The 103785-nt window shown below is 45.1% G+C and overlaps 2 protein-coding genes and 1 long non-coding RNA gene across 3 annotated transcripts; 1 reads left to right on the top strand and 2 right to left on the bottom strand.

The window, feature by feature from the left end:
• Positions 1-28996: 28996 nt before the first annotated feature.
• On the bottom strand, positions 28997-80598 carry LOC306977598 (galactose-specific lectin nattectin-like; the record flags this gene model as incomplete). Its single annotated transcript, XM_079575992.1, has 4 exons — positions 80522-80598; positions 80286-80420; positions 80101-80212; positions 28997-29124 (listed from the first exon to the last, which is right to left on the bottom strand). The coding sequence occupies exons 2-4, from the start codon at positions 80316-80318 to the stop codon at positions 28997-28999; spliced, it is 273 nt and encodes a 90-aa protein (XP_079432118.1). The 5' UTR covers positions 80319-80420; positions 80522-80598.
• On the bottom strand, positions 59940-60940 carry LOC306977823 (galactose-specific lectin nattectin-like; the record flags this gene model as incomplete). Its single annotated transcript, XM_079576264.1, has 6 exons — positions 59940-60067; positions 60195-60303; positions 60377-60511; positions 60613-60692; positions 60776-60794; positions 60875-60940. 6 exons carry the CDS (start codon positions 60938-60940, stop codon positions 59940-59942), a joined length of 537 nt encoding a protein of 178 aa, XP_079432390.1.
• Positions 80599-98184: 17586 nt separating the features above from the next.
• On the top strand, positions 98185-99956 carry LOC306977748. Its single transcript, XR_013793860.1, has 3 exons — positions 98185-98265; positions 98584-98718; positions 99845-99956. It is a non-coding gene; the product is annotated as an uncharacterized lncRNA (long non-coding RNA).
• The last annotated feature ends 3829 nt before the right edge of the window (positions 99957-103785 follow it).

Genomic DNA, 103785 nt, shown 5'->3' with positions numbered 1-103785 from the left:
TAGACCTTGTACTTCTGGACACTTCGGGTCGGTTACAGCTGGTGAAATCCACAGCACTAGTAGATTCCTGATAGCATTGAGCTTGACTAGTCTTCAGTTGTTGAACCGATACTCTGCGTCTTTTCTTTACAATTGACTTCTTATGACCTTGTTGGCTGTTGGCAACCTAACGTTTCATGGTTCTGCGGGCCAATCCCAATATTTCTTTCAAATTCTAAGAGGGCTGCATCCTTCTGACCAGAATTTTTCAGATGTTTTTGTCCTTCCCATTTTGTGTGACGGAGAATCGCTGAGAGTGTGGACCTACCGTGGCCACAAACATCGCTGTCACCTGGAACACTTCAATCCAACAGCCAGTTTTACACCGTTAAGAGTTTATTTTTATTTTGTGCGCACTGTATTGATACAACTGGACAGTTCTACGTAAATATGGAGGGGGTTTTGAGGAAAAAAAGGTGTTGACAATTGCACAACAATGTCAGACTCTGGCTTTATTAATAAAATGATGCTGAAATGTCCCGCTGCATCGATTTAATAGACAGTTTAAGTACTAGTAGAGTGTAATCCAGTACAGCTTTGCACACGTAAGGGCAACTTTCAAAGCACATTATGAATTAAGCTGAGATCTTTACCCATGTCGGGTTGGCAGTTTTGCATTCGGCCCCTTGATATAAGTATATTTGTTATGGAAAGGTTTGCGTGGCCTTTCCAAGCAGCTCTCAAAGGTTTCCTACATTTCTACAGCCACTCAGACGCTCACATTCTAGATGTATTTTATTTTTGTTCAGAACAGAGTTGACAAGTATTATTTAGGTAGATATATCAGAGAGAGGACAGAGGCGCTGAGTCTCCGTGTCTTGCCTACGAACCAAAAATGACAATTATCCTTGTGGCTAAAGAGATCAGGGAACTGTTGATGAGAGGCTCTTGTCCCTGGACACTGGGGCGATTGCTTAGTTTTTTTTTGTTTTTTTTACATTTCCAGGCTGTTGCGACACTTCACATTTTGGACAGACCTGCTCATTATTGTTGCTGTTCTCTCCGGATTGCATTCGTTTGGGTTAGGGTTACTTAAGTGTTCTCACATCGGGGCAACACAGACTGATGCCCAGTGCTGTGATCTCCATCAACCTGTAGTTAAGCAATTGAGCAAACTGTGTACTAATTATCACGACAGGCCTATTGGAGATTGGAGACTCCCTAAAGTCCAGAACATTTTCTCCACTTCTTTGTCAATCAGTATTTTGCACCCATGTGTCCTGCGGCGACTAAAGAAGGCTGCCGTATCTGGGGTCGATCATGCCACTGTCGACTGTCGAGTTGATTATCGGAGAGATTCAAAGTCAACAGCAAACAAAATCCTACAGGAAATCGTTTGGTTTTGTCTTAAATCCTGGCCCAAAGGCTGGACTTGGCGCTCCAACACTAGTTTAGACTCTGTTCGAGAATGTATTTCCCCCTCACTCCCTTTTGTATTCCGTGTACATGGCACACACTTACCTCCACCTGTCTCCAGAGGGCAGACATTTTGCTTTGGGGAACCCCCTGACGGCGTTGGGACTTGAACATTCAGTAAGAGGCCAACCATTTCCCTCCAGAAGCATGAAGAGATTTACCGAAGCATTGAGAGACTTTTCTTCTGTGGATATTTTGAAGACTTGCTGTACCATTGGTTATGTATCTGTGTGCTTTTAGACCAAGTATGGGTGTCAGTTTGCATCATCGTCAAAACAATCTGTCTGCAGTCCGCTTCATCTCGGGGCACAGTAATTTGCTAACATCCATATTTATCGCTTTGTTTTGTCTTGATCGTATCCAAGAGCGCAAACGTATGACATGAAAGTACTTCTGAAAATATCCCACTCTAAACATGAAATACAATGTAATACAAAAAAAACACACACACAAAAAAGTATTATATTAGAAAAGTGTGACAAAAAATGGTCAGCTGTTTCGATATGGAGGCGAAATGCAAGGTTAAACATGTATAACAACAGAAATCATAAGCTTGATGCAACATAAATTTACAGCTGGAGCACGAGTTTCTCTTTTTTACAAAGTATAGAAAATATTCAACTTTTAATGTTAGCACATTGAGTGCTGCGCTGTTTTGGGGATTTAGCTGTAGAGTGCCAACAAATCCAGACCATTGTTCATGATATTTGTAGCACCACAGCGTATTCTATATTATAGTTATGGACACATGCGATGACTGAAAGGTGAGACTCTAAGCTCTCCGTAGGTGAAAGCAGTTTAATTCTACGTGCCTCGGTTCCTGAGAAACCTAAGCTAAACAGAGGCTAATTTTGATAAAAATCACAAAATCATCACAAAATTTTTTTTTTTCTAGATTCTGAGATAATTAGTGTTTTATGAAACACTCTTCTTGATCAACTCCTCTTTCCAACTCTCTCCTCTCTGGACTGACACTAGCGTTTTGGGAAGAGGCAAATGCCTAAATACAGTATATTCCATTCAAGTCAATTGTCAAGGAAAATTATCGATCGCTTTCGCTCATTATCGCGTGTGCAATTAAACATCGTGGTTCTCGGATTGAAGACTTTAACAGGATGTTTCTCGGCCGTAATTGGACCGATTTTAACCATTTAAAGTCAGAGAAACGTTCAAATCTCAACGGTTTCGATCTGTCCATGGGAAGCCACTCTGCTTTGTCAAATGTGTAAACCTCTAAACCCCCACCTGAACATTTTCTCCCGTTTGGCTTTGCCCAAATCTTAAAGAAGTGACAAAAAGAGACAAAAAAATTTACAAATAAACCCGTTAAAAACATGACAAAAACGCTGCAGCGACAAATGTGACAAAACAGTTAGGATCACTTTTGTAGGTCTTGGCTTTCAAATGAGGTGTTACACTGTTGCTCTCCAGTCAAGAACTGGTACTGGAGAAAATGTGCCTGGTTAAGGCAGGCGGTAAGAGGTTAAATACAAGAAAAGCAGCATTGAAAAGGATTTCAAAGGTTAAAATGCAGCCTCTTGTAAGTATTTGTCAGTTTAATCAAAATGGCTAATACGACAAATCTAAAACAAACATTCAGCGCCCATTAAAGAGCCATAAATACGATAATGCCGAAGAAAAAAACATTTTAATTCCACTTCTGTACAAAAATCTGACATGGGGCCTTTAATATTAGGGCCTGGTACATCATTATGAATCACGGGAACACTTTGTTCTGCCCACAGTGATTACATACAGTATGACCCATTGTCCACTTTTTGGTGCAAACTGACTTCCATACAAGAACCATTGTTTAGCTGTGTGTCCATCACGTCTGTACTGTATGCTTATGGAGCTTTGTTACAGAATGTGTTACGTGTGTTGTTCTCTTTACCAAAAACCAGTGTGTACCGCCCGATCTTTAGCCTGTTAGCGAAGACGCGGCACAAAGCACGGCGGCACTTTACGGATTCAAGACGAGCCAGCTCCCGGGCGAAAGAAAACACATTTCTCTCCAACCGTCATTTTAATTACAGAAACGCGGAAATAGGTCACGAGTTTAGCTGGTAGCCATTTGAAGAATATCACTATAGCGAAAGGATATAATGCAGCGCTATAATTCAGGGACAAATGCGATTCTGTGGCGCAGTTTATGAAGTATTTTCCATGTAAACAGGTCGTGGGTATTTTGTCGGCTAACCGCGCGCTGCAATGGTGTCACATTAATTATTTTCCAATTAACAGGAGCTAATCCCTTTTCTTTTCAACGTAGTGTGGAACATTTTGTCATATTTGCAGGGGTGGGTTCTATAGTTGTGGTGATCTTCTATAATTAAACTTTGGCCTCTTCCTTATTAAAAAACAAAACAAAAAAACAGCAGTTGAAACGCCCGTGATGTCATAAACAGTGGGGGGGTGACTGTGTGTCAGTTTGGTTCAGCTCAGCTCAGTGCAAAACCCATTTAGGTCTTTTAATTAAAAAGTTTACATTTTAATGTTGCAGTTTTGACAGTGGTCCACGAAAATCATTTATTATTATTATTATTAACCTCTTCACCCCCGAGCGCATTTTCTCCAGTTCAGTTTTACCCAAATCTAAAAGCTTCTTGACTGGAGCTCAAGGCCAAGACCTACAAAACAGATCGTGACTTTTTCGTTGCGTTGTCGCCGCGTTTTTGTCACATTTTTGTCTTCTTTTTGCATTTCTTTTGTTTCGTTTTTATAGTTTTTTTGTTTTGTTTTTAGAGTTTTGTTTTCAGATTTCTTTTGTTTTGTTTTGATAGTTTTTGATAGTTTTTTGTTTTGCTTTGATAGTTTCTTGTTTGGTTTTGATAGTTTTTGTTTGGGTTTTATAGCTTTTTGTTTGGTTTTCGTATTTGTTTTGTTTTTAGAGTTTTTTGTTTTGTTTTTAGAGTTTTTTGTAGGAGGGGTTTCATCGCATTGCTTATGTTTGTTGTCTTTTCATCCTTGTTTTCTTTGCTGTTTTGTTGCGTTTCCGTCGCTCTTTTGTTGCTTATTTTGTTTGTTGTATTTCCATCCTTGTTTTTGTCGCTGTTATGACACTTTTTTCAAGAAGCTTTTAGATTTGGGTAAAGCCAAACAGGAGAGAATATGCTCGGTTCCAGCGGGGGTTAAGAGCTTAAAAAATGACAGTGATGAGTTTGTCTTTCAAACTCTGCTTTAGCACCTCAAAGACCTTCCTAAGATCTGCTTGACTGTGTGTCTGTGAGGAGCTCAGAGTAGAGCCGCTGCTCCTCCTCAGCACCTGCTGTGGTCGACATCATCGCTTCTCAAAGGCCGTGAAACCCAGTGTAATTCCACTCTCCTGCTCTTCAAACTTTTCTTTCGCCGATGCCTTATGCGGGCAAGTTCCACCGCTGTGATCACGAACCCGCCTCTGCAGATCTGTCTGATGTGTCAAACGTTTATGCAATTCACCCCTGCCTTCAGCCACACACTGCTGCGTACGGGCCCCACGCCGAGGAGCCCGGACCGTCGTTGGAGGTTCATTTCAGACACGCCATGAGGGATTTGTCACGTGCTTTGAATGTTTCTTTGTCGGTGGCTTCTGTGTGTTTTTGTGTTGTCACCCTGTTTTTTGATATAAAAATAAATAAATGAAACCTGAAGTGCCTGTTTTGCCTTAGTGGTTTTGCATGTCGACACCAGCGAGTTATTTCAAATGCTTTGCATGTTGTACTTCTCTATAGCGTCTTTCGCGGACATGGTCACAAGGCATTCTGTCCATAGTCGTCGCAATCTATCGATTTCAAGTCCCATCCTTGGAGGAAGCGACAATAGACCACCCGATCAGAAGCGGTGCTTCTTCAGTCCACGTTCCTCCTGCTCCTGCGGATTTGTTTTATTTATTCAATTTGCCTATTGGAGCGCTGTGTTGGGAATTGTGTTTTTCGTCTTGTTTCATGGTCAACTAGGTCTTGACTCCCTATAAGTGACCATCTTGACTGCACATGTGTGGGTCAATCAGAGTCAAAAATTTGGGCTACCAAACAAACCCAAGCCGTCGTTGAAATGTGTGAGCGAGTTCAGGTAGCAGGGCGTGAACACTGAAGTGTATTAAGCCATAACTGTGAATGGTAAGGCTTACAGGCATTGGTTTAAAGAGGGCCAGATCTTATGACTGGCACAGTCCGTGCACAACTCTAAACACAGCAAGGCATAGGCGCGATCTTGCATGTGGTACAGGTTTTGCGCTAAAGGCTGCTCCACTAGGGAGAGGGCGTTATTTAAGAAAAAAGCCGTCGTTCCACATAGCGCGACGCAACCGCGCACGTCACAATCTACGTGCACCTATCGACGCTACCCCGCACACCTTTCTGTTTCCACCACACACAGACCCGCATTTGTTGTGGGCCACGCCCCCACAGAGGAGCACGCTGTACAGATTGTCAATAAAAGTTTTAGAGCCGCAATGAGAACAAATGTGGACAAATGCTGCCCTCTTGTGGGAGTTATGGAATCAGAGGTGCCAAGCTGTATTAGAACAGAAAAGAAACCGCTAAATGCAACTATGAAGATAAGCTATATGCAAATGTATGTTATGCTAGCACCAGCTAGGCTGCGTTAACAGCGGCTAAATGCTGATATCGGCAAAATCCCCTTTTAGAACAGCGGTATGATGTTGTGAAATATAAATCTGTTTGACCTGCGTGTCAATAGTGAGGACTGTCCACTCTCTCGTTGCCAGTCAGAGGCCAGAGTCTGTTCACGTCACATTAGACATGGACTAGCGCGCTTTGGTCACAGCCAGAGGTCGGTCCCAAAACTTATACCTGGTCAGACCGGTTTGGCACTGGGCTTTGTTATGGAAAAGCTCAACAAAGCGGGTGAAACAGCCATTCGGCTGATACGCGCCTGCATGTGGAAAGACACCTAAAGAGGCCAACTGAGGCGTGGTTCATTTCAAGCAGCACTCCGAGCGCTGCTCTTCTGTGGCAGCCTTCACATTATTTTCCTCTTTACATCGCGCTGCCATGTATTCTTCCTTTAGAATCACTATAAACCACTGAACTACTTCTACAGCATCTGCTTATCAGGTCATGGTAAATGGTCCAAACTTATATAGCGTTTTCCACCTACATTAGGCACTTGCAGCGCTTCACAGCAAGGAACCACCCACGCATTCACACTCTCATTCATACACCAATTTACTCAGAAACTGGAGGCCAGGTGGGTTAAGTGTCTTGCCCAAGGACACAACAGCAGTGTGCACCAGTAGGAGCCGGGATGGTGTAAATTTCGTATTAACTCTGTTAGCTTATAGAGCAGGGGTGCCCAAACCTTTTGTCTCCGAGGGCCAAAATGAAAAAGTGCCTGTAAACTGCAAATAATAAAAGTTACTTTATTTTATTTTCGGTTTACATTTGCATTTGATTTTATCTATGCAAATACCATGCTACATTAAAACAAATGTTAACTATGGCAAAAGCCAAGTTTTAGTAGAACAAAATCAATCATTGTAGCAATTTAGTGGAAAAAACAATAACAACACCTGTGTCTACAGTACCTACACTGACTTTACCTCATTCATTTGTGAACTCAAAGAAAATACCACATTTGATCATTTTAAAAGTGTCAGTTCAGCATCAATTCTTTCATAAGTACATTTTTAACACATACAATGATACACACATGTATCAATAACACATGTCAATGACCTTTGCAATAAAGTTTAAAGTTAGAAAAAAATGGGAAAGTTGATGCTACAACGCTCTGTGATAAACACCAAGACACAACAGTGTTTCCTTAACTTTGCTAAAGGAGTGAAACAGCGCCCCCAATTTGACTCTGGTGGCCAAAAAGTGTACTTCATCCATATTTACCATTGAGACTGAATGGATAAGAGTTAGTATTAACCATAGATGCGCAAAAGTAGGTCACCCTCTGACGGGCCAACAAAATTGTGGCCCCACTTTGGGCACCCCTGTTATAGAGGGTCTGCACATGCGTTTTCATTTTGAATCGTGCTCACAACATTCTGTAATGAATGTCGTGATTGTCAACGTTCTTCTGTCTTGTTTGTTTGTTTTGTTTGTTTTGGTTGTAGCAGATGTAACTTTAGCTTCCTGGTTTTGTTCTGCTCTCTGGCTCAGTTCCATTCACAAGTCGAATGATCCGATTCAGAGACCGTCTTAACCGGACTAAGACCCGGGTTTTCAGCCGGACCAGGGTTTGCTTTTTTGGCCCAGGGTTAGTCCATTTGCGCGTTCACAACACCTCAAACTAACTGTACAATCTGAACGAACGGGCCCAGATTCTGATCCAAAGGGGGTGGTGAAAGCTCAAATAAACACATGAATGTGGGCCACATACTGTATTTGCAGAGCGAACTTTACTCCCGAAGTGCAGCCGTATAATTATGTTAATCCATGAATTATTAAGGCAGGGAGGGGGATTAATGTTCTCTATTACAGCTTTCTGCAAAGTGCGGGGTGCACGCGTGTACTCGGGCTGGGCACGATATGAGCCGTGATCACCGTGAAGGAATTATGAGCCGGCGGCAATCGGGAAAACACTGGTGAGAAGAAGCAGCGGCAGCTCGTGGGGAAATTAGGATGTGGTTATAGTTTAAAGTGGCAAATAATTACGAGGAAATCAATCAAATGAGACTTTATTTAAGTGGAGAGCAGAGTCTGTCCCATAAATAACAGATTAACAAGACTTTGATGATTTGAATGTGGTTCTGTTGGGACGTCTGCTCGAGAGACGAACTGCATTGTTTCGTCTGCATCTATCAGAATTCAGGGCAGTGACAACTAATGAAGCTAATCCTAAATAATTTAAGTGATTGAAGTGAGAATAAATGCTTTATACCAAGAATATACCTTGGGATTGTTGTTTGAGTCTGTCAATTTGCAGGGTGTCGTTTTTTTTTCAGGTGGAAGTCAGTAAGGGTGTAACGGTTCATCACAGGTTTGGTTCGGGGCAGAGGGCAGGGTCCACAGTTCAGTACAAGTACAACATAAAAATAAAATAGCCTAAATGTTCATCATTAGGCAGTATTTATAGTCTCGGAATAAAATAAAATGGACAATGCGCTCTAATTTTTCAAAGCTGGTTTAAAATAAAATGTGTCCCTGGGCTCACAATACAAATCAAAATGAACAACAAAACCAGCGGTGCAGTGTAGGCCATGTTCTTGCTCTATAAATGAGCCGCATCCCAAGGTTCAAAGCAGGGGGGAAAAGCAGACGGGCTGTGTCTCCGACCCCGTTGACCTGTCACTATGTTTTTGTCATGTCGCCTGATCCTTCTCTGCTCCACGGCCGCCGCTGATGATGAAGTGCTGTAAATGTGCGCTGCAAACTGTAAGCTGTAAACTGCTTTGCAAACGGCGCTGCTGTCAGCCGGGACAAAGTGGGATGGTGCGCAGCTGGAGCAGAGGTGTGATCTGAGCGAGAGGGCGACAAGTGCACCGTCAATCACCAGCTCAGTGTGTGGGAATTTTCTCCAGATATGTCCTAAACATTGCCTATACAGCGTAAGTGTTGGGTTTCACTGATGACAACTGTAACTTTGGATCCGTCCATGCTCACAAAACAGTTTGAAGTGATGTAAAAGCTGTGCATTTTGGGTTTTGATTCCCAAGTAAAGAGCCGTTCAGTTCAGTTCAGTTGCCTGTCTTTTGAATATTTTCCCTCATTTCTCCTTTTAACAGAATGTTTGCAAATCTTAAATGAAATATGCACAGATATATATATATTGCATTTGAGGCAATAAAAATATGGTATTCGGACATTAAAATGGTTTTAAAATGCTTTACCTTTGACTTGCTGCCAGCTGGCATTGTGGGCAGAAAAATGGCCAAAAGTTTATATTTTCAGCAACAAAATTTAAATAATGATTCAAGCCACATTTAAATGTATGGTTTTATTTTGTTGATATATTAATTACAATAACTTCTTGGGGGATTTTGGATCTTATTTAGCTTTTAAAAGCGCTAGTTAAAATGTGTGGTTGACAGTGAAGTGATGGCAACATCTGGCAAAAGGAGGATGAGAAAGTAGAGGGGGCTCAGAGACAGAGCTGGGGAAGGCCTGGAGGGTGAAGGCATCAGTGGTGCCACGCGGGGCAGTGACCCCCTCTCTGGAGGAGTGGCTACAGCAGATCGCAGGAAGTGCATCAGGCATCTCTTTACAGAAAAGTGCAGTTCTAGGAGCAGCAAAGATACTGGGCAGAACCCCCAATTCAACCCTCATTGACCTTTCTGTGCCCCAATGGCTGTATGGGTGGCTAGCATAAGCGCCTTTACCTCCTGCCTTCAAAGCTCTACCAAGAAAAACAAGCTTCATGTTTTGGGATGTGAAAGCACATTTGATCCAGGGCTTTAATAAAGTAGAGACATATGAACTTACGAACTTAAATGTACAATGCACGGCACAGGCTTGATAAAGGCAAGAGGAAACCCCTAAAAGACATTGCAAACTCTATACAAATGGCACAACTGATTAAAAAGCCAACTAGAATTACAAGAACTTCTCACACTTTGATAGATTTAATTTTTTACCAATAAACCAGACAGGGTAATTAAAACATACAACCTAATAACTGGACAGTCTGATCATAATCTTGTTCTAATAGCCAGGAAATTAAAGAAATCAAGATACATAAATGAAGAACAATCAAACAAACAATGTAGATTTCCTCATATTTCTAAAAGAAATCAAGAGCTCCTTAAATATGATTTAGATGAAATTGACTGGGCCTCCAAAATGTATATTGAAAGCTGTGGTCATACATGCAACAATATTATAACTGCTATAAAGGATAAAATTGATAAATAAACACAGCTCAAACATAGAAAATCCAATAAAAAGAGGCTCCCGTGGTTTAATGAATCTCTCTGGGACATAATGAAACAGAGGGATAAAGCCCTCAAGGTTTCTCCTAAAACTAAATTAACCACTGATCGTTACATCTATAAATCCCTGAGAAATAAAGTTACCATTCTGCTTCGAAAAGCAAAAGCACATTTTTTTTCCAAACTTAATTAAAGAGGCAAAGGGTAATTGTAAAAATCTGTGGAGGAGCATGGATAAACTATTGGGAAGGGAAAAAATATATCAGGAGCAGCTCAAAATCAATGGAATATTTCAAAATGAGGGCTCTATTCTGGCTAAACATTACAATGATTATTTCTTGGATTCTTTATTAGACCTGGCGGGGGCTTTTTCTGAAGTGAACTGCTTGCCGAGATGATCATGGGGTTGGCCATGCATCTTACTGTAGGTTGCAGAGTATAAATGAAGACAACATTTCCAAAATAATAGCAAATTTAAAAAATAGTAAAGCAACGGATATATTTGGTCTTGATGCATCTCTTTTAAAGGAACACAAAATGACTCCAATTCCAGTACTAACAATAGCTGTGAATCAATCTATAAATGAAAACAACGTTCCCTTGGCGTTGAAAAAAAGCGGTAGTCAAGCCGATTTTCAAGTCAGGAGACAAGCTCTGTGTGTCAAACTATCGACCTACAGTATTAGTATCCGACCAGCCATCTCCAAGGTGTTTGAGAAGGTGGTGGCAGAGCAGCTAGTGGAGCATATCGACCACACTGATGCGTTACATCCCTGCCAGTTTGGGTTCAGGAAAAGATACTCCACAGAGTCCGCATGTTGCTACTTACTAGAAGACATCAAATCTAGTCTTGATGTAGGTGGTGTGGTGGGGGCGGTCTTTCTGGACTTGAGAAAGGCCTTCGATACAGTTAATCACCAGCAAACGATCTCATTTTTCTCCTAACTCAAACACAGTAGCATGGATTCAATCTTACCTTAATGACAGACAACAATGTGTTGCGGTTGACAATAAAAAAATCACCCTTAAAAGGAATAGGCCACCGTTTTTACATACTGAGATATGTTCTTACCTTAGCTTTGACGAGTTCTTTAGGACCTGTCTGATCTTCACCCGTGCTTTCAGTCACGTAAACACAGCGCAGACGGCGTTAGCATTTAGCCTCTCCCTCCCTCCTCTATAGCTCCAAAACAGGTCAAGATAGAAGCTACCAAGCTCTTCCACGTTTTCCCTATTTAAATATGGTTACGTGAAGTGTTCCACTACAAAGTATAATTACACAAAATTAAACAATGTGGATTTTCTAAGCGGATCAAAGGGGGGACTATATTGTAAGGCGTAATAATACCAGGAGTAGTTCGAAATCCGCGCAGAAATCCTTACTTTACTGTGCGGATGCCAAAGCTAAGGTAAGAACATATCTCAGTACAGAACAGTGGCCTATTCCTTTAAGACCTTGCGGTGTGGGAGTGCCACAAGGTTCCATTCTGGGCCCCCTGCTGTTTACACTATACATGAATGACCTGCCAACTGTCTGTAAGAGTAAAATGATCATGTATGCTGACGACACGGTGCTATATGCACATGGCAAAACTGCGGAAGAAGTCGCTCAAAAACGGACCAATGAGATGAAGAAAGTTTCTTTGCGGCTGAAAAACTCATGCCTCACCTTAAATCTAGATAAGACTGTTTCAATGTTTTTTTTACAAATCGACATAAAATACAAAATTTCCCGGAAATTTTAATTGATGGACAAATCATTACAAATCCAGAGCAGGTACAATATTTAGGTGTCATATTGGAACCAAATTTAGGCTTTAAAAGGCACATAAAAAGTGATCAAATACAATCAAATTTAATATGACACAGTTCATACACATTCGAAATTCCCTTACGATCGAGGCCTCAGCAGCCGACCTAAATGCAATGATTGTTCCACATTTTCTTTACTGTATGACAAGTTGGTCACAGGCTTGTAAATCTGCCCTCAGGCCACTTGAGTCATTAAAAGTTCTCTAAAGATTCATGATAAGAAAGGCAGACCAGTCCATCACTGTCATATCCTCGTAAAACACACATTTCTCAGCTTTGAACATTTGATAATCCACACTGGGTTCGATGTATAAGATCCTCCATGACGCCGCTGCTCCTCCACTAAAAAAGTTCATCTCTCTGGGCTCTGAAACAACAGCTCGAACCACTACAGTGCGAGACCAATGCAGGATCCTGAAACCAAAGACAGCACTTGGAAGTTGCCAACAGAGCTGATAACAAGCACACACTCTTACAGGTTCTCACGCCTGGCAAAGAAATGGCTCTTGTCAAATCAAACTTGCACCCACATGTGACCGGATTTATGTGTGTGTGTTGTGTATGTGAAGATTTGCTTTTACTCTCATGAACTTGGTCAATGTAAATGCCATTATCCATATATGCATGATGTTTTTATGTATTTTACTACAACATCAGCCTGCCCAGGGACTACGGGTGGAAATTAGCACTTGAGCTATAACCTGGTACAATGCATCTCCCCTTGAGGTTAATGTTTATTGTACACTGTCCCTGTTTTTTTCTAAATAAATAAACTAAACTAAAAAAAAAAACGTGCGGGGAAAATGTACAATGCACGACACAGTTGTTGGCGTCAGTTGTTCATATCAGCCTGGCAGGTTCACCCGCTGTGCTCCAGTCAGGCCTTTGTGTTCGTTTCAAAAGCTTCACCTTAGGACAATGTGCATTTCCACTCTTGCATTGTTTAAGACTTCCCTGCAGTTAATGCGCCGATTTGCGCGAGGGCTCATTGTCACGCCCTCAAAGAACGGGCGAACTCTGCGCGTTTTAAAGAAAGGGAACTGCTGTGATTCACTACGTCTACGGAGCAAACCCCTACTCTTTTGAATGCATCAGCTGTGCGACAGATTGTGCTGCAACGTCCAAACAAATTTGCGCTCGCCTATACATCTCGGAGCGTCAGAAACATATGGTAGCGGGAGACACACTCGCGCTGATTAACTCAACATGTGTCGTGTCAGGTGTGGATTGATTCATTTGGATGGAGTGAAGAGAATATTTGCATGACGGAAAATGAACAGAATGTAAATCTTCATTTAGTAAAAGACCGGACTTGAGATTGTCTCCTTTGAACGTTTCAGAACTATGGCGTCTGTGAAACAAGTCAGAACGCATCATCACAGCAGGCATTACACACTAAAAAAGGATCAGGTATAGAGCCTTTAAATAGCCCTAATGTTGCTAAGGGTGTTGCTAACCTGCTTTATCGGTTAGCATCACCTTTTAGGATGCAAGCAAAACGGTAATTGACTGTGCACTAGAGCTAACGGTCACAAGAAGTAACTTCCAGTTCCGTTCTAGCACGTCAGAATAAAAGCACACAGCTCTTTAGTTCATCAGGTACTTGCTACAAAAGAATATAGTGAAATGCACACATTTAAGTGCCACTGTAGCGCTATCAAGACACATGTCCGCTCTGACTTTATTCAGTGACAATAATAAAAAGAGGTGAAGCTATACGATTTCAAGAGCCCCTTCGCCAGCCCTGATGGTGCTCGGGCCTAAAAATACCCCCAAAGTATTGTATTGATTCCACAAAATGGGGTGTCGCCCATCACTACTCTACAAATATGGCCTCGAATTCTAAATAATTGTATAATAATGACAATAAAGTTCTTTATTCATTCACTGTTTCATTCATTGTCAGCTGCCTGATTGGCCAACCGCACTATGACGGCCCTGCTATCAGCGCCTCATTCACTGTATGTATCACTGTAAAATATTTTTAATTATTTTAAGAAGGGGAATCTTTAGATCAGGGGTTCCCAAACCTTTCCACCAGATGGAGCCACAGAGTGTCACTGCTCTAACGCTCGATCAGTTCCACTTGCAGCGGCAGGACCAAGTGGAACTGATTGATGATGATTTCCCCTCCATTTTTGGAAGGAATGTGGTGTGATGTCGTACCCATGTTTTCAATGGCTCAGCAGGTAGAGTGCTTGACTATGAACTGTAAGGTCAGAGGTTCAAAACCAGCTCATACAGGGCATCTGGAAAGTACAAATAAACCTCGAAGTTTTGCACATTTTGTCATATTTACAACCCTAAACATAAAGATTTTATTCACTGTATGATCCATCCCTGATCCTCATCTCGTCAGCTGTATTATATATATGTATTTATATATATATATATATATATATATATATATATATATACAGTATATTCTACAAGCACATGCCAAGGCTCCTTTTTGCTATTATGGATTAAATGCTTGTTTCCCGGAGATTGACAGAGGAGAGCACCTTTCCCCTGCCTCCATCACCTGTGCTGACCCGCTGACAGGTGCCAGGCCCACATTCATAAATAATGCTCCCCTGGAATAAGGCGCCAGTCACAGCGGTGTCAGAAACTCCCTCTACGGAACCCAAGGAATGACAGGGGTCAAAAAAAACTTTCACCACATTTTCTTTATAAGAAAAACAAGTTGAGTGAAATTGAGTCAAGGTTTTTATTTTGTCCAGTAGCACTTTACCACACACAGTGTTAACATAATAATAATCATAATAATATGAATAATAGTAATAGCGAGTTATGTAATTTGAAAATGGCTTACCTTCAATAGAAGTAAAAAATGTAAAATATTTTTAATTATTTTAAGAAGGGGAATCTTTAGATCAGGGGTTCCCAAACCTTTCCACCAGATGGAGCCACAGAGTGTCACTGCTCTAACGCTCGATCAGTTCCACTTGCAGCGGCAGGACCAAGTGGAACTGATTGATGATGATTTCCCCTCCATTTTTGGAAGGAATGTGGTGTGATGTCGTACCCATGTTTTCAATGGCTCAGCAGGTAGAGTGCTTGACTATGAACTGTAAGGTCAGAGGTTCAAAACCAGCTCATACAGGGCATCTGGAAAGTACAAATAAACCTCGAAGTTTTGCACATTTTGTCATATTTACAACCCTAAACATAAAGATTTTATTTTGAATTTTTTACTGAACGTTCACACACAAGTAACAGACAACTCTGAAGTGAAAGCAAAATGATACATGATTCTGTTTTTGTTTTTTTTAAATAGAAAAGTGGGGCGTGCATAAGTATTCATACAGCATGAATGAATACTTTGTGGAACCCCCTTTTACTGCAATAACAGCACAAGTCTTTTGGGGTTTGACTCTACAAGATTTGCACATGTAGAGACTGACATTTTAGCCCATTCCTCTTTACAAAACAACTCAAGCTCTGTCACATTAAAAGGAGAACGTTTGTGAACAGCAGTTTTCAGATTATTCCACAGATTTAGGATTTAGGTCAGGACTTTGACTGGGCCATTCTAACACATTAATATGTTTTATTGAACCATTCCATTGTAGATTTATCTTTGTGCTCCGGGTCATTGTCCTGCTGGAAGGTGAATCTCCGCCCCAGCCTCAGTTCTCTTGTGACTCCAGCAGGTTTTCCTCCAAAATGTCTCTGTATTTGGCTCCATCCATGTTCCCAACTATTCTTACAATCTCCCCAGTCCCCGCTGAGGAAAAGCAGCCCCACAGCATGATGCTCCCCCCCGCATATTTGACACTGGGGATGGTGCACACAGGACGATGAGCAGTGTCAGATTTGCTCCATACATAACGTTTTGCATTTGGGCCAAAAAGTTGAATTTTTGTCTCATCTGACCAAAGCTCCTTCTTCCACATGGAGCTGTGTCCTCCATATGACTTCTACAAACTTCAAACGGGATTTCTTATGGCCTCCTTTCAATAATGGCTTTCTTCTTCCACTCGTCCATGAAGGCCATATTTGTGTAGAGTACGACTTATAGTTGTCCCATGTACAGATTCCCCCAGCTCAGCGGCAGGACTTCACAGCTCCTCCAGAGTTATCTTAGGGCACTTAGTTGTATTTCTTACCAGTGCTCTCCTTGTTCAGTTTGTTAGTTTAGGTGGACGGCCATGTCTTGGTAAGTTGGCAGTGGTGCTTTACTCTTTCCATTTCTGAATGATGGATTGAACAGTGCCCTGGGAGATGTTTAAATCTTGGCAAATCTTTGTAGAACTTAACGCTGCTTTAAACTTCTCCACAGTTTTATCCCTGACCTCTCTGGTGCTCCTTGACCTTCATGATGTTGTTTAGTGACCATAGCTCTGAGGCCCTCACAGAACTGCTGTAATTATACTGAGAGTAGATTATGCACAGGTGGCCTCTATTTAATGGTTAGGTGTGAACATTCTGCAGTCATTAGGGGCGCACTCACACTCACACCTGAACCGCGCCCAAACGCTGGAAGCCCCTTCAGCGCGGATTGTTTGTGTAGTGTGAGTGCAATCAATCCGTGCCCGAGCCTGACTCGGTTCCGGACTTTGGCCCGCTTGGAGGAGGTGGGCCAGAGCTCTAAGCGGTTGCTCGTGTATGCGCACACGCACGGGTACAAGCAGCTGTTGTATGAGTGGTTGCATTTGTCACGGTAAAACATTGAGAAAAGGCTGTATGCGAACCTTCTGATGAACAAACAGAGCAGCAGCTGCCTCGCGCTCGTCTCCCCGGCCCCCTACCACTTCGCTCCCGGGCTGCTCCCTGGCCCCCCGGCCGCGTACAGCTCGTCTTCCCGAATGCTCACCCCCGACCCCCTGGCCGCTTCACGCACGTCTCGCGGGGCTACAGGGAGCGGCCTGTGCTTCTTCCGCCCTGTGTCTGTGTCTCTGCTACTGTACCTGGCTATGGCAGCAGGCTTTAGTCTGACCGATAAAGGGTTAGGCTCAGGAGGTCCTTCTTGCCCAGAGCGATAAGGCTATATAACAAATCCTTGGGTGGGAGGGGCTAAATGGGAATTAATTTTTTTTTTTTATAGTACTTCTATATTTTTAACTGAATGAACTGAATTTCCTCGGAATTAATAAAGTATATCGTATCGTATATCGTAAATGACATAAACCGAGCTTCTTATTAGGGTTGGGCGATGTCCCCTTAATTGGCCGTTGACGATGTTTACAGTGAACCATCGTGATGGACGATGATACCGTCCATTTCTCATTATAAGCATTTTTTTTAAAGACATTTAAATAGCCTATATATATGCTGCATATTACTATGTATGTGTGGCATGTTGGTGTAGGTTACCTTTAAGGTGAATGGTGGGTAGCGCCGACGTAGCTTTGCACCGTGCACGCGCTCTCTTACACACACTATCTTGAGTGGGCTTTGTGGTGGAGGCGTGCTGTGGGCTCCCACACTACCTGGTTTGGGCCGAATCTTTCCCCAAACGCTGCGTTCATCCGCATTATTATCCAGGTCCGGGACTACGGTCCGGCCGGCTTGTGCGTTTGGCACGCGTCGTGGGCTCCAGGCTCTTCTCGGGGTCCTGGGCTGTTGCGGGACGCTGCCGCGAATTCTCCGCGTCTCTCCCCCTCCTCCCGCTGCCTGCGGGTGTGCGCACTTTGGCCGGCAGGCACGAGGTGCACAGTGTGCGCGGCCCAGGTTGGAGCTGCCACCTTCTGTTTAAGGAGGCTGTTGCCTTGTCCCTCTCGTTCTGTCCACCGTCTCACTGTGTGTAAAACAAGCGCTCAGTGTGTGCCTATGCGGGCGTGGACTGCACCGAGTATTTTGCCAGTTTGCTTTGCATGTTAATTTGCTCATTTTCTTTTCATTTGTTTGATTAGTTTTTGCGTGGTTTGGGTTATTATTGCATGGTTTGATATGTTGTTTTGCCTTATTTTCCTGCTGTAATTATTGCTTTATTTTCCCATTTGATTTAATTGCTCATTATTTCAAGGTGCCGCCCTCGCCTGTTTAAAGCTGCACTGTACGACTTGAATCAGTTTAAGCTGCACTGTATGTGTTGATACTGTTTAATGCTGCACTGTGTATGTTGAAACTGTTATTTAAAAAAAAAGGAACACTAATACAAATGTAAATCGGAGCTTATTATTTGCATTTGCTCAGTTTTAACACAATGTTTAAGAAACAGTGGGTGAACGGGACAATATTTAGAAGTTTGCGTCGTAGCTTACGTTTTTGAAGCCGCTCCACGCGCCGCCCGGTCCGTCTGCTCGTAACTTCGTAACTCCTGCACCGCCTCTTTCTCTCTCCTCTCTCTTTCCTCTCTCAGTTCTTCGTGAGAATAATCAGCTAGCTCCGATGTGAGAGCCATCCCGTCATTTTAAAACGGTTTAAGTTTCCGTACGCAGCAAAGCAAAGCAAAACCACGCGCTGTTAAACTCTGAGCTGCAGAGAGAGAGAGAGAGCTCTGTGCGTCAGAAATAGAGCAGCGCTGCGTCTTTACTTTAATAATTACGGCTAACACATCATGGCTTCTGGCAGGTACTGAAACTAGCGTGCATATTAGTTATATTCGTGGTTAAATTTACAGTGCAATCCCGGCAAAGTTTGTAGGTTTACAAGGCCTACAGAAGACCAGTGCGTGTTTCTGACAGGAGGGGGCGTGGCATCACGATGGTGGCTCTCCATCGTCATGTTGCTCATCCATCATGATGGACGATGATATCGTCCATCGGCACAGCCCTACTTCTTATCTTCTGTTTTCGTAGCCTTTTTTGAAGGCTGTATATAACTCCAAAGAAAGGCTCAGAGCGGCCTATATCTGCTTCGCCCCCTGCCTCAGCTGAGCAGGGGACGGGGAAACACACTTATTCATTTCTCTGCTTTATTAAAATCGACTATTATATTCACCATAACCTTTTTGTTAAACTGCAGTAAGATGCAAAGAAAAGTAAGTAAACAGATCTGACAGGGGCTCATAGTAGACATCTTTTGCGCTGCTGCTTTGGCGTCCTCTGCTAATTTTCTCAACCTGCCCTCCATGGCTTCTTTTCCACACTACGACATGACACAAATCAATACGCCATCTCTTGGCTCACTGCGATGTACTGTTCTCTCACTACATTGATTATAAAACATTTGAGGCAAACTAATAATACTTTTCAAAGTTTGTGTCACATTAATGTGTGTATGTGCATGACTGGCATTCTAAAACTTTGTGAAAGTTATTTCTGATCCTTCGCTAATAAGCAACACATCCAGCCAGTGCGTTTGAACAGAGAACATATGGCCAGTCCAATCTTTAAAATAAATCCTTTTGAGAGTTAGCTGGCATCCTCTAATGCAAACGTCTACTGTGTACTGCCCTCAAATGGTCTCTATTGCCAACTGGAACAACATCATCATAATAGGGGCTCTTCCTTTGATGCAGAATCTATATTTTCAGTCGCCAGAAATGTGAGATTTCAGGATTGATAGAATCCCGATATGCACATCTTCAAGGTGGTGTGCATTCAAATGTTTGGGTGAAGGCTGGTAAAGGCATGTGTAGGTACGGCAATCTCCACCCTGCTCCTGATAGTGACAGTCTTAAAGCTTGTCCCTGCCTTAGTGCTTGATACTTTCTGGCTCAGGTTGTCGATGTGGCTGAGGACCTCACAGAGCTGGGACTGATGCCGTCTGACCAGGGAGCGACATCTGTTTCCAAGATAACTGTGTATCTATGGAGTTTACCTGGGTGGTAATAACCAAGATGTTATTAAATTGTCGGTAGCTGCTCTACTCGGGAAAAAGTCGTTTTGTTAGTGTAACGCATTTCAACACTTCTCCAGAGGCAGGCAACCAGGAGGCATCCGGAACAGACGCTAGAGCCACCTCAGCTGGCTCCTTTCAACGTGAGGGAGCAGCGACGAGAGTATTCATCACAAGGAAAAAGTATTCCTTACATTTCAGTACTAACTTGTGAGAAGTATTCATTACACAACAATGATTAAGCTCTTAGAGAAACAGCACGTGCACTTGAGCTGTGACAGTGCGTCATCATTGCCACTTTTCATTGTTTTCCAAGAATTCACAATCAATCAATGAAAACAACAATAAGACTGAGTGGGTACATGCAGTATAAAGTTAAGACGCGTTTGACTAAGGCCATTAACACAAGGTCTTATTATCTGAGAGAGAGAGTGAGCTGGAAAATCCTGTTGAAAATGGAGGGAATAAACTTTAGTACAGTCTGATTATAAACAGGATGTTTCAAATTAAATGTATGTAATTGATGACATTTAAATGATAATTGTCAGTGTTTTTCTATGAAACAGGCTGCTCTCTCTGCAACAGTATTATTACACTTAGGAGTGAATAGGAGGAATATTTTTTCCAAGAAGAGAGGTTTGTTTTCCCAAGAAAAGTAACTATGCTTTTACAAGAAAGTTTGTTTCTGAGAAAAGTAATTGTGTATAATAATGTTAACTTGACTCGAACACACAGACAGAAGTCTAGAGAAGGCTAGCACTGAACAGATGCTGCATAATCACTGTGGTGCATGAGCTCTCTGCCCCAAATATTCAGTCTGATGCAGATACGTTTTTATATTTCTGTTAGACTTAGGGAGCTTTAGCAGTTAGATTCAAAATATTACATCAATGTTCAATGACTCAACTCTCACCGCCAGAAGACGAAGGTAAATAAAGCCCAACTGTAAAATATTGGGAAATATTGGCTTCCGTCTGTGTGATCGTGCTCAGTGACTTATTTTACTCATGATAATGGAAACTTTTCTAATCAAAAAACATTCTCTGTTGAACAGAAACCTCTGCTGAATGAAGTTCCATTTAACGTAGTAATATATGACAGAAGCGGAGCATTATTTTACCCTCTGTGTAGCACTTTGAGCATTTGACAGAAATCATTTTGAAAACAACACTTTTCCACACAGGAGGTGCAGAAAACAAGCACTTCTGGTCCTCTTTGTATTCACTTAATGCCGACAGACGCCATTATGGCTCACGCTTTTGTCAAGGTGAGTAAAACGTGGCCTTTCACTTTCAATTTGCGGAGCGTTCCATTACTTCGGCTTAATCAAACACGCAAAGAGAGCCGCGCCGAGGGAACCAGAACAAATGTTACTCGCACTCGCTGCCACTTCCAATCCTAGCGCTCAGCTGAGGAAAGGCTCGCGAGGGAGAGACCAACACTGTCCAAGCCCCTGGCAGTCTTTGAAAAGCCATTCATATTTAATCTAGCTCCAGCAGCCATGGGAAGTCTCCGTTCGAGCCGCGCTGATGAGTTGGATGTTTACGGCAAAGAGGAACAAAATACACACAGGAGGATCAGCATCACACCCAAGGCTGCCACCATGACCTATCAAGCCAGGCTACGGCTTCACATACCACAGAGAGAGTGTCAGGAGGGGGGGGACATTAAGTTTGTTTGAGCTAAACCCAACCAGCGATGCCAGTACGTCAGATAGGGCAATCAGTACCAATTAGCACAATGCCAACGGCTTTTCACCAGCGTATCATGGACACGGCCCGTACAAAGTCAAGTAATGAAAGTCCAACAAAGTCAGGAACTGCAAGTATGTAAAATAATAACAGAATTACATTTCAGATGTTAAAGGTCCTATATCATGCAAAATCGACTTTTTGTTGCTTTTAGCCATGTTGTTATGCTATTTCCTCATCAAAAACACCCCCAGAGTGATTTGTGGCTTCATTCACGCAGCTCTCAGTAATCCTCCTGAATCCTGCTCTCTGAGCAGCTGCTCCTCCCTCTCCTGGTGAACGACTGAGTGTTCAGTTGTGTCGTAACAGCGGAACGGAAGTGCTCGACGTCTGTAATGTAATGTCTTAATTCTATGTTTACGGCCTGATTTTAATTTGTAAAACAGCGTTTTCATTATTTCTGTCGTAAGAGAGAAACAAAGAGTAAAATAAAAATAAAATAAAAAGAATTAAAAAGGATGTGCCCGAGGTGCTTCCAGGTCAGCTGTGGCCAAAACAAACACATCCCTGAGCGTCTGAACAGATCAGTCATGTTTGCGCTGCAGCTGAAGATGGAGCTCGTTATCTACTCTGGACACACCTGTTTTTTATTCTTAACTAACGATAATGTCACGGAGAAAAAGAAGCGCGTTTGGCTAGAGTTTGTTCAACCTTTTTCAAGAAGAGGCCACTCAGCTGTTTTTTTCTCAGGGATTCAGCGACTTTCACCAAAATATTGTTTTTCTGTGACTGTCACTGATGGATGTTTGGGGAACCTTCACCAGAACCAAAGTGGATTAACTTTTAAAACCAACGCGAGTCCCACAATGTAAACAGCGATGGACCAGAGCGGTGAGTCAATCCAAACGCGGGTTAGCTTGTGTGTTAGCATATTAGCATGTGTGTTAGCCATTTATGAAGCTGTGTTGCAGATGTCAACTCCGTATAACTGCATCGTGAAGTAACTTCACTTATTGCTGTTTATTTATATTACGGTAAAGTATGCGCGGAGAGAGGGGGCGGAGTTAACTGAATCGAAGCGTTTTGTCTTCCGGGTTCGAAAAATACCTCCAGAAAACACTTATATTTATCACAAAAATGAGTGCTCCATAGTGGTAGAGGTACAATCATTCATATAAATGCCTATACTTAACTTTGGAATGGCTAAAATAGCATGATATAGCTACTTTAAGAGAACATAACAAACAAAGATTTGCATTGGGGGCATGAGACTTCATTTAAATGCAACACAAGACTCCCACACACCAACGTTTTACTCTTCTGAAAAAAACGAAATGGATCATCAGCATTTCAGATGTAGAATGACAGTATACCCAACCAACTTTGATTGAGCAATATTACAATTAATGAGTCATTCAATGCATATCCATTGATTTCTGGTTGAAAACACCTCTCTTCTGTCACACACCGGACACACATTGTAATGTAACATTTTGTTTGTCTACAATAAATGTTAATAAGAAAAGTTATGAAAGCAAAAACAGCTTGTCAGCGTTTCAACAGGCCAGGCTGAGTGAGCATGTCTCGTGTGGGATGACACGTGTGAATCGGCCCATGTCGAACTTCTGGTGTGGTGTGTTCATGTGAGGCAATAGATCGGACACTGACATGTTTAAAGGGGGGTGTATTATGCAAAATCGACTTTTTCAAGCTTTACATCATGTTAGTATGTCATTCCCTCATTAAAAACATGCCTGAAGTGTTGCCTTGGCACATTCACGTATTTTTGAGTAATCTGTAAAAACTCTGATGGCGGCCATTTTAGGGATAGGTTTGCCTGAGTCCTCCTAGGAACGCCCCCACCTCCTGGAGACGCCTCCGAGCTTTCGTCACCAGCCGAGTAACCAACCACTGCTCCTCAGCAGAACCCCCTCCCCACTGATGCCACAGACAGCGTGTGGAGGGGGCGTGTCGGAAAGGCTCAGAGGTTCTTAAAGAGACAGAGGCCTATTTCAAGACCTTCGCTACAGCCATTTTGAAAGAGCAATTTTATACAAGGCAGTTATTCTAATTTACTACATTTACAGACCAACAGAAGGCTTGGTCATGATTGTAGTGTGATATAGACTGGTGCTATGTGATTGACAAAAGCATAATACCCCCTCTTTAAATGAAGACCAGACATCTGCTTTGTGTTCTATTAATAAACAGGAGTTATCCATGAAATAAATCCCACATACCGTCTGATTAAAGAGAAAGTGTGCAGCAGATGGTCGGCTGGTTAAGGCTGCTGCACTTACGGCACAGTTCTGTACTTGGCGTCAAGGGTTCAAGTCCCAGTGCTGATCCTGCTGTGCTTTCCCTGCTCTACCCTGTCGCTGCTTTTGTCTGTTTGAGTCTATCCGGGCTGAAATAGAGCCTACTGGTTTTCTGTGTGCTTTTTGAGCTAGACAACCTGACAAGAGTTTCTTTCACGGGGCTAATAACTGACATCAATCTGGGATCGCTCTACACTTGGACACCACTACAAAATGGCGCAAACGTCTCGCTGCGCAGTTTCCGAATGTGACATCACACATTTTTTAAGCGACTAGAGTTTTGAACCATCCGACTTCTCAAGTTTGATCTGATAGATTTGAGAAGGCGTAACAAATTCCCCTCCAAAATATTTCCCCTGCTTTTGATGATTTGCCCAAACGTATCATTGATGCGACTTTACATGACCATAATAACTGTTCGCCGCGCGTCTCTATCAACGCCATTAAGTCTTTTTGATGAAAATTACGTGTGAAATGAATGGACGGGATTGTGTCTATGGGCGACCCTGCCTCCCGATGATAACGGTGTTTTATTTTCCTCTCTCTCTCATTCGTCCTTGGTGAGCGCTGTGTCCCCGGGGAGAGAGAGGATCTGCAATGGGCCTGCACACGGGCGCCCACAGGGAAACATACAGTAAAGAGTGGAAGTCATGAAACTACGCTTTATACTGCGATGTTGCCTTCAACGATTTCATTTTGTGTTTTTGTTTTTCGCGTACGTTGCACAGTGGGGCCCTCTCTGGGGGTAACATTCCCCTGGAAGAGGTTCTGATTTTGTCAAAGGGACTTGCTTGGTTAAGAATAGATATACCTAAATGTGTTGTTTATTCGAAGACACCCGTGGCGAACGGCGATGTTGACGTTGTTGTTGTGCCAGCCGGAAGATTCTGCTCCTCTGGGTTTTTCACATGCGCTGTTGTTCTTGAGCAAGTTGTGAATGAGAAATTGTTTCCTGATTCTTTCATTGGGCTTTGGTGACTGTGGAATAGTTTTACAACCTTTTTCTAACACTTGATACAAACCTTGCCCAGCGTTCATTCGGCCTACCTCTTCTGGAGCCTCGGAGATTCCCTCCCTGACTCTGTCTCTCTTTATTGTGCCTATTATTTAACATAGGACAGGAGAAGTCAAGAAAAAAAAATCAGTTCAAAGAGAAACGGTGCAGCGTTGACTTGTTGGTGCAAATAAACGTTGGACATTTTACACAAATCAGTCTATTGTGCATCCGATTTTAGCGGCCATTTTCCCTCGTTCAGCCTTAAAGAGTCAGTACAAAGGACGTGGCGATTCAAAGCAAAAAGAGGCAAAAGTGGGCGGGGCTGAATGAGGTGAAAAACCTCCTGCCCCTGGCCCGCAAACCCAACTCATGCAGCCTGGTCGTCAGGTCATCTTCTTTACGCCTATTTCATATTTCAATAATGCATGTGGGGTTTGGAGTTGTGGAAATTGGGGACTTGTCTTTGTCTTACTCGTGTTTAATTGTAACTTTGTTTTCTTGTAAGTCAAAGAGAATATGGCCATGCGTCATGAACTGACACTGGGATGTGACACAGACACAGACAGACTATCTCACTAGTGGCACCAAAAATCATGAGATCATGCATTGCATTGTCCACGTCATACTATCATATAAAAAACGATCTGTAGACTTTGATCTGAGAGATGATGAATGTGTAATAATGATAATAATAATACTGCATTGGTTTTATATAGCGCTTTACTGGACACTCAAAGATGCTTAACATTGCATTAGTCATTCGCTCCATTCTTGGTGGTGGTAAGCTACTATTGTAGCCACAGCTGCCCTGGGGTGGACTGACACACACAACCAGTCTGCGCCATCAGCTCCGCTGACCACCACCAACCACTCACTCACACGCTGCATTCACCCAGGCTTCCTGGTGTTTCCAAACGGTCTCCCATCCAAGGACCGACCAGGCCCTTCCTGCTTAGCTTCCAATGTCTGACAGGATTGGCCAGAGCAAAGGCGGTTTGTCCACAATAATAGAAATAACAATGTCTCGCTGACCGCCTGTGAACTTTTGTGTGCTCTTTGCCCAATAAATCTGCCTGTAGACTGATCAACTACCTCTTGGTTTGACTTCCTGCTTCGTCAGAGTGTGCTTACGTGTCGGTCCAGCCATCATGTCGTGTTAGAATCATGTTTCAAACATGTTTGTAATCCAGGACGTTCTTTGCTGCATCTGTGTCTTTTGTTTTCAGAAGTTTACTGAAGTGTATGAATTCCTCTGATCGGAATACCTGGTTAACAAGGCATTTTCATACAACACATGGCTAATTGTTTTGAAAAACTTTTCTTCCTCTTTTCAGACGGGGTTTCCATTTGACTTGTGCCTGTATGACGTAGGAGAGGTGAGTTTATGTTGATCTTCTGTGTCCTTTTACCTGAATGTGTGTGTCCGCCCTGAACAAACCTTTACATTCACATCAAGCTGTTAAAATGCTGCACTGATTCAACGTTTGACCACAGCGTTGGCTAAACCGTGTCCAGGGCCTGACCACAAACGGAATTCTGAAGTTTCCACCATAAAACAAGACGTCAGCTCCCAAAAAGAAGGCATTTAAAGTTTTATGTTAAGTGCATGATGAAATACGAAACAGTGTCAAAGTGAACCCTGGAGGGGAGGCTGGCCTGAATGAGTCACTCCGGAGGTGTTCGGGAGCCCTCGCACATTTAATTGGACTCTTCCGCTTAATTATGCGAAATGAGACTCAGTGCGTGCCTCCTACTGGGAAGTGTGGGCCTCCTACTGTGAGAATGTTCTCTGTGCAGCCTGTAGAGAATCCCTCACATGAGCGGTACAGGAGCACAGACCCAGAGAGTGGAAGTGTAGTAGTGAAGTAACTAACCCTCACGGCTGATGGGAAGGTAAGAGAATTCCACCATGAAACGGAATTAGCGACTGGATCTGTGTGAGAAAATAACGTTCCAAGTTCTGAGCAATATGTGAAGCAGTTTTATCCTCCCAACCCAAACGTGGGCCACAGAACCTTTTTCAGTGGGTCGCGGCCTTTTTCGAGAGCACTTTTCTTTCCATTTCATTCTTCTTTGGGTCGCAGCCACCATACATCGTAAGTATGGTGGGTCCTGACGGCAGACAACCTGTTGTACATGTTTGAGAGCAATGTCGCCATATGTCCAAACACTGGACATTTGTGGAAAGTCACAGAGGTAAAGTTTGCTGACCTCGAGTTAGTTGAGGAGCCCTGCACTTGAATTTCCTCGGTGGGTGATCAGTGGTTGGATGAATAAGTTCAATTTCACTCAGTTTGATTGGATGAAGATCCAGCGTTTTGTATTTGGACAAACTGGTTCTTAAAGTCGGGGTATTATGCAAAATCGACTTTTTCAAGCTTTACATCATGTTATTATGTCATTCCCTCATTAAAAAACATGCCTGAAGTGTTGCCTTGGTACATTTTTGGTACACAAATTTTTGAGTAATCTGTAAAAACAGCCATTTTAGGGATAGCTTTGCCTGAGTCCTCCTAGGAACCTCCTGGAGACGCCTCCGAGCTTTCGTCACCAGCCGAGTAACCAACCACTGCTCCTCAGCAGAACCCCCTCCCCACTGATGCCACAGGCTCCTTCCGAAACCATCAGATTGCTAAGAGCTCTTACACCAAACCGGATGTGCGTCAGCGTCCGCCATGGCAAGTTGCTTCCGAATTGGTTAGTCAGTTAGGAAGTAGTTAGGAAAAGGAGCCTCGATGCTAACTATCATAGCCACTTTAGCATAGGGACCTCTGATTCTAACTAACCAGTGATTAGGAGCTATGTACCATCCCACAAGCCACTGCGCCAAATCCCCCCACCCCCCACGCCCCCACCCTCGAGTGATTCATGCGCAACCACTGTTGATTGACAGGAGCACATTTCATAATAAAAATAATAATAATTAAAAAGGAAGATTCTGCACAAGCCAAACTTTATAAAAGTGATAAATCCATGTTGTCGTCCCCACAGCTCAGTCACATGTCAGTGTTAAAGAGGAAACTCAGTAAACGGATTAAATGCTTTTGTTTTCATTTAGTAGAAACTTAAGCCACATGGATCATTTGCATAATGTAGCTTTAAGAAACAGCTGTTGAAATAAAATAACACTAAAGGGAAATGTTTGGATCATTTGGATTTACTTTTCTCCTTAAATGTCTTTGTTTGGACACTATGTTGTTGTTGAACACTGTACACTAGGGGGCGACATGCACTTTTGTTTGGCCTACACTCCACCAATAACTTTAAAGAAGAAGAAAAACAGCTGTTGGTGATGTCACTTCCCTTTCCCCTGTTTAAGGATGGACGGATTGTGCAAATTCTGCTGAAGGTCTAGTTCACTAACTGCATAGAGGTCTGACAGTTGACCCCATGAAAGGTTAAGGAGTTAGTTGCTTGTGTTAGTGCTTAGAGGCTACAATTTGATGGTTTCGGACGCAGCCACAGACAGCGTGTGGAGGGGGCGTGTCGGAAAGGCTCAGAGGTTCTTAAAGAGACAGAGAATTCAAGACATTCACTAAAGGCATTTTGAGAGAGCAATTTTATACAAGGCAGTTATTCTAATGTACTGCATTTACAGACCAACAGAAGGTTTGGTCATCATTGCAGTGTGATATAGACTGGTGCTATGTGACTGAAAAAAGCATAATACCCCCTCTTTGATAAAAAGTGCTACTCATAAAGGAAAGTCAAAAGGATTAATAAGTATATAGGACTTGTATAGCGCTTTTGTCTCTGTCACATTGGCTAATGAAGCTGTGTTGCCCTTTTGCTCTCGGGAAATCGTTTTTTTTTTCCACTGGGTATCTAAAGGGTGGTTTTAAGTGATAGTGTGGAAGTCTAAATGTTTAACAAATGTTATCAAATGTGCAAAGTTAACCCCCTGGTCTTGCATTTCGATGTAAAGTAAGTAACATCATGTATATTATTTTTTGTAAAGACCCCCTTCCCGGATCTACGCAACTAACCAGAGTCTAGGATCCTCCCGTGTTGACCAATGAGACGAGCTGTTCCTGTGAACCTGTGGTCCTTTTCCATTTTAATGGCAATACCTCATTTGGTTAAAATCATGAACAACACCCAGGTTGATGCAGAGAATCAAAGTTTTAATCGTCAGATAAAAGTCAGAGCTCCACCAAACAGAGTAATGTGTCACTTATTGTTGGGAGGTACATTTGTACAGGAAGCTGCCGAAAGTCAGAGACACTGGAGGTGCGTCTTTGGCACAAATGTAGTCCAGTTTGTTGTGCTCCGGGTAATCATTCCAGAACGTGGGTGGATGAGCTGAAGATGAAAACAGAGACACAAAATTATAAAGGTTCGAGACCTATAAACACTTTCCTTAAACGGCCATTAGTGACTTGTGTGCATATGGCCCATGTGAAAGAGTCAGATATTTGCGAGCATTTACCGACATAGTTGATCATGAGGCAGTGCTCTGTCTTGCCTACGTTGTTGGGCTGATACGTCGACCACTTTGTGTAGTCCCAACGAGATCCGTCGCTCCACATCCATATTCCCTCCTGTGTACACATTCACACATTCACACATAACATTTCAACTCTCAACAACTCGGCTGTGAGCTCATCATGTTACCCGAACTGCGTCATGTCCGCCAAGCCAGGTCATTCTATTGCCTCCAGTGGCATTCTGGATCAGCTCTATGATGAAGTCGCTCTCCTCATCGCTGTGGATGGAGGCCAGGTTCGCAGCTTCATCGTGACAGCTTCTCTGTGTGTGGGGAGAGGGGGTTAAAGGAATAGGCCATCGTTTTTACATACTGAGATATGTTCTTACCTAACCTTAGTCGTGTTAATATATCCCCGTCTGGTCTTTGTCCGTGCGCTCTGTCACGCAAACGGAGCACATACGCAGCCTCTCCCATATGTCACATAGCTCCAAAAAAGCTCACGATAGAAGCTACCAAGCTCTTCCACGTGTTCCCTATTTAAATAAAGTTACGTGAAGTCTTTTCATGCGAAGTATATTTACACAGAAATGTAACGTGTCGATTTTATAAGCAAATAAAAAGGGGGACTATATTGTGAGGCGTAATAATACGAGGAGCACAACATCCGCACAGTAACTCCTAAAGACTTCCCCCCGCTCACTTCCGTCAATAACCTTTAGGAGTTACTGCGCGGACGTTTTGCTCCTCGTATCATTACGCCTCACAATATAGTGCCCCTATTTGCTTATAAAATCAACATGCTACATTTCTGTGTAAATATACTTCGCATGAAAACACTTCACGTAACTTTATTTAAATAGGGAACACGTGGAAGAGCTTGGTAGCTTCTATCGTGAGCTTTTTTGGAGCTATGTGACATGTGGGAGAGGCTGCGTATGTGCTCCGTTTGCGTGACAGAGCGCACGGACAATGACCAGACGGGGATATATTAACTCGACTAAAGTGAGGTAAGAACATGTCTTAGTATATAATAACGGTGGCCTATTCCTTTAAGGATGTGCTCTACTGGAGGCTCGGAGGAGTCATTGTTTTAGTTAGTCCTGTACCTCTGCCACTGTCCATGATTCCTTAGAGTGAACAAACTTGAAACAGCGGCTTCCAAACAGACTCCAACCCACAGGACAGGCTTTGAAAAATGAAATCAAAGCAGTAGAGTAAATACAGAGAGATCTGCTGTCGCTATATTAAAGTGAATGTAGTCAAACTCACCTGGGTCGATTTTCACCCCCTGTCAGTGTGGAACAATGAACAGAGTTATTAAAGCAAATCAAAAAGACAATAGTTTCATGATAAATGAGGTGAACTTACAACTCCATCCGTCAGCAGAGCACCGGACAAACAGAGGAAGGCGATGAGTGGACAGTTAGCAGCCATCTGAAATCACCAAATACAACTAATGAGAAGATCTTTGTGCAAAAACCAAGACGAGATGAGGAGTGTAATGTCAGTCTGTGAGTGACTCTGAGCTACTGTTGAACCTCTGTCACATATTTGTACATACAGCCTATCAGGATGTTTTGCTCATGCACGTGTTTTCGTGGCTGCCAGATTCCTCCCAAGGACTGTTCTCGCCTAAACTGATGGAGCGCAGTTTTCTTGGCGCTGCACTTTGAGATATACATCAGGGTTATTCTGACCTGAAGACCAAAAACTCAAGCTCCTCTTTTGCCACTCTCACTCCACAACCCAAGGCAAGTTTGATCGACCTTCATGCTGAGTAATATAGTTCTCTGAATCAGAGAAACACCACAAAAACACTAAATAATGAATATTGCACTCATCTTCTGTCAATTAACATATTTAAATTGCAGGTGAAGGAAATGACAACGTTTGTTTTGAATGAGATGTGATTTGAGATTCTTCCTCATTTGCAAATATGCATCTCTGATTGGATCAATAAACAATGTGAGAAAAGTCCTTGACACTTCTGTCTTTGGGCAGAAAACAGGAGCAGCTGGTCGGTCAAGCCATTCCTGCGCATGAGCTACATTTGTCTGTTTAATTTAACCTGAGAACAATATTGGATTGACCTGAACAGAAAGGACATTTAGGGCCCGATCTTGTGCATCAAAACGGAGACGATAGCGTGACATTTTGCCTCAGTGGGAGCACTTTGTGATCTTGCCACTCCAGACTTAGCGCATTTAAGTGGGTGGAGACACAGATTTTCCTCCAACCAGATCGACTCCGCGTCCAGGAGAGTGGTTGTGTGGTTGTGTGGGGTGAACATGTGCTTTTGTTTTGCTTCGCGTTCACGCCAAGCGCGGGCCGATCCGCGCCACAGCGGACGCTGTAGCTCTTTTTCTCTGGAGACGTGAACATGGTTTAGCTCACGATGGGGAAATAAAGTTTTTAGTTTGACCTGTGAGAGCCTAAGGCTTAAGAAAGAACGCAAGACAGCGCAATGTAAACGAGGAAGTGAATGTCAGCCGTGTTTCCATCAGTGCAGTCACCTCCTCTTGTGACGCCCCCTCACAGGTGGCGGAGGCGAATGGCACATATAGCGCCGCCACTCGGAAAATAATTCGCCAAGAGCCTGCGCCGCCCCGTGCGCCGCCACAAGATCTGGCCCTTGGTGTTTGATATGTCACTGTCACAAATGGGATTGGGGCCATTCTTTACTCTCTCATGTTCACCTACAATCTAGGTCTAGGTCCGAGATGATCCCGGCTCCCACAGGTGCATGTTGCTGTTGTGCCCTTGGGCAAGACACTTCCCCCACCTTGTCTCCAGTGTCTGTGCACTCTGAATCAGAGTGTGAATGTGAGTGCCTCATGTACAGTGTAAGTTTATGTTTATTAAAAGGATCCCATTAGCAGAGCCAAACTGTCACTATTCTTCCTTGGGTCTGATCCATCCATCCATCCATCCATCCATCCATCCATCCATCCATCCATCCATCCATCCATCCATCTTCTTCCACTTGTCCGTTTACGGGTCGTGGGGCAGCTGTTGGAGCTGCCCAAATCACATTGCACCAGCCCCTTATGGCTCCTCTTGCAGGTGGTGGGTCCACAGAAGGATGGCCTCATGGTTCTGACCGGGACCCTACCAGGGGCACGAAGCCCCCGACAACAGAGCTCCAGGATCATTCAGGTGCTCAAACCCCTCCACCACGTTAAGATGGCGGGTCCAGGAGGGGTCCTTGGGTCTTCATCAAATTCATAACAATGAATAAACAGTGTCTGCTTAAACTAATAACACCCAAACAATTACGTTTTATCATATTTTTATTGGCCATATCTTGTCAACATTTGTAGGACAGGGAGGCCGATATTTAATACAAGGGTTCACTTACTTATTTCATGCATGTTGAGAATGTTTCAGGTTTTTCTGCAAAATATCTTGATAAACTTGTGAATTTATTTTTCTATTAATAATAATAATACATAGGTCTTATATAGCGCTTTTCAGGAAACACAAAGACGCTTTACAAGTGAGACGGACAAACAAAGATGGCAGAGCTATTGTTGGTTGTAGGTGAGCTGAAACAGGTGTGTTTTGAGCAGTTTTTTGTAGGTGGCCAGTGAGTCTGAGTTTCTGATGTGGATGGGGAGTGAGTTCCAGAGGGTGGGGGCGGCGATGGCGAAGGCTCGGTCCCCCAGGGATTGATATTGATATATATCTATATCTATATATCTATATATGTATATATATATATATATATATATATATATGTATATATATATATATATATATATATATATATATATGTATATGAAACTTCCAAATCCTAAATGCCATGATGATTAACCCACCGGCATTAGGAGGTTTTCATTTTCAAGGATACCTAGATTAGACTGAAGTGGTCCTTCGGATAAAGACATCTTGTTCTTGTTTTCCATTTTGCATAATAACACGGGTCACACCAACAGACCAGCGCTCACTCTCGTAGAGAGGGCCTTCCTTCAGCAACAGTAAAGTACCTTACTCTCTTCTTGAGCCAAATGAACCTTGAAATATGTTTGTTCCATTCTCTAAACTGTTTGTCAGGGATTGGTACTGGAAGAGATAAGAAAAGATATAACAGTTTAGCGGGATGTTCATCTTGTCTCTATTCTCTATTCTCCAGGCTCCAGCTATCAAGGTCATTGTTTTGTTTAGGGTTGCAATTATCTTATGACAAATCCTTGGGTAGATACACTCCTAAATATTTGACATGGTCAGTGTGTGTCAGTGAGTGTTTAGGGTGAAAATGGAATGTCATGACCTGAGTTTTATGGATGTTAAGAGCATACTCTGAATAGGATCCATATACTTGTAACATCTTCATCAACACTGGTAAACCCGAGTCAGGGTCTGTGATTGTAATCAACACATCATCTGCATATAAACACTTTATATCCCTCCTTGCCAGTTTGAATACCCTATTTTTCCTGACTGTGCTAATGCTTGTGCTAAAGGCTCTATAAATAAACTGGGACTACTCGGGCACCCTTGTCTACAGCCTCACTGCAGTTGTACAGGATTAGAGAGACTCCCGTTTAGTTTCCTTCGGGCAGTAGGGCAGGAGAAGAGCGCCCAAATGCACTTCATAAAATCTATGCAGAATCCAAATCTTTTCATTAAAATGACTGAAGTAATCTTTCTCTTATTCATCTGTTCAATAATGTGTAGAGCCCTCCTAATTCTTTCTTTCGGTAAAACAGACATGAAGGCTCCCTTTCAGGGCGGAGGTATAGGGCCTCCTTTCAGAATAGACTGTAGTTAAAACTAGTTTCTAGTGTGGGTATCAAACTGTCTTTCAGTTTTTTGTACCGTTTAGGCGGGAACCCGTCGTGGCGGGTGATTTACTTGGTTTAAGATCAGAGATGGCCGTACGTGTTATTGGTAGCACATATGGAAATCACGTATTATATTTTTAGTTTGTCACTCTATTTTCATTTGCTGACAAAAAATGACTATATTGAGATTTATGTTATAATTCAAATGATCTTTGAATACCATCTAAATCAGTTACAGTTTTGTCAATTTATTTTCTGAATGGATTTTTTAGCTTGTTGTTTTAAGCCGAAACAGTTTAGATGCTTTAGGTTCGACCTCGTATCTGTTTCATGAAACACATATTTTTCTCGACTTCAGTATCTCATCTATTTCGTGTTTAACATGTCTTATTTATTGTGTTACAGTTGGACTTTTATTTATCAATTGTGTATTTTCTAAATCTTTCAGTCGTTCTTGTAATTTGAACAGTTTTGCTTCTTTAACATGGCAGACCTTGTAGTTATTTTCCCTCTGAGAACAGCTTTAGCATCCCAGATAATACGGATCACACTTTTTAACAAAAACTAACATGAGGGAGCACATACATTCAACAATGTAATATCTGTAAGGTCTATTTTACCTTTCACTAGATGAATCTTCCTTTTTTGTGGCTTAGTACAGATATAAATTTAAATTTAATTCTATTAGAAATCAAGATACTCCTCCTTTTTTGCCACTTTTATTTTTTATCATGTTCAGAGTTAGACACATGAGTTTCTTGACAGTATGCTAGACCTACATTTATTTTTGATTTTTTTCATTTTTACAACCAGCTTGCTCCTTTTTACACGGCTATTCAACCCGTGAACATTAGTGACCGTACATTGTAGTATTTAAAAGACATAGCTTAACATGAGAAAATGACCTCAAAACAATGACTTCGAAACATGAACTCACTGAACAATGAAACAGCACAACGCTGAACAGGGCTTCCAAATGCAAGGAGTGTGCGCTTTAGGACTGAGTGTGTGCTGTAGGACTGAGTGTGCTCTGTAGGACTGTGTGTGCGCTGTAGGACTGTGTGCGCGCTGTAGAGCTGTGTGTGCGCTGTAGGACTGTGTGTGCTCTGTAGAGCTGAGTGTGCGCTGTAGGACTGTGTGTGCTCTGTAGGACTGTGTGCGCTGTAGGGCTGTGTGTGCTCTGTAGGACTGAGTGTGCTCTGTAGGGCTGAGTGTGCGCTGTAGGACTGTGTGTGCGCTGTAGGACTGAGTGTGCGCTGTAGGGCTGTGTGTGCGCTGTAGGACTGAGTGTGCTCTGTAGGACTGTGTGTGCTCTGTAGGACTGTGTGCTCTGTAGGGCTGAGTGTGCTCTGTAGGACTGTGTGCGCTGTAGAGCTGTGTGTGCTCTGTAGGACTGTGTGCGCTGTAGGGCTGTGTGTGCTCTGTAGGGCTGTGTGTGCTCTGTAGGACTGTGTGTGCTCTGTAGGACTGTGTGCGCTGTAGGACTGTGTGTGCTCTGTAGGACTGTGTGTGCTCTGTAGGACTGTGTGCGCTGTAGGACTGTGTGTGCTCTGTAGGACTGTGTGTGCGCTGTACGGCTGTGTGTGCGCTGTAGGACTGTGTGTGTGCTGTAGGACTGAGTGTGCGCTGTAGAGCTGTGTGTGCGCTGTAGGACTGTGTGTGCGCTGTAGGACTGTGTGTGCGCTGTAGAGCTGAGTGTGCGCTGTAGAGCTGACTGTGCGCTGTAGAGCTGTGTGTGCGCTGTAGAGCTGAGTGTGCGCTGTAGAGCTGTGTGTGCGCTGTAGAGCTGTGTGTGCGCTGTAGGACTGTGTGTGCGCTGTAGGACTGTGTGTGCGCTGTAGGACTGTGTGTGCTCTGTAGGACTGTGTGTGCGCTGTAGGACTGTGTGTGCGCTGTAGGACTGAGTGTGTGCTGTAGGACTGAGTGTGCGCTGTAGGACTGTGCGTGCGCTGTAGGGCTGTGTGTGCGCTGTAGAGCTGTGTGTGCGCTGTAGGACTGTGTGTGCGCTGTAGGGCTGTGTGTGCGCTGTAGGACTGTGTGTGCGCTGTAGGACTGAGTGTGCGCTGTAGGGCTGTGTGTGCGCTGTAGGACTGAGTGTGCGCTGTAGGGCTGTGTGTGCGCTGTAGGACTGTGTGTGTGCTGTAGGACTGTGTGTGCGCTGTAGGGCTGTGTGTGCGCTGTAGGACTGTGTGTGCGCTGTAGGGCTGTGTGTGCTCTGTAGGACTGTGTGTGCTCTGTAGGACTGTGTGTGCGCTGTAGGGCTGTGTCTGCTCTGTAGGACTGTGTGTGCGCTGTAGGACTGTGTGTGCGCTGTAGGACTGAGTGTGCTCTGTAGGACTGAGTGTGTGCTGTAGGACTGAGTGTGCGCTGTAGGGCTGAGTGTGCGCTGTAGAGCTGAGTGTGTGCTGTAGGACTGTGTGTGCGCTGTAGGACTGTGTGTGCGCTGTAGGACTGTGTGTGCTCTGTAGGACTGTGTGTGCGCTGTAGGAATGTGTGCGCTGTAGGACTGTGTGTGTGCTGTAGGGCTGAGTGTGCGCTGTAGGACTGTGTGTGTGCTGTAGGACTGTGTGTGCGCTGTAGGACTGTGTGTGCGCTGTAGGACTGTGTGTGCTCTGTAGGACTGTGTGTGCGCTGTAGGGCTGTGTGTGCGCTGTAGGACTGTGTGTGCTCTGTAGGACTGTGTGTGCTCTGTAGGACTGTGTGTGCGCTGTAGGGCTGTGTGTGCGCTGTAGGGCTGTGTGTGCTCTGTAGGACCGTGTGTGCTCTGTAGGACTGTGTGTGCGCTGTAGGGCTGTGTGTGCGCTGTAGGGCTGTGTGTGCTCTGTAGGACTGTGTGTGCTCTGTAGGACTGTGTGTGCGCTGTAGGGCTGTGTGTGCGCTGTAGGACTGTGTGTGCGCTGTAGGACTGTGTGTGCGCTGTAGGGCTGTGTGTGCGCTGTAGGACTGTGTGTGCGCTGTAGGACTGTGTGTGCTCTGTAGGACTGTGTGTGCGCTGTAGGGCTGTGTGTGCGCTGTAGGACTGTGTGTGCGCTGTAGGACTGTGTGTGCGCTGTAGGACTGTGTGTGCTCTGTAGGACTGAGTGTGTGCTGTAGGACTGAGTGTGCGCTGTAGGGCTGTGTGTGCGCTGTAGGGCTGTATGTGAGCTGTAGGACTGTGTGTGCTCTGTAGGACTGTGTGTGCGCTGTAGGGCTGTGTGTGCGCTGTAGGACTGTGTGTGCTCTGTAGGACTGTGTGTGCGCTGTAGGGCTGTGTGTGCGCTGTAGGACTGTGTGTGCGCTGTAGGACTGTGTGTGAGCTGTAGGACTGTGTGTGCGCTGTATGACTGTGTGCGCTGTAGGACTGTGTGTGCTCTGTAGGACTGAGTGTGTGCTGTAGGACTGAGTGTGCGCTGTAGGGCTGTGTGTGCGCTGTAGGACTGTGTGTGCTCTGTAGGACTGTGTGTGCGCTGTAGAGCTGTGTGTGCGCTGTAGGACTGTGTGTGCGCTGTAGGACTGTGTGTGAGCTGTAGGACTGTGTGTGCGCTGTAGGACTGTGTGTGTTCTGTAGGACTGTGTGTGCTCTGTAGGACTGAGTGTGTGCTGTAGGACTGAGTGTGCGCTGTAGGGCTGTGTGTGCGCTGTAGGACTGTGTGTGCGCTGTAGGGCTGTGTGTGCGCTGTGTGTGCTCTGTAGGACTGTGTGTGCTCTGTAGGACTGTGTGTGCTCTGTAGGACTGAGTGTGTGCTGTAGGACTGAGTGTGCGCTGTAGGGCTGTGTGTGCGCTGTAGGACTGAGTGTGCGCTGTAGGGCTGTGTGTGCGCTGTAGGACTGTGTGTGCGCTGTAGGACTGTGTGTGCTCTGTAGGACTGTGTGTGCGCTGTAGGACTGAGTGTGCGCTGTAGGGCTGTGTGTGCGCTGTAGGACTGTGTGTGCGCTGTAGGGCTGTGTGTGCGCTGTAGGACTGTGTGTGCACTGTAGGACTGTGTGTGCTCTGTAGGACTGAGTGTGCGCTGTAGAGCTGTGTGTGCGCTGTAGGACTGTGTGTGCGCTGTAGGACTGTGTGTGCGCTGTAGGGCTGTGTGTGCGCTGTAGGGCTGTGTGTGCGCTGTAGGACTGTGTGTGCGCTGTAGGACTGTGTGCGCTGTAGGACTGTGTGTGCGCTGTAGAGCTGAGTGTGCGCTGTAGAGCTGTGTGTGCGCTGTATGGCTGTGTGTGCTCTGTAGGACTTTGTGTGCGCTGTAGGACTGTGTGTGCGCTGTAGAGCTGAGTGTGCGCTGTAGAGCTGTGTGTGTGCTGTAGGACTGTGTGCGCTGTAGGGCTGTGTGTGTGCTGTAGGACTGAGTGTGCTCTGTAGGGCTGAGTGTGCTCTGTAGGGCTGAGTGTGCGCTGTAGGACTGTGTGTGCGCTGTAGGGCTGTGTGTGCGCTGTAGGACTGAGTGTGCTCTGTAGGACTGTGTGTGCTCTGTAGGACTGTGTGCGCTGTAGGACTGTGTGTGTTCTGTAGGACTGTGTGTGCTCTGTAGGACTGTGTGCTCTGTAGGGCTGAGTGTGCTCTGTAGGACTGTGTGCGCTGTAGGGCTGTGTGTGCGCTGTAGGACTGAGTGTGCTCTGTAGGGCTGAGTGTGCTCTGTAGGGCTGAGTGTGCGCTGTAGGACTGTGTGTGCGCTGTAGGGCTGTGTGTGCTCTGTAGGACTGTGTGTGCTCTGTAGGACTGTGTGCGCTGTAGGACTGTGTGTGCTCTGTAGGACTGTGTGTGCTCTGTAGGACTGTGTGCTCTGTAGGGCTGAGTGTGCTCTGTAGGACTGTGTGCGCTGTAGAGCTGTGTGTGCTCTGTAGGACTGTGTGCGCTGTAGGGCTGTGTGTGCTCTGTAGGGCTGTGTGTGCTCTGTAGGACTGTGTGTGCTCTGTAGGACTGTGTGCGCTGTAGGACTGTGTGTGCTCTGTAGGACTGTGTGTGCTCTGTAGGACTGTGTGCGCTGTAGGACTGTGTGCGCTGTAGGACTGTGTGTGCTCTGTAGGACTGTGTGTGCGCTGTACGGCTGTGTGTGCGCTGTAGGACTGTGTGTGCGCTGTAGGACTGAGTGTGCGCTGTAGAGCTGTGTGTGCGCTGTAGGGCTGTGTGTGCGCTGTAGGACTGTGTGTGCGCTGTAGGACTGTGTGTGCTCCGTAGGACTGTGTGTGCTCTGTAGGACTGTGTGTGCTCTGTAGGACTGTGTGTGCTCTGTAGGACTGTGTGTTCGCTGTAGGGCTGTGTGTGCTCTGTAGGACTGTGTGTGCGCTGTAGGGCTGTGTGTGCGCTGTAGGACTGAGTGTGTGCTGTAGGACTGAGTGTGCGCTGTAGGGCGGTGTGTGCGCTGTAGGACTGAGTGTGCGCTGTAGGACTGTGTGTGCGCTGTAGGACTGTGTGTGCGCTGTAGGGCTGTGTGTGCGCTGTAGGACTGTGTGTGCTCTGTAGGACTGTGTGTGCGCTGTAGGACTGAGTGTGTGCTGTAGGACTGAGTGTGCGCTGTAGAGCTGAGTGTGCGCTGTAGAGCTGAGTGTGCGCTGTAGAGCTGTGTGTGCGCTGTAGGACTGTGTGTGCGCTGTAGGACTGTGTGTGCGCTGTAGGACTGTGTGTGCGCTGTAGGACTGTGTGTGCTCTGTAGGACTGTGTGTGCGCTGTAGGGCTGTGTGTGCGCTGTAGGACTCTGTGTGCGCTGTAGTGCTGTGTGTGCGCTGTAGGACTGTGTGTGCGCTGTAGGACTGTGTGTGCGCTGTAGGACTGTGTGTGCGCTGTAGGGCTGTGTGTGCGCTGTAGGACTCTGTGTGCGCTGTAGTGCTGTGTGTGCGCTGTAGGACTGTGTGTGCGCTGTAGGGCTGTGTGTGAGCTGTAGGACTGTGTGTGCGCTGTAGGACTGTGTGTGCTCTGTAGGACTGAGTGTGTGCTGTAGGACTGAGTGTGCGCTGTAGGGCTGTGTGTGCGCTGTAGAGCTGTGTGTGCGCTGTAGGACTGTGTGTGCGCTGTAGGGCTGTGTGTGCGCTGTAGGACTGAGTGTGCGCTGTAGGGCTGTGTGTGCGCTGTAGGACTGTGTGTGCGCTGTAGGACTGTGTGTGCGCTGTAGGGCTGTGTGTGCTCTGTAGGACTGAGTGTGCGCTGTAGGGCTGTGTGTGCGCTGTAGGACTGTGTGTGCGCTGTAGGGCTGTGTGTGCTCTGTAGGACTGTGTGTGCTCTGTAGGACTGTGTGTGCGCTGTAGGGCTGTGTCTGCTCTGTAGGACTGTGTGTGCGCTTTAGGACTGTGTGTGCGCTGTAGGACTGTGTGTGAGCTGTAGGACTGTGTGTGCGCTGTAGGACTGAGTGTGCTCTGTAGGACTGAGTGTGTGCTGTAGGACTGAGTGTGCGCTGTAGGGCTGAGTGTGCGCTGTAGAGCTGAGTGTGTGCTGTAGGGCTGTGTGTGCGCTGTAGGACTGTGTGTGCGCTGTAGGACTGTGTGTGCGCTGTAGGACTGTGTGTGCTCTGTAGGACTGTGTGTGCGCTGTAGGACTGTGTGCGCTGTAGGACTGTGTGTGTGCTGTAGGGCTGAGTGTGTGCTGTAGGACTGTGTGTGCGCTGTAGGACTGTGTGTGCGCTGTAAGACTGTGTGTGCTCTGTAGGACTGTGTGTGCGCTGTAGGACTGTGTGCGCTGTAGGACTGTGTGTGTGCTGTAGAGCTGAGTGTGTGCTGTAGGACTGTGTGTGTGCTGTAGGACTGTGTGTGTGCTGTAGGACTGTGTGTGCGCTGTAGAGCTGTGTGTGCGCTGTAGGGCTGTGTGTGCGCTGTAGGACTGTGTGTGCGCTGTAAGACTGTGTGTGCGCTGTAGAGCTGTGTGTGCGCTGTAGGGCTCTGTGTGCGCTGTAGGACTGTGTGTGCACTGTAGGACTGTGTGTGCGCTGTAGGACTGAGTTTGCGCTGTAGGGCTGTGTGTGCGCTGTAGGACTGTGTGTGCGCTGTAGGACTGTGTGTGCGCTGTAGGGCTGTGTGTGCTCTGTAGGACTGTGTGTGCTCTGTAGGACTGTGTGTGCGCTGTAGGGCTGTGTGTGCGCTGTAGGACTGTGTGTGCACTGTAGGACTGTGTGTGCTCTGTAGGACTGAGTGTGCGCTGTAGGGCTGTGTGTGCGCTGTAGGACTGTGTGTGCGCTGTAGGACTGTGTGTGCTCTGTAGGACTGTGTGTGCGCTGTAGGGCTGTGTGTGCGCTGTAGGACTGTGTGTGCGCTGTAGGACTGTGTGTGAGCTGTAGGACTGTGTGTGCGCTGTAGGACTGTGTGTGCTCTGTAGGACTGAGTGTGTGCTGTAGGACTGAGTGTGCGCTGTAGGGCTGTGTGTGCGCTGTAGGGCTGTATGTGAGCTGTAGGACTGTGTGTGCTCTGTAGGACTGTTTGTGCGCTGTAGGGCTGTGTGTGCGCTGTAGGACTGTGTGTGCTCTGTAGGACTGTGTGTGCGCTGTAGGGCTGTGTGTGCGCTGTAGGACTGTGTGTGCGCTGTAGGACTGTGTGTGAGCTGTAGGACTGTGTGTGCGCTGTATGACTGTGTGCGCTGTAGGACTGTGTGTGCTCTGTAGGACTGAGTGTGTGCTGTAGGACTGAGTGTGCGCTGTAGAGCTGATTGTGCGCTGTAGAGCTGTGTGTGCGCTGTAGGGCTGTGTGTGCTCTGTAGGACTTTGTGTGCTCTGTAGGACTGTGTGTGCGCTGTAGGGCTGTGTGTGCGCTGTAGGACTGTGTGTGCTCTGTAGGACTGTGTGAGCGCTGTAGAGCTGTGTGTGCGCTGTAGGACTGTGTCTGCGCTGTAGGACTGTGTGTGAGCTGTAGGACTGTGTGTGCGCTGTAGGACTGTGTGTGCTCTGTAGGACTGTGTGTGCTCTGTAGGACTGAGTGTGCACTGTAGGACTGTGTGTGCTCTGTAGGACTGAGTGTGTGCTGTAGGACTGAGTGTGCGCTGTAGGGCTGTGTGTGCGCTGTAGGACTGTGTGTGCGCTGTAGGGCTGTGTGTGCGCTGTGTGTGCTCTGTAGGACTGTGTGTGCTCTGTAAGACTGTGTGTGCGCTGTAGGACTGTGTGTGCGCTGTAGGGCTGTGTGTGCGCTGTAGGACTGAGTGTGCGATGTAGGGCTGTGTGTGCGCTGTAGGGCTGTATGTGAGCTGTAGGACTGTGTGTGCGCTGTAGGACTGAGTGTGCTCTGTAGGACTGAGTGTGTGCTGTAGGACTGAGTGTGCGCTGTAGGGCTGAGTGTGCGCTGTAGAGCTGAGTGTGTGCTGTAGGGCTGTGTGTGCGCTGTAGGACTGTGTGTGCGCTGTAGGACTGTGTGTGCGCTGTAGGACTGTGTGTGCTCTGTAGGACTGTGTGTGCGCTGTAGGACTGTGTGCGCTGTAGGACTGTGTGTGTGCTGTAGGGCTGAGTGTGTGCTGTAGGACTGTGTGTGCGCTGTAGGACTGTGTGTGCGCTGTAGGACTGTGTGTGCTCTGTAGGACTGTGTGTGCGCTGTAGGACTGTGTGCGCTGTAGGACTGTGTGTGTGCTGTAGAGCTGAGTGTGTGCTGTAGGACTGTGTGTGTGCTGTAGGACTGTGTGTGTGCTGTAGGACTGTGTGTGCGCTGTAGAGCTGTGTGTGCGCTGTAGGGCTGTGTGTGCGCTGTAGGACTGTGTGTGCGCTGTAAGACTGTGTGTGCGCTGTAGAGCTGTGTGTGCGCTGTAGGACTGTGTGTGCACTGTAGGACTGTGTGTGCGCTGTAGGACTGAGTTTGCGCTGTAGGGCTGTGTGTGCGCTGTAGGACTGTGTGTGCGCTGTAGGACTGTGTGTGCGCTGTAGGGCTGTGTGTGCTCTGTAGGACTGTGTGTGCTCTGTAGGACTGTGTGTGCGCTGTAGGGCTGTGTGTGCGCTGTAGGACTGTGTGTGCACTGTAAGACTGTGTGTGCTCTGTAGGACTGAGTGTGCGCTGTAGGGCTGTGTGTGCGCTGTAGGACTGTGTGTGCGCTGTAGGACTGTGTGTGCTCTGTAGGACTGTGTGTGCGCTGTAGGGCTGTGTGTGCGCTGTAGGACTGTGTGTGCGCTGTAGGACTGTGTGTGAGCTGTAGGACTGTGTGTGCGCTGTAGGACTGTGTGTGCTCTGTAGGACTGAGTGTGTGCTGTAGGACTGAGTGTGCGCTGTAGGGCTGTGTGTGCGCTGTAGGGCTGTATGTGAGCTGTAGGACTGTGTGTGCTCTGTAGGACTGTTTGTGCGCTGTAGGGCTGTGTGTGCGCTGTAGGACTGTGTGTGCTCTGTAGGACTGTGTGTGCGCTGTAGGGCTGTGTGTGCGCTGTAGGACTGTGTGTGCGCTGTAGGACTGTGTGTGAGCTGTAGGACTGTGTGTGCGCTGTAGGACTGTGTGTGAGCTGTAGGACTGTGTGTGCGCTGTATGACTGTGTGCGCTGTAGGACTGTGTGTGCTCTGTAGGACTGAGTGTGTGCTGTAGGACTGAGTGTGCGCTGTAGAGCTGAGTGTGCGCTGTAGAGCTGTGTGTGCGCTGTAGGGCTGTGTGCTCTGTAGGACTTTGTGTGCTCTGTAGGACTGTGTGTGCGCTGTAGGGCTGTGTGTGCGCTGTAGGACTGTGTGTGCTCTGTAGGACTGTGTGTGCGCTGTAGAGCTGTGTGTGCGCTGTAGGACTGTGTCTGCGCTGTAGGACTGTGTGTGAGCTGTAGGACTGTGTGTGCGCTGTAGGACTGTGTGTGCTCTGTAGGACTGTGTGTGCTCTGTAGGACTGAGTGTGCACTGTAGGACTGTGTGTGCTCTGTAGGACTGAGTGTGTGCTGTAGGACTGAGTGTGCGCTGTAGGGCTGTGTGTGCGCTGTAGGACTGTGTGTGCGCTGTAGGGCTGTGTGTGCGCTGTGTGTGCTCTGTAGGACTGTGTGTGCTCTGTAGGACTGTGTGTGCGCTGTAGGACTGTGTGTGCGCTGTAGGGCTGTGTGTGCGCTGTAGGACTGAGTGTGCGATGTAGGGCTGTGTGTGCGCTGTAGGGCTGTATGTGCGCTGTAGAGCTGTGTGTGCGCTGTAGGACTGTGTGTGTGCTGTAGGGCTGAGTGTGCGCTGTAGGACTGTGTGTGCGCTGTAGGGCTGTGTGTGCGCTGTAGGACTGTGTGTGCGCTGTAGAGCTGTGTGTGTGCTGTAGGGCTGTGTGTGCGCTGTAGGACTGTGTGTGCGCTGTAGGACTGAGTGTGCTGTAGGACTGTGTGTGCTGTAGGACTGTGTGTGTGCTGTAGAGCTGAGTGTGCGCTGTAGAGCTGTGTGTGTGCTGTAGGGCTGTGTGTGCGCTGTAGGACTGTGTGTGCGCTGTAGAGCTGTGTGTGTGCTGTAGGACTGAGTGTGCGCTGTAGAGCTGTGTGTGTGCTGTAGGGCTGTGTGTGCGCTGTAGGACTGTGTGTGCGCTGTAGGACTGAGTGTGCTGTAGGACTGTGTGTGCTGTAGGACTGTGTGTGTGCTGTAGAGCTGAGTGTGCGCTGTAGGGCTGTGTGTGCGCTGTAGGGCTGTGTGTGCGCTGTAGGGCTGTGTGTGCGCTGTAGGACTGTGTGTGCTCTGTAGGACTGTGTGTGCTCTGTAGGACTGTGTGTGCTCTGTAGGACTGTGTGTTCGCTGTAGGGCTATGTGTGCGCTGTAGGACTGTGTGTGCGCTGTAGGACTGTGTGTGCGCTGTAGAGCTGAGTGTGCGCTGTAGGGCTGTGTGTGCGCTGTAGGGCTGTGTGTGCGCTGTAGGGCTGTGTGTGCGCTGTAGGGCTGTGTGTGCGCTGTAGGACTGTGTGTGCTCTGTAGGACTGTGTGTGCTCTGTAGGACTGTGTGTGCTCTGTAGGACTGTGTGTGCGCTGTAGGGCTGTGTGTGCGCTGTAGGGCTATGTGTGCGCTGTAGGGTTGTGTGTGCGCTGTAGGACTGTGTGTGCGCTGTAGGTCTGTGTGTGCGCTGTAGGACTGTTAGTGCGCTGTAGGGCTGTGTGTGCGCTGTAGGACTGAGTGTGTGCTGTAGGGCTGTGTGTGCGCTGTAGGACTGTGTGTACGCTGTAGGACTATGTGTGCGCTGTAGGACTGTTTGTGCGCTGTAGGGCTGTGTGTGCGCTGTAGAGCTGTGTGTGCGCTGTAGGGCTGTGTGTGCGCTGTAGGGCTGTGTGTGCGCTATAGGACTGAGTGTGTGCTGTAGGACTGTGTGTGCGCTGTAGGGCTGTGTGTGCGCTGTAGGGCTGTGTGTGCGCTGTAGGGCTGTGTGTGCGCTGTAGGACTGTGTGTGCTCTGTAGGACTGAGTGTGTGCTGTAGGACTGAGTGTGCGCTGTAGGGCTGTGTGTGCGCTGTAGGACTGTGTGTGCTCTGTAGGACTGTGTGTGCGCTGTAGAGCTGTGTGTGCGCTGTAGGACTGTGTGTGCGCTGTAGGACTGTGTGTGAGCTGTAGGACTGTGTGTGCGCTGTAGGACTGTGTGTGTTCTGTAGGACTGTGTGTGCTCTGTAGGACTGAGTGTGTGCTGTAGGACTGAGTGTGCGCTGTAGGGCTGTGTGTGCGCTGTAGGACTGTGTGTGCGCTGTAGGGCTGTGTGTGCGCTGTGTGTGCTCTGTAGGACTGTGTGTGCTCTGTAGGACTGTGTGTGCTCTGTAGGACTGAGTGTGTGCTGTAGGACTGAGTGTGCGCTGTAGGGCTGTGTGTGCGCTGTAGGACTGAGTGTGCGCTGTAGGGCTGTGTGTGCGCTGTAGGACTGTGTGTGCGCTGTAGGACTGTGTGTGCGCTGTAGGGCTGTGTGTGCGCTGTAGGACTGTGTGTGCTCTGTAGGACTGAGTGTGCGCTGTAGAGCTGTGTGTGCGCTGTAGGACTGTGTGTGCGCTGTAGAGCTGTGTGTGCGCTGTAGGACTGTGTGTGCTCTGTAGGACTGAGTGTGCGCTGTAGAGCTGTGTGTGCGCTGTAGGACTGTGTGTGCGCTGTAGGACTGTGTGTGCGCTGTAGGGCTGTGTGTGCGCTGTAGGGCTGTGTGTGCGCTGTAGGACTGTGTGTGCGCTGTAGGACTGTGTGCGCCGTAGGACTGTGTGTGCGCTGTAGAGCTGAGTGTGCGCTGTAGAGCTGTGTGTGCGCTGTAGGGCTGTGTGTGCTCTGTAGGACTTTGTGTGCGCTGTAGGACTGTGTGTGCGCTGTAGAGCTGAGTGTGCGCTGTAGAGCTGTGTGTGTGCTGTAGGACTGTGTGCGCTGTAGGGCTGTGTGTGCTCTGTAGGACTGAGTGTGCTCTGTAGGGCTGAGTGTGCTCTGTAGGGCTGAGTGTGCGCTGTAGGACTGTGTGTGCGCTGTAGGGCTGTGTGTGCTCTGTAGGACTGTGTGTGCTCTGTAGGACTGTGTGCGCTGTAGGACTGTGTGTGCTCTGTAGGACTGTGTGTGCTCTGTAGGACTGTGTGCTCTGTAGGGCTGAGTGTGCTCTGTAGGACTGAGTGTGTGCTGTAGGACTGAGTGTGCGTTGTAGGGCTGAGTGTGCGCTGTAGAGCTGAGTGTGTGCTGTAGGGCTGTGTGTGCGCTGTAGGACTGTGTGTGCGCTGTAGGACTGTGTGTGCGCTGTAGGACTGTGTGTGCTCTGTAGGACTGTGTGTGCGCTGTAGGACTGTGTGCGCTGTAGGACTGTGTGTGTGCTGTAGGGCTGAGTGTGTGCTGTAGGACTGTGTGTGCGCTGTAGGACTGTGTGTGCGCTGTAGGACTGTGTGTGCTCTGTAGGACTGTGTGTGCGCTGTAGGACTGTGTGCGCTGTAGGACTGTGTGTGTGCTGTAGAGCTGAGTGTGTGCTGTAGGACTGTGTGTGTGCTGTAGGACTGTGTGTGTGCTGTAGGACTGTGTGTGTGCTGTAGGACTGTGTGTGTGCTGTAGGACTGTGTGTGCGCTGTAGAGCTGTGTGTGCGCTGTAGGACTGTGTGTGCTCTGTAGGACTGTGTGTGCGCTGTAGGACTGTGTGTGTGCTGTAGGACTGTGTGTGTGCTGTAGGGCTGTGTGTGCGCTGTAGGACTGTGTGTGCGCTGTAAGACTGTGTGTGCGCTGTAGAGCTGTGTGTGCGCTGTAGGGCTCTGTGTGCGCTGTAGGACTGTGTGTGCACTGTAGGACTGTGTGTGCGCTGTAGGACTGAGTTTGCGCTGTAGGGCTGTGTGTGCGCTGTAGGACTGTGTGTGCGCTGTAGGACTGTGTGTGCGCTGTAGGGCTGTGTGTGCTCTGTAGGACTGTGTGTGCTCTGTAGGACTGTGTGTGCGCTGTAGGGCTGTGTGTGCGCTGTAGGACTGTGTGTGCACTGTAGGACTGTGTGTGCTCTGTAGGACTGAGTGTGCGCTGTAGGGCTGTGTGTGCGCTGTAGGACTGTGTGTGCGCTGTAGGACTGTGTGTGCTCTGTAGGACTGTGTGTGCGCTGTAGGGCTGTGTGTGCGCTGTAGGACTGTGTGTGCGCTGTAGGACTGTGTGTGAGCTGTAGGACTGTGTGTGCGCTGTAGGACTGTGTGTGCTCTGTAGGACTGAGTGTGTGCTGTAGGACTGAGTGTGCGCTGTAGGGCTGTGTGTGCGCTGTAGGGCTGTATGTGAGCTGTAGGACTGTGTGTGCTCTGTAGGACTGTTTGTGCGCTGTAGGGCTGTGTGTGCGCTGTAGGACTGTGTGTGCTCTGTAGGACTGTGTGTGCGCTGTAGGGCTGTGTGTGCGCTGTAGGACTGTGTGTGCGCTGTAGGACTGTGTGTGAGCTGTAGGACTGTGTGTGCGCTGTATGACTGTGTGCGCTGTAGGACTGTGTGTGCTCTGTAGGACTGAGTGTGTGCTGTAGGACTGAGTGTGCGCTGTAGAGCTGAGTGTGCGCTGTAGAGCTGTGTGTGCGCTGTAGGGCTGTGTGCTCTGTAGGACTTTGTGTGCTCTGTAGGACTGTGTGTGCGCTGTAGGGCTGTGTGTGCGCTGTAGGACTGTGTGTGCTCTGTAGGACTGTGTGTGCGCTGTAGAGCTGTGTGTGCGCTGTAGGACTGTGTCTGCGCTGTAGGACTGTGTGTGAGCTGTAGGACTGTGTGTGCGCTGTAGGACTGTGTGTGCTCTGTAGGACTGTGTGTGCTCTGTAGGACTGAGTGTGCACTGTAGGACTGTGTGTGCTCTGTAGGACTGAGTGTGTGCTGTAGGACTGAGTGTGCGCTGTAGGGCTGTGTGTGCGCTGTAGGACTGTGTGTGCGCTGTAGGGCTGTGTGTGCGCTGTGTGTGCTCTGTAGGACTGTGTGTGCTCTGTAGGACTGTGTGTGCGCTGTAGGACTGTGTGTGCGCTGTAGGGCTGTGTGTGCGCTGTAGGACTGAGTGTGCGATGTAGGGCTGTGTGTGCGCTGTAGGGCTGTATGTGCGCTGTAGAGCTGTGTGTGCGCTGTAGGACTGTGTGTGTGCTGTAGGGCTGAGTGTGCGCTGTAGGACTGTGTGTGCGCTGTAGGGCTGTGTGTGCGCTGTAGGACTGTGTGTGCGCTGTAGAGCTGTGTGTGTGCTGTAGGGCTGTGTGTGCGCTGTAGGACTGTGTGTGCGCTGTAGGACTGAGTGTGCTGTAGGACTGTGTGTGCTGTAGGACTGTGTGTGTGCTGTAGAGCTGAGTGTGCGCTGTAGAGCTGTGTGTGTGCTGTAGGGCTGTGTGTGCGCTGTAGGACTGTGTGTGCGCTGTAGAGCTGTGTGTGTGCTGTAGGACTGAGTGTGCGCTGTAGAGCTGTGTGTGTGCTGTAGGGCTGTGTGTGCGCTGTAGGACTGTGTGTGCGCTGTAGGACTGAGTGTGCTGTAGGACTGTGTGTGCTGTAGGACTGTGTGTGTGCTGTAGAGCTGAGTGTGCGCTGTAGGGCTGTGTGTGCGCTGTAGGGCTGTGTGTGCGCTGTAGGGCTGTGTGTGCGCTGTAGGGCTGTGTGTGCGCTGTAGGACTGTGTGTGCTCTGTAGGACTGTGTGTGCTCTGTAGGACTGTGTGTTCGCTGTAGGGCTATGTGTGCGCTGTAGGACTGTGTGTGCGCTGTAGGACTGTGTGTGTGCTGTAGAGCTGAGTGTGCGCTGTAGGGCTGTGTGTGCGCTGTAGGGCTGTGTGTGCGCTGTAGGGCTGTGTGTGCGCTGTAGGACTGTGTGTGCTCTGTAGGACTGTGTGTGCTCTGTAGGACTGTGTGTGCTCTGTAGGACTGTGTGTGCGCTGTAGGGCTGTGTGTGCGCTGTAGGGCTATGTGTGCGCTGTAGGGTTGTGTGTGCGCTGTAGGACTGTGTGTGCGCTGTAGGGCTGTGTGTGCGCTGTAGGACTGAGTGTGTGCTGTAGGGCTGTGTGTGCGCTGTAGGACTGTGTGTACGCTGTAGGACTATGTGTGCGCTGTAGGACTGTTTGTGCGCTGTAGGGCTGTGTGTGCGCTGTAGAGCTGTGTGTGCGCTGTAGGGCTGTGTGTGCGCTGTAGGGCTGTGTGTGCGCTATAGGACTGAGTGTGTGCTGTAGGACTGTGTGTGCGCTGTAGAGCTGTGTGTGTGCTGTAGGGCTGTGTGTGCGCTATAGGACTGAGTGTGTGCTGTAGGACTGTGTGTGCGCTGTAGGGCTGTGTGTGCGCTGTAGGGCTGTGTGTGCGCTGTAGGGCTGTGTGTGCGCTGTAGGACTGTGTGTGCTCTGTAGGACTGAGTGTGTGCTGTAGGACTGAGTGTGCGCTGTAGGGCTGTGTGTGCGCTGTAGGACTGTGTGTGCTCTGTAGGACTGTGTGTGCGCTGTAGAGCTGTGTGTGCGCTGTAGGACTGTGTGTGCGCTGTAGGACTGTGTGTGAGCTGTAGGACTGTGTGTGCGCTGTAGGACTGTGTGTGTTCTGTAGGACTGTGTGTGCTCTGTAGGACTGAGTGTGTGCTGTAGGACTGAGTGTGCGCTGTAGGGCTGTGTGTGCGCTGTAGGACTGTGTGTGCGCTGTAGGGCTGTGTGTGCGCTGTGTGTGCTCTGTAGGACTGTGTGTGCTCTGTAGGACTGTGTGTGCTCTGTAGGACTGAGTGTGTGCTGTAGGACTGAGTGTGCGCTGTAGGGCTGTGTGTGCGCTGTAGGACTGAGTGTGCGCTGTAGGGCTGTGTGTGCGCTGTAGGACTGTGTGTGCGCTGTAGGACTGTGTGTGCGCTGTAGGACTGAGTGTGCGCTGTAGGGCTGTGTGTGCGCTGTAGGACTGTGTGTGCGCTGTAGGGCTGTGTGTGCGCTGTAGGACTGTGTGTGCACTGTAGGACTGTGTGTGCTCTGTAGGACTGAGTGTGCGCTGTAGAGCTGTGTGTGCGCTGTAGGACTGTGTGTGCGCTGTAGGACTGTGTGTGCGCTGTAGGGCTGTGTTTGCGCTGTAGGGCTGTGTGTGCGCTGTAGGACTGTGTGTGCGCTGTAGGACTGTGTGCGCTGTAGGACTGTGTGTGCGCTGTAGAGCTGAGTGTGCGCTGTAGAGCTGTGTGTGCGCTGTAGGGCTGTGTGTGCTCTGTAGGACTTTGTGTGCGCTGTAGGACTGTGTGTGCGCTGTAGAGCTGAGTGTGCGCTGTAGAGCTGTGTGTGTGCTGTAGGACTGTGTGCGCTGTAGGGCTGTGTGTGCTCTGTAGGACTGAGTGTGCTCTGTAGGGCTGAGTGTGCTCTGTAGGGCTGAGTGTGCGCTGTAGGACTGTGTGTGCGCTGTAGGGCTGTGTGTGCTCTGTAGGACTGTGTGTGCTCTGTAGGACTGTGTGCGCTGTAGGACTGTGTGTGCGCTGTAGGGCTGTGTGTGCGCTGTAGGACTGTGTGTGCGCTGTAGGGCTGTGTGTGCGCTGTAGGACTGTGTGTGCGCTGTAGGGCTGAGTGTGCTCTGTAGGACTGAGTGTGCGCTGTAGGGCTGTGTGTGCGCTGTAGGACTGTGTGTGCGCTGTAGGGCTGTGTGTGCGCTGTAGGACTGTGTGTGCACTGTAGGACTGTGTGTGCACTGTAGGACTGAGTGTGCGCTGTAGGACTGTGTGTGCGCTGTAGGACTGTGTGTGCGCTGTAGGACTGTGTGTGCACTGTAGGACTGTGTGTGCGCTGTAGGGCTGAGTGTGCTCTGTAGGACTGAGTGTGCGCTGTAGGGCTGTGTGTGCGCTGTAGGACTGTGTGTGCGCTGTAGGGCTGTGTGTGCGCTGTAGGACTGTGTGTGCACTGTAGGACTGTGTGTGCTCTGTAGGACTGAGTGTGCGCTGTAGAGCTGTGTGTGCGCTGTAGGACTGTGTGTGCGCTGTAGGACTGTGTGTGCGCTGTAGGGCTGTGTTTGCGCTGTAGGGCTGTGTGTGCGCTGTAGGACTGTGTGTGCGCTGTAGGACTGTGTGCGCTGTAGGACTGTGTGTGCGCTGTAGAGCTGAGTGTGCGCTGTAGAGCTGTGTGTGCGCTGTAGGGCTGTGTGTGCTCTGTAGGACTTTGTGTGCGCTGTAGGACTGTGTGTGCGCTGTAGAGCTGAGTGTGCGCTGTAGAGCTGTGTGTGTGCTGTAGGACTGTGTGCGCTGTAGGGCTGTGTGTGCTCTGTAGGACTGAGTGTGCTCTGTAGGGCTGAGTGTGCTCTGTAGGGCTGAGTGTGCGCTGTAGGACTGTGTGTGCGCTGTAGGGCTGTGTGTGCTCTGTAGGACTGTGTGTGCTCTGTAGGACTGTGTGCGCTGTAGGACTGTGTGTGCTCTGTAGGACTGTGTGTGCTCTGTAGGACTGTGTGCTCTGTAGGGCTGAGTGTGCTCTGTAGGACTGTGTGCGCTGTAGAGCTGTGTGTGCTCTGTAGGACTGTGTGCGCTGTAGGGCTGTGTGTGCTCTGTAGGGCTGTGTGTGCTCTGTAGGACTGTGTGTGCTCTGTAGGACTGTGTGCGCTGTAGGACTGTGTGTGCTCTGTAGGACTGTGTGTGCTCTGTAGGACTGTGTGCGCTGTAGGACTGTGTGTGCTCTGTAGGACTGTGTGTGCGCTGTACGGCTGTGTGTGCGCTGTAGGACTGTGTGTGCGCTGTAGGACTGAGTGTGCGCTGTAGAGCTGTGTGTGCGCTGTAGGGCTGTGTGTGCGCTGTAGGACTGTGTGTGCGCTGTAGGACTGTGTGTGCTCCGTAGGACTGTGTGTGCTCTGTAGGACTGTGTGTGCTCTGTAGGACTGTGTGTGCTCTGTAGGACTGTGTGTTCGCTGTAGGGCTGTGTGTGCTCTGTAGGACTGTGTGTGCGCTGTAGGGCTGTGTGTGCGCTGTAGGACTGTGTGTGCTCTGTAGGACTGAGTGTGCGCTGTAGGGCGGTGTGTGCGCTGTAGGGCGGTGTGTGCGCTGTAGGACTGAGTGTGCGCTGTAGGACTGTGTGTGCGCTGTAGGACTGTGTGTGCGCTGTAGGGCTGTGTGTGCGCTGTAGGACTGTGTGTGCTCTGTAGGACTGTGTGTGCGCTGTAGGACTGAGTGTGTGCTGTAGGACTGAGTGTGCGCTGTAGAGCTGAGTGTGCGCTGTAGAGCTGAGTGTGCGCTGTAGAGCTGTGTGTGCGCTGTAGAGCTGTGTGTGCGCTGTAGGACTGTGTGTGCGCTGTAGGACTGTGTGTGCTCTGTAGGACTGTGTGTGCGCTGTAGGACTGTGTGTGCGCTGTAGGACTGTGTGTGCGCTGTAGGGCTGTGTGTGCGCTGTAGGACTCTGTGTGCGCTGTAGTGCTGTGTGTGCGCTGTAGGACTGTGTGTGCGCTGTAGGGCTGTGTGTGAGCTGTAGGACTGTGTGTGCGCTGTAGGACTGTGTGTGCTCTGTAGGACTGAGTGTGTGCTGTAGGACTGAGTGTGCGCTGTAGGGCTGTGTGTGCGCTGTAGAGCTGTGTGTGCGCTGTAGGACTGTGTGTGCGCTGTAGGGCTGTGTGTGCGCTGTAGGACTGAGTGTGCGCTGTAGGGCTGTGTGTGCGCTGTAGAACTGTGTGCGCTGTAGGACTGTGTGTGCGCTGTAGGACTGTGTGTGAGCTGTAGGACTGTGTGTGCGCTGTAGGGCTGTGTGTGCTCTGTAGGACTGAGTGTGCGCTGTAGGGCTGTGTGTGCGCTGTAGGACTGTGTGTGCGCTGTAGGGCTGTGTGTGCTCTGTAGGACTGTGTGTGCTCTGTAGGACTGTGTGTGCGCTGTAGGGCTGTGTCTGCTCTGTAGGACTGTGTGTGCGCTTTAGGACTGTGTGTGCGCTGTAGGACTGTGTGTGAGCTGTAGGACTGTGTGTGCGCTGTAGGACTGAGTGTGCTCTGTAGGACTGAGTGTGTGCTGTAGGACTGAGTGTGCGCTGTAGGGCTGAGTGTGCGCTGTAGAGCTGAGTGTGTGCTGTAGGGCTGTGTGTGCGCTGTAGGACTGTGTGTGCGCTGTAGGACTGTGTGTGCGCTGTAGGACTGTGTGTGCTCTGTAGGACTGTGTGTGCGCTGTAGGACTGTGTGCGCTGTAGGACTGTGTGTGTGCTGTAGGGCTGAGTGTGTGCTGTAGGACTGTGTGTGCGCTGTAGGACTGTGTGTGCGCTGTAGGACTGTGTGTGCTCTGTAGGACTGTGTGTGCGCTGTAGGACTGTGTGCGCTGTAGGACTGTGTGTGTGCTGTAGAGCTGAGTGTGTGCTGTAGGACTGTGTGTGTGCTGTAGGACTGTGTGTGTGCTGTAGGACTGTGTGTGCGCTGTAGAGCTGTGTGTGCGCTGTAGGGCTGTGTGTGCGCTGTAGGACTGTGTGTGCGCTGTAAGACTGTGTGTGCGCTGTAGAGCTGTGTGTGCGCTGTAGGGCTCTGTGTGCGCTGTAGGACTGTGTGTGCACTGTAGGACTGTGTGTGCGCTGTAGGACTGAGTTTGCGCTGTAGGGCTGTGTGTGCGCTGTAGGACTGTGTGTGCGCTGTAGGACTGTGTGTGCGCTGTAGGGCTGTGTGTGCGCTGTAGGACTGTGTGTGCACTGTAGGACTGTGTGTGCTCTGTAGGACTGAGTGTGCGCTGTAGTACTGTGTGTGCGCTGTAGGGCTGTGTGTGCGCTGTAGGACTGTGTGTGCGCTGTAGGACTGTGTGTGCGCTGTAGGGCTGTGTGTGCGCTGTAGGACTGTGTGTGCACTGTAGGACTGTGTGTGCGCTCTAGGGCTGTGTGTGCGCTGTAGGGCTGTGTGTGCGCTGTAGGACTGTGTGTGCTCTGTAGGACTGTGTGTGCTCTGTAGGACTGTGTGTGCGCTGTAGGGCTGTGTGTGCGCTGTAGGACTGTGTGTGCACTGTAGGACTGTGTGTGCTCTGTAGGACTGAGTGTGCGCTGTAGGGCTGTGTGTGCGCTGTAGGACTGTGTGTGCGCTGTAGGACTGTGTGTGCGCTGTAGGACTGTGTGTGCGCTGTAGGACTGTGTGTGAGCTGTAGGACTGTGTGTGCGCTGTAGGGCTGTGTGTGCGCTGTAGGACTGTGTGTGCACTGTAGGACTGTGTGTGCGCTGTAGGACTGTGTGTGCGCTGTAGGACTGTGTGTGCGCTGTAGGGCTGTGTGTGCGCTGTAGAACTGTGTGTGCACTGTAGGACTGTGTGTGCGCTCTAGGGCTGTGTGTGCGCTGTAGGGCTGTGTGTGCGCTGTAGGACTGTGTGTGCTCTGTAGGACTGTGTGTGCTCTGTAGGACTGTGTGTGCGCTGTAGGGCTGTGTGTGCGCTGTAGGACTGTGTGTGCACTGTAGGACTGTGTGTGCTCTGTAGGACTGAGTGTGCGCTGTAGGGCTGTGTGTGCGCTGTAGGACTGTGTGTGCGCTGTAGGACTGTGTGTGCTCTGTAGGACTGTGTGTGCGCTGTAGGGCTGTGTGTGCGCTGTAGGACTGTGTGTGCGCTGTAGGACTGTGTGTGAGCTGTAGGACTGTGTGTGCGCTGTAGGACTGTGTGTGCTCTGTAGGACTGAGTGTGTGCTGTAGGACTGAGTGTGCGCTGTAGGGCTGTGTGTGCGCTGTAGGGCTGTATGTGAGCTGTAGGACTGTGTGTGCTCTGTAGGACTGTTTGTGCGCTGTAGGGCTGTGTGTGCGCTGTAGGACTGTGTGTGCTCTGTAGGACTGTGTGTGCGCTCTAGGGCTGTGTGTGCGCTGTAGGACTGTGTGTGCGCTGTAGGACTGTGTGTGCGCTGTATGACTGTGTGCGCTGTAGGACTGTGTGTGCACTGTAGGACTGAGTGTGCGCTGTAGAGCTGAGTGTGCGCTGTAGAGCTGTGTGTGCGCTGTAGGGCTGTGTGCTCTGTAGGACTTTGTGTGCTCTGTAGGACTGTGTGTGCGCTGTAGGGCTGTGTGTGCGCTGTAGGACTGTGTGTGCTCTGTAGGACTGTGTGTGCGCTGTAGAGCTGTGTGTGCGCTGTAGGACTGTGTCTGCGCTGTAGGACTGTGTGTGAGCTGTAGGACTGTGTGTGCGCTGTAGGACTGTGTGTGCTCTGTAGGACTGTGTGTGCTCTGTAGGACTGAGTGTGCACTGTAGGACTGTGTGTGCTCTGTAGGACTGAGTGTGTGCTGTAGGACTGAGTGTGCGCTGTAGGGCTGTGTGTGCGCTGTAGGACTGTGTGTGCGCTGTAGGGCTGTGTGTGCGCTGTGTGTGCTCTGTAGGACTGTGTGTGCTCTGTAGGACTGTGTGTGCGCTGTAGGACTGTGTGTGCGCTGTAGGGCTGTGTGTGCGCTGTAGGACTGAGTGTGCGCTGTAGGGCTGTGTGTGCGCTGTAGGGCTATATGTGCGCTGTAGAGCTGTGTGTGCGCTGTAGGACTGTGTGTGTGCTGTAGGGCTGAGTGTGCGCTGTAGGACTGTGTGTGCGCTGTAGGGCTGTGTGTGCGCTGTAGGACTGTGTGTGCGCTGTAGAGCTGTGTGTGTGCTGTAGGGCTGTGTGTGCGCTGTAGGACTGTGTGTGCGCTGTAGGACTGAGTGTGCTGTAGGACTGTGTGTGCTGTAGGACTGTGTGTGTGCTGTAGAGCTGAGTGTGCGCTGTAGAGCTGTGTGTGTGCTGTAGAGCTGTGTGTGCGCTGTAGGACTGTGTGTGCGCTGTAGAGCTGTGTGTGTGCTGTAGGACTGAGTGTGCGCTGTAGAGCTGTGTGTGTGCTGTAGGGCTGTGTGTGCGCTGTAGGGCTGTGTGTGCGCTGTAGGACTGTGTGTGCTCTGTAGGACTGTGTGTGCTCTGTAGGACTGTGTGTTCGCTGTAGGGCTATGTGTGCGCTGTAGGACTGTGTGTGCGCTGTAGGACTGTGTGTGTGCTGTAGAGCTGAGTGTGCGCTGTAGGGCTGTGTGTGCGCTGTAGGGCTGTGTGTGCGCTGTAGGGCTGTGTGTGCGCTGTAGGGCTGTGTGTGCGCTGTAGGACTTTGTGTGCTCTGTAGGACTGTGTGTGCTCTGTAGGACTGTGTGTGCTCTGTAGGACTGTGTGTGCGCTGTAGGGCTGTGTGTGCGCTGTAGGGCTATGTGTGCGCTGTAGGGTTGTGTGTGCGCTGTAGGACTGTGTGTGCGCTGTAGGTCTGTGTGTGCGCTGTAGGACTGTTAGTGCGCTGTAGGGCTGTGTATGCGCTGTAGGACTGAGTGTGTGCTGTAGGGCTGTGTGTGCGCTGTAGGACTGTGTGTACGCTGTAGGACTATGTGTGCGCTGTAGGACTGTTTGTGCGCTGTAGGGCTGTGTGTGCGCTGTAGAGCTGTGTGTGCGCTGTAGGGCTGTGTGTGCGCTGTAGGGCTGTGTGTGCGCTATAGGACTGAGTGTGTGCTGTAGGACTGTGTGTGCGCTGTAGAGCTGTGTGTGTGCTGTAGGGCTGTGTGTGCGCTATAGGACTGAGTGTGTGCTGTAGGACTGTGTGTGCGCTGTAGGGCTGTGTGTGCGCTGTAGGGCTGTGTGTGCGCTGTAGGGCTGTGTGTGCGCTGTAGGACTGAGTGTGTGCTGTAGGACTGTGTGTGCGCTGTAGGGCTGTGTGTGCGCTGTAGGGCTGTGTGTGCGCTGTAGGGCTGTGTGTGCGCTGTAGGACTGTGTGTGCGCTGTAGGACTGTGTGTGTGCTGTAGGGCTGTGTGTGCGCTGTCGGGCTGTGTTTGCGCTGTAGGACTGAGTGTGCGCTGTATGACTGTGTGTGCGCTGTAGGACTGAGTGTGCGCTGTAGGGCTGTGTTTGCGCTGTAGGACTGAGTGTGTGCTGTAGGACTGTATGTGCGCTGTAGGACTGTGTGTGTGCTGTAGGGCTATGTGTGTGCTGTAGGACTGTGTGTGCGCTGTAGGACTGTATGTGCGCTGTAGGACTGTGTGTGTGCTGTAGGACTGTGTGTGCGCTGTAGGGCCGTGTTTGCGCTGTAGGACTGTGTGTGTGCTGTAGGGCTATGTGTGTGCTGTAGGACTGTGTGTGCGCTGTAGGATTGAGTGTGTGCTGTAGGACTGTGTGTGCGCTGTAGGACTGAGTGTGCGCTGTAGAGCTGTGTGCGCTGTAGAGCTGTGTGTGCGCTGTAGGACTGAGTGTGCGCTGTAGAGCTGTGTGCGCTGTAGAGCTGTGTGTGCGCTGTAGGACTGTGTGTGCGCTGTAGAGCTGTGTGTGCTGTAGGACTGTGTGTGCGCTGTAGGACTGAGTGCGCTGTAGGACTGAGTGTGCGCTGTAGGACTATGAGTGCGCTGTAGAGCTGTGTGTGCTCTGTAGAGCTGAGTGTGCGCTGTAGGACTGTGTGTGACGCTGTAGGACTGTGTGTGCGCTGTAGAGCTGTGTGTGACGCTGTAGGACTGAGTGTGCGCTGTAGAGCTGAGTGTGAGCTGTAGGGCTGAGTGTGAGCTGTAGAACTGTGTGTGCGCTGTAGAGCTGTGTGTGACGCTGTAGGGCTGAGTGTGAGCTGTAGGACTATGAGTGCGCTGTAGAGCTGTGTGTGCACTGTAGGACTGAGTGCGCTGTTGGACTGTGTGTGCGCTGTAGGACTGTGAGTGCGCTGTAGAGCTGAGTGTGAGCTGTAGGACTGAGTGTGCTCTGTAGAACTGTGTGTGAGCTGTAGGGCTGTGTGTGCGCTGTAGGACTGAGTGTGTGCTGTAGAGCTGAGTGTGAGCTGTAGGACTGTGTGTGCGCTGTAGGACTGTGTGTGCGCTGTAGAGCTGTGTGTGCTCTGTAGAGCTGAGTGTGCGCTGTAGGACTGAGTGCGCTGTAGGACTGTGTGTGCGCTGTAGGGCTGTGTGTGCGCTGTAGGACTGAGTGTGCGCTGTAGGATTGTGTGTGCGCTGTAGGACTGTGTGTGCGCTTTAGGACTGTGTGTGCGCTGTAGGACTGAGTGTGCGCTGTAGGGCTCTGTGTGTGCTGTAGGACTGTGTGTGCTGTAGGGCTGTGTGTGCTGTAGGGCTGTGTGTGCTGTAGAGCTGTGTGTGCTGTAGGGCTGTGTGTGCGCTGTAGGACTGTGTGTGCTCTGTAGGACTGTGTGTGCGCTGTAGAGCTGTGTGTGCGCTGTAGGACTGTGTGTGCTCTGTAGGACTGTGTGTGCGCTGTAGAGCTGTGTGTGCGCTCTAGGACTGTGTGTGCGCTGTAGGACTGTGTGTGCGCTGTAGGACTGTGTGTGCGCTGTAGAGCTGTTTTTGCGCTGTAGGGCTGAGTGTGCGTTGTAGGGCTGAGTGTGCGTTGTAGGGCTGAGTGTGAGCTGTAGAGCTGTGTGTGAGCTGTAGGGCTGTGTGTGCGCTGTAGGGCTGAGTGTGAGCTGTAGGACTGTGTTTGCGCTGTAGAGCTGTGTGCGCTGTAGAGCTGTGTGTGCGCTGTAGGGCTGTGTGCGCTGTAGGACTGTGTGTGCTCTGTAGGACTGTGTTTGCGCTGTAGAGCTGAGTGTGCGCTGTAGGACTGAGTGTGCGCTGTAGGACTGAGTGTGCGCTGTAGGACTGAGTGTGCGCTGTAGAGCTGTGTGTGGGCTGTAGGACTGTGTGTGCGCTGTAGGGCTGTGTGTGGGCTGTAGAGCTGAGTGTGCGCTGTAGGACTGAGTGTGCGCTGTAGGACTGAGTGTGCGCTGTAGGACTGAGTGTGCGCTGTAGAGCTGTGTGTGGGCTGTAGGACTCTGTGTGCTGTAGGACTGTGTGTGCTTTAGAGCTGTGTGTGGGCTGTAGGGCTATGTGTGCGCTGTAGGACTGTGTGTGCTGTAGAGCTGTGTGGGCTGTAGGGCCCATAAATGGCTTCACACAACCAATAACTATAGTAAAAAAAAAAAAACATTTCTTTGTTATCTTTCATATTCTTTCAAAATAGGCTGGGTCAACATTTGAGCACAAAGGTCAGTATTGGTTTCTCTCACCCAAAACTCAGAGTTAATGTAGTGTAGTTAATGTAGCCGCTGCTTTGGGTGTGGACACTTCATCGCCAAATGGTAACATGGTAGTTCACCAATCTTCATATATGAGGTCTGTGCCATGTTCTGGTCCTAAGCCATGTTTTACTATAAGGGAGTTCACAGGCAGTAAGTCACACAAGTAAAACAGATCTTTCTGGAAGAGATTCTCTGAGCACATTCTTAAAGGGGCGAGATGCAAGTTAGCCATTTTATACTCACTACTGCCACCTCAGGTCATAAGTGTAACTGCAGCTTCTATATTAAGCTCGTGCATGACAGCACTTCGGACCCGAATTAACACCTTTTTGAGTGACAGTGCAGGATTTTAGAGGCAGTTGTGGTGAACAGGTCTGAGCTCATTCTTCACCTTAGGACATTGTTGGAACATGTAGGGGAGGAAAATACTTCATTTTAACATTTTTAAACTCTGCTAATAGCCCTCTTTGGGAGTTCGGGAAAGTTCAAGAAAGGTTTGACCAGCACAAAACATCTACAACAGAGTCGTGACTCTTACCCCGCCTGACAGTAAACCTGCCTTCATGTGCTGTGTAAATAATGACCAATTCCTCCTGGACTTATACCAATTTAGACAAAGTCCGGAACAAATGAATTACTTGTGTCAGTTCAGCCTATCCATGATAAAAAAGAAGAGAAGCCAGACACCCAGGTTGATGCAGAGAATCAAAGTTTTAATCGTCAGATAAAAGTCAGAGCTCCACCAGACAGAGTAATGTGTCACTTATTGTTGGGAGGTACATTTGTACAGGAAGCTGCCGAAAGTCAGAGACGCTGGAGGTGCGTCTTTGGCACAAATGTAGTTCAGTTTGTTGTGCTGCTTGTAATCATTCCAGAACGTGGGTGGATGAGCTGAAGATGAAAACAGAGACACAAAATTATAAAGGTTCGAGACCTATAAACACTTTACTTAAACGGCCATTAGTGACTTGTGTGCATATGGCCCATGTGAAAGAGTCAGATATTTGTGAGCATTTACCGACATAGTTGATCATGAGGCAGTGCTCTTTCTTGTGATTGTTGGGCTGATTCGTCAGCCAGTTTGTGTAGTCCCAATGAGATCCGTCGGTCCACATCCATATTCCCTCCTGTGTACACATTCACACATTCACACATAACATTTCAACTCTCAACAACTCGGCTGTGAGCTCATCATGTTACCAGAACTGCGTCATGTCCGCCAAGCCAGGTCATTCTGTTGCCTCCAGTGGCATTCTGGATCAGCTCTATGATGAAGTCGCTCTCCTCATCGCTGTGGATGGAGGCCAGGTTCGCAGCTTCATCGTGACAGCTTCTCTGTGTGTGGGGAGAGGGGGTTAAGGATGTGCTCTTTTCTGTTCCTCTGAGCCTTAACTACTGGAGGCTCGGAGGAGTCATTGTTTTAGTTAGTCCTGTACCTCTGCCTCTGTCCATGATTCCTTAGAGTGAAAAAACTTGAAACAGCGGCTTCCAAGCAGACTCCAACCCACAGGACAGGCTTTGAAAAATGAAATCAAAGCAGTAGAGTAAATACAGAGAGATCTGCTGTCGCTATATTAAAGTGAATGTAGTCAAACTCACCTGGGTAGATTTTCACCCCCTGTCAGTGTGGAACAATGAACAGAGTTATTAAAGCAAATCAAAAAGACAATAGTTTCATGATAAATGAGGTGAACTTACAACTCCATCCGTCAGCAGAGCACCGGACAAACAGAGGAAGGCGATGAGTGGGCAGTTAGCAGCCATCTGAAATCACCAAATACAACTAATGAGAAGATCTTTGTGCAAAAACCAAGACGAGATGAGGAGTGTAATGTCAGTCTGTGAGTGACTCTGAGCTACTGTTGAACCTCTGTCACATATTTGTACATACAGCCTATCAGGATGTTTTGCTCATGCACGTGTTTTCGTGGCTGCCAGATTCCTCCCAAGGACTGTTCTCGCCTAAACTGATGGAGCGCAGTTTTCTTGGCGCTGCACTTTGAGATATACATCAGGGTTATTCTGACCTGAAGACCAAAAACTGGTCTTCTTCAGAGCATTCGATTCTCAAGGTCCTCTTTTGCCGCTCTCACTCCACAACCCAAGGCAAGTTTCAAGTGTCTTTGGGCTGAAAGCAGGAGCAGCTGGTCGGTCAAGCCATTCCTGCGCATGAGCTACATTTGTCTGTTTAATTTAACCTGAGAACAATATTGGATTGACCTGAACAGAAAGGACATTTGGTGTTTGATATGTCACTGTCACAAATGGGATTGGGGCCATTCTTTACTCTCTCATGTTCACCTCGATGATCCCGGCTCCCACAGGTGCATGTTGCTGTTGTGCCCTTGGGCAAGACACTTCCCCCGTCTTGTCTCCAGTGGCTGCGCATGCTGAATCAGAGTGTGAATGTGAGTGCCTCATGTGCAGTACAACAAGATAGTCACTACATTTTCATTAACCGGCACAGATAATAATTCAAAGGATCTTTGAAAACCATCTAAATCAGTTACAATTGTGTTGCTTATGGGCTTTTTATCTTTTCAATTGAGTTTTCAGCTCGTTGTTTGGGGAAAAAAAGAAATAAAAATAATAGCCACCCAGTGAAGGAAACTAATTTCAGCCGCTTGTATCCACGATTTCTTCCTTTCGGTCATTACCCAGATCTCATGACCATAGATGAGGGTGGGAACGTAGATCGATCGGTAAATCGAGAGTTTTACCCAGACTCAGCTCCCTCTTCACCACGACAGACCGATGCAGCGACCGCATCACTGCTGTCGCCGCACCGATCCCATCTGTTTAGTGCGTAGTTAACATTAGAGTCAAATGTACGTCACCTCCTGACTTGGTGTAGGATTTGAACCACACACTCACGCTCAGATTGATGAATGCCAAAACAGGCGGTGATTTTTCGTACACCTCACATTTGCTCTGAGCTTGAAAAATGAGGGCCACTGAGTGGTTGTTTCCTCTACGGACTGAAGTATTTTCCACAGCTGAGAGCTGGAGGGGCCACAACAACCATAACAGACTACATACACTTTGTGTCGATAATGTGGTGGAAAAGACAATATCCTAACAATACATCCCACATTACCAAGGAAATGAAAACATGCATTAAAGGGGGGGTATTCTGCAAAATTGACTTTCAAGCTTTACATCATGCCTGAAGTGTTGCCTTGGCACATTCACGTATTTTTGAGTAATCTGTAAAAACTCTGATGGCGGCCATTTTAGGGATGGGTTTGCCTGAGTCCTCCTAGGAACGCCCCCACCTCCTGGAGACGCCTCCGAGCTTTCGTCACCAGCCGAGTAACCAACCACTGCTCCTCAGCAGAACCCCCTCCCCGCTGATGCCACAGACAGCGTGTGGAGGGGGCGTGTCGGAAAGGCTCAGAGGTTCTTAAAGAGACAGAGGCCTATTTCAAGACATTCACTACAGCCATTTTGAGAGAGACATTTTATACAAGGCAGTTATTCTAATTTACTGCATTTACAGACCAACAGAAGGTTTGGTCATCATTGTAGTGTGATATAGACTGGTGCTATGTGATTGATAAAAACATATTACCCCCTCTTTAATAAGAAACACAGGGCTTTTCAAGGAGAGGATGGAGCGGCCGGGGCTACAGCACAAAAAGAACTAAAGCAGCATCTGAGGAAAGGAAGAGGCTCCAAACTGGAACAAAGTCACAGAGCCTCAAACTGTCATTCATCATTTATACAGTAATGACTAATTACATTGTGTTTATTTGACGTTAATAAATGATATCATGTGTTTTCAGTTTATATATGTAATATGTATATTATATATTATATATTATATATGCAAGCTTCAGCTCTTTGGCTTCTGCTCACACAAAATACTGCATTTACAACAAAACAAAACAGCAGCATCTTTGCTTTTCGTACCTCATTAATGATGTTTTATGATGGTGTAATAACACTGATGTACTTCAGTGACTTTTATATATTATATACTATATAACAACATATAGTGTAAATGCTGTGTTTTATTATGTCCTTTTACATTTCTTATGTTACTCAATTTTGAATATACTATTGAATTATGAAGTTTGAATTGTGTTGATTATACTTTGTTTTGACCACGGGTGTCCAAAGTGCGGCCTGCGGGCCAAATGTGGCCCTCAGACCAATCTTTGGTGGCCCTCGGGCTGCTTGCTGAATCGGTTCACATCATCAGAGATGGTCCTTTTTATTTAATATGTAATAATTCTAACAACTAGCATTTTATTGTTAGACAGAGCTGGCATTAAGGTTTTAAGCATAGATAAAGGCATGGGGCACAATTTAAACCTCTGCTAGTGGAAGGTTTCGTGGAACTAACCACCGACCCATGGCCCTTTACCCCGTGTACGCTCCAGTATGTGGCCCTGGTTTTGACCTTCATGGTTTGATTATTTTGTGTGTTTGATTATAAACAGGTTGTATAACTATCAGAAGAGGGGAGTGTAAGGTCAGTCTGTGAGTTACTCTGAGCTACAGTTGAACCTCTGTCACATATCTGAGCAGATAGAGTGTCAGGATGTTTTGCTCATGCACATGTTTTCGTGGCTGCCAGATTCCTCCCAAGGACTGTTCTCGCCTAAACTGATGGAGCACAGTTTTCTTGGCGCTGCACTTTGAGATATACATCAGGGTTATTCTGACCTGACGACCAAAAACTGGTCTTCTTCAGAGCATTCGATTCTCAAGGTCCTCTTTTGCCACTCTCACTCCACAACCCAAGGCAAGTTTCAAGTGTCTTTGGGCTGAAAGCAGGAGCAGCTGGTCGGTCAAGCCATTCCTGCGCATGAGCTACATTTGTCTGTTTAATTTAACCTGAGAACAATATTGGATTGACCTGAACAGAAAGGACATTTGGTGTTTGATATGTCACTGTCACAAATGGGATTGGGGCCATTCTTTACTCTCTCATGTTCACCTCGATGATCCCGGCTCCCACAGGTGCATGTTGCTGTTGTGCCCTTGGGCAAGACACTTCCCCCGTCTTGTCTCCAGTGGCTGCGCATGCTGAATCAGAGTGTGAATGTGAGTGCCTCATGTGCAGTGGGAGGAAAATGTACGTTTATGTTTACAGTAATAAACAGTCTCTAAACTAATAAAACCCAAACAATTACATTTGATCATATTTTTATTTAACATGTAAACATTCACAGCGAGGAAAAAGTAAGTAAACCCAGGAATCTGGCTGAACTGTAGCAGTTTTGTAAAGGGGAATGGTCCAAGATCCATCCTGGTTATTGTGAACGTCTAATCTGCAACTACAGGAAAGCAGTTATTGCTGATGGCCTTATCGATTTCCACATTAGTGACATTAGCTTGGTATTTGCATCTCTGCAGTGGAACAAGATAGTCACTACATTTTCATTAACCGGCACAGATAATAATTCAAAGGATCTTTGAATACCATCTAAATCAGTTACAATTGTGTTGCTTATGGGCTTTTTATCTTTTCAATTGAGTTTTCAGCTCGTTGTTTGGGGAAAAAAAGAAATAAAAATAATATTACGAACCCGTCCGGACCGAAGAAAGTTGTGGTGTTGTTGAAGGGTTTGTTTGATTCCCAGGCCACTCGCGTCACGGAACACGGTCCACAGGATCTGCGCTCAAATCAGCCAGAGCACGGAGCAGGGCCTCGCTCAGACCCAGGTGAGTCGCGGTGTCCCGGTACTCGACAGCAGCCGCGGGTGTGAGGCGGGGAAGCCATTCACACAAAGTTTGCGCAGAAGAGGTTTTTTGTGTTAAAAACAAACCAAAATATGTGCTAATGCTAGCTAGCGCTAGCTACGACTGACGTTTGTTCAATTCTACTGAACAATCTGCTGCGAATAAACATCCATTTGGACCCGATTTATACTTGACTTTATTCGTATGTGATAAATAAGTTCACATTCCACCAGAAAATGGCTAAAAAGAGTGAAAAATTGTGTTTCCCAAAAGATTCTGTTTTCCCCCTTGGCAAGGCCACGCCCCCTTCTATGACGCGATGCCGTCTGTATCTATGCCATGTTTGCAGCTGTTAGCATACATTTTCCGAAAAAGATTCAAGATTAAAAGATTTTTGATTTATAGCGGTAAATGTTATAAAAAAGAAAAATACGCTAGAACCACATTTCTCATGAGGCTGTGATGTCACGATAGTGAAGTGACGAGTTGTTTCTCTCTTTATTCCTCCATCTCTGTCCTAAAAGCCGAGAAGTTTGCAGCCCTGCAACATATCGATTTTGGTGATATTGTTTTGCAGGACCATACTGATCATTTTCATTTATTATTACGCAAAAATACTTATCTTTGATTTTTTTTGTCAGCATTCACTATGGGAGTCTATGGCCCAACCATGGTAAAAGGAGAAGTCTTTCATTCGGTTTCTGACCACCAGTATCTGGAGTGATCTCAGACAACAAGTTGAAGTGGGACAAAAATACAGAGCACATCACAAAAAGGGTCAACAGAGACTATATAAGAAACTGGTGTCCTTTCAGGTGGATAAAACCAGGTTGAAAATGTTTTATTTTGCTTTTGTGGAGAGTGCTCTGACTTTTTGTATTGTCTGTTTGTACGGGGCCACAACTAATAAAAATAATAGCCCAGTAGTTTTTTAAGTGGGGACATGACCAAAACATGTGTGTCATATTGGTAGGGGACATGTGACATCTGTTACATTCGTCTTTGACATTAGAATACATCTTTGATAGTCTTGAGTTTGTAAAATAAATACGGTGAACAGTCTTAAATTGTATTAAGTTAAGTTTGCAACAAGAAGTGCTGCCATTTATCTGCGAAAGCGCCCTCTTCCAATCAACCCCATTCAGTTGTTTTCCCAATTCTGCTTCCCACTGTTTCTTGATTTTTTCCATGCATTCACTTTTCATGTTACTTATAAGACAATACATCTTAGAAAGAGCGCCTTTTTGCCTAAAGGGCTTTTAAAACAGTTTATCTACAATGGTGCTCGGGGAGACAAAAGGAAAGGACACAATATTTGATTTAACAAAGTTATGAATTTGAAAGTATCAAAAAAGATGTTTTTTTTTAAGAGAGTACTTTTGAGATAGCTCATCAAAACTGGCAAAAACATTATTAATGTAAAGGTCATCTAATTTTGCCAGTCCCTGGTTTCCCCAATGTAAAAAGGCTGGTTCCAAGCTTGGAGGGAAAATGTGGTTGTTATATATAGGGTTTGTAGGCGATTTTACAGGAAATATTAGCACTCTAATTTACACAAGATCTGACTCCATAAGATCAATTTAAACACAGTTAAACAGTTAAGTTTAAAGTATTAAAGTATCAAAAAGGTCTCGCCAAGCGTGTTCGTTGATCCCAAGGTCCAAGGAGAAACAACCAGAATTCAGTAGCTTTAGACAAAGAAGATTTATTCCCTATAACAATTACAATTCTAAACACAGATTCTCCGAGCGCTAAAGTCCCTACACTAATACACACACGGTGCTCGAGCGGGGCAGTCCCGGGAAAAGCATCGTCTAACTGCGCTCTTACAATATATATTATCAAAAATGTGACGTTCACGAAGAGATAGGAGATGAGTTGAGCTTAGGCCAAGGTCACCAAGCTTTTCTCTCAGTAGTTTTCCACTAGAAGTGTCTTCCTGATGCCTTATTTGGAGTTATTATTGTCCAGACTGGTGAGGGCACCTGGACGTCTCCATAGATATGAGCAAAAGAATGCAAGAGCGAGAAATGGGGTATTGTTACAGCAGTGTGCGTGTGAAATGATTGGTTTTCCACTGAAACTTAAAGCACATAGATTAAACTCATAAAAAACATTCAATAGCATTATAAAATATAACATTAGCTAAAAATCATCAATTTCCCACATTCCCTCTTTTGATCTCTAACCAGAGATCACAAAAATGGCAAAAGCAAACAATGAAATGGCTGTGTATAAAAAATATTTTTATTTTTTAAATGTCCAATATAAATTCAAAAAACTTACAATACAACTGTATGTATCTGTGTGTGTGTGTGTGTGTGTGTGTGTGTGTGTGTGTGTGTGTGTGTGTGTGTGTGTGTGTGTGTGTGTGTGTGTGTGTGTGTGTGTGTGTGTGTGTGTGTTCAATGCATACTGTTATGGCAGGAGTTCATCAGTCTCTGTGTTGTCCACTGTCTCCGCAGCATCCGTTGATACCGGCATCAGTATGTAATGTACTGTCCTCCTGGTCCCATCATCGAGGTTATCATTTTAGACAGCATGCTGCGAAGACAGGGCACTATGCACATGGCAAAGACACAGAACCAAATCAGTATGATTAGTACAAGCAACAGAAATTTCTGGTCTCTGCCAGTTTTTGCAGGTCAGCGATGGCTTTTGTGACAAAATTCTATAGTAGTTTCTAATTCAAAGGTGGGGGTTCTGTTCAATATGAGTGATATATTTTAACAGTCCTTTAGACAGGACAGAGGGTAGCATGTCAGAGCTGGTTTGGATTGGTATGGTCTGACAAATAAAGATGGGGTTCCTGAAGCGTTGGGCATTTGGGTACACACAAAGCAATTGATCAGATTCCTGTGATTAGCAGTCCATTTGGCATATTTGTACCATATATTAATGCATATTTTTTTTGGTTGTCTGTGTCATGCCATGCGGGTCAATGAGGTTGGTATAAAAATCACTGCGTCGGGCACACATTTTAAAAGGTCTGGTCACATTATACCATAAATCGTTGTTCTGGAAAGTGTGGTTGCATGTGGTCTTGGCAGTTGCCATTATGTGTATGCCCCACCTCCCGGTCTGGGTTACGACCACGGAGTTATTGCAATAGAGTAAGTGTGTGCCATATTGTCTCGTGGCATCACGCCAACATTAAAATAATAGTCTGAGATTGTAAGGTCTGTACATGCCGCTATTAAGTGAGTGATATCTACTGTTAATGGTGAATGTTGTGGTGTGTCAGGTGTTTATTTGTGAAAAAGAAAAAATCCTGGCACTATAATTCCCATAATTATTATACTACCAATCTTCCCTCTTTTGGACTGGGGTAACCCAGGCCATCAGAGTAGTTCAAACGAAGCATGTAAGCGGTGTAAAGTGTGACTTACGACCAGGGAGCAATATATCCACGTACAGTGGGAACAGGAAACACTCCTAAGAACCCACTGGAGACCTTAACTTGCAGCTCTGACCTGGAGACTAACTGACACAAGTGGTTAGCGGAAGCAGAAAAAGGAAAATTATTCAATGGAAGAAGAGATGTCCGGTGTGGAATAGTTTGCAGCCGGCCTGGTTTTAGTCAGATGATACCACCTTCCAGGGCTGTTTTCAAATTCAAAGTAGGATGGGCTCGATGGGAAAAAATGTTTATCATTAGCTCATAATCATGTGTTTCAAAAAGGAATGTGTGGGGAGTGTTAGGATGGAGTGTTGCGATGCGCTGCTGGAGCACTTCCTGTCCTGATCTTGGTCTGATTAGAGCATCTTTCGGATACAACCGAAACAATGCACTGTGTTTTCTGGAAGTGGCCTCTTACGTTACAATATCCCAGGCGCTTCATTTTCATATATATTTAAACTACGTGAAAGTGACCCTTACTATACCCCGTTAGCTTGTCCACCCATGACAAGCTACAAACCCCGGAAGTGTAACATTATATTACTGTATAGGCAGGAAGTGGCTAGATATGCAGATCTCCATTTAAACCATCAGAAACGAGCACTGCCAGGCCAGCACATATCCGGTCGCCATGGAGATAGATACCAGACCACTATGGTGCCCCATCAGCGGCTATGTGTAAGCAGCAATGATGTGGCATAGCAGCACAGAGTAAGAATGTGTCATAACAACGGGTGGAAAAGAAAAATGCCCTAAAACTATTAGTAAACTACTCTCAAAATCGGCCCCCTTCTTTACGGCAAGAAAGTTTCAGATGTGCCGGTACCAGGCATGAATTTGCGACGAGTACCAGGAGATTCAAACCCTCTCTATCCCTGCCTCGTCGTCTGTCCTTGGGCCGTAACTAATGGTGTACTTGATTAAAACCTATCTGTTAGCTCCAGCTCTATGTGTGTGCGAAATGTGGTTCCAGGAGAACTGAGATCAACAATTTAGAAGTTGTGTCATTTTAAAGTTTAGTTTAATATGATAATTAGAAAGACAAAATTTAAACATGGCATTTACGTAAAGGTATATAATAGAGAATCAGCACTGTTCTTAAAATAATTTGATTATAACACATGGGTATAACGTGAGTGTGATAACAGAGTGCATATATTTCTGTCACAGTATATCAAATGAGTATAAGGTTTGTGGTGAAAGCTTTCAATGGCTACTACATTATTAGTCATTAATAATGCTAATAATGCTCTTGTCTTGTCAGTAAGGCACATGTGATATATAATTGATCACACAGTTCTCATGGAACAGTTGTCTGTAGTGAAGGTGTATTAGCAAATCGTAAAGTGTGTTTTGTGTGCTATAATCAATACTAGGGACAGGGAAGATGTCTTCATCCGGGTCTTCACCCCACAAAGGGGTCATTTTGGAACCAGGGAACGCTCAGGGTCCGTCATGTCAAAGTCAGGGTCAGTCAGGGTAACTGTCAATGGCACCGTTACCATTACCTGGCAGTGCCAGGGCTCACTGAAGCCCTTAATATACAATTTTTGGTTCAAATTAGCATTAATTTTTGCCCATGTTTTTATTTTTTCCTATAGAACCCTTATCAAAATAGGTCAGACAATAAGAATGGTGACTGCGGCCAGGTTGATCAGGTCTGTCCACGTTCCACATTCCAGTCTCTAGAACGGCTTTTCCCCCATTCATTGTTCAGGGGTCCGTTTCAAGTGTCCCCCTCATTATTGTTATATACCTGGAAAGGTCCTCGCCATCAGGGTGTTCAAGTCAATCTCCACAATGTGCCAGGTACCTAAGAAGATAAACACTGCACCGTATTGTTTAGTGTTCAAGTCCATTATTTTTATTTATTTCATTTAGAGGTGCCATTAAAATGATAATACTAAAACTGCTAAGCCAATACAGTTTGAATGTAAGGGATCAGGAGATCAATCTAATGATCTGCCCCTCAGTTCCTTCTATTAATTCACATCAGGCTGTGTTCAATAATATTTTCAATTATCAGTCAGTTCTTGGCAATATTTCAACGTTCATGTTCGATGTTCTAAATATTTACAGTTGTTTTTTGTATCTTCTGCACAGTATTTACAAATCTTCACAATATAAAACCATCATATTCATCTTTGTATATATAAAAACTAGATTTTTCATAATTCTTCAGAATTTTAGCTCAAACGCGATGTTTGGCCCATTGCTTTGGTCCTTATATGGTCAGTTATTTCAGATTAAAGTGAAGTAAAGTTTTTTTTATTTTGTTTTTATTATTATTATTTTTTAGTCAGTCTTGGGTGTTCATTTGCAATTTATTTATTTATTTATTTTTCTTTCTTTTTTTAAATGTATTTATTGGCTTATTTGGTAGGGACAGTGCATGTTAATGAACATACATGGGTCTCATGCATGTAAACAAGCCACACCGGATTGTAGCCTTGGGCTAATTTCCATCCGTCGTCCCCCATGCGCACTCTCAAACACACACTCTTTCATCCAGGCCTATTGTACATGTTTTTATCCCAAACTTTATAAAAACTCTATAACTCTATACAGTTCTCAAACCATGTCAGTGTTTCCCTTATATGCTTACCGGTTTGACTAAGAAGTTAAGACCAAAATGTGCACACTGCCGGGGAAAATATCTAGCCTGTAGATAATATTGTAACCATTTTGTTTGAATTCCTTTATGATAAATATCCAGTTCAATTTAGACAACTCCCTCCAGGAAATGCAGCTCTTTCAAAACCGTACAGCACACGCCATCACACGGACCTTCACCTCTCACAAGCAACTTCACTCGCTTCCCATAAAACAAAGAATCTAATTCAAAATACAAAAATCATTACATTCAAAGCACTTCCTAACTTGGCTCCTCCGTACATATCTGTCCTCACAGAGTGCCCACACACTCTGCTCCTCCTTCTCTCCAGCTCCGTCACCAGGGGGTGAGCCTTCAGCCGCTCTGCCCCAGCTCTGGAACTCACTCCCTCCTGACCTACGTACCATAGACTCTCTGCCACTTTTCAAATCCAGACTGTCTCACACCATCGAGTCACACACTCACCATCTCTCACCAATGCTTTGCTCTATTTGATTCTGTTCTGCTTGTATATAATGGTAGGGGAAACACTGCATGTTGCTACAATGTGATTTAGTTTTGTGTCATCTTTCGTCGACTGCTCACAGGAATATTTGTTTCAGTAACTTGTCGCAATTAATACATTTTTGTGTTTTTCTTTCACACGGTATTTAGTTTCGAGGCCAGATATCAGCAAAGGTTTTCCTTAGGTCTATTAAAACTGACATTTGTCATGGGCATGATTAAAGTGCACATGACGCACTAGACAAACATTGTGCTAAAACATTTAAAATTAAGATTCTGCTAAAACATCTAATCTAATATTCATTAAATTCTACCTACAACATAAATACTATTGTCTCACTTCCTCATTGGACAGTAACAGAAAGTGACATAAATAGAAGTAAAATTTAAACTGTCGCTGTGCCAACCATGTTTTATCAATGAGAATTCAGTCACTTCTTTTCTATGGATTTCCCTACAGGGATTAAAGTTTAACTTAACTTCTATGGGACTATCCTTATGTTATCAACTATATATATATTGATAGAAATAACTTTTCTTCCCATTTGTCCTTAAATTGTTGTTTCACTGAACAAATAATATCTCTGTAAATATAAAAGAAATTAAAACCTCTCATATGCACTTAAAGTACGGACGTTTGAGTCCATAACCTAAAGCAGTGTCCTTTTATTTATTTAACCTGTTGCATTTTATCTATTTCTGTTAGTATGTATGTTATAGTTTATTATATCCATTATATTTTTGCTTCCTTTTATATATATTATTATTATTATTATTATTCTCATTATTATTATTTTCACTTCCTCCTCAACTTTAGTTATGTGAACTCCTTTCAATGCCAGACGCTAGTTTTAAGGAGCTCTTTGCACAACTTTTATTTATACACATACTCACACATATCCATCCATCACATCCATATTCTTCCACACTCTCTCTCATGTCCACCATCCATTTTCACTCAACGTTTTCACACAATACTTAATATCATGAGTTACACAATTTAAAAGTTTTTTACACAATACTTAATATCCCGGGCTACACAATTTAATACCATGCACATTTTTCTATACAAAACGGCACGCCGACCGTACAACGAGTGACTCTTATATTTACAACGGTTTTTGGGGGCCACAAACCTCCCCAACGTATACCGTAACGTTGCAACAAAGAACCTACGTCTAGGTCTTTCCCAGTCTACGGGGTGGCAGGCTACAATATCGTTAATGAGCAAGGCACGCCGACCTCCTCCGATAATTGTACCTATAGGCGAGCTGGCCCGTTACTGACTTCTATAGTATCAGGCGGTGCCACTCCCTTTCAGTCACTTTAACTTTATATACAATGTTCTATAAAAAAACGGCACGCCGACCGTACAATGAGTGACTCTTATATTTACAACGGTTTTTGAGGACCACAAACCTCCCCAACGTATACCGTAACGTTGCAACAAAGAACCTACGTCTAGGTCTTTCCCAGTCTACGGGGTGGCAGGCTACAATATCATTAATGAGCAAGGCACGCCGACCTCCTCCGATAATTGTACCTATAGGCGAGCTGGCCCGCGGTGCCACTCCCTTTCAATCACTTAAACTTTATATACATTATATATACATTTCATTTCACACTTCCAGCACATTTCACAACATAAAATCCTGTCCCTACTTCTCCGCTCGAGCCACCACATTCAGACAATCTGTGTTTTTCAAAAAAACTTTAACTTTAAGTTTTCTTAAGTTTTGTTTAAAATTTTTGGTATTTTATTTCAAATTGAAACGGCAGACACTCAGTGATATGCTTACTTGTGTACACACAATTCTCTGTTTCCAATGTGGACAATTTTGGTTATTTAAAAACAACAGGCTTGTCCTTACCTTTTTAGAAGTGCCGCGGCGGTGTACACAAGTGAGCAGAGGTCACGGAGGTCTGTTGCCCGTCTCAAGTCCTTGCGGACGAGACTGGGGTTCCCATTGGTCACTTGGAATCACGTCGGGCAGGTCACCAAAACTGTAGGCGATTTTACAGGAAATATTAGCACTCTAATTTACACAAGATCTGACTCCATAAGATCAATTTAAACACAGTTAAACAGTTAAGTTTAAAGTATTAAAGTATCAAAAAGGTCTCGCCAAGCGTGTTCGTTGATCCCAAGGTCCAAGGAGAAACAACCAGAATTCAGTAGCTTTAGACAAAGAAGATTTATTCCCTATAACAATTACAATTCTAAACACAGATTCTCCGAGCGCTAAAGTCCCTACACTAATACACACACGGTGCTCGAGCGGGGCAGTCCCGGGAAAAGCATCGTCTAACTGCGCTCTTACAATATATATTATCAAAAATGTGACGTTCACGAAGAGATAGGAGATGAGTTGAGCTTAGGCCAAGGTCACCAAGCTTTTCTCTCAGTAGTTTTCCACTAGAAGTGTCTTCCTGATGCCTTATTTGGAGTTATTATTGTCCAGACTGGTGAGGGCACCTGGACGTCTCCATAGATATGAGCAAAAGAATGCAAGAGCGAGAAATGGGGTATTGTTACAGCAGTGTGCGTGTGAAATGATTGGTTTTCCACTGAAACTTAAAGCACATAGATTAAACTCATAAAAAACATTCAATAGCATTATAAAATATAACATTAGCTAAAAATCATCAATTTCCCACAGGTTATAGTGTGAAAGTTCAGTACGTTTAAAAAAGGAACAGAATTGTGACCAAATTCTCAAAGTTGAGATGAGAACCAGGTTGCTTGAGCATTGGGAAAAACGAATGGGCATTTTAGAAGTCAATATGGACACTAGAGACATGGAGCAAGATTTAATTTCCATTGTGCAGCAGTTTAGTGCCAGCTCGTGAATAAGGAACAAAATTTTGTGTAAATTGGCGGACCAATAATCCGTGTACCTTTCGATCATTAGTTATTCCGTTTCAAAATAAAATCAGAAAAACAACATTTCCATTTGTTTTTGTTTTTTTTCCCTTTCTAAACTTGAATTAGAAAAAATAAATCTTGTATACGTCAATGCCAATGTGTTTGTTTTGGTTCTAGTTGTTTTTAATTCCCTCCAAAATGACGTTACTATTATTTCGTTTTATTATTGTTTTCAACACCGGAAGTGAGGAGAGACCTCAGCTCAGAGCCGCTCCTACACCTGTTTGGAAAGTTTTATGCATATACTTTTTAAAAATTGGGCAACACATGCAGAGATCAGAGATGCTTTATATTACCACGGAGGGAATGGTTGCTCAGAAATATCCGTGAGGAGATTCTGCTTGGAAAACAACCTTAAAAAGCTGGGCAGACACTGTGCGTCTCTGTCGTGCAGTGTACAGGGGGCTACGAGCCACGAAGAGCTGCTCACGACGAACGTACGAGTGAAAATCACGGTCACAAAGTTTTCAAACATGTTTGATATTGTTTGCGAGTCGTGCGGTCCTGGTCCTGTGGCAGCGACACTGAAGCCGGCGGAAAGCAGCGCGAACACGGGGAAATGCAGCTGCAGGCGCCAGGAGGAGTGGACACACATGTGAAATCCACGGGGGGCACATTTACTATTAAATACATATTTTTCATATGGTATTCACGTAGCCCTGGCGCACACTCATCATTACATTAAACATAATCAACAGCAAATATGACCAGACCAACTACAGCTGCAACATGAGTCCTCGTGGCGGAAACGTCTGTACCGTTGCAGGTGCGTTTCACTGAGTTGAACCTCCTCATCAACACATCCTTCTACTCAAACTTGAATTTATGAGAGTGAGGTCGTTTTCAAAAGCAGCTGAATGAGCTGGGCCTTGCGTCTGTGCAGAATACTGCGCCGATGCAACGAAAACACGTTTCTGAGTGTGGAAAACGACCGGACTGTGGGGCTGTAGAACGAGCGCCTGTGCCCCCGCACTCCCCCCACACTCGTGCCACCGTTTTTGGACCATGAATATGGCTCGGTCAGTGCTGTGGCCACGTCCACTCTTCAGTCTCTCTCAGCCTTCACTAAAGCTCCAGTGTCTGAGTGTAAAACGCACACTTGGAACGCGGGCTCTTTTCTATGGACTTCAGCGCTTTGTAGTAAAATACACTCGAGCACCTGTCACTGCCTTTAAGAACCTCTCACGAGCCGGGACGGGAAATGAGCATAAAGAGGCGACATCGTGAACTCTCAGAGCGGAGGATGATCGTTAATGCTCCTCTATCATATCAGCTATATTTTATTTTGTGCCCAGACAATACGGGAGCCGTGCGCAATTGCGCACGAGCGCAGCTTAGAGGGAACCGTGCCAGAGAAAGAGAGAGGGGGATGAAATGCCTCGGTGTCAGGGGAGGAAATAGTTACTTGTTGTGGAGTTTGGGCTGGTCTAATCGGGCAGAAAGCGCAAAAGTAACAGTGATACGTAGCCTATCTTTGCCCAGTTTGTAGTGGCTTCTCGTGGTTATATGGCGTATACCTGCGTATCACGTAGACGACACCGCATCTGTGTCTGGGGGGCACAAGCATCTTGGGGGACGGGCACGGCCCCCTATGGCCCGCCCATAGCGACGGGTATGCGCGTTATTATATATGTTTTTATTCCTCCTCGTCACTTTAGTTGTGCATGATTACTTTGCAAAACAAAAGTCACTGCTGAAGTGGGGGGGGCGGAGAGAGGAGTGGCAGAGGGACAGTTTGGGAATGCACGACGGGAAAGGGTTTTAGAGCGCGGCTCTGGGGAAACAGAGAGAGAGCTCCCGAACGCTCCCGGCACCAGCTCTCCCGGGCCATGGGAGAGAAAAAGGCGCGTGGAGTCCGTGAGTGACGAGGCAGGACCCCCGACACTCACATCTTCCACCTGTTCACTCAGCTCCGCTCTTGGCCGCCTCCGAAGCGACATCACCGCCCACTGCCTCCTCCTCCTCCGCCCCGGTCACCTCAGCTGCTGCTGCTGCAGCTCCACGAGGAGCTCAAAGTGAGCAGCAACAAGTTTGAGAAATAAAAGTCCTAATGACATAATAAACAACGGTTACAGAGGAGAACGCATTGAAGCTCGACCTCTTTTGCTTAAGTTTGTTTTTGTTTCCCTCTTGCGCGAGGGAGAGAGAGGCAGAGAAAAAGTTACTCATCATTTCCAGTAGCAAATCAAACCGAAGCAGTAGTGAACAAAATAACGGAAGTTGTTTTAGCAGTGTTTGTTTCCACTGCATAGCAAAGAAATGGGTCAATATTTTATTTAGAATTTTTTGCCTTTCCAATTTAATTTAGAAAATGGAAATACAATAAAACAACCACATAATTAGTTTTTCTGATTTTATTTTGAAACGGAATAACTAATGATCGAAAGGTACACGGATTACCAATAATAATATTTTAGATTTGGTAAGGCTAAACCACCAACTGAGGTTTGCCTTTGCAGTAGTCCCTTTCTGATTCGAGGTGGTTTCCTTTTCCAAATGAAAGATGAGAATAGTGCATCTATTTGGCGAAAGAAACTGTTTGGGAGGAATACAGGTAAACACTGGAAAAGGTACAAAAAACGGGGGAGCACATTCATTTTTATGCAGTTAATTCTACCAGTAACGGTAATGTGCAGGTTGTTCCACTTCTCCAGGTCTACTCTAAGTTTGGAGACTAATGGGAGAAAGTTACGCTTATAAAGGTCTGACATATTTGAACAAATGCGTATACCCAAATACTTGAAGTTATGCTTACAAAGCTTGAAATGGAAGAGGTTTCTTGGAAATTTAGAGGCCAGTTCATTTACTGGGAAACACTCACTCTTTACAAAATGTAGTTTATAGCCAGAGAAGGTGCCGAATCTTTTTAACAATTGTATGATTTGGGTAATGGTCGAGACAGGATTGGAGATGTATAGTAGTAAATCATCGGCGTACAGTGATACCTTGTGTTCTAAGTTATAACGAACAATTCCTTTATAAAAATTTGCAGATTTTAGAGAAATGGTTCAATTATTATTAAGGCAAACAAAAGAGGGCTCAATGGGCAGCCTTGGCGTGTACCTCTGCTCAAGCTGAAATAGGGTGAGTGGATCCCGTTAGTACTGATGGCAGCCCTTGGTGCCGAGTACAGCAGGCTAATCCACTGTCTATACTTCGGACCAAAGTGAAACCTTTGCAAAACCTCCAGCATATACCTCCACTCCACCCGGTCGAACGCTTTCTCCGCATCCAAAGAGACAACCACTTCGGGTGTCTCCGTGGATCCAGGAGACAATAAAATATCCAAAAGGCGTCGAATATTTGAGAAAGAGTGGCGGTTCTTTATGAAGCCAGTTTGGTCAGTAGATATGATGTTTGGGATGACTGTTTCAAGACGTAGGGCTAAGGTTTTGGCAAGTATTTTGTAGTCTGTGTTAAGAAGGGAAATAGGGCGGTGAGAGCCGCAACTAAATTCATCTTTGCCAGGTTTTAGAATTAAGGTTATCGAGGCGGAAGAAATCCTTGGTGCAAACAGTCATTATGCATTTTTAAAAGAAGGGGAGATAATAAATTGGATTTTTTTTTAAATAAAATTCAATAGGATATCCATCAGGACCAGGTGTCTTACCGTTTTGCATTTGGGCAATTGCCTTATTTATTTCCACGATGGTCAGTGGTTGTTCAAGATTAAGACATTCATTATCAGAGATAACTGGTATTGTCAGGGAATCAAAGAAGGACCGCATATCTGCATCATCTTTGGGAGATTCTGATGTATACAGATCCTTATAAAATTGAGTGAATGTTTCATTAATTATTGATGGAGTGGAGGTACATTGACCTGAAGCAGGCTTAATACCTGCGTGCAATAAGTTTCTCTGTCTCATAAGTAAGCAGTAAGTTATATTCTAGCTTTCTTTCTCAAGTTCAGGGGTAGATGAATATATTAATTTATTTTCAACTTCTTTAATATCTCTCATGATTTGTTCTAATTGCTGTTTTCTTAATTTATTTTGTCTTGCTGAATAAGAGATAATATATAAGAAATAATATGTGGACATTGTTTCATCTCCATCTCCAATTTATTCCACAATTGTACACCATTAACTGTCAGACTGAAACTTTTGAGCTATGATTCTGAGCCCTAAAGCTTCATTCATCACGTAATTCATAACGACCAGTACGTTCTTGGAACCTTCTTTGTGTTTGGCCTGGTAATAGTTTGTATCTTGTTTTGCAAAACATCTGTACAGTTTGGAACTCAACAATGTCACAAAACTTCATGATCTTTGATTTTAAGTAGTCTCCTGAAGCAAAAATGTTTGTATTGTCTGCAAAGAAGATAAATCTAAGAATTTGAGATGTTTTACAAATGTCGTTTATGTACATATTAAACAATTTTGGGCCCAGAATGGAACCTTGAGGTAAACACTTTCTTGACAATTTGACTGATATTCGCCTATTTTCACACATTGTTTTCTATTTTTTAAATAACTGGTAACCCACAGTATTGCTACACCCCTAATCCCATAATGTTCTAGTTTATTAATTAATACATCGTAATTTATTGTGTCAAATGCTTTACTCAGGTCAATAAATAACCCTATTGCATATTTCTTGTTTTCTACAGCATTAGTTATTTCATCAATTATATCAATTGCTTCTTTCATATTATCAGGAAATTGTCCAGTTTGCAACGATAAGTTACAAATGTGTGTTAACGGCTTAGAGATACTTTCAATAAGACTTTTTAAGGTCTTCATATCCATGTCATAATAATCTGTCCAGGTTTTATTTTTATCCAGTATCTTCTTTTCCTCAACAGGTTCGAGGAACAAGGACATGGGATCTCTGTCTATCAGCTCACAATTATAGTTCTCAACGTCTCAACTTCATTCATATTATTTATAGTTAATGGGTTTATGTGCTACAGGAAGACAGAAAGAATAGCCCTGTTCACCCAATCAAATGCCTTCTGAAAAACGACTGAAACTAAATATGGTCAATGCAAGCCTGTCCCTTCTAAAGATGTTTTGCTAATCTGCCAGAATGATATGGCTTTCCAGGTAAACATTCAGTTTATTATTGAATAATTATCACAATTTAGCACTGGGCTCAGCAAATGAGGCCCTTGGTATTTTAAAGGCCTTTAAACTTATTTTTTTTTATGTTTAATAACTTTTTAATTAACCTTTTGTAGTCATTTTACTTCTTCATTTTATGCTAATAGCCTCCTCTAACTCTTTGGGAGTTCGGGAAAGTTCAAGAAAGGTTTGACCAGCACAAAACATCTACAACAGAGTCGTGACTCTTACCCCGCCTGACAGTAAACCCGCCTTTATGTGCTGTGTAAATAATGACCAATTCCTCCTGGACTTATACCAATTTAGACAAAGTCCGGAACAAATGAAGTACTTCTGTCAGTTCAGCCTATCCATGATAAAAAAAAAAAAAGAAGAGAAGCCAGACACCCAGGTTGATGCAGAGAATCAAAGTTTTAATCGTCAGATAAAAGTCAGAGCTCCACCAAACAGAGTAATGTGTCACTTATTGTTGGGAGGTACATTTGTACAGGAAGCTGTCGAAAGTCAGAGACACTGGAGGTGCGTCTTTGGCACAAATGTAGTCCAGTTTGTTGTGGTCCGGGTAATCATTACAGAGCGTGGGTGTATGAGCTGAAGATGAAAACAGAGACACAAAATTATAAAGGTTCGAGACCTATAAACACTTTACTTAAACGTCCATTAGTGACTTGTGTGCATATGGCCCATGTGAAAGAGTCTTAGCAGATATTTGTGAGCGTTTACCATCATAGTTGATCATGAGGCAGTTCTCTTCCTTGGCTACGTCGTCGGGCTTATCCGTCTCCCAGTTTGTGTAGTCCCAAGGAGATCCGTCGGTCCACATCCATATTCCCTCCTGTGTACACATTCACACATTCACACATAACATTTCAACTCTCAACAACTCGGCTGTGAGCTCATCATGTTACCAGAACTGCGTCATGTCCGCCAAGCCAGGTCATTCTATTGCCTCCAGTGGCCTTCTGGATCAGCTGTACGATGAAGTCGCTCTCCTCAGCGCTGTGGATGGAGGCCAGGTTCGCAGCTTCATCGTGACACCTTCCCTGTGTGTGGGGAGAGGGGGTTAAGGATGTGCTCTTTTCTGTTCCTCTGAGCCTTAACTACTGGAGGCTCGGAGGAGTCATTGTTTTAGTTAGTCCTGTACCTCTGCCTCTGTCCATGATTCCTTAGAGTGAAAAAACCTGAAACAGCGGCTTCCAAACAGACTCCAACCCTCAGGACAGACTGAAATCAAAGCAGTAGAGTAAATACAGAGAGATCTGCTGTCGCTATATTAAAGTGAATGTTGTCAAACTCACCTGGGTCGATTTTCACCACCTGTCAGTGTGGAACAATGAACAGAGTTATTAAAGCAAATCAAAAAGACAATAGTTTCATGATAAATGAGGTGAACTTACAACTCCATCCGTCAGCAGAGCACCGGACAAACAGAGGAAGGCGATGAGTGGGCAGTTAGCAGCCATCTGAAATCACCAAATACAACTAATGAGAAGATCTTTGTGCAAAAACCAAGACGAGATGAGGAGTGTAATGTCAGTCTGTGAGTGACTCTGAGCTACTGTTGAACCTCTGTCACATATTTGTACATACAGCCTATCAGGATGTTTTGCTCATGCACGTGTTTTCGTGGCTGCCAGATTCCTCCCAAGGACTGTTCTCGCCTAAACTGATGGAGCGCAGTTTTCTTGGCGCTGCACTTTGAGATATACATCAGGGTTATTCTGACCTGAAGACCAAAAACTGGTCTTCTTCAGAGCATTCGATTCTCAAGCTCCTCTTTTGCCACTCTCACTCCACAAACCAAGGCAAGTTTGATCGACCTTCATGCTGAGTAATATAGTTCTCTGGATCAGAGAAACACCACAAAAACACTAAATAATGAATATTGCATTCATCATCTGTCAATGAACATATTTAAATTGCAGGTGAAGGAAATGACAACGTTTGTTTTGAATGAGATGTGATTTGAGATTCTTCCTCATTTGCAAATATGCATCTCTGATTGGATCAATAAACAATGTGATGAATTATTGACTGTGAGAAAAGTCCTGACACTTCTGTCTTTGGGCTGAAAGCAGGAGCAGCTGGTCGGTCAAGCCATTCCTACGCATGAGCTACATTTGTCTGTTTAGTTGAACCTGAGAACAATATTGGATTGACCTGAACAGAAAGGACATTTGGTGTTTGATATGTCACTGTCACAAATGGGATTGGGGCCATTCTTTACTCTCTCATGTTCACCTCGATGATCCCGGCTCCCACAGGTGGATGATGTGCCCTTGGGCAAGACACTTCCCCCACCTTGTCTCCAGTGTCTGTGCACTCTGAATCAGAGTGTGAATGTGAGTGCCTCATGTACAGTGTAAGTTTATGTTTATTAAAAGGATCCCATTAGCAGAGCCAAACTGTCACTATTCTTCCTTGGGTCTGATCCATCCATCCATCCATCCATCCATCCATCCATCCATCCATCCATCCATCCATCCATCCATCCATCCATCCATCCATCCATCCATCCATCCATCTTCTTCCACTTGTCCGTTTCTGGGTCGTGGGGGCAGCTGTTGGAGCTGCCCAAATCACATTGCACCAGCCCCTTATGGCTCCTCTTGCAGGTGGTGGGTCCACAGAAGGATGGCCTCATGGTTCTGACCGGGACCCTACCAGGGGCACGAAACGCCCGACAACAGAGCTCCAGGATCATTCAGGTGCTCAAACCCCTCCACCACGTTAAGATGGCGGGTCCAGGAGGGGTCCTTGGGTCTTCATCAAATTCATAACAATGAATAAACAGTGTCTGCTTAAACTAATAACACCCAAACAATTACGTTTTATCATATTTTTATTGGCCATATCTTGTCAACATTTGCAGGACAGGGAGGCCGATATTTAATACAAGGGTTCACTTACTTATTTCATGCATGTTGAGAATGTTTCAGGTTTTTCTGCAAAATATCTTGATAAACTTGTGAATTTATTTTTCTATTGATGATTAACCCACTGGCATTAGGAGGTTTTCATTTTCAAGGATACCTAGATTAGATTGAAGTGGTCCTTCGGATAAAGACATCTTGTTCTTGTTTTCCATTTTGCATAATAACACGGGTCACACCAACAGACCAGCGCTCACTCTCGTAGAGAGGGCCTTCCTTCAGCAACAGTAAAGTACCTTACTCTCTTCTTGAGCCAAATGAACCTTGAAATATGTTTGTTCCATTCTCTAAACTGTTTGTCAGGGATTGGTACTGGAAGAGATAAGAAAAGATATAACAGTTTAGCGGGATGTTCATCTTGTCTCTATTCTCTATTCTCCAGGCTCCAGCTATCAAGGTCATTGTTTTGTTTAGGGTTGCAATTATCTTATGACAAATCCTTGGGTAGATACACTCCTAAATATTTGACATGGTCAGTGTGTGTCAGTGAGTGTTTAGGGTGAAAATGGAATGTCATGACCTGAGTTTTATGGATGTTAAGAGCATACTCTGAATAGGATCCATATACTTGTAACATCTTCATCAACACTGGTAAACCCGAGTCAGGGTCTGTGATTGTAATCAACACATCATCTGCATATAAACACTTTATATCCCTCCTTGCCAGTTTGAATACCCTATTTTTCCTGACTGTGCTAATGCTTGTGCTAAAGGCTCTATAAATAAACTGGGACTACTCGGGCACCCTTGTCTACAGCCTCACTGCAGTTGTACAGGATTAGAGAGACTCCCGTTTAGTTTCCTTCGGGCAGTAGGGCAGGAGAAGAGCGCCCAAATGCACTTCATAAAATCTATGCAGAATCCAAATCTTTTCATTAAAATGACTGAAGTAATCTTTCTCTTATTCATCTGTTCAATAATGTGTAGAGCCCTCCTAATTCTTTCTTTCGGTAAAACAGACATGGGATGCAAGCAAGGGATGCTCTGAGGAAGGAATTATTCAAAATTCAGACTTGAGGAAAGGAAATTGAGGATATGAGAAGAAAAGAAAAAAATTGGTTTCAAAGAATGAGAGATCGTGTTAAGAGGAACTCCTCTCAGAAAGTTCAGGTTTAGCTCTTAAATAGTCGAATTACCTGAAGAAGCGACATCCCCCATCAGGACAATGTCAGGATAAAGTGAGAAGAAAATCCAGACATGTCCTTTTGTTCAAATACCTTACGCGTTTTGACGGACTGGGAGTTTATGTCCATATTCGTCATGATGCATGATGCGTCTCTTAAAGGAATAGGCCAACGTTTTTACAAACTGAGATATGTTCTTACCTTAGCTTAGACGAGTTGATGTGTAGCAGATGTAAAAGCAGATGATGATGTCGAAAAGCATAAGGTATTTGAACAAAGGTTTTTTTTAACTTCACCTCCATTTAGATCCATAGATGAGGAGAGACCATACGCTAACACCGTCTGTGCTCTATAGGGCACGCCTAGAGACCAGACATTGCATTATTCATTCACTCCATACTTGGTGGGGGTAAGCCACTATTGTAGCCACAGCTGCCCTGGGGTAGACTGACAGACGCGAGGCAACCAGTCTGCGCCATCGGCCCCTCCGACCACCACCCACTCACTCACACACTACATTCACCAGGCTTCTTCTTCTTACCAAACGGTCTTCCATCCAAGAACCGACCAGGCCCTTCCCTGCTTAGCTTCCAAGGTCTGATGGGATTGGGCCGAGCAAGGGCGGTTTGGCCACATTTGTGTTTTCCTGTGTCAAACCACAAACCTGCATGCACATTAACACAATTGTCCTTTATGTCAAGCTGCAAACTTGCTAGACATAAAAAAGACAACAGTTTTATTTGTTTATTTGTTAAGGTTTATTTGTTGTAGTTAAATTAGGACATACGAAAGAATAAAAATAGGCTGCATCAAGAAATAAAATATGTTAAATTGGTCTATTGATATAGATCTAATACAAAACATTCACACACGCCAGATTAAAATTAATTAGGCTATTTAAAAAAATAATAACAATAAAAAAATATGGAAGATTATCGGCACCTAGTATTTATTAGGCCCGAGTGGCCTGCCGTCGCAAGGGCCAATTATATTTTGCAACAGAGTGCACGAAAACAGGTGCGCACAAATCAGCCCAAATGTTACACATAAATCTCACATTGTACTAAATTACAGCATGTTAGCACCTCTGTCAGTAGTGTGGGGACAGTGGTGCTTGAAGTACGGCCCGTCAGAGCCGTCCAATGCTGCTTGTGTATTAATAAAGATTTTGGCTGCCTTTGCGCCCTCTTCAGGTTGGAGTCATTATTCACAAGGAGAGGTTAAAATGTAACTTTTAATCTGTGTTTACTGACACAGATTAATGGTCCAGCAGGTCAATAAAATGTAGTGGCAATGGAGGCACGGAAATCAACAACACAGCCCATCGAGCTTGGAGGATATAGACTCGCGCAATACCATAATGCATGGTGCCTTGAGGGGTCGGTAATGTACACAATATCAAGATGGCGTCGCAAGCTGTCATCGAAGAGACTAATATTAAGCTGCCTTCAAATACATTTCAAATTCAACAAAACTGAAGCTTAAAAAAATCTGTACCTTTCTCACCAACCTCGTGTGCAGTGCTTTGAACATTTCAACTCCTGGGCCTGGACTCGCAAGCTTCTACAACTTCAACCGCCGATTTACCATCGCTTTTCAACCTTCAAATGCTGAATGACTGGCAAAAAAGTCTTGATGTTGTCCCTTTGGTTATTTATACGTTGTTAGTTAGTTATTCACCTTATTGCGCCCTGCCCACTTTTGCCACTTTTTGCACCTCGTTGTCCAGACACTTCCGGTCGAGCGCGAAGCCCGTTCATTTTAACGGAGAACGAGGGAAAATATTCTCCGCTCAAATCTGATGTTTAGTCGATTGATTTGTGTAAAATGTCCGATGTTCATTTGCACCAACATGTCGACACTACAGAGTTTCTCTGCGCGGCCTGAAAACGGCTTTGTTTTCGTGTAGTGACTGATTTTATGTGGACTTCGCAGCCCCATGTTAACACATAGGAGAAAAGGGGCGGGCTCAATTCATGGCGGCGCCCACGCGAACGTCCGGAATAAGGTGAAAACGTTGTAAAAGAGTTTGTGATTGGTGTAATAAATGTTGTCATTATTTATTTATTTATTTATTTTTATTTTTATTTTTTTATTTCAGTCATGTTAGTTACATGTTTTCACATTTCAACAACTATACATGTTTTTTTTTTTATACATGATTGAAAAGGAGCACGATGAAGACAACGCTTTTGCTAAGTGCCCCTTTCTTCAAATACAAAAAGTAGACAAAAAAAACAACACATAAATGGTCTGATTCGCAGGTATTATACAAAAGCTAGAATAAACAACACAGGTACTACTGTTTTTAAAATTAGAATCTAATATTTACAGTAGTGTGTAAGAGTTGATATTTGTTAATTTGAACTGTTTTTTAAATTGGTGCACTGTGGAGGAGTTCTTTAAATTCAAGGGCAGGGTGTTCCACAGTTTGACTCCGGCCACGGAGATGCTCATCCGCTTCTGGGTTGTTCTGGCAAAAGGGAGAGTAAAGTTAAGTTTTCTACGACTGGATGCATCGGCGTTGAATACAAACATCAATTGTACAGATTGAGGCAATCGAAAAAATCTTGCTTTATACATTATTATCAATGTTTGTAATTTAATGAGATCTTGTAATTTTAATAGTTTTGATTTTATAAACAGTGGATTTGTATGTTCTCTACTATGCGTTTTATTTATTATTCTTATAGCTTTTTTTTGTATTTTTATCAGCGGTTGAATTGTAGTTTTGTATGTGTTTCCCCAAACTTCTGAGCAATAAAGTAAGTGAGGCAGTATTAAAGCGCAGTATAAGACCCTTAAAGATTCACGATTTAAAAAATATTTTACTTTGTGAAGAACAGCAATGTTTCTACATAATTTATGCACCATTAGAATTAGCTAATAACTTGTTTTGTTCAATTCTGTTCATTAGTTTGACACGAGACTGCAGCCATATTTGAGCGTTGACGTTTGTTCTCTGTGATATTGTTGCGGAGGGAAAACAGCAATTGCCATCAGTCCTTGGGAGGAATCTGGCAGCCACGAAAACACGTGCATGAGCAAAACATCCTGACACTCTATCTGCTCAGATATGTGACAGAGGTTCAACTGTAGCTCAGAGTAACTCACAGACTGACCTTACACTCCCCTCTTCTGATAATTATACAACCTGTTTATAATCAAACACACAAAATAATCAAACCATGAAGGTCAAAACAAAGTATAATCAACACAATTCAAACTTCATAGTTCAATAGTATATTCAAAATTGAGTAACATAAGAAATGTAAAAGGACATAATAAAACACAGCATTTACACTATATGTTGCTATATAGTATATAATATATATATTCAAAGAAAAGTCACTGAAGTACATCAGTGTTATTACACCATCATAACACATCATTAATGAGGTACGAAAAGCAAAGATGCTGCTGTTTTGTTTTATTGTAAATGCAGTATTTTGTGTGAGCAGAAGCCAAAGAGCTGAAGCTTACATATATAATATATAATATATAATATACATATTACATATATAAACTGAAAACACATGATATCATTTATTAACGTCAAATAAACACAATGTATTTAGTCATTACTGTATAAATGATGAATGACAGTTTGAGGCTCTGTGACTTTGTTCCAGTTTGGAGCCTCTTCCTTTCCTCAGATGCTGCTTTAGTTCTTTTTGTGCTGTAGCCCCGGCCGCTCCATCCTCTCCTTGAAAAGCCCTGTGTTTCTTATTAAAGAGGGGGTAATATGTTTTTATCAATCACATAGCACCAGTCTATATCACACTACAATGATGACCAAACCTTCTGTTGGTCTGTAAATGCAGTAAATTAGAATAACTGCCTTGTATAAAATTGCTCTCTCAAAATGGCTGTAGCGAATGTCTTGAAATAGGCCTCTGTCTCTTTAAGAACCTCTGAGCCTTTCCGACACGCCCCCTCCACACGCTGTCTGTGGCATCAGTGGGGAGGGGGTTCTGCTGAGGAGCAGTGGTTGGTTACTCGGCTGATGACGAAAGCTCGGAGGCGTCTCCAGGAGGTGGGGGCGTTCCTAGGAGGACTCAGGCAAACCCATCCCTAAAATGGCCGCCATCAGAGTTTTTACAGATTACTCAAAAATACGTGAATGTGCCAAGGCAACACGTCAGGCATGTTTTTAATGAGGGAATGACAGAATAACATGATGTAAAGCTTGAAAGTCAATTTTGCAGAATACCCCCCCTTTAATGCATGTTTTCATTTCCTTGGTAATGTGGGATGTATTGTTAGGATATTGTCTTTTCCACCACATTATCGACACAAAGTGTATGTAGTCTGTTATGGTTGTTGTAGCCCCTCCAGCTCTCAGCTGTGGAAAATACTTCAGTCCGTAGAGGAAACAACCACTCAGTGGCCCTCATTTTTCAAGCTCAGAGCAAATGTGAGGTGTACGAAAAATCACCGCCTGTTTTGGCATTCATCAATCTGAGCGTGAGTGTGTGGTTCAAATCCTACACCAAGTCAGGAGGTGACGTACATTTGACTCTAATGTTAACTACGCACTAAACAGATGGGATCGGTGCGGCGACAGCAGTGATGCGGTCGCTGCATCGGTCTGTTGTGGTGAAGAGGGAGCTGAGTCTGGGTAAAACTCTCGATTTACCGATCGACCTACGTTCCCACCCTCATCTATGGTCATGAGATCTGGGTAATGACCGAAAGGAAGAAATCGTGGATACAAGCGGCTGAAATTAGTTTCCTTCACTGGGTGGCTATTATTTTTATTTCTTTTTTTCCCCAAACAACGAGCTGAAAACTCAATTGAAAAGATAAAAAGCCCATAAGCAACACAATTGTAACTGATTTAGATGGTTTTCAAAGATCCTTTGAATTATTATCTGTGCCGGTTAATGAAAATGTAGTGACTATCTTGTTGTACTGCACATGAGGCACTCACATTCACACTCTGATTCAGCATGCGCAGCCACTGGAGACAAGACGGGGGAAGTGTCTTGCCCAAGGGCACAACAGCAACATGCACCTGTGGGAGCCGGGATCATCGAGGTGAACATGAGAGAGTAAAGAATGGCCCCAATCCCATTTGTGACAGTGACATATCAAACACCAAATGTCCTTTCTGTTCAGGTCAATCCAATATTGTTCTCAGGTTAAATTAAACAGACAAATGTAGCTCATGCGCAGGAATGGCTTGACCGACCAGCTGCTCCTGCTTTCAGCCCAAAGACACTTGAAACTTGCCTTGGGTTGTGGAGTGAGAGCGGCAAAAGAGGAGCTTGAGAATCGAATGCTCTGAAGAAGACCAGTTTTTGGTCTTCAGGTCAGAATAACCCTGATGTATATCTCAAAGTGCAGCGCCAAGAAAACTGCGCTCCATCAGTTTAGGCGAGAACAGTCCTTGGGAGGAATCTGGCAGCCACGAAAACACGTGCATGAGCAAAACATCCTGATAGGCTGTATGTACAAATATGTGACAGAGGTTCAACAGTAGCTCAGAGTCACTCACAGACTGACATTACACTCCTCATCTCGTCTTGGTTTTTGCACAAAGATCTTCTCATTAGTTGTATTTGGTGATTTCAGATGGCTGCTAACTGCCCACTCATCGCCTTCCTCTGTTTGTCCGGTGCTCTGCTGACGGATGGAGTTGTAAGTTCACCTCATTTATCATGAAACTATTGTCTTTTTGATTTGCTTTAATAACTCTGTTCATTGTTTCACACTGACAGGGGGTGAAAATCTACCCAGGTGAGTTTGACAACATTCACTTTAATATAGCGACAGCAGATCTCTCTGTATTTACTCTACTGCTTTGATTTCATTTTTCAAAGCCTGTCCTGTGGGTTGGAGTCTGTTTGGAAGCCGCTGTTTCAAGTTTTTTCACTCTAAGGAATCATGGACAGAGGCAGAGGTACAGGACTAACTAAAACAATGACTCCTCCGAGCCTCCAGTAGTTAAGGCTCAGAGAAACCGAAAAGAGCACATCCTTAACCCCCTCTCCCCACACACAGAGAAGCTGTCACGATGAAGCTGCGAACCTGGCCTCCATCCACAGCGCTGAGGAGAGCGACTTCATCATAGAGCTGATCCAGAATGCCACTGGAGGCAACAGAATGACCTGGCTTGGCGGACATGACGCAGTTCTGGTAACATGATGAGCTCACAGCCGAGTTGTTGAGAGTTGAAATGTTATGTGTGAATGTGTACACAGGAGGGAATATGGATGTGGACCGACGGATCTCATTGGGACTACACAAACTGGCTGACGAATCAGCCCAACAATCACAAGAAAGAGCACTGCCTCATGATCAACTATGAGGGTAAACGCTCACAAATATCTGACTCTTTCACATGGGCCATATGCACACAAGTCACTAATGGCCGTTTAAGTAAAGTGTTTATAGGTCTCGAACCTTTATAATTTTGTGTCTCTGTTTTCATCTTCAGCTCATCCACCCACGTTCTGGAATGATTACAAGCAGCACAACAAACTGAACTACATTTGTGCCAAAGACGCACCTCCAGCGTCTCTGACTTTCGGCAGCTTCCTGTACAAATGTACCTCCCAACAATAAGTGACACATTACTCTGTTTGGTGGAGCTCTGACTTTTATCTGACGATTAAAACTTTGATTCTCTGCATCAACCTGGGTGTCTGGCTTCTCTTCTTTTTTTATCATGGATAGGCTGAACTGACACAAGTAATTCATTTGTTTCCGGACTTTGTCTAAATTGGTATAAGTCCAGGAGGAATTGGTCATTATTTACACAGCACATAAAGGCAGGTTTACTGTCAGGCGGGGTAAGAGTCACGACTCTGTTGTAGATGTTTTGTGCTGGTCAAACCTTTCTTGAACTTTCCCGAACTCCCAAAGAGTTAGAGGAGGCTATTAGCATCAAATGAAGAAGTAATATGACTACAAAAGGTTAATTAAAAAGTTATTAAACATAAAAAAAAAAAAAGTTTAAAGGCCTTTACAATACCAAGGGCGTCATTTGCTGAGCCCAGTGCTAAATTGTGATAATTATTCAATAATAAACTGAATGTTTACCTGGAAAGCCATATCATTCTGGCAGATTAGCAAAACATCTTTAGAAGGGACAGGCTTGCATTGACCATATTTAGTTTCAGTCGTTTTTCAGAAGGCATTTGATTGGGTGAACAGGGCTATTCTTTCTGTCTTCCTGTAGCACATAAACACATTAACTATAAATAATATGAATGAAGTTGAGACGTTGAGAACTATAATTGTGAGCTGATAGACAGAGATCCCATGTCCTTGTTCCTCGAACCTGTTGAGGAAAAGAAGATACTGGATAAAAATAAAACCTGGACAGATTATTATGACATGGATATGAAGACCTTAAAAAGTGTTATTGAAAGTATCTCTAAGCCGTTAACATACATTTGTAACTTATCGTTGCAAACTGGACAATTTCCTGATAATATGAAAGAAGCAATTGGTATAATTGATGAAATAACTAATGCTGTAGAAAACAAGACATATGCAATAGGGTTATTTATTGACCTGAGTAAAGCATTTGACACAATAAATTACGATGTATTAATTAATAAACTAGAACATTATGGGATTAGGGGTGTAGCAATACTGTGGGTTACCAGTTATTTAAAAAATAGAAAACAATGTGTGAAAATAGGCGAATATCAGTCAAATTGTCAAGAAAGTGTTTACCTCAAGGTTCCATTCTGGGCCCAAAATTGTTTAATATGTACATAAACGACATTTGTAAAACATCTCAAATTCTTAGATTTATCTTCTTTGCAGACGATACAAACATTTTTGCTTCAGGAGACTACTTAAAATCAAAGATCATGAAGTTTTGTGACATTGTTGAGTTCCAAACTGTACAGATGTTTTGCAAAGCAAGATACAAACTATTACCAGGCCAAACACAAAGAAGGTTCCAAGAACGTACTGGTCGTTATGAATTACGTGATGAATGAAGCTTTAGGGCTCAGAATCATAGCTCAAAAGTTTCAGTCTGACAGTTAATGGTGTACAATTGTGGAATAAATTGGAGATGGAGATGAAACAATGTCCAAATATTATTTCTTATATATTATCTCTTATTCAGCAAGACAAAATAAATTAAGAAAACAGAAATTAGAACAAATCATGAGAGATATTAAAGAAGTTGAAAATAAATTAATATATTCATCTACCCCTGAACTTGAGAAAGAAAGCTAGAATATAACTTACTGCTTACTTATGAGACAGAGAAACTTATTGCACGCTCACGTGGCCTTCAGTATGAGCACGATGAAAGGTTGGGCGATATTTGGCCCATCAACTGAAAAATCAAACTACCTCGCGTCAAATCAAAGGTATTAATACCAGTTATCTCTGATAGTGAATGTCTTAATCTTGAACAACCACTGACCATCGTGGAAATAAATAAGGCAATTGCCCAGATGCAAAACGGTAAGACACCTGGTCCTGATGGATATCCTATTGAATTTTATTTTAAAAAAATCCAATTTATTATCTCCCCTTCTATTAAAAATGCGTAATGACTGTTTGCACCAAGGATTTCTTCCGCAAACTCTGACTGAAGCCTCGATAACCTTAATTCTAAAACCTGGCAAAGATGAATTTAGTTGCGGCTCTCACCGCCCTATTTCCCTTCTTAACACAGACTACAAAATACTTGCCAAAACCTTAGCCCTACGTCTTGAAACAGTCATCCCAAACATCATATCTACTGACCAAACTGGCTTCATAAAGAACCGCCACTCTTTCTCAAATATTCGACGCCTTTTGGATATTTTGTTGTCTCCTGGATCCACGGAGACACCCGAAGTGGTTGTCTCTTTGGATGCGGAGAAAGCGTTCGAACGGGTGGAGTGGAGGTATATGCTGGAGGTTTTGCAAAGGTTTCACTTTGGTCCGAAGTATAGACAGTGGATTAGCCTGCTGTACTCGGCACCAAGGGCTGCCATCAGTACTAACGGGATCCACTCACCCTATTTCAGCTTGAGCAGAGGTACACGCCAAGGGTGCCCATTGAGCCCTCTTTTGTTTGCCTTAATAATTGAACCGTGGTCTATTCCTCTAAAATCTGCAAATTTTTATAAAGGAATTATTCGTTATAACTTAGAACACAAGGTATCACTGTACGCCGATGATTTACTACTATATATATCTCTAATCCTGTCTCGACCATTACCCAAATCATACAATTGTTAAAAAGATTCGGCACCTTCTCTGGCTATAAACTACATTTTGTAAAGAGTGAGTGTTTCCCAGTAAATGAACTGGCCTCTAAAATTCCAAGAAACCTCTTCCATTTCAAGCTTTGTAAGCATAACTTCAAGTATTTGGGTATCCGCATTTGTTCAAATATGTCAGACCTTTATAAGCGTAACTTTCTCCCATTAGTCTCCAAACTTAGAGTAGACCTGGAGAAGTGGAACAACCTGCACATTACCGTTACTGGTAGAATTAACTGCATAAAAATGAATGTGCTCCCCCGTTTTTTGTACCTTTTCCAGTGTTTACCTGTATTCCTCCCAAACAGTTTCTTTCGCCAAATAGATGCACTATTCTCATCTTTCATTTGGAAAAGGAAACCACCTCGAATCAGAAAGGGACTACTACAAAGGCAAACCTCAGTTGGTGGTTTAGCCTTACCAAATCTAAAATATTATTATTGGTCCGCCAATTTACACAAAATGTTGTTCCTTATTCACGAGCTGGCACTAAACTGGTGCACAATGGAAATTAAATCTTGCTCCATGTCTCTAGTGTCCATATTGACATTCGTTTTTCCCAATGCTCAAGCAAACTGGTTCTCATCTCAACTTTGAGAATTTGGTCACAATTCCGTAACAACCACATTTTCCCTCCGAGCTTGGAACCAGCCTTTTTACATTGGGGAAACCAGGGACTGGCAAAATTAGATGACCTTTACATTAATAATGTTTTTGCCAGTTTTGATGAGCTATCTCAAAAGTACTCTCTTCAAAAAAATCATCTTTTTAGATACTTTCAAATTCGTAACTTTGTTAAATCAAATACTGTGTCCTTTCCTTTTGTCTCCCCGAGCACCATTGTAGATACATTGTTTTAAAAGCCCTTTAGGCAAAAAGGCGCTCTTTCTAAGATCTATTGTCTTATAAGTAACATGAAAAGTGAATGCATGGAAAAAATCAAGAAACAGTGGGAAGCAGAATTGGGAAAACAACTGAATGGGGTTGATTGGAAGAGGGCGCTTTTGCAGATAAATGGCAGCACTTCTTGTTGCAAACTTAACTTAATACAATTTAAGACTGTTCACCGTATTTATTTTACAAACTCAAGACTATCAAAGATGTATTCTAATGTCAAAGACGAATGTAACAGATGTCACATGTCCCCTACCAATATGACACACATGTTTTGGTCATGTCCCCACTTAAAAAACTACTGGGATATTATTTTTAATCATCTGGCAAGAGCTTTAGAAGTCACCTTGACACCATCAGAAGATGTAGCCATTTTTGGAACCTTTTTCAATCTTAATTGGAAGTCATACTCAAACCATGAAAGGAATATTATTGCCTTCTCTACTTTAATAGCTAGAAGGCGAAAACTATTAGAGTGGAAATCAACGAACACCCCTAAAGCCTCGCATTGGTATAGGGATCTCTTGCTCTTTCTCCACCTGGAAAAGATTAAATATGATTTAAGAGGCCGACCTTCACAATTTGATGCCACATGGGGCGCCATGATTAACTCTATAAAAGCCTTGAAAACGTTGTAATTGTGTCAACTTGTGATGGTAGTGTCAGGATAATGATGTTATTGCAAAGTTTCACCATTTCAACATGAGATATTCAATTTTAATGAAGGACAAATTGTAGGTGAAGGTTTTTTGTTCTCTCGCTCACCGAACATAATAAGACTTAAATAACAATACATCAGCATCTATAGTGTGTAACCTGTAATACTAAAAGTAAGTAAAAAAAAAAAGAAATTCCAGACATTTATAAATCCAGTAGTTTTTTAATTATTATTATTTATTTGTTTCTCTCTGTTTTTGTGGAGTTTGTCGATCTATGTCTGATGAGGACTTTAATGATGTGGCGACGTAATGCCATGATCACTTCATATTGCGATACAATGCTGTATTATTATTATTATTATTTTTTTTTTTCCTTTCCTGCGATATACGATGCCAGACTGATTTTGGGTCCCATTTCAGATGGAGGGCTATTGTTAAATAGTGGAGATACGTTCTCATAATGTTGTTTATAGGACCGCATTTTATTTTATTTATTTTATTTTATTATTATTAGGATTATTATTATTTTATTATTACTATTATCACTATTTTTATTTTTTGTTTTTTGTTTTTCATGTCTTTTAATTTTTCTTTTCTTTTTTTTCGGGGGGTTAATGTTTTTTTGTTTTGTTTTGTTGGGGAGGAGGGAAAAAAAGATCAAAAACCTTTGTTGTAACTTCTGACTTGTCAATAAACAAAAAGGAAAAAAAAAAAGGAAAAAAAAGAAATGGTAAATGGTAACATGGTAGTTCACCAATCTTCATATATGAGGTCTGTGCCATGTTCTGGTCCTAAGCCATGTTTTACTATAAGGGAGTTCACAGGCAGTAAGTCACACAAATAAAACAGGTCTTTCTGGAAGAGATTCTCTGAGCACATTCTGAAAGGGGCGAGATGCAAGTTAGCCATTTTATACTCACTACTGCCACCTCAGGTCATATGTGTAACTGCAGCTTCTATAATAAGCTCGTGCATGACGGCACTTCGGACCCGAATTAACACCTTTTTGAGTGACAGTGCAGGACTTACGAGGCAGTTGTGGTGAACAGGTCTGAGCTCATTCTACACCTTAGGACATTGTTGGAACATGTAGGGGAGGAAAATACTTCATTTTAACATTATTAAACTCTGTATTGTCCCTTTAAAGTACCAACCCTAGCATTCAACAGCCTCGTTGCCATTATGACCCCAGTCATTTTAGAGCCACATTGAGATTGTGGACTTTTGTTTACAGAAAAACTTTTGTGTTGCTTTTGTTGGACCCTTCATTTAGCGTCATGCAGATATATGAGAGATTTGAGGCAACGACGTGACTTTGTTTGATTGAATATTGGGGGGTAGAGAGTCAATCCCTTTTGGGGGGCTTGGACGTCCTCCCCCAGGAAAAATGTAACTAAATGCAGGCAGTTTCCTGCATATTCTCCTCATGAACAAGTAAAATATCATTCATCAAAATGCTTGTACAATAATCTTACTGTAATCAGTCACACTTCAGTCACAACTGTGTGTAATGATTAAGGGTCATTGACATTAAATGCATATTTTTGTGTCCGAGTGTTACATTTCTTTTAAAAATAATTAGATCTTTTCATTACATGTATTACTACAAAACCTATTTAGTTGAAACACATTTTCGTCACATTTCAATAATAAATATTTTTTTATGTTTTCACACCTCAAACCCCTAAAATGTCAGATGGTGCAACGACTAATAAAGCTGCTGACATTTTTATTGAAAGTAACAAATGAAAAATACAACATCATGGCATAATGTTATGTTGAATATCTGTCAAATAAAGCCATGGCCATTTGTAATCTTAAAATGTCAGGGTGACGCAACCATAAGAACGGCCTTCATTTTGAAATAAAGAATAGTACCAGCAAGCAGGATATATCTGCAGAAGTAGAAGTAAGAAAAAATGTCTTTTTTCTGACTCATGCTTTAACTGTGAAGGTTTACTCTGGTTTATTGGCTTGGTGTTCCTTCTATACTGGATGTAACTGACTGTAAACATTCACCTGTAACACGTCTATAAGAGGATGAATGATCGTGGTTTATAATCATTGGCCCTTTGCTCGACTTCAGAGTTTGACTCCACTATGGACCTCCGGGATAGGATTATTCAGGTTCCTCATGGAAGAAGGGCCAAATAACAGGCCAATGTAAAGTTTCTTTGATTAATGTTAAAGTGAGTCCCCTCTTTTAAAAAAGATATTTTATCAATGCAAATAACAGGCTACGTTTTGAAGAACATTAACAATGACATAAATAAATAAATATGTAAATAAAATGAACTAAAATAAATCCATCAGTCTTGGTTACTTATTCTGACAAGCCTGTTGAATGATAGGGTTAATACTGATGTGTGTGAAGATGTACTTTGTAAGAGAATCTCCACCAGAAAAACCTGTTTTTACTTTTGTGACCGGCAGTAAACCTCCTTTCAGCAAAAACATGTTATATCACACAGACCACAAATATCTTTATTTATTTATTTATCTATGTTAATAGTGACAGTATATATGAATGAACATATAAAACATGTAAATATGTCAGATTTTAGCCATATGCTAATTTCCATCTGTTGTCCCCACACTTCATATAGTCCTGATCAAAATCAAAGACCAGTTAACAAATGGCACACACCAAAAATTCATTGAATTCATTGAATTCAATCAATATGCAACAAGAAGAAATGGGATTGATAATGATAATAAACCGACACAGTCAGTTGATTGAAAGTGTAGGACCACATGCCTTTAAAAGGCCAATCTGTGCAGAAATGTGGTTTCAGTGTCATTTTCTCTCAGGTTTTCTCTCTGTCATGACGTCCTGATGCAAAGGCAAAAATGTCCTGGTTTTGAACGTGCTTGGGTTGTTGTGTTGCATAATGTGGAAGTTTAAAAACCCTAAACCCCCAGAGAAGAGCGTATCGTGTCCAGGCCTTATTGACAAGAGCAACAACCAGAAGTTCACAAATTCAGAAGTTCACAGAGAGGCTTCTTTCAGAGCGCGCTCCCATACCTCTCTTGTTCCAGTAAATCACAGAGATTCACAGAGCAGTATGTAGTTGTTACAGCCCTTGCTATGTGCAAAACAATTCATAACATTCTTCAGCCATCTGGCTGCTAATGCGATAGTCCAAAACATTATCTTGAATAAATTCACCTCTGGACATCGGCTACGTGAGTGTGCAATGCTGTTTTTTGATTTTTTTAAGGGTTTCCTCAACATCTGCACCTCTGATGCTACTTTTGGTGTGCGTTACTCCTCTTCTCTCATAGTCTGTCCTTCCATCATAATTGTACAAAGTTTACAGTGCCTGGGTCAAAGTAACTTTAGCATTCTTCAACGGCATTCATTTAGTCGAGGATCATTCAACGTCTTGTCACACGGCAAACAGATCCTCCATTTCCAACAAAATCTCAATGTGGCTCTAAAAGGACTGGGGCCATGATGGCGACGAGCCTGTTGGTCCTTACTGTAAGAATGCGCTCAGAGAATCTTTACCAGTAAGACTTGATTTACTGCTTGTATCACTTGTTTTATGTGTTTAACTTGTTCATCTTGTCCTCCTCGCTGCTCCATAAAAACAGCCTATCTTCTACAGTCCTACAGTCTCCTGACTTAGACGTGAAGGTAAGGTCTCCTCATCGCTCTGGTCTTTGCTTCTACACAAAGATCTTCTTATTAGTTGTATTTGATGATTTCAGATGGCTGCAAACTGCCCACTGATCGCCTTCCTCTGCTTGGCCGGTGCTCTGCTGACGGATGGAGCTGTAAGTTCACCTGATTTATCATCAAACTAAGGTCTTTGATACAACTAGTGTCCATTCGATCAAGCTTTAACAACTGTTCATTGTCCCACACTCACAGGGGGTGATGAATGACCACGGTGAGTCTGACTGCATTCACTTTAATGTACAGTACAATGTTTCTGGCACTTACTGCACTTATTGTTTTACTAAAGGATGTCCTGAGGGCTGGACTCCGTTTGGAACTCGCTGTTTCAAGTTCTTTGATTCTAAGTTGCCTTGGATATTTGCAGAGGTACAGCAATAATACTAAGAATTATTATCATTAAGAACAAATGCTAGTTTTACTGATAACAGCTGTAATACTGATTAGATATAAAAGTTGTTTGGGTTTACTTTTACATTTCGGATCACTCACTTCCACAAACCCAAACACGTCCCACTTATTGCTCCAGTAGTTGAAGGTCAGCGACTGAACTCTTGAGGTTCTTAGGTTTCACAAGAGGCACATTCCGTAACAACACTTTGTTTATAATCCATAAAGGGCACATCCGACGGGAATGACCACAATGACCACTGACCCGGAGCATCTCGCTTTGCTTTTTCGCTCCAGAAAAGCTGCCATTCTCAGGGTGCGAGCCTGGCCTCCATCCACAGCGCTGAGGAGAACACCTTCATCATAGAGCTGATCAACGAGGCCACTGGAGAAAACCGACGCACTTGGCTCGGCGGACATGACGCAGTTCAGGTAAACATCCATATTTTAAACAGAAGTCCTGACTGTGGCTATAGGACTGCACCGCACTGTGAATAAATCGGAAATGCGCACACTTAAAGGGATATTTCAGGATTTTTGACAAAGGGCCTCATTTCCTAGTTACCCAGAGTGTTGTTGACTTTTGTTGATTTTTGTTTTCTTTTATCCAAGCAGTCCTTATATTTGAAGAGTTTAGTGGTGCTAGGCTAGCGCATTTCTATGGTAACTAGTAGCCTGCATTAAAAACAGTCTCAACCCAAGCACAGTGCACCTGAGGCTTCCTGGTTGTAGCTACGCAGCGGCGGAGTGATCTGCTTGGTTACCGGATCTACAGTAGTTTGTTTACCTGCGGTCGGCATTACTACACGTGGAATTCACAAAGGAGCTTCTACAAATCAGATATGGCAACGTTTGGAGGACTAACCCAGGATTTTGAAGAGGTTTTTAATGCAGGCTACTGGTTACCATAGACATAGCCATACCCATACCCTAGCCTATTGCTAGCCTAGCACCACTAAACTCTTGAAATGTAAGTCTGCATGAAATGATATCCCTTTAACCTTTCCCCATCTGCCCTTTCTCTGACTGGTGAGAGTGGGAGAAGGCTGTTACCACCCGAGCACAGAGATGACATTAGGGGCTGTGTGAGCCTGGGTATGGAAACAGGAACCGATGAACTTGTCATTCTCTTATTACCTGTATGTAAACAGGCCAATCATTCTACAATACAGAGTACGGAACTGTTTTATTGTCCGTGGAAAATTCAGGAATGGAAGGACAAATCAGTCATGCACATTTTCATTTTCAGACACTTTTCTGTTATTCAAAGGACAGTGTAGACACTTTTTACACAAATAGCTCAAATAAATGAAATGACATGAAATGAAATGATGAAATGAAATGGTTTTGAATTGGCCCTCAACTGTATTGTTCTGGATTGCATGAAAGTACACTGAATATGGGGCCGGCATTAGTCCTTGTGACGTGTCATTACTGTGTTATAATGTGATCGTGTGACTAAAGAATGTAGAAAAAATACACGTCTACTAAATCCTGCTATTCATATACTGCATATGTCGACGAATTGTTGAAACGTTATGTGTGAAAACAATAACAGGAAGGAGTGTGGATGTGGACTGATGGATCTCCTTGGGACTACACAAACTGGGCAATTGGAGACCCAAACAACCACGGCAGGAGAGAGCACTATCTCCTAATCAACTGGGCAGGTAATGGTTCATCACTTCAATTACACATTTGAACACAAACGACATCTGATTTTCCTCAGCCATCCCTCTGCCCAGAGGCGCAGCTTCTTATGGCAAGCTACGCCCCCCAACAGTCATGGGCCCCCATCATTCTGAAGCCTGCAATAATAATAATACTGATAATAATAATGCATCGGTTTTCTATAGCGCTTTTCTGGACACTCAAAGACGCTTTACATTGCATTATTCATTCACTCCATACTCGGTGGTGGTAAGCTACTATTGTAGCCACAGCTGCCCTGGGGTAGACTGACGGAAGCGAGGCAACCAGTCTGCGCCATCGGCCCCTCCGACCACCACCAACCACTCACTCACTCACTACATTCGCTAGGCTTCCTGGTGTTACCAAACGGTCTCCCATCCAAGTACCGACCAGGCCCTTCCCTGCTTAGCTTCCAAGGTCTGACGGGATTGGGCAGAGCAAAGGCGGTATGGCCTTGATATGTACAGTCTTCCTAATGATTTTGATAATATAATGCAGTTACATCATCTCTACACTAACGCTCTGTGGTGCTGTTCATCCACATCCTGCTGCTGCTTTAGTGAGTCATGGTTCCCTAATGTTAATTTAAAATGAGCAGTGGACAGACTTTCACTCATGGCTCCATGATTATATAATTATTATATTAAGTCTTAATAGTGAAACCACTTTATTATAACTCTTCATGACCTAAAGAACCTCAGCCTTCTGTTCTGAGGAAAACTTATGCAGAGAACTGCATAATGGGAGTTGTCAGGTGACCCGCTCCTGCCCAAATGAAGTCCTCCCCAATTTGCAGTACACCGAGCAGCCACCAGAGGGCCCCCTACCAACATTCTTGCTTGGGGCCCTTTGGAACCCTTGCCACGCCACTGCCTCTGCCCCATTATATGCCGATGGCAAATTAGCAACTAGCAAATTAGCAAGAAACTTATATATAATGGAGTACAAATAAATAAAACAACTCTATGAACATGTAATTTGTAATGTTTGTGTGTGAGGCAAATAGCCCGATAGCAAATAATTTGTGTTTTTTAACCTCTTAAACTGAACTGAGCACATTTTCTCCACTTTGACTTTAACCAAATCTTGAAGCTTCTTGAAAAAAAAGTGACACAAAAGCGATGAAAAAGTGATGATGGGGTTAAGAGGTGAACAGGACTCAACAATGTTATGACTTTTTTTCTCTCTCTTTGTCTTCACTAAACACAGAGCCGTTGTGGTATGATGGCAAAATAAACTGGGTTCAGAACTACATCTGTGCCAAAGACGCGCCTCCTAAACCTCAACCTAAAGAGGGAGAGTCCGGAGCCATGATTCTCGGTGGCTTTCTGTGCATATGTACCCTGAATGAAGGAACACATTAAGGATTTCTGTAATCGACTCAGCTGGATTTGACCCATGTTGTAGCCTTTGCTTTTATCCACGGATTAAAACAGTGATTCACAAAAGGACTTGGGTGTCTCCTGTCGTTTGTTTGTAGCAGTAACTTTACATCTAGAAAGAAATGTCAAGAAATGGTTTAGGAAAATGCAACGCTGATCTATAATGGCTGACAGTGGCCGCAGTGGCCCATTTTAGCCCAGTTTAATCCTCTATATTTTAGCCTTTTATCTCTAGAACACCATCGCTCAAATTCATAACACCATCACTAACGCGGGGTGATTTTTACCCGAGATAATACACCCGATAAAAAGTACTTGTCATCAAAATGTATCAAAACATGACATTACATAACACATTTGAGTCGTGTTCTTTTATGTTAACCCTCTGCTGAAAATGACAGGATCCACAAAATGAGATGTGGATTAACGTCCATGTGGAGCAGCTTGTGTCCCATCAGATGAGGCTGGACCTGAACTGAACGCGCTGGAAAAGTCCACAAACACCAGCCGTACCATTTAATATCAGATCTTAAAAAACTGACGACCCTAATATGGTATGAGGCTAACGACACCCCTGAAGGTTATGGTGACGTTGTTAAACAGCTTTCCGGGCCTGCTCAGAATACATAGTGTGGAACTGACATTTTCAAAGCCGCTTGTGTGGACCGCGGTGGGAAATAAAAAGTTGCTCTGTAATCATTTTGGACAGCGCAACCCATTGTTATTCTGAAACGGATCATTAGCAGTTCCCTGATATCTCGCGCTGTAGCTCAGGTGCCACCAGAGGGCGGCGGTGACATAAATGTTGTATTATTTATTTATTGGTTTATTTGGTTGGGACAGTGTTCTTACCTGAGCTTAGACGAGTTGATGGGTACCTGTCTGGTCTGTTTGCGTGCGCTCAGTCGCTCAAAAAGACCAAAGATGATGCTAGCATTTGGCCTCTCGGTCTCTTCTCTATGGGGCCAAGCGGGAGTGAAGTTAGAAGCAGTACTTTATTGTGTGGACACCGAAGTGCTCCTAAGGTATTATTACACCACAATATATTTCCACTTTTTATCCGTTTAGAACATCGACACGTTTCATTTTATGTAACTGTACTTGGATCGTGTAACTACTCACATAACCGTATTTAAGAAGGGGAAACATGGAAAAGCTTGGTCGCTTCTAACTTCACCCCCGTTTGGCCCCATAGAGGAGAGGAGGCTAAATGCTAACAACATCTTTGGTCTTTTTGCGTGACTGAGCACATGTACAAAGATCAGACAGTTATGCATCAACTCGTCTAAGCTCAGGTAAGATCATATCTCAATGTGGGAAAGCGGTGGCCTGTTCCTTTAATACAAGCCACTCCGTTACACACACTGCGCTCTCAAACACACTCTCATTCATCCTGGCCTATTGTACATGTTTTTAGTGAAAACATGAAAACTGAATGTTATTGCTGCATTTGTGTCCAGTCATACAATTTCGCGGCTATGCCATTAGGTGGCAGTCCCGTCAAGCCTTTCTTGGAAGTTTTACGTCTGGAAGGGAAATTACAAAGTTGAGGAGGAAGATGCCACAGCGTCTGCGTTTTCGCCAGACAGCGCTGGATGATTCCACCTTTCTAATAAGACAGGAAGAAAATCAGGCAAGGCCAGCATGCTGAGGACAAAACTCCATCTCCACCACGGGCCGGGCCGAGCGGGGTGGGTGGTACTGTACAACTATATTTACTTCACACAAGCCCTTTGAACCAGAAATGTAAATGTAACAGGCTCAAATGGTGCATGTTTCATAAAACACGTGATATCTCCGTTTCTAGATTAAAGGAATAGGCCACCGTTTTTACATACTGAGATATGCTCTTACCTCACTTTAGACGTGTTAATATATCCCCGTCTGGTCTTTGTCCGTGCGCTCTGTCAGGCAAACGGAGCACATACGCAGCCTCTCCCACATGTCACATAGCTCCAAAAAAGCTCACGATAGAAGCTACCAAGCTCTTCCACGTGTTCCCTATTTAAATAAAGTTACGTGAAGTTTTTTTTAATGCAAAGTATATTTACACAGAAATGTAGCATGTCGATTTTATAAGCAGATAAAAAGGGGGACTATATTGTGAGGCGTAATGATACAGGAGCACAACATCCGCACAGTAACTCCTAAAGACTTCCCCCGCTCACTTCCGTCAATAACCTTTAGGAGTTACTGCGCGGACGTTTTGCTCCTCGTATCATTACGCCTCACAATATAGTCCCCCTTTTTATTTGCTTATAAAATCAACATGCTACATTTCTGTGTAAATATACTTCGCATGAAAACACTTCACGTAACTTTATTTAAATAGGGAACACGTGGAAGAGCTTGGTAGCTTCTATCGTGAGCTTTTTCGGAGCTATGTGACATGTGGGAGAGGCTGCGTATGTGCTCCGTTTGCGTG

This window comes from Gobius niger, assembly GCF_951799975.1.
Source record: "Gobius niger genome assembly, chromosome: 18".
Classification (NCBI taxonomy): Eukaryota; Metazoa; Chordata; class Actinopteri; order Gobiiformes; family Gobiidae; genus Gobius; species Gobius niger.
Note: the sequence above shows the minus strand (reverse complement) of the source record. Positions and strands in the feature narration are given on the sequence as shown.